Source organism: Astyanax mexicanus, chromosome 20, assembly GCF_023375975.1.
Source record: "Astyanax mexicanus isolate ESR-SI-001 chromosome 20, AstMex3_surface, whole genome shotgun sequence".
In the NCBI taxonomy this organism is placed as follows: domain Eukaryota; kingdom Metazoa; phylum Chordata; class Actinopteri; order Characiformes; family Acestrorhamphidae; genus Astyanax; species Astyanax mexicanus.
Genome location: NC_064427.1, coordinates 20714133 through 20836028, shown reverse-complemented (window position 1 = coordinate 20836028; position 121896 = coordinate 20714133). Strand labels below are relative to the sequence as shown.

The following is a 121896-nucleotide window of genomic DNA, read 5'->3' as shown; positions in this document are numbered from 1 at the left end:
CTGGATCAATAGCTGGACTTGAGTCCTTAATACCTTAGTGAACGACACTCAATTTTAATGATTATGTTGTAAATACCAATGAATTGACAGATCAGTTAATAAAATTGTGATTAGTAATGTCGTCAATCGTGTTAATTAATAATTAGTCGAGACATTATGTAATAAGTACTGTTAATTTATGCACAGTTATTTTAAAGTGTAACTCTTAAATCCATCCATCCAACATTTTGAAAACACTAATAGGGACTAGATGCTGAATTCAATCAACTGTTTATATGGTGTATATTTGGTTCTGGTTTTACTGTATTCTGACATTGTGTATTAAATAACCCCTTATACAGATGGTGCAGTAGAGTTCTGCTGCCACCTAGAGGAGAAGGATGGTAGCTACATGTTTTAGGCAACAATACTGACAGTAAATATACTTATACATAGTAATAAAATATAATAATAAAGCACAAAGAAGTTGATAGTTGGAATGTAGTGATGACATTAGATTGAAAACATTATTAGAGAGAAAGAGGACATTTAAGCAGCACATTTACCCACAGATGTTGCTACAGCTGGATATGTAGATCCTGTAGCTCTATACTTGTAGGTTGAAGCTGAAGCTTCCCAGCTGCTCCAAAAAATGCATTTTATATTTTATAAATGCACTTTGAGTGTAAATAGAGAGTAAAGAGAGTGAAGAAACACAGTCATTCAGTTTGCTGTAATTTATTTAAAATTCCGTCCATAATAAATCTAGATTATTATTCTTAAATACAATAATAAAATGCATAATCATTCAGTTTACAAAAAAAAAAAAATATTCTTTGCTAGACAATTTAATATTTTAACATTTTGACATTTTTTAAACATCACACAGTGTGTTTAATACACTCCCGCGCTGTGGAAGTGGATTCAGAACTGAACTGAGCTTCATAAAAAATGCATTTATTACTATACAATAAGTTTAATTCTAAAGTCCAAAGGCCTACAGGCTGCGTTTTGGATTTTTCAGCATATTTTAAGTCTGCAACGGTTCCTTTTTCTCAGTCTCTGAGGCTTCAAAGCTGATTGTGCACAAAATGAACATAATTAATATAAATATTTCTTTTATTAACACAACATATTGGATTAAACACAGCATTCTGAGCTTTGAGTCTCGGACAATATCGCTCAGATGATGAGAAATCCACTTTGTTTGAAGTCTAGGATTCAAATAACACTGCTGTTTACAATTCATCTCAAATTAATTTCATGATATTCATATTTAAACACTGCGGCTGTCTGACAGGACACTTGGACTGTGATGGATTTCCATTAGTCAGAAAATAAATTTTACAAGGCTCTGCCAGTTATTGGACAAGATAGAATACCATCACATAACATATTTATAGGGCTCTATCTTAAACCCTGTGCCAGGTGCGTTGTGATGATCATTGCTATCTTACACCTCACCAACAGTCTATTTTTTTTTACTAAATAAAAAAATAAAATAGAATTGCTGTTCACGTAAATGAGCTGCTGGAGCTCCTTCACAGCGTGAACGATTAGGTCAGTTTCCTCTGCTGAGAAGCGTTGAACACACCATTAGGTAGCTACACCATTAAAATATCAATCCGCCAAAGTCAGAGCTCACCTGGCTCTTAAAGGGAATGATAAGCAAGTGATACACTGACTGGTTTATTTCAGGTTAATTAAGAGTACATGCCTTTTACATTGTGTTTCAAGCTGTGCAAGATGTACTTTTCCCATCATTACGATAGCAAAGACACTGAAAAAGGAACACTGCATCGATTTTAGCCTAATTTCTATCTGCCGTATCTATCTGCAACATATATATATATATTTTTTTAGTAAATTATTTGAAATGATTGTCTGCATGGATGCTTAACCATTTTCTCAGCTCCGATGATTATATAGTCCTCACAGGATAGAAAAACACCACAGAGCAGATATTGGTATGTGGTATGTGTTCGTAAATGATCTCAAGGTAACTGGGAGCAAAAACACTTCATACACCTCATACACCACCACCATGCTGATCAGTACTAATCACTGCAGTGCTGAGAATAACCACCCACCACCCAAATAATAATAATAATAATAGCTGCTCTGTGGTGGTTTTCTCTTCTGTGGGTCCTGAGTATTGAAGAACAGGGTGAAATACAGGAAAACAGGTGGTCATAATGCTATGCTTGATCAGCTATCATCTCTGGTCAACCATTTTATTAACCAGAAAAACATAATAAAGGAAATAAAATAAGCATACAATTGTAGTTCTTTGAACCACTCGTCATTTAAACTGCTACTGCAGTCATCTTTTAGATGAAGCATCTTCATCGGGACTAGATTATTGTTTCACGTGTTCCATATAAAACACCTATAAACAATTCAGGCATCAACTCCACAATATTTATGAAAGTCTCCAGCTGAATCCGGCACCAAGATCTCAGCAGCAGGTACTTTTACTGTACATGAATGCTGGAATTCTGTAAATTAAATAAGTACTGAATACTTATCTCATTGCTATTCGGTACTGGATGGTTTAGCCAGGCCGTTCTCAGTTATAGTTTCTTTTCATTAAAAAAGTCCATCCATCTGTTTTCTGTGAATCAGCTAAAAGAGTTTGCTTTCAGGAAAACGACCCTGGCCCCACCCCTCAACCATCAACCCCCACCAGAGCCCCACCCACTAGGTCACTTGAAGAAACATTTAAATGTTGATCTGCTGGTTATGAACCTCAGACAGTACACAGCAGGATTAGCCAGCAGACTTCTTCCGAGGGAGGGATGTGTACCTACTGTCTGTGGCAAGAGTTTTGTGTTTCTGTCGCGGTTAAGCATGAACTAGCTTGTTTGTGTTTTGCCATTTAGCATAAGCTAACACTAACCTGTGGTAAACACTCAGTGTAAACATGGGGTGTGGTCAGCAACAGCTTATTTGCATAAAAGCAAAATGGACTGGTACTGGTAAGAACAGAGCTGGTGTGATGTGAGAGTAATTTTGTGCAAAGGACTTCGCTGTATTCTATATCGTTTAACACAGGAAAGCTTATACTCAATAAATTATTAAAAATACTGCATTTAAAACTTTCAAATAATTCTCGGAAATGAAGGAAAACAAAATAAAAAAAACAAAATATATATTTTTTTGTTTGCTAAGTATTTGTAAACTGTGACCTTCATAGATTTCAGATGCTTGAAAGAAGAACACAGTGTTTCATATTTAAACATTGATCAAATGTTTTCAATGTTTCTTGATTGCTGCATTTCTACAGAAGGCCACACGGGGGCGGGTGCATTAACACTCAACACTTTCTCCAGTCAATCAGTCCCATTCTCCTCCCACTATAAACAGCCATGCATGTTTCCATTCATTCAATGAAAAGAGGTTACACTAGCTGTTACATTTAAATAAAGGAGGTAGAATTACAGTATATTGGGAAAAAAATGTGATTGAAAGTTGTCTGTTCTGTCATTGAAACCTATGGGGATGGGTGGGGTTACACAGCTTTCTGCAGCCGAACAGCAGGGGGGCGCCCGACCTGTGGTGACTTTACTTTTGAGAGACGATGCTCTGTCCAGCTCTACACAGTCTATGTTCCAAATATTCGTCTGTTTAAAGCGACAGTTTGGCTCAAAATGTCATTGACTGACCACAGAAGCGATGGAAGCAAACACCTCAACAGTTAGCATGATGCTAACACCATGTCCAACTCATCACACAGACACAATAAGCCTCCGATAAAGGCTGTAATCAGTGTGATTGAGGCGTGTGATTGAGGGCGAGGCATGTGGTATCTCAGGCCTTCTTGGAGGCGCCACGCTGTTTCTGTTTCCGCAGATGGGCCTCGATCTCGTGTCGGAACAGCAGCATTCCCAGCTGGCCGTGCGACGCCTCGTTCATGGCCTTGGACTGCATGCACATTTTGTACTGGTCGGGCGGGAGCTCGTCGGCGCAGTGCTTCTCGTGCCACAGGTGAAAGAGTCCGCGTGACGGCGCCCGGATCACCAGCAGGTTACTGTGCAGGTATTTACGGTACAGGTGAACGTCCTCGCCGCCCCAGCCTTTAATATCCACGTCAAAACCACCTAACAGAACAAAAACAGAGACCACGGATTACAATTAGATTACAGATTAAAATCTGATTAAACAAACTGCACCAATTAAGGAAGAAAGCAGAATAAACTCATTTTAATACATTTTTAATACATATAATTTGAGTAAAAAAAAAAAGAACAAGCATGTGCCCCTTATCTGTTCATATTGATATTGGAATTATATCGTATCGTATATCGACCAAAATAAAGAAAATAAAAATACAGCTCTGGAAAAAAAAGTGACCACTTAAAAATGATGAGTTTCTGGCATTTCAGTTAAGAAAAATGCGGGCAGATCGAACAGTTCAAAAAGTCACATGCCCATCAGCTAATAAGTTAATATCCTATCCTAGGAAAATAGCTAATGCATTTTCGGAATATTATAAACAATTATATGATTCAGTCTCTTTTCCAAACAAAACAGGAAAAATCAAGCAGTTCCTAAAAATGGTGAGTTTCTATGATTTTACCAAATAAAAAAAAACTCTGTAATATAATCAAGAGGAAGATGCTTGATCACAAGCCATCAAACCAAACTGAACTGGCATAAAGTTATCCAAAAGCAGTGTGTAAGACTGGTGATGGAGAAAATGATGCCAAGATGCATGAAAACTGTGATTATTCCACCAAATATTGATTTCAGAACTCTTAAAACTTTATGAATATGAACTTGTTTTCTTTGCATTATTTGAGGTCTGAAAGCTCTGCATCTTTTTTTTTATTTCAGTCATTTCTCATTTTCTGCTAATAAATGCTCTAAATGACAATATTTTTATTGGGAATTTGGGAGAAATGTTGTCTGTAGTTTATAGAATAAAACAACAATGTTCATTTTAATCAAACATAAACCTATAAACAGCAAAATCAGAGAAACTGATTCAGAAACTGAAGTCTGTATATAATATATTGTGATGTAGCCCATTTCATCCAGCACTTAACCCCACCTTTTTATCTTTTATTTTTATTTGATCTTTGTTGGTTTACAGTGTTTAAAAGTGTTTTCTATGCTCCGAAAGAGCTGTAAAAGCTGTGAATATGAATTCAGTCTCCTCATCACTGCAGTCGCACCGAACTCCCATCAGAAGAGAGAAAAGGTCTGGAAGAAGAGCGGAAGAGCGGCGTATTGGAAGTATTGGCGGCGTCTGATTGATGATAAGTGTGGGTGTTGTGCTGAGAGGAGCACAGACTAAACTAATCGCTCAGCACAAACTCAGGAAATCGCAGTGTTTCCTCACCAGCAGATGGGCCCCAATTGGCTAATGATGCCTTTACTGCCAGTTTTCTCCTGGCGTCAGCCTGCAGCCGCTCAGACCACGACACTAATGGCCCGGATTCATCTACATGACCTGGCGCTCTCCCATCAGCTGGAGCAGAACCCGTTACAGCCGGAGAAATCCCCGCCTTCAGTCCGTCAGAACATCCTGAAAGTGCTGCAGTGATGGACGTGAGGCTGCAGATGGCATACGGCACAACTGGGACTGAAAGCCAATCGGATGCAGATGGTCTAAACGTGCGTGTAATACCTGAGGGGCTGTTTATGAGGCTCATTCAAGCAGTATCTGCACTGACTGGCCATTTTATCAGAAACACACAAACTACACTACAGGCCCTATCAAGGCATATCAGGATGCTTATTGCTATCTTACACCCTGTCAACAGTCTATTTTTACAGCTTCTACCTGCATTGTTCAAATAGCGACATTGTTTCTGAATATGTCTACACTGATGGGCGTGGTGATCATGAAATTAGGTGCACCACTGACCGAGTACAACCAAGACAGATGCCAACAGTCAGGCGTTCATTGCTATCTTGGCAAAACAGGAGCACTGTGTGCTCACCCCTGTAAAACCCAACTTTTAAAATCAAAAACAAACAGAATACTAAATTTGTTCTACGAGTATACCAATTATCACAGTTCTAGCTAAAAAAACTCAACTGTTAAGGCATTTCATTTTTTTTTTTTAAGTTTCCAGACACTTTTGAATGGTTTCCAATGGGGAAATGTCCAAGCCAAAATTATGTATTATGTATGATACGTATGATGTATTAATCTGATTGTCCAACATCCTGCAAAATTCCATGTTTCTATATCAAAAACTGTGGTAGGAGTAGCAATTTATAAAAAAGGATGTGAGAATAATAATAAGAAGAAGATGAAGAAGCCAACTGGTCAGTTTCCTCTGCTGAGAAGTGTTGGACACGTCCAGGTAGCTGCGCCACTAAAATAGCAATTTGCCAAAGTCAGAGCACACCTGTCTCTTAAAGGGACTGATGAGCAAGTGACACACTGATTGGATTATTTCACGTTACGCCCGAAACAAACACACCCATAATTAAATAAAAGAATTAGTAGATGCCTTTTGAAAGTCACACAAGGTTTACTTTTCCCGTTGTTACAATAGCAAAGATATACCAACAGGTACTAAACTGTCAGCTCATCTAAAGATTGCTAAAATAGGGCACTAAAATTTGTGTCCAAATGTTTTTTTTTTTGCTGACACAGACGTGCAAATGCACAGATACACACAGCATGTTTCTCTGCCCTGTAGAAGAGAACTATTGCCAATAGAATAGGACTCACTGAAGCAGATAAATAAACACTGGCACTAGGTGTTTTCCATATTGAATCATATCTTTAACATTTTTAAATATGGTGAACGATATTATATCCTAAACAATATCGTCCTAAATCTACCCCTAATTATCACATCAGGGTGCTATTTGTTTTTGCTGTTTTTATTAAAAGAAAAATTCACCCCTATTAAATATCTACTAGAGACAGATTATATCTATCTAGTATCTTTTATTTTACTTTAATCCTGGATATATGGAGATATATGGAGTGCATTATTTATATGATGACATTCTGGATCATTGACTTGATCTGATAAAATTCTTGTATTTTTAAATTGTATACTCAGATGAGGGTGTGCCATATCATATCATTTCCTATGCAATAATAAAAAAATAATTCTCATTTTGTTGCAGTAGTGTATTCTTAAAATATATTTTTTAAATTCAGTGTTTTGCCATATCGCCAAGAGTATCCTTATCACAAAAATACCATGAAATATTGTGATTTTATTTTTTTTTGGGCCAAATTGCACACCCCTTATTGGCACTATGCCTAATCCCAGGTATGGCCTATAAAGGGGTATGAATTTCCCAGTATTGAGACACTGTGGAGCAGCTCTATCCAATACATTTTTATTTGAGTTCACTAATGCTTAATCTTGTGTCTGAACACAATCAAATCCAGTATAAAGTCTTCACTGGACAGTAGAAACAGTTCCTCCAACAAAAGCAGGATTAACTCTGTTTTAAATAACCTTGATTTCAGAAGCAACAATGAACAAATACTTGTTGTTCATTAAAAAACGGATAAAAATATAGCTGTTCATCCATCACGTCTACGCTATAACCCCTCAGAGTCAGAGTCATCCAGTTAGTCTGGATATGGAAATGATTGTTTAATTGAGCAATTTGCATACATTTCACATTTCACAAGCCTGAGCGCATAATTGCGTTTCTCCGCTGACGCGCCGTATATTTACCGATGTTGATGAAATCCGATCTGTACTGACAGGTCATTCCGAAGCCGAAGTCCCGCCAGAAGCCGGTGTCCTTCTTAATGACCTGCAGAGAGAAAACCCAATTAAAGGCTTCATTTTCTGTCTCTGCTTTATTTCATCATATTTACATTAGTCTTAGAGGACAATTCCAGAATGATCTATTATTGATGAACACATATAATTATTTTTTATCATTTCTCAATAATTAGAAAAGCTCCTTTTATAAAGCATCTCAAATAGAGATGGTAACTGTTAGTTGCTAAAGCAAGAAATGATAAGTTGCAGAAGGTAGATAAAGATTAGCAGGAACAATAAATTATAATAAATTCAGACTGATATGGGTAAAATTTATTGAGCTACACATACAGAATTAGTGTGTAATGCATGTGTAACGAATGTGTAACACAACAGACGTCTCAGCCTGTAGAGAATTATAGAGGTTCCTAATGGTTTTCCTGTAGTAATCCATCAGGTCCATGCAGCTCCAATATTCTCAAACAGTTCCTGCAGATTGTGCGGTAGCAGTGTTGATAGAGCGTCCAATAGAATAGCATCCCACACATTTTATTTTTTTTATTACACATTTATTTGTAGTTTCCATCCATTTTTCTCCCAATTTAGCTACTCAGCTGTATATCCATTACTGGTGATGCCACAACACAATACATACATGTGAAGTCAGACTCTGCCTCTTTTTTTGAACTGCTGCTGATGATGCAGCATTGCCGAGAGCAAGACCAATTGTGCACTCTCGGGGCTCTGACAGCTAATGACAAGCTGCATGACCAGGATTCGAACCAGCAATCTCCTGATCATAGTGGAAGCATTTTAGACCGCTGGACCACCCAGAGCCCATCCCACACATTTTGTATAATCTATAGTTATATTATAAAAAACATATGCGTTTCTATTGGATCTGATTGATTATCACAGGGGGAACATTAAGAACCTCTACAACTCTCTTTTACATGCTGAGACGTCTGGTATGTTTATAATCATGTATATTTTTTCTTCTGAACAGCACTGCTGTCACACACACTTCCTTCTGAGTGCAGATTCACTACTTTTTATCTGATGAGTGTAACTCATGAGTCAAACTGCAGCCCATTGACCTCTACTGTCATTTTTGTAAGTCAGTGGGTTTTTTGTTCTTTTCTGGGCTTAAATTAAAGTGTCAGAAACATTGTGTGTGTGGAAATCGACCTCAGAATACTGATAGTATGTTGTAAAACTCTTTAATCCCTCAGTTTGCCTCACTTTTACCTTTTTCTCTGCACTCTTCCAGAATGTAAACGCAGCATTTTTGTAATTGCAAGATGTATTTAATCACATCCCTGCCTGTAATCAATCACATGTGACATGACAGAGCATTCCAGCATGTTGATAAGAGGAAAGCTGAATTACCAGCTGTTGCTCGATGGGCGGGACGTGCTCTCTGCTGCCGTAAATCACCGCTGGGTTGTATTGACTGAACAGAACGGGGTAGAACACTTTCTTTCCTGAAACAAAGACAAAGACAAGAATTGCATGCAGATTGAAAATGCTAGTTCAGAAAATAATGCAATGGAATAAAACCTTATATGCAAGCGATTAGTTTATATAATAGTGAAAAGTAATGTACAACTATACTGCAGGCCAAGCAAGTGTTGCAAATATTACAATCTGATTAGAGACATTCCTAGAACATTCTCTGATAGACAGTATAGATGGAGGGAAATTAAAAGACTCTTAAAAGTCTGTCAACTGCCAACTGCCTGTTCGAATCCTGTTCATGCAGCTTGCCATCAGCTACCGGAGCCCCGAGAGAGCACAATTGGCCTTGGTCTCTCTGGATGGGTACAATGGATGGTGCTCTTTCCCCTCATCACTCCTAGGGTGATATTGATCAGCACAAGGCTGCGTCTGTGAGCTGATGTATCAGAACCGAGTCGCTGCATTTTCCTCCGAGCATTAGCGCTGTGATGCTACTCGGTAATGCTGCATCAGTCATGTAAATTGGGAATAAACTGTTGGGCAACATTTCGTGTTTGTGTGCATAGTAAAGGCATATCTAGAAGTCTACAATCTCTCACCAGGAGGTTCACTACACAAATGTTGCCTTTGAAATCCTTTCTCTTTCTCTCTCTGTCTCTCTCTCCTCTCTCTCTCTCTCTCTCTCTCTTGTTCTCTCTCTTACCTGGCTGTGTGTTCAGTCTACAGGTGTTGAGAAAGTCGGAGGTGAAGATGATGTCGACGTCGCAGAAGAAGAGCAGAACATTTCCACCTTTCCACGCCCGAGCACCCACGTCCAAACCACGCCCACGCGAAAACTCCTCATTCAGCTGGATCAGGGTAAAGTTCCGGAAATTCAGCTCCCTGAGGAAAGAACAGCCAGAGGTAAGCCACAGTGCACTGGCCACTTTATTAGAAACACCTATGCATTACCTTGTTCTACCACTCATTGACCGGCTGCTTTATTAGAAACACCCATATAAATTGATCCTCCACCCACTGACTGGCCACTTTATAGGAAACACTTATTTACTGCCTTGTGCTTCCACTTAATGACTGGTACCTTTATTGGAAACACTTGGCCACTACCTTTTTCTTCCACTCACTGACTGGCCAATTTATTGAAAACACTAGGCCACTATCTTTTTTCCACTCACTGACTTGCCACTTTATTGGAAACACTTGGCTGCTACCTTTTATTTCCACCCACTGACTGGCCACTTTATTGGAAACACCTACTCACTACCAACTTGTGCTTCCACTTACTGACTGGCCACTTTATTGGAAACACCTACTCACTACCAACTTGTGCTTCCATTTACTGACTGGCCACTTTATTGGAAACACCTACTCACTACCAACTTGTGCTTCCACTTACTGACTGGCCACTTTTTCTAAAACACCTACTTACTACCTTGTGCTTCTAGTCACTGACTGGCCAATTTATTGGAAACACTTGTCCTGTACCTTTTTCTTCCACTTACTGACTGGCCACATTATTGGAAACACCTACTTACTACCTTGTGCTTCCACTGACTGGCCAATTTATTAGTAACACCTACTTCCTTAATTTGTGCTTCCACTGATTGGCCACTTTATTAGAAACACCTACTTTTTGCTTTTACTCACTGGCCAATTTATTGGAAACACTTGGTCTACCTTTTTCATGGTCCTGAGGCTGGCAGCGGGATGCTTAATTAAGAGCTCTTCCATAAAGGAGATCCATCTCCATCCCATAATTCCCAGCAGAGGAGCTTCACAGCTGGAGCTCAGGAGGAGCGTTCATCATCCCTACAGCCACACATCTATCTATCTATGTATATTTTAACACAATTTAATCATTGTTTCTACTGAAATCAAGAGGATTAAAAAGAGTTTATTCTGCTTTTGTTGGAGTAACTCTCTCTACTGTCTAGAGAAGAACTGCAAAGAGATAACCCCAATAGTGGGAACAGTTTCCTGTTTCCTACCCTGTACCCTTGTACAAAACCCTCCAGAGGAAACAGAGGTGAGCAGTAATAACAGTTTCCTATTTTAGAACCCTATATGAGGAACAGAACACTACATGGAACATTATATAAGGGCCAGAAATGTCCCTTGATCACAATGTCCTACTGTAAAACTATATAGCGCCCTATATAGTGAATAGAAATACTCCTTTAAAAATGATTTGACTTGGAACCCAATATAAACCATTATACTGTATATGGAAATTAAATGCCCACTCATCATGATTTTATACTTTGGATGCCTATATAAAACACTAGGGAATGCTTATGCTCCCCAATTAATATTTCATATTTTTGATCACCTTATGTAGAACTTTATACAGGGAACAGAAATGCTCCATAATCAGGCTTCCCATTTTGGACCACTATACAACCTCTGCAATATAATCAAGAGGAAGATGGATGATCACAAGCCATCAAACCAAATTGAACTGCTTGAATCTTTGCACCAGGATTGGCATAAAGTGATCCAAAAGCAGTGTGTAAGACTGGTGGAGGAGAACATGCCAAGATGCTGTGAAAACTGTGATTAAAAAACAGGGATATTCCACCAAATATTTATTTCTGAACTCTTAAAACTTTACGAATATTAACTTGTTTTTGTCTTTGCATTATATGAGGTCTGAAAGCTCTGCATCTTTTTTTGTTATTTCAGCCATTTCTCATTTTCTGCAAATAAATACTCTAAATCACAATATTTTTAAGTGGAATTTGGGAGAAATGTTGTCTGTAGTTTATAAAATAAAACAACAATGTTTATTTATTCAAACATATATCTATACATAGCAAAATCAGAGAAACTGATTTAGAAACTGAAGTGCTCTCTTATTTTTTCCAGAGCTGTATATAGGGAACAGAATTGCCCCTAGTAAACAGGAAAGCACCCTTACTTTGGAGTCCTATGTAAAATTTTTATTTTTATATAGAACAGTTAAATTTCTCTATATAGGGAACATGAATGCCTCCTAATCACAGGTCCCTGTTCCAGTTGTATCGGTACTGAACTGAATGTGTTGAGTACGGGAAAGGGTTCCTCTGACTACGGTTCTTCACAGTTCACTGCAGTGTGAATAAGATTGGACAGTTCTCTGAGCATCAGTATTCTGGATGAAGATGATGGGTGTGTGTTTGTGAGAGTGTGTGTGTGTGTGTGTGTGCGCACTCGTTTCTCCCCTTTCCTCTCAAATGAACACAAATTATTCATGGTTATTGATTCACCTTGGCCGGGCGGATGTGTGTTCAGGCCTCTTTAAAGCGGATCAGTGCCGCCGGAGCGTTCCGCCGCAGCCGGACTGAAGATAACTCTGTTAGCACATCACACAGACTGGGATATCAGCGCTGAGCCGAGCGGGGGGCGGAGTTAATAGAGCGTGTGCTCATAAATGAATCATGGGGGCAGTGTGTTGGGTGGAGAGCCTGAGGCGCTCTGACCACTCTGAAGCGTGGCAGATGATGTGCCGGGTCACTTATACAGAAACACTACCAGTCAAAAGTTTTAAAACACAGTTTTGTCCATTGGCAGTGCTGCTCAGCCCAGGCAAGCCTGTGTTTCTTATTTTACCATTTTAGCTATATATGAAATCTTATTTATAGAGTTATATATATAGAAATATATATATATATATATATATATATATATATATATATATATATATATATATATATATATGGGTTCCAATGTATTGAAAGGCAATAATGTGGCATTTCTGTTCCCTATACAAGGATATATATAGGTGTATATAGGTGTTCCGATATATAAAAAGTTCTATATTGAGGTTTCAATGTACTGAAAGGCAACAATGGGACATTTGTGTTCCCTATATAGAATTCTATATAGGGGTTCAATGTGTACCACATCCTATACAGAGACTCCAATGTATTGAAAGACAATAATGGAGCTTTTTCTGTTCCCTATAGAAATGTCTATAAAGGGGTTTTCCAATGTATAGAGTTATATATAGGTTCCAATGTAGTGAAAAACAATAATTAGGCTTTTTTTTGTTCCCTATATAGAGTTATATAATGGGGTGCCAATATATAGAGTAATATATAGGGGTTCCAATGTATAGATTTCTATATAAGGCATACAATGAATTGTTCCCTATATAGGGTTTCATATAGGATCACAAAGTACTACACTATGACAGGAGGGGTTTTACTGTTCCCTATATAGGGTTCTATATAAGACACAAAAGTAGGAGATTGTGATTTGATGAGCACTTCTGTTCACTATATAGGGTACATGTTTCCTGCAGATTCCTGCAGTGAGAGGTTTGACTCTGATCCTCAGTGTGTGAATATTTCAGTGTGCATGTGTGTGTGTGTGTGTTGGGGCTGCTGTTAGGTGTGTAAATGAAAGGACATTATTCATGCGCTGAACGTCAGAGCAGATCACACAGCCCTGCGTTCACCACGACAGGGGGCTGCCGGTCATGTGACCCCCGACCATGACTTATAGATGAGCAAGAGAACATGTGTTTAACACACTGCAGTTCCAGCGTAGTGAATAGTGATTAGAGGGCCATTTCTGTTCCCTATATAGGGCTCCTCTATAGGTTATAGTGATTAGAGTCCATTTCCGTTTATTATATAGGATCCCAGTGTATAAGGGGTAGTGATTATGGGTTCAATTATGTTCCTTCTGTAAGGTTCCAATATAGGGAATGAGATTAGGGTGTACTGCACTTTATTTAGGGTCCTAGTGTAGGGAGTAATGGTTAGGGAGGCATTTATATTCCCTATACAGAGAAGCACTTCTGTTCCCTATACAGGGCTCCAATGTAGTAAATACTGATAAGGGTCCATTTATGTTCCCTATATAGGGATCTAATGTAGGGAGTAGTGGTTAGGGTTCATTTGTGTTCCCTATAAAAGTTTCCAATTAAAAGAGTAGTGAACAGGGTCCATGTGTTCTCTGTATAGGGTTTCGATATAGGGACTTGTGAGCACTAGTACTCTAATGTAGAATAATGGAAATAGTGATAAGGGTCAAAATATATTCCAAATATAGGGTTCTAATGTAGGGAATAGTGATTAGTTCTACTGTAGGGAATAGTTATTAGGGTCCACATATGTTCCATATATAGGGTTTTAATGTAGGGAATAGTGATTACAGTCCACATATGGTCCATATATAAAGTTCTAATGTAGGGAATAGTAATTACAGTCCACTTATGTTCCCTATATAGGGTTTTAATGTAGGCAATAGTGATTAGTTCTACTGTAGGGAATAGTTATTAGGGTCCACATATGTTCCCTATATAAAGTTCTAATGTAGGGAATAGTGATTACAGTCCACATATGGTCCATATATAGGGTTTTAATGTGGGGAATAGTGATTAGTTCTACTGTAGGGAATAGTGATTAGTTCTACTGTAGGGAATAGTGATTAGTTCTACTGTAGGGAATAGTGATTAGTTCTACTGTAGGGAATAGTGATTAGTTCTACTGTAGGGAATAGTTATTAGGGTCCACAATCGTTCCCAAGAAAGGGTTCTACTGTAGGGAAAAGTGATTGTTGTCCATTTATGTTCTCTATATAGAGTTGAGATGTAGGGAATAGGTATTAGGGTCCACATATGTTCCCTATACAGGATTCTAATGTAGGGAATAGTGATTAGGGTCCATAAATTTTTCGTATATAAGGTTCCAGTGAAGGTCACATGCCAGTACCTTGAGGTGTTCTCCAGCATTCCTTTGATGTCGTTCATCTGGTCTCGGCCGAAGTAGACGACGGTAAGGTGCACTCGCCTGTCCTGCTTTATACACACCTCTCTGAGAATACACACACACACACACACACACAAAGATCAGGTTACTGTTGCTGAAAAATACATGCTGTCTATGTTAAACGAAGAGACACACAGACAAACAGCACAAGCTCATGATCTACAGAACCTCTGGAACGGCGTTCCATCACCACAATGAGGAGAGTATATATATATATATCGAAATACAGGGGTTGGACAAAGAAACTGAAACACCTGTCATTTTAGTGTGGGAGGTTTCAGCCTGATAGACAATTTTCATTAATTGCACATTGCACCAGTAAGAGCAGAGTGTGAAGGTTCAACTAGCAGGCTAAGAGCACAGTTTCACTCATAAAATTGCAATGCACACAACATTATGTGTGACATACCAGAGTTCAAAAGAGGACAAACTGTTGGTGCACGTCTTGCTGGTGCATCTGTGACCAAGACAGCAAGTCTTTGTGATGTATCAAGAGCCACGATATCTAGGGTAATGTCAGCATACCACCAAGAAGGACGAACCACATCCAACAGGATTAACTGTGGACGCAAGAGGAAGCTGCCTGAAATGGATGTTCGGGTGCTAAACCGGATTGTATCCAAAAATATATAAAACCACGGCTGCTCAAATCACGGCAGAATTCAATGTGCACCTCAACTCTCCTGTTTCCACCAGAACTGTCTGTCACCACAATAAATTATTGTGGTCTAAAACCAGGTGTTTCAGTTTTATTGTCCGACCCCTGTATATTGACAGATTTCTGTATGGGACGACTATTTGCGTAAGGGCATCTAAGAGAACAGATTGATATATAGATATACGGATATGACATCACAACAACATAACCTTCCAATTGGACAATGTAGGTCACTCAGACTCCATATGAAGCTCTGTGGAACCGGATCAGAACCTTAGAGAGAGCTGAACCGCATACAAAGGAGACGCTCCAAACAGAACTCAAACACACACACACAGCAGTCTGGCGTGTGAAATTCCTGCACTTTCAGACACATTCTGATAGACAGGCGCCAAATGCTTCGGGTTAACGCTGACTCTGCATTTTCCTTTTATCTCCATACACCAACCGAGCGGCACCGAGACAACCGGGCACTGCCGGGCCCACCCGGACCTCCTCTCAGGGTTCTTCAGGGACACGGGGAACGTCCTCTGAAACTGCATCTCATGTGCAGTGTGTGTGTGTGTGTGTGTGTGGGATCTTTTTCAGGTGCACTTGGTTGTCGAGGTGCCAGATACACTGAAAACATTTCAGAGCGCAGATATAAACAAACAGACAGACTGAGAGAACCGTGCAAGAACTTTCAAATACTGCCACACAGACACACACACACACACACACACACGCACACACACACTCCTTCTGCCCTTTAGCTACTTCAAAAAATATAACATCAAATAACTGAGGCTGACTCACAGGATTTGCATACCAAACATATTCTGTAGTTCTAGAGTGCAGAACTTTTTATTAAAGCGATTTTATTTATATTCTGTTTACCAGTGTGTGTGTAAATATGCGTATCTATAGAATACTGTGTATATGTAATATTAATACTGGGTTGTATCACTGGGTAAGTAAAGGATTTAGAATTTATTGGGTAAAATAAAACTGTTTAACACAAAAGAAATGATGCTTTAGCTGCACTGTTAAAATAGCAATCCGCCAAAGTCAGAGCGCACCTGGCTCTTAAAGGGAATGATGAGCCAGTGACACACTGATTGATTGATTTCACATTACACCCACAAAAAAAAACACACCCATGATTAATTAAGAGAATTAGTTCATGCCTTTTGCACCATGTAGCTTGATTTAGAGCATGTGAGTGTGTCTTTGCTATTGTAACAACGGGAAAAGTACACCTTGCATGTCTCGAAATGCAACGCAAAAGGCATGTACTAATTCTTTTAATTAATTAGGGGTGTGGTTAATTTTGGGCGTAACGTGAAATAAACCAATCAGCGTGTCACTTGCTCACCATTCACTTTAAGAGCTAGGTGAGCTCTGACTTTGGTGGATTGCTATTTTAACAGTGCAGCTACCAGGGCGTGTCCAACGCTTCTCAGCAGAGGAAACTGAGCTGCTTGTTCACGCTGTGGAAAAGCTCCAGCAGCTCATTTACAGGAACCTCAATGTTATTTTATTTTTTTATTTAGTATTCTGTTTATTGTTGATGTAAAAGTTGGGTTTTACAGGGGCCAAGATAGCAATAAACGTCTGACTATTGATGTTTGTCTAGGTTGTATTTAGTCAGTGGAGCACCTGTGTTTTCTGTTGCCAAGATAGCAATACACTAAAAATGACCTAAACACCTAAGTTTCAGACCAACACGCCCATCAGTGTAGATATATATTTAGAAGCACTGTTGCTATTTAAATGATGCAGGTGGATATTGTGTAAATAGATGGTGGATGGCGTGTAGACTGTTGTTGGAGTGTAAGATAGCAATGAGCATGATGATGCACCTGTATGTGTATATATGGCATTATTAAGACATATAGATATTTAAAAGGGTATGCAAACCAAATTTATTTACATTTCTCATTATTTTCTTTGTTCTTGTTTAAATCTCCATGATTTTCAGCCCCCACATCCCCTCTCCTCCAGTTGTATCTCTCCGACTCTCCGACTCTCCTCTCCTCTTTTCTCCAGCCTCTAAATTATGCATGAGGCAGAAGTGTGTTTTCAGCTCAGTGAGAACTCCTCAGTGTTCGGGAGGATTCCAGAGTAGAATCCAGAATTTTTAATGAAGGCAGAAAAAAAAACACACAGTCTGCAGCAAAACTGATTCCAGGACACCTTATTTACCGCATCTCTCTTTTCCACTCTACTCCAGGAGTGAAGTACTGATTTTTGTTCAGTAGTTTAGTATAATGTGTTGGAGCTAAAGTGTTACTTCACATCAAAAAAAGTCTCAGAATGTTTTCACACCTTCATTGTTTGGTACAAAGCAAAGAATCATGTTCTGGTTAATTAAACAAGAGAAGAAGAAAAAGAAGAGGTGTTGCGCTGAAATCAGTCTCCCCATGGTTGTCAGGCACATCATGAATACAGTGCTGGTGATTCTGTATCTACTGTAACTATAGATTAATTACAGAGCAGTATGGGTACAACAGATTACAGTGCTGGTGATTCTGTATCTACTGTAACTGTAGATTAATTACAGAGCAGTATGGGTACAACAGATTACAGTGCTGGTGATTCTGTATCTACTGTAACTGTAGATTAATTACAGAGCAGTATGGGTACAACAGATTACAGTGCTGGTGATTCTGTATCTACTGTAACTGTAGATTAATTACAGAGCAGTATGGGTACAACAGATTACAGTGCTGGTGATTCTGTATCTACTGTAACTGTAGATTAATTACAGAGCAGTACGGGTACAACAGATTACAGTGCTGGTGATTCTGTATCTACTGTAACTGTAGATTAATTACAGAGCAGTATGGGTACAACAGATTACAGTGCTGGTGATTCTGTATCTACTGTAACTGTAGATTAATTACAGAGCAGTGTGGGTACAACAGATTACAGTGCTGGTGATTCTGTATCTCCTGTAACTGTAGATTAATTTCAGAGCAGTATGGGTACAACAGATTACAGTGCTGGTGATTCTGTATCTACTGTATCTGTAGATTAATTACAGAGCAGTATGGGTACAACAGATTATAGTGCTGGTGATTCTGTATCTACTGTAACTGTAGATTAATTACAGAGCAGTATGGGTACAACAGATTACAGTGCTGGTGATTCTGTATCTACTGTAACTGTAGATTAATCTTTATTTATTAACACTAATAAAAATAATTCGAGGGGAATCTGTTACATCACATTAAGACGGTGAGAGAAGAGAGATGGAGTTTGGTACCTGAAGTTGTGCATGAAGTGTCGGAACTTGTCGGCGCGGTGTGAGAGTGGGAGGATGATGTTGATGATAGTGTTCTGGGTCTGCACTCGCTCATCCGACACCTTCATCAGCGGCCCGAACGGCCTGAACAGAACCAGCCGGCGGAACTGCTGCGGCTGCTCCCCGCGGAACGACAGGTCATACAGCGTCCCCTTATCCTTCTCCGTACGCGCTATACCTGCAGGGGGCGACACAGGAGATTATTCATTACAAAGAGCTGGAGGGGGAGGAGCAGATGGACAGCAGCCGGTCAGCTGATTTTATTACACAGTTAAATCCATTAACATCAGTATCATTTTCTCACACTGACTGAACCAAACTCTTTTATTAATTTCACTAGTCCATAGAGCAGAGGTCGGCAATTACATTTGGCTGCGGGCTACAGACTAGTAGCACTCCAGCCCAGAGGGTTGTTGAACCCAGTTGCAGAACAGTTGATCTCAAAGCAGGTAAACCCAAGAAGAAAAAAAAAAAAAAAAAAAAAAACACAACGCTCCTCACACGGGATCAAAGCCATGTCGGCGGGGTCACGGTCCAATACACTACTGCTGCCTCAGCTAGTGAATTGGGACATGGCTGGGGAAAAAAACGCCCTTATAAAGAGATAGAGAGCCCAAGAATGGGCAGAAAAACGAGAACAGGTGGTTGGTGTTAGCTTGTGCTAAACTGCAAAAACATAAAAACTAGTTAATGCTTAACTACAATTGAACCACAAAACATAAGGTGCAGATCCCTCCCTCAGACAAAGTCTACTGGCTAATCCTGCTGTGTACTGTCTGTGATTCTCAACCAGCAGAAATTACCCAAATGTTTCTGCATTTCTTCAGCTGATCTAGTGGGTGGGGCTCTGATGGGGGTTGATGGGTGAGGGGTGGAGCCATGCTGGTTCTATGCAAGTTTCATTAGTGTGACATCACAATAAGGGAGGGACCATCCAAATGGCTCATAGAAACAAGTGATGAGCTTGGAGTGTTTATAGGGGGAGAGACACCCAAGTGGACAAAATAAAACATGCAAAAAATAAGTTTTGCATAAAATGTGTCATCTTTAAATCTGTAGACATATTGATTACCTTAATTTCTAGTGTTTAGGGGTGTATTTATAATGTTTTATATTGTGTTTGTGTTGAGTCTGGGGATGTTATTATTAGTTTTAATATGTAATCTTGATGAAAATTGGCAAAATATGAGTAGTCTATAATGTATGCAACAGTATAAATCTTTATCCAAGGTGCCTGAAAGAGTAAAAACCACACAAATGAAAGAAATAGAAGCTCAAAGGAACTTGGCCTTGGTCAAACCAAAGAGAAATCTCAACCAACCACAGAAACCGTAAACCATGATTTCATTTTTTCTCTCATGAATGGTAAAATGAATAGGAGATGCTGGGAAATCTGGGAAATATCTCCCTCTTTCTCCACTGCTGCTGGTTGTAATCTTCTTCTTTCTCAGACTCTATCAGCACCATCATCTTGTTCTGTTTCACATACGCAGATCATTCACTGCAGACTATATCAGGGCTGCTATAGAGGCTATTTGAGTCAATGCAGGCCTCTAATGACTGAAACATCAAAGCTTAGCCTCCAGGCTTCAACCAGCAGCCCAGTCAAAGATCACATTTACACCAATTACATCACACAGAACTCATCAACCAGGACGTGTTCCGTTTCTAAAGTTATAAGGGAAACATATTATGCTAAACTTACTTTTTGTGTGTTTTTGTATTTCCATTTGTGTCTCTCTGTCCCTATAAACACTCTAAACACTCCAATCACCAAAAAATTCATCTACCCATTTTCTGTAAATCAGCTGAAAGAGTTTGGTGTCAGGAATCATTTGCTTCAATAATTCGTTTAGATGCTCTTACCTTTATTGTGATGTCACAATAAACCAGGAAACCTGCATAGCACCAGCCTGGCTCCACCCCCCACCCATGAACCTTACCAAGAACCCCACCCAATAGATCACTAGTTAAAGATCTGCCATGTCATTTTTGGAACCAGGTTGAGAACGTCGGACAACATGCAACAGGTTAAGCCAGCAGACTTCGTCTGAGGGAGGAATCTGTAGCTACTGTCTGTGTTAAGTCAGCATATTTATATCTTCATTTTGATTAATACAGTATTATTCCAATATCGATATTAACAGTATAAAAGCAACCGCTTGTGATGGCTATATGTAATCATGCACTGACAGAGCTTGGCAAAATGAAAAAAAAAAAAATATATATATATATATATATATATATATCACATAATCTGAAAAAAAGACAATTTATTAAAATATATTGACATGCAGACAAAAAGCACCAGAAGTGTCAGATTCTTAAAAAATAATAATATTCTTTCATGTATAGTACAGAATAGTGCTTTTACTACATATTTAAAAAACATTGTTCAATTTAACAGGATTTTTATACCCTCTGTAATGAAATGTGGAATAATCTTTAAGCACTGATAATATTCTTGATATGCTAACTAAACTATATTGTTGATACAATAAGAATATTTATCCCAATATGATAAAATAAAAAAAATAAAAAACTAAAATAAAAAAAGCACTTAAAACTGATTAGATTTTACAAAATTGAAAACCTCTGGAATATAATCAAGAGGAAGATGTATAATCACAAGCCAACAAACCAAACTGAACTGCTTAGATTTTTGCACCAGGAGTAAAGACATAAAGTTATCTAAAAGCAGTGTGTAAGACTGGTGGAGGAGAACATGATGCCAAGATGCATGAAAACTGTGATTAAAAAACAGGGTTATTCCACCAAATATTGATTTCTGAACTTTTAAACTTTATGAATATGAACTTGTTTTCTTTGCATTATTTGAGGTCTGAAAGCTCTGCATCTTTTCTGTTAGTTAAGCTGTTTCTCAAATGTTCTGCAATTAAATGCTCTAAATGACAATATTTTTATTTGGAATTTGGGAGAAATGTTGTCTGTAGTTTATAGAATAAAACAACAATGTTCATTTTACTCAAACATAAACCTATAAATAGCAAAATCAGAGAACCGGATTCAGTAACTGATCTCATATTTTTTTCCAGAGCTGTATTTGCCCAGCTCTATCCCAACAAGGTTAGGTAAGGTTGGATTCACATTATAAGCCTCATTAATCAAATCAGATTTGGCAGATTTAGCAGATGTGATAATTCACAATAGCTATATCTGTCTGTATTGTGAGAAAATCTGTTTTACCTTTACTTTTTTACATTCTAAATTTGTGTTAGTAGGATTAAACTGTGAGTTTGATACAGTACGGTCAGCCTCAGCCCACAGCATCAATAACCAGCACAGGAAAAACAGACAGGAACAAACAGCCAATGCCTGCAGTGTGATAGCATCCTGCTCAACTTCCTCTTAGTGCAGCCTGTGTGTACTGGACAGATGACCCACAGATATTTCACTCTGAAATCGAACAACATAGCTGTTTAAAAGGGTTTAAAGCAGCAGTAATTTATTCTACATTTACAGTGCAATATTTTACACCCTGCACAAAGTGCATTGTGAGGTTCATTGCTACCTTACACCTCACCAACAGTCTATTTTTACAACTTCTGCCTGCCTTGTTTAAATAGCAACAGGGCTTCTGAATATATCTACACTGATGTGTGTGGTGGTCTGGAAATGAGGTGCGCTCAGGTAAATTTCTGGTGTATTGCTATCTTGGCAGTAAAAAACACAGTCAGTTCTTCACTGACTTCTTCACTTCACTGACTGAATACAACCACAGTCAGACATTCATTGCTATCTTCACAACACACAGCAGCACAAACCCATCATTTACATTAACAATAAACAGAATGTTAAATAAAATAACTTTGCTTTTACTAAAAATGAGCTGCTGTAGCAGCGTGAACAAGCAGCTTAGTTTCCTTTGCTGAGAAGCATTGGACAGGTCCAGGTAGCTGCATTGTTAAAATAGCAATCTGCCAAAGTCAGAGCTCACTTGGCTCTTAAAGGGAATGATGAGCAAGTGACACACTGATTGGTTTATTTCATGTTACGCCCAAAATTTACCACACCCATGATTAATTAAGAGAATTAGTACATGCCTTTTGCGTTGCGTTTTGAGTCGCTCAAGGTGTACTTTTCCCGTCATTACGATAGCAAAGACACACTGATACGCCCTAAATCAAGCTGCATGTCTATAGATCACTAAAACAAGGCCCAAAGAGGCATACAGTGTCAGTATTCACATCAGTTTAGGGTCATCCAGCAATACGTAAGTTGTTTTTTTTTTGTTTTTCTAGTTTCATTCCGTTTCAGGGAGACAGCTGGATAAATTGAGGTTGGCTGTGGGCTGAACTGTGAACAGTGTACGGATTCAGAGACCGAACGCTGTGGCTGAGGAATGAACTCAGATCTCTACAGACGCTGCTTTGTTGAGCTGCCTGAGAACTGTACTCCAGTCATCAGATAATCAAATAAAGAGCTGAGGAGTGGTTAGAGTAAATTGTAGAGGAGTGGTTCTACATTTAACTGAATACGTACATTACAGTACACTTCAGTCAGCATGTTAAACCATAACGATACATGGGCTTAATCTCATAGATTATGGTGTGGGCGTGTCTTAAATGGGCAATCAATGGGAAATCAATGATTTTCATGTTCTCTTTAGTGTTTAAAAGGAATCCATTCTGTATATGATGCTCATATGTGTGTGAGGTACCAACGTAAGCCTCTCTGATTGGCCGGATGCAGCATGTAGCATCTCTCTCCATTGAAATTAATAGGTTGTGTTGAGGTTAAAGCTATAGTTCACACATACCATTAATGGTAGAGATGTAATTGTGCAAGAAAAATCACAATATAGGTTTGGTTAGTAGTACCTCACAGTTTTGTTCCATGTGCTTTTTGATATATATATATGTATAAAGGGGTTGGACAATTATGGGTGACATAAGAGGACAAAAGAGGACAAATTGTTGGTACATGTCTTGCTGGAGCATCTGTGACCAAGACAGCAAGTCTTTGTGATGTATCAAGAGCCACGGTATCCAGGGTAATGTCAGCATACCACCAAGAAGGACCAATCACATCCAATAGGATTAACTGTGGACGCTGTAAGAGGAAGCTGTCTGAAAGGGATGTTCGTGTGCTAATCGGATTGAATCCAAAAAACATTAAAACACGGCTGATCAAATCACGACAGAATTCAATGTGCACCTCAACTCTCCTGTTTCCACCAGAACTGTCTGTTACCACAATAAATTACTGTGGTCTAAAACCTGGTGTTTCAGTTTCATTGTCCAACCCCTGTATGTAAGTCTTTGCAGATGTAGGCTAAGGGAGAACAGTGTTATACAGACAGAAGAGCTGTTTCAGTTCAGACTACGACTCTGACGTGGGTGTGTGAAGTTTCCAAAGGCTGACAACAAGGATGAATCAGTTATTTCCTGAGTGAGTGTGTAAGAATGTGTGTGTGTGTGTGTTTGACCTTGGTGTGGCACCCTTGCCCTGCTGTGTTTGTGTATATGTGATGTGTGTGTGTTTAAGACAAGGAGGGGGGGGGGGTGGACATACTTCAGCTGTGTGTTTGTGTGTGTGTGTGTGTGTGTGTGTGTGTGTGTGTGTGTGTAAAGCAGCTGTGCTCTGTCGGCGTTCGTACACATGCAGGTCTGCATCACAGGATTTCCTGCCTGCAGCGCCTCGACCTGCTTGTCTCTGAACTGTCTGTTTCAACTTAGACATGGACAAAAGTGTTGGGACACCTAGGCCCTTTCCTATTTCTGCTTTGTACCCCCCCACCCTTTGTTTTAACATAGTTAAAAGAGAAAGAGTTGTAATCCCGCTCCTAAGAATTGGTAAAATACCTTTTTTTGGTAGAACCCGATACAGATATATGTAGCTATAGCAATAGAGCACTAAAGTTCAGCAACCTAACTGCTGCTGCTGATTAACTATAGTTAACTTTTTATTTAAGGGGTTTATCACATGTCTTCAGAAAGTGGTCAGGCGGTGCATCAATTACTTATTATTGTCCATTCCTTAATTCCTCTGTGATTGGAAGCTGAAATTAACTTTTATTAGATTTTATTTTATTTTTCTATTCCACCTTAAATGCTGCAGTCTCTGCTGTCTGTTGCATTATTTAACCCCTTCAGACCCTGCATCCATTACAATGGACATCATGTATTTTCTTTCATTTTAAATGTTTTAGAGCTGTTGTACATCAGAATAGAGCCAATAAACAAGTTTATAAACCAATAAAACAGCAGCTGAAAACACTGGAAAAACTAATATTTAATAAATCAATTTTTACTAATTTAGAACACTTCTTAACCATGTGTACCGATAGTTAAAAGAAATAAAAATTAAAAAAGGTCAATATGAAATATAAAATATTAGCCAGACTTCCAATGCAATGGAAATGAAAAAAAAAATCTAATTAGATTTATTTGCTATGTGCTTTAGGCAGAAAAACAGCTTTTTTTACTTTTTTTTTCAATCACTGGAGATTAAAAAGAGTCTTTTATTGGAGTAACTGTTTCTACTGCCCAGAGAAGACTAGTTTTCTACTGAATTTTGAAGCACTCAATATTTGGGGCTTTATACCAGTCTATATTATGGAAATTATTTAGTGCCAAATTGCAAAGCAAACACAACTGTGCAAAAGTGCAAATGCAATCCTAAAGATGCATTGCTTTTCCTCACTAACATGCAGAATACGTGCAGAATACAAAATTAAAAGCAAAAGCACTATTTCAGTAGTGGGGCATTTTGAGGAGGTTCATTTGCAATTGTGACACAAATTTAGCATTTGGCTTTGAAAATGTAAATTCTTGTGTATTGTTTTTCGAAAATGTGCCAAAGAGAGCGGCGAGAGTGTACAGTTAAAATCTTAGTTTCCACAACACTGTCAAAGATAGATAAAGATAGTAACTCTAGTAAAATGGTGTGTAAAATGATAGTAATCAAGAAAATGTATTATTATATGTGGTATATTTTATTATTTGTTTTATTACAGAGTCTGTGGCCCGTGACTGCACATATATTTCTCCTTCTGGCCCCCAACAAAAAAAAAGTTTCACTGTCTGTAATCCAAGGAATGAAAACAGGATGTTCCCATTTTTAATTAATAGGATGTTATAATTGAGGAATTTACAAATACCTTACTTTATACTTACAAATATTTACTGTATTATTAACAGTTTACTCTCGGATCAACAAATTACTTTTATTTTGTTCTGTATTATGAAGTGTTTTCCTGTTTAAACTCTGTCTATGTAAGAGCTGGTTGCTTCTCCTGATAGTCACGGTGACGTTTCTCATTATTGAGGTATTTTTACTGAAATATTTACTGCAGTCATGTTTTCCACTTCACCCAGTTTTGACTCTGAGCCACTCTGGAAACATGCCTCTGACAATCACTGGGAAAAGAGTGAGCGAGAGAGACTAAGAGAGAGAGAGAGAGAGAGAGAGAGAGAGAGAGAGAGGGAGAGAGGGAGAGAAAGCGAGAGAGGCTTAAAGCATCAGCAGGAGAACTACAGCTTCACAACTTATTCATGGGGAGCTTTTATTTCCTTTTTCTGGCCCAGAATATCTGGCAACAGTATCTAAAACACCAGCCGTAGAGATTTTTGTCTCTGAGGTGCAAAAACAGACCTGAATGATGGTGACCGACAGCATCTGGTTAGAACTGTCAAAACAGTGCAAACAGAGAAGAAACATTGGCAGGACCCAATCACATTCACATTCAGTGCTGATGCCTGCAAGTTAAAAAGTTTGCCACTATTTTACCTATGGACACACATAATATTTGGCAACCAAAAACAATTAGATGAATATTTCCGTAAGAACAAATGAAAAGACTTAACATCATATACCAAACTACGGCAAATTTATCTTGTCATATTGCAGTCTTTCCTCTAATGTTAGTGTTTTTTTTTTTTTATTCCTCGCTTCTTTCCCGCCACCGGCTGCTGGGAAACGGCAGGTTTAAGTTCATTTTTATGCTTCGCTTATTTAACGTTTATTTAACGTATCAGTTAACTGAACTGAGCAGAAGACTCCACACACATAACCCAAAACTCAGTGCACTACTCTTTAGCTTCTATAAAACGAGACAAAAAATATATATATATATAAAAATAAAACAAAAGTCCAAAAAATCCCTATTAAAGTCAATTTTGAGTTGAACTGACCCTCTATGAAGTCGGCAGTACTGTAGACCTTGCTGGCGACCCGGTCCCGGCTCAGGTTGGGCGTGTTGAGGGTCTGCAGGGCGCTCTCCAGGACCTCACTGATCTCGTCCCGCCGGTCCTTCCTCACCGGTTTCTCCTCCGGGTGGCGGGTCAGTCCCATCTCAAGCTGGTACACCCGCTGCAGCGTGAAGCTCTCAAACGGCACCACCGAATACTCGCTCGGCAAACGCACGCCCGAGTGCACCTCCGCCCGAGACAGCTGACTGCGCAGGAAGTCCTAAAGTTAGGATAAGTGGTTGAAAGGTATGGAAAAATATTCACTTAATAATTAATCACATTTTAAAACACATACAAAACAACAAATAACATGACAGACACTGTTTCAGTGTTATCAGTACAAGTAGGTGTGTGCCAGATCATATTATACGCAATAATCACAATATCACCAACATTTTTGAATATCATGAACGATATTATACCCTGAAATAACATGTCTTATCACCCACTCCTAATTATCACATCAGGGTTCTACTTTTTTTTACAGTTTTTAGTAAAAGAAAAATCAACACTGTTCTCATTTCCCATTATTTATCTACTAGAGACAGATTATATCCAGTCCAGTATCATTTATTTTATTTTATTTATATATATTTGGAGTGCATTATTAATATCATGGCTTTCTGGATCATTGTCATTGACAAATTTGATAAGTAATAATTAATTACTATATCAATTAGGGATGTGCCATATCATATCCTATTAAATAATAAAATGTTATTTTTATTTTGTTGCAGTAGTGTATTCTTAAAATATTTTTTTTTAATTTAACTGTTTTGTCATATCACCAAGAGTATCGTTATTGCAACCATGAAATATTGTGATATTATTTAAGGGCCATATTGCCCACCCCTATGTTCTAGGATTTTAATACAACAGCATGCAGGCTACTGTATTATTCATTATGTGTTGTTCTCAGATTTGACACTATTTTACCTTTGATACACCAAATGTTTGGATGAAAATATAAGAAAAGCACTTTTGCTGTTTGTACAAATAAGTGAAAAGACTTAATGTATACCAAACTCCTGAGAAACTGCAGATTTAAGTTATTGTTTACGCTCTACTTGTTTCATGCTCAGTATCAGTTTATTTAGTTAACTCAGTAATCTCTTCAGAAACTGGAAGATTTTTAGCTGAAAGATACGAGCTGTACAGGACTATGATAGTTAAGCAATTAGGAGAATTAATTAAATAGGAGTTTTTACAACTAACCTAATTTAGTTAAGCGTTTCCTAAAACAAATGCTCTGTTATTAGATACTGCATTATTATAAGTTGTCCTAACTTTATATGTGTTAAAGTGTAGTAAATAAAATGGTTATATTTGTGTTGTGGTGATTGTTCGCAATTGTAGACCCTCCAAATTAAGTGCTTATTTTAATTATCTATACATACAGTACAGGCCAAAAGTTTGGACACACCTTCTCTTTTTCAATGCGTTTTCTTTATTTCCATGACTCTTTACATTGTAGATTCTCACTGAAGGCATCAAAACTATGAATGGTTAAGTTTTGTACTTAACAAAAAATGAGCTGACCTCCACAGTCACCGGACCTGAACCCAATCCAGATGGTTTGGGGTGAGCTGGACCGCAGAGTGAAGGAGGCAAAGAGCCCAACAAGTGCTAATAAACACCTCTGGGAACTCCTTTCCTGTTGGAAAACCATTTCAGGTGATCACCTTTTGAAGCTCATTGAGAGAATGATGCCAAGAGTGTGCAAAGCAGTAATCAGAGCAAAGGGTGGCTATTTTGAAGAAACTAGAATATAATTTTATTTTCTAGTTATTTCACCTTTTTTTGTTAAGTACATAAAACGTCACATGTGTTCATTCATAGTTTTGATGCCTTCAGTGAGAATCTACAATGTAAAGAGTCATGAAAATAAAGAAAACGCATTAAAAAAGAGGAGGTGTGTCCCAACTTTTGGCTTGTACTGTATAATAAGGTCCCGTTGTCGAGCCCACCTGGAGGTCAGTGTGGCTCCTCTCCTCGATGGTCCCGGTGCCCACTCCTCGGTCCCCCGCTTTCTCCGGCGACCCCTTCACCCGTTCCCCGCGCTCCTGCAGCGCCTCCTTCAACTGGGCGATCTGCTTCTTCAGGCTGGAGATGTGCTGCCGGTGCTGCTCCTCGCGCTCCTGCAGGAGGGCCTGGTAGCTACCCTGTCCGCCTGGTGGGCCGAGGGGGGCGCCGCTGAGCGGCCCGTGACCCACGGGGGACCCCAGGGGCCCCGGCCTGGGCAGCAGAGGGCCGGACAGGGGGTCATCGGTGTGAGGACTGCAGGTGATGACGTACAGTAGAGAGAGAGAGCAGCACACAAGCACCAGAGCCACGCCCACTCGAGAGAGACATGACAACAACCCCCGGCGCAACATCGCTAACAATGTTCATACGATCCACACACTCATTCTGTGACAAACTGTAATAGAATCATATAATGCTCTATAATGTTCTACAATGTTTATATGAGCCATAGGCTTATTGTGACAAACTGTAATACGCTACAGGAGGTGAAGGGGGCGCTCTATAATGCCTATATAATACACACACTCATTCTGACAAACTGCAATAGAAGCATAGGGGCCGCTCTATAATGCTCTATAATGTTCTACAATGTTTATATGAGCCATAGAGTCATTTTGACACACTGTAATACACTACAGGAAGTGTAGGGGGTGCTCTATTATGCTCTATAAGGTCCATATAATACACACGCTCACTCTGACAGACTGTAATACACCACAGGAAGAATAGGGGGTGCTCTATAATGCTCTACAATGCTCTATAGTGTTGTATAATGTTCATATAATGCACACACTCATTCTGGCAGATGGTAATACTCAACAAGGAGTGTAGGGGGAGCTATATAATGCTTCAAAATGTAAAAAAGGAAGCACTATTATCCCCTATAATGCTCATATAATCCACATGCTCATTTTTACAAAGTGTAAAACACTAAAGAAACCATAGGGGGCGTTCTATGGTGTTCTATAATATCTATATAATACACACACTCATTCTGAATGATGGTAATAAACTACAAGAAGGTTAGGGGGCTAAATAATGCTTTTAAATGTACTAATATCCTCTAAAATGTTTATATAATCCACACACTACAGAAAGCATAGGGGATGCTCGATAATGTTCATATGAGCCATAAGCTCATTGTGCCAAACTATAATACACCACAGGGGCGCTATGTAATGGTCTATATTGTGTATATAATACACAAACTCATTCAGACAAACTGTAATACACCACAGAAAGCATAGAGGCGCTCTATAATGCTCTATAGTGTTTATATGATCCACACACTCATTCTGACAGACTATAATACAGTACAGGAAGCGTAGGGGCCGCTCTATAATGCTCTATAAAGTTCATATGACGATTAAAAATGTAGAGGATTGTTTAAGTGCACATTAAAGAATCCCCAGAATCAGAATGTCGAAAGTTTTGGTTTGATTTGAGTTTTTCACCCACAAAAATAAAAACAAGTGGCAAAAACACAGATAAGCTAATCAATCAGTTTTGCTATGTCTCCGCTAACTGTACTTAGCGTTGATATGATACAGTACGGGTGTGTGTTTTGTCTGGGTGAGTTAGACGATCACATTCCCCTTTTCTGAAGGACACAATGGAACATTTGTTCAAAACAAGTCTGTCTGTCCTCGCTTCACCCCCTTTTCACATGCTTATAACACTTTTAAGAGTTAGCTTAGAGCAGTTAGCGGAGCAGTTAGCAGCTACTCAGGCCAGGACCTGTGGGATATTAACCCTTTACATTGTAGACCTGTTGATTAGCTTCTCATTATAAGACTTAAGATTAAGAATTTCTCAGTTTCTTAACTCCTTTCTCTCTTTCTTTTTATTTTCACTTTACTTTTAGCATGTCTCTCGTCCACATCTACAGCCTCCTGTCAAAAATCCCATGCTAATACTATTCCCGCTCTCTCTCTCTCTCTCTCTCTGTTTCTTCAGCAGTGATTCATTCATGACTGAATAAAGTGACTGAACGTCTTGAGTACTCTCTTCCACTGAGCTACAGTCTCCCGGGAGTGTGAGTATTCTCTGGTCGGAGAGTTTGATGATGACACATTTCATCCAGAAAAGAAAAACATGTGAATAATCCACGCTTTAGGGTCCGAGCGCTGATCCTCAGAGGTTAAATCAGATTTCAGGACCATCCAGATGCATTACACATCTGTAAAAGCTCTCGGTTTATGTCCCGATGCCATCAGACAGAACATTGCATCATTTTAACCCTCAGTGTCCAGTTCTTATTTTTGTGCAAATTCTGGCGTCGTCTCCAAATAGCTTAGATACTTCATCTCCACTGGGTGAGTTATGGGTTACCTACAGATGTTCACCTGCAGAGAGAAGAAACAAACAGTGTTTTAGAAACAAACAAAAAAACACCTACTGTAGCAATTCCTTATTAATTCTATATAAAAAACACCTGGGATACCATAGTAACCACCTAGAAATTACATAACAATATCATAAGAGTTACCTGGGTTAATATACAGTAGCAATCACTTAGCAACTTCATAACAGTGAGCTGGGATATTGATATACTCATCTTGCAACACCATAGCAACCACATGAGACACCACAAAAACCCCAAAGCAATGACTTAGCAATGCCGTAGCAGACAGTTGGGATATCGTAATATTCATCTTGCAACACCAAAGCAGATAGCTGGCATACTGTAATATTCACAAAGCAAAACCACATCAACCACCTGGGATTCCACAGCAACCACCTAGCAATGACTTAGCAATACCATAGCAGGGAGCAGTTATATGGTAATATTGACCTGGAATTTGCAACACCATAGCAGACACCTAGGATGCCATAAAATTCATCTTGCAACACCCTAGCAACCATCTAGCAACCACCTGGGATACCACAGTAACCACCTAGCCATGACTTAGCAATACCATAGTAAACAGCTGGCATATCATAATATTCACCTTGCAACACTATAGCAGACAGCTGGGATACCTTAATATTTACATTACAACAGCATAATAATAACCACCTGGGATACCACAGCAACCACCTAACTGCCCAATGAATTAGTAATACCATAGGAGCAACCAGTGTTATTATACAGTAGCAATCATTTAGCAACACCATAACATACAGTTAAGACGCATAATTCACCTTTTAACACCATAGCAACCACATGGGATACCACACTAACCACCTAGTAATACCATAGCAGACAGATGGAATACTGTAAAATGTAACTTGCAACACCATAGCAGACAGCTAGAATGTTGTAAATTTCAACTTGCAACACCATATCAACCACCTAGCAGCCACCTGGGATACCACAGTAACCATCTAGAAATGATTTAGCAATACCATAAAAGCCATCAATGTTATTATACAGTAGCAATCACTTGGCAAACAGCAGACAGCTGGGATACTGGAAAACCACCTACCAACCACACAACAACAAATTTGTGGAATATAGTAACCCCCTAGCAACACCATATCCACCATACAACAACATATTTGTGCAACATCATGAAACCACCTTGGAAAACATAGCAACAACTTAACAGCAGCTGGAACACTTCAGCAACCACTTAGCAACACCATGTCAACCATCTGTGATACAATACCAACCACTCAGCAACACTACAGGATAACCACCTTGAATAAGCTAGTAACCACTGACCTGGGAGGGCAAAGAAACCCTGTATAAACACCATATCAACCACCGAGCTTAACCACACAGTAAAAGCGTTGTGCAACAGCTTTCTCTGTGCAATCGTTCAGCACTTTTCATCAGGAATCACCCTTATACGCATAATTTTGTGATTTAGTCTAAAACTGGACTTTAACCAGTCCCAGAAAAGCAGCCGGTAAGGTCAAGCTGCCCACACGTCATTTAAACGGGTCCAAAAAGGTTTTAGAAAAGGTCACGAAAGGTCATCCTAATGCCAATCAATAACGTTACGCTGCTGCTGCTGCTGCAAACATACTCCACAAAGGTCAGGCTGACATTATCAACCTGCGTTACCTAAACCCATATTTAATAAAAAACAAACCTCTAATCTATTTAAAGCAGCAAAGGGCATGCGGTTCGTGCGTGTATAAGTGTGTGTGTGAGAGAGTGTGAGAGAGAGAGTGTGTGTGTGTGTGTGTGTGAGAAAAAGAGAGTGTGTAAGAGAGTGTGTGTGTGTGTGTGTGTGTGTATGTATACCCAGACTGAAAACACACTCTCTGCTTGTTCTACACTGACCTACATGTCTGGACTGTAGTCACACTGGGCCAAGCAAAGCATTCTGTACAGCAGTGTGTGTGTGTGTGTGTGTGTGTGTGTGTGTGTGAGAAAGTAAGAGAGCAGTGTTAAAGTAGGGGGATTAGGGGAGAACGGAGAGAAGAAGTGGCACAGTGTGAGCTGACCAAACACATGAGGTATTCATACACACACACACACACACACATAAATTTGCGTACCAAAACCGCATCCATACACACCAGCGGTTCATACACATATATATACATATTATCTGCACACATACCTAAATACTAAATAATATATGCATACACATTCATAAATATACATATTATAGTTATAAAACTGCGATGATTGCGGCAAATATGTAAACGATTACTGGGTGACTTATTGGTTTACTGGGCCACATTGCTTTAAAAGTGCTGGGCCACAGCTGGGACTGTAGATCCTTCTCTACACTCATAGGTGGCTGAAGCTTTGCAACACCACAGCAACCACCTAGCAACCACTTAGCCACACCATGGCAGAAAGTCAGGAGACTGTAATATCCACTTTGATACACCACAACAACCAACTAGCTACCATACCACACAACAACACAGTTCAATGTCAAAGAAACCCCTCGGAATATCATATTAACCACCTAGCAAAAATCATTGCAGTCTATTAGCAAGGCCATATCAACCACAAAACAACATGTTTGTGCAAACACTACAGCACCACAGCAAACACCTAGCAACCACTTAGCCACACCATAGCAGAAAGTCAGGAGACTGTAATATCCACTTTGATACACCACAACAACCAACTAGCTACCATACCACACAACAACATAGTTCAACAACAAAGAAACCCCTCGGAATATCATATTAACCACCTAGCAAAAATCATTGCAGTCTATTAGCAAGACCATATCAACACAAAACAACATGTTTGTGCAAACACTACGGCAACCACCTAGCAAGCACTTAACTAGCTAAACCTTTTCCTCGCTGTACAATAGAAAATAGACTCTCAAAGGGAACATTTGGGTAGTGCACCTCCTGGTGAGAGTTCCGTGACTGCTGGACATGCCTCTACGATGCACTCAAAAACCTAAATGAGTATGGAGGCCTATAATGAACGCTGCAGTCCTGCTTTAGCTATGGAGCTACACACTGCCCCTGTGATCGGATTGTAGGAAGCACCTCATACGACAGTCGGTTACTCCTAGTAGTGAGAAGGAAAACTAACAGCTCAGTGATATGTGCAGAACATCCTGCAGATACATGTGTTGCTGCTTCTTAAAGCAGAACTTTCAACTGACAGCAGTATTTTTCAGCAGGGTAATGCTCACCCACACACAGCAAGAGTTTTCCAGGTTGCAGGAACGTCTCCACCAGATCACAGCACTTCCTTGTTCTGCTTGGTCTCCAGATTTATCACCAATCAATAAACTGCATTTAAAGAACCTACGAGTGTAGAGCTACAGGATCTACAGGCCCAGCTGTAGCAACATCTGTGGGTAAATGTGGTGCAGGATCCATACAGAACCTGGAGAACCTCCACCATACCCAACCGTCTCAATCTTAAATCATCTTATATCCAGGATAGAGGATCCAACAGGGTCTGAACTAGAGCCTCATTTCAGTTGCTTTAAACAGTTTTCCCTGTTGTTTGGGGAGTGAGAAGGAGGGAACGGGAGGAGAGAGAGAGAGGAAATGTAGCAATCGATGAGTGTGTTTAACCACTGTGTAATGAGAGTGTGTGTAATGTGTGTGTGTATGTGTGTGTGTGTGTTGACTCACCGCACAATTAGCTCTTTTATAGGCTGGAGCTGGGCTGGTGTGAATGAAAGGATTAGTTGTGTGTGTGTATATGAGTGTGTGTGTGTGTGTGTATATGAGTGTGTGTGTATGTGAGAGTGTGTGCTTGTGTGTGTGTGTGTGTGTAGCAGGAGTGTATCAGGGAGTGCTGTTCATTCTGGATGAAGGAAAACTCACACACACACACTCTCTCGCTGGGTGTGAAAGAGCCTCTATCAGCATCCTGGACACACACACACTTACAGTGTGTGGAGGATCAGTGTTCACAGTATGTGTTATATATACATTTATTATTATATATTACCTAAGAATGAATATAATAGCAAGGACACACACACACACAGACAGAGAGCTGCCTCACAGTCTCTATCTCTCCTCCCAATCCCTTTCTATTCCTCTCTTCCTTTCTTTGTTTCTCTTTTGTTTTTTCCTGTCCCTCGTTATTCTTTTTCAGCCTCTATGACTTTTTTCTTTCACACTTTATCCCTCTCTTATCCTCTTTCTCCTTTCCAGAAGTTTGAAAAGAATCTACATTCATTACTCTGTAGGTAGAAGTATAGATACTAGAGTTTAAAATACTTCTGTAGAAGTTAAAGTAGTATCAACTCAAGCTTTTTACTCTTTAAGTAAAAGTACTGATTTAATTTAACTTTAAATAAAGTTGTACACTTTATTTCTCCCTTGTTTTGCTTTCCTTTTAGCTGATTATATATTATTTTCTCTATTTTCTTCTCCTTTCTCCTTTATTTCTTTCGTTTTACCCTCCTTTCATTTTATCATTTCCTTTTTTCCTCTTTACTATCTCATATTGTTTTACTTTCACTCCTTTCTTGTCTTCCTTCTATCTTTCTCTGTCTTGTACTGTGTTCTTCTTTCACTTTCTCACAGTTTCAGTATCTCTTTCTCTCTCCTTGTACACGATGAGCTCACAGGGGGGGTGTTTGATCAATAAAATACTAAAAATATTTAAAATGAATAAAAAATAATTAATATAAAATATAAACTAATTTAAAACACAATCTATTTTCTATTAGTGCGCCGATTAATATCAGTTTCAGTAAGTTTTAGTTTCAAGTTTCACCTCAACCTATCCTTTATATTTGACAATATTTGATTAACTTTACAGGTCCTTACTCATCTTAATATATTTATTTAACATTTTGCCTGATTACTCTTGATTAAATATCAATAAATATGTGAATTTAATACCATATATTTTACTTTACTTGATAGGACCTTATTTATTAAAACTTTTTTTTTTTTATCGCAATACCGTGCGTGCGTTCCTTATGACTGATGCTAAACTGTTTGATCCAGCTGTTATATTATATTATGTTATATTAATACCATTTTAACGTTTTTCATTTCTATGTTTTGAAATTCGTTAGATTATGTTTTTGTTAACATTTTGGGTTTATTTTCGTTTGTTATTTTTCTAATAATAATAGAAATTACATAATTTATTTTCTTTTGTAAATTTTTTAAGGGGCAAGTAACAAAAGTATGTGCATGTTTCTGGAAAAACTAAAAAGTGGGCGTGGCATCGCAATGGTTAACATCCATCAAGATGTTGGATCATAAGTGACAGGCACAACCCTAATAGACAATAATAATAAAGGTCAATAATGTATACCAAACAATAAAATCTTATTTGAGAAGATAATTTTTTATTGAGAAGTAAGATACTTTATACATTTAGCCAATTTAGTCGATGCAGTGGTTAAAAATGTGGCAAAATTTTGAAAATATTCCAAAAATTGTGTTTGCGTTTTATTTAGTTTGTATTCTGGTGCATATATACCCGATATCAGGGATCGACAAATAAGTTTGGCCGTGAGCCAGATATTTTCCAAGACAAAAATTCAGTATTCAGTTTTGTAAAATGAAGTGTAGTGGGATGCAGTGCTACATACTAGTAACTCTCCAGCCCAGAGGGTTGTTGAACCCAATTGCAGAACAGTTGATCTCAAAGCAGGTAAACTAAAGTAAAAAGGGAAAAAAATAAATAAATAAACACACCACTCCTCACACGGATTCAAACCTGTGTCGTCAGGGTCGTGTTCCAATACAATACCGCTGCAACGACTAGTGAATTTGGACACGGCCGGGAAAAAACGCCCTTATATAGAAATATGAAGCCCAAGAACCAGGAGAAAAAAAACGAGAACGGGCAGAAACTAAAGTCACGCTGAGAACAACAGAGAGAGAGACAGGGGGAGGGATGTAAACAAAAGCTCACCAGAGAAGCATTTTAATATAATTTTTTTTTATTATTGTCCATTGTAGTTCAAACAACCTCACAGGCTTGATGTTTTATGCTTGCCGGCCCTATATTATTTATTATTCTACAATCTTCAACAGACAGATTGCATATACTTGTACAAAGTAGAACATGGTAAAACAAAAATCTGTATTTTTTTAATATTGCAAAATAGAAACACAAAAACAAAGTATTAAAATGTGCCTTTTTTCTAGGCTGTGTCTTTTTTAGTCAGGCTGTGTGTAGATGTCTCTGCAGCAGTGTGTGGTGGGGCTATAGCTGCTGAGTGTTCGGACCCTCTGATCATTGGAAGCATCTGCAGGGTAATATGTGCCCCGCTGGCTGTTAATTACGGTAAAAGCTGGGGGATGTTCAGGAACTGTCTAGTTAGCAGACGCAGCTTCTTTTCCTGCCAGCCGTCATCAGCACTGCGCTCGGCTCCAGATCTGACTCTGACTCTGTAGTGCAGACAGGAAACCGCGTAGGGCCTGGGCTCTGTTTGGCATCTTGTATAGCGTGTAAAAGTGTTATAGTGTGTGTGTGTGTGTTTTGAGTCTGTGATCTGGCATGATGCTGTAGTCTTCCTGTATGAATCCGCAAAAAACTGTGCAAACATCTGCAGATACACCATCTGCACCATCTGCTCTAATATAACACACACCTTTAACTACTACCCTGTATGCGTGTGTGTGTGTGTGTGTGTAAGCAATGTAAAACTCTGAGTATTAGAGCGTACCCTCCAAGTTTAAGCCACAAAAAGTAAAACACAGTCAAAAAAACGAGGAAAAAGCTATGATAAATCATGATAATGCTAAACCTTGCTCACCTTTCCATGTAATTCGAGTATTACGTAAGCTGATCAGCTGCAGGTGTGGACTCTATCTGCTCCCAGTGCTGTGTGTGCGGTTCTAGAATAAAGGAGCAATATTTAGCCTCATATTTAGCCAAGGCCAGCTGTTAGCATCATGGCTAACCCACTCCAAAACTTCACACACTAGCCGCTGTGCTGCTGTTAGCACTGAGGCTTTAACCATGCTGAGCTCGTCTATTTACATTGTGTACAGTTAGTTTTACATGATCATTTCCTCCTGCACTCAGCCACCTTTCATGTGCAGTGCAGTGTGGGCGGCCACTGCCTTGTCCAGTGGGGAGGGGCTAAGATTGCACAGGACGGGACTAACATGCATGCATGGACAGACCAGCTATATATATAAAAAATGAAAACAACACACCCACAAAGGGGGCGTGGCTTCATTATTTTCTCAGGATGTCCATACTTCACTACATAGAAATGAGCTGTTTGCTGTGATAGACTATATATTAATCTTGAACAATACATTTTGACATAATATTAATAACAACTGCCAGATTCACATTAAGGTAAAAAAAAAAAAGTAAAAAAACATCAAAACAGGAGATAAAAGTTTGTTTTGCGTGAGAGACTATTTGAACACTGTCAGTACCACTTCACCACTGGCCTTTACTACAGTTCACAAGTTCATCACTGGAAAACAGCACCATGAAACAGCTGCTGCTCCCTACCCCACCGTCCACACACACACACACACACACACACAAACAGAATGAGGAGCCTTTGAAGAAGAGACTGAAAAACAATTGACATGAGAGGATATCCGGCAGAAAGAGAGGGCGAGAGACACTGACGAGGAGAGAGAGAGAAATATATAAATATAATGTTTTTGTTCCAAATATTTGATCGAAGGCTGAAAGAAGAATGAATGAATTAAACAGCCTAAACATAATTTTAAAGCAATTACAAAACTGCAATTTTAAACATTTTTGTAACCCAGTAGACACACAAACAAAAATCACAATATATTTTTGCTGCAGCAAAATATATGCTGTTGTGCACAGCGCAGCTTGATTTAGGGGATGTCAGTGTGTCTTTGCTATCGTAACATGAATTTACCTCAGCAGTGCTATTCAAATCATAAGTTTGTTTAGAGAGAGATAGAGAAAGAGGCCCCACAGTTTTACAGCTGGAAGTAAGGGAGGATGCCAGAGAAACTATACCAGGTGTTTTACACTCACATACACACACTCACACACTTACAAACACACTTCAAGGAAGGTCAAGGAGAGAGAGGAAAAAGATACACAGAATATGAAGAGAGAGAGTGTGAAAAATTGGAGACGGAATGAGAGAGATGTGTTTGATGTTGGTATGCGTGTGTGTGTGTGTGTCTCTGTGTGTCTGTGTGTGTGTTCAGGCCTCTGGTGATTCTCTCTCTAATTAAAGCTGGATCTTCTTATTCCACCATCTGGCCTCACCTTAAACACACACACACACTCAGGCCAAACTTCCTGAACTGCAGAACAACATTATCTACTGGATCTGGATCAGTTTTAGAAGAATGACCTAAACTCATATACTAATAATACTAAACACCTATAGTACACTATAGTATGCCGCAGTACGCCACAGTACACTACAGTACACTACAGTTCAGTACAGTGCACTACAGTATGGATCAGTACACTATAGTGCACTAGAGTATGCTACAGTACACTACAGTCCACTATTGTACACTTGAGTACACAACTCTACAATACAGTCCATTACAGTACACCTATAGTACTGTACACTACAGTTCACTATTGTACACTAAAGTGCACTACTCTACACTACGGTCCACTACAGTACACCTATAGTACAGTACTGTACACTACTCTACACTACGGTCCACTACAGTACACCCATAGTACAGTACTGTACACTACACTTCACTAGAGTACACCTTTAGTATAATACTGTACACTACATTTTACTATTGTACACTTGAGTACACTACTCTACACAACAGTCCACTACAGTACACCTTTAGTACAGTACTGTACCCTACAGTGCACTATTGTATATTTGAGTACACTACTCTACACTACAGTCCATTAGACTACACCTATAGTACAGTACTGTACACTACAGTTCACTATTGTACACAAAAGTACATTACTCTACGCTACAGTACACTACAGTACACCTATAGTACACTACTGTACACTACAGTTCACTATTGTACATGAGAGTGCACTACTCTGCACTACAGTCCACTACAGACCACCTATAGTACACTACTGTACACTACAGTTTACTATTGTACACGAGAGTGCACTACTCTACGCTACAGTCCACTACAGTAAACCTATACTACTGTACACTACAGTTCACTATTGTACACGAGAGTGCACTACTCTACACTACAGTCCACTACAGCACTCCTATAGTACACTACTGTACATTACAGTACACTACAGTACTACTAGCACTTTCCACTGCTAAGAAGCATTAAATACATCCAGGTAGTTGCACTTTTAAAATAGCAATCCGCCAAAGTCAGAGCTCACCTGACTTTTTAAAGGAAGTGAGACACTGATTGGTTAATTTCCTACTACGCCCAAAATATACCCATGATTAATTAATTAAGAGAATTAGTATTAGTATGCCTTTTGCACATTTTGAGATGGACAAGATGTACTTTTCCTGTCGTTTTGATAGCAAAGACACACCAACACGCCCTAAATCAAGCTGCACAGTGCACAGTTCACAACTCACCTATAGATCACTAAAATAGAGCCCTAAATGTGTGATCTGCCTGAGAAATAAAGGTATACAGAGTTTAATATTACACCACAGGTCCCTCACAGTCTTACATAACCTGACAGTTACCAGCACCAACTGACTTCCCTTAAATACTGAAGATACTTTTTCAGCTCCACAAAGAACCTGTTTCTGCTAAACTAACACACACACACCCTCAACTCACTCACAACACACACACACACACACACACACACACACACTTTCAAACAGCCTTCATTCATCATCCGCACTGGCACGTCCCCTCAGACTCTATAATGCCTGTGTTTAATCCAGAATATAATGGGTGTATAAATAAGGCTGGTAATGAGTGTTTGTTTGATAATGGATCTTTACGAAGATTCACAACTGGATGTCACACACTCTGACACACAGTGTGTGTGTGTCTGTCACTGTAAATCAAACCAGTAATAACACCAGTAACACCAATAACACCCTTGCTATATCCCTCATATAGTCTATTGTTCCAGTAAAACCATCTTATAACTCTTTAAACCCCTTCACGATCTTCAGTTTCGAAGCTGAAACCCCTGGCCACTTTATTAGAAACACCTACTATCGTAACTTCTGTTATTAACTTGTTCTTCCACTTACTGGCCTCTTTACTGGAGGCCCTATTTCACTGATCTATAGGTGTGTCGTGAACCTAATAAAAATATTGTCATTTAGAGCATTTATTTGCAGAAAACGAGAAATGGCTCAAATAACAAAAAAGATGCTCTTTCAGACCTCAAATAATGCAAAAAAACAAGTTCATATACATAAAGTTTTAAGAGTTCAGAAATCAATATTTGGTGGAATAACCCTGGTTTTTAATCACAGTTTTCATGCATCTTGGCATCATGTTCTCCTCCACCAGTCTTACACACTGCTTTTGGATAACTTTATGCTACTCACTCCTGGTGCAAAAATTCAAGCAGTTCAGTTTGGTTTGATGGCTTGTGATCATCCATCTTCCTCTTGATTATACATACATTTTCAATTAGGTAAAATCAAAGAAACTCAGCATTTTAAGGGGTCTCTTATTTTTTCCAGAGCAGTCTGACCAAAGGATGGGTCCCCTCCTATATATTAGCCTTAATAGTATATGTGAGTCTTGATTCCTCCCAGTGTTTCTTCCTCCTCCAGCTCTGAGAAAGTTTGCTCACTGGAGGATCTGTGTTGTATGTTTGCATCAACATCAGTTGTAAAAATGCACTATATAAATAAATTCGATTTAATTAGATTTGATTGAGTATTGCTGTTTAAACTCTACTCTAAATGAAGCTGTAGAGATTCTCTGAGCTGCACCTCTCAGACTCAGACTGTGCAGAATAAATGCAGCAGTGTAACGAGGTGCTCTGCGTAACGCTTTGTGTTCTAGAGTTTCCTCCCGGCTCTCAACACAGAACCCCTTTCACCACTCAGATCACCTAACACAACCGCACTCCATCACCACAGCAACCGCACCACTGAAACGCCGGCTGAAGTGGACGGACTGAGAGGGAAACACAAACCCGATCGTCCTGAGGCAAATAATCTAAGCCAGGGGTTCTTAAATTTTATTATTCCAGAATGATTCACTATATTAAAGTCTATTCTTGTTGCTAAAACACAATTTTATAAACTAGGCTGGTGTTCAGGGCTGCAACGATTAGTCGGTATAATCAACAATGTTGATTAATTAAATTTGTTGACTACAAATTTCATTGTCGACTGATCGTTAATTTGCAACAGTACTGCATTACACAAAGTGCTGGGGACAAAAGCGCAATGGTAGATGGGTAAATGTCTCACTCACACTGTTTACACTCAACTTAGTCTGTGTCTTAAAAAGTGCTCAAACACAACAAATTACATATTTAATTTAATATTTATTACATATTTAACTTAATATTTAATATTATCAGCCATTTACACGTTTAAACAACATCTAGATGTTTACATTACTTTTAAATCTCATGTTCAGCTTTTTCTCTTGTTTTTAGAGATGGAGGACATTATATATAAATAATCGTTGACTCATCGACTAATCGAAAAATAATCATCAGATTAGTCGACTACTAAAATAATCATTAGTTGCAGCTCTACTAGTGTTGTCCAAATACTTAATATGATTCACAACACCACCCAACACGCAAATGGCAAAATATCTCATATCCTGTAAAATAAAGCACTGCCAAAACTACACACAGCATTATCAAAATCTAACGTTTACACCAAATATCTTAAAAAACTTTTTAAAACATTTTTCCAACATTCATATTACCAGACATATTTTGTCTAAATGACTACACACTGTTGTGCATAATGAAAAGCACTCTCATCTTCAGTAAGCTTAGCCATAATACTTAAACTTAAAACAAAGTTTTTGTAATTGTAATTGTAAAATTGCAGTTTTACAAATTCTTGCACAAAAATATATGCAGACACACATTTTTTGTAAAACCACAATACAATTACTGTAAAAAGGTATGGAGCCCCCTTAGGTGACATCATGTAAAAAATGTGTAGCCAAGGAACGAGATAATTAAGTCGTGGGAATGAGAACCTAATGCGAAGGAACGAGATCATTATCAGAGAATTAGTATAAGAATTAAGTGTCTTTTACTTGGAATTACACCATGTCTCACTGCAGAGTCTCCAAAATATCACCAAAGTTAATCAGAGATTAAAATAAAAATAAATCAATTCACTCTCCATTTTCTTACTAAACATTATCCTTGGATTAAGTTAAGAGTTTTAATGTAATATTCAGTCTTCTTCATTCAGATAGATTTAATTAACACGTTCCCACCCCTTAATATGTTGTGGCCACGCCTTAATGATCTCATTCCCACGCCCTTATTGTCTCGTCTTGTTATCTGATGTCACCTTGGGGGTTCCGTAAAAAGGTGCTCACCTGTGGTCTTTTTATTGTTGTGCCAAATCCTACAGACTGTTCAGGATGTTTTTATCAGATTTAATAAAAAAGAAGATAACGATTTTACATCATTGATGTAAAATATGTTGATAATACAGTAAACCTTCAGTTTAGAGTATTTCCGACTCTTCCCATTGAAACAGACAGGAAGCTGCTCAGGCATGAGGAGATATGCAGTATTTTTATATAAAAAAAAGGTGCTGTGGCATAAAATTACATTTATTATATTCCATGTAGCATGTCATGTGACCCTGCTTGATAAAGGATTCAGGTCTGGTTCTCAGATAATTAAAATCACATATCAATATATGTTTTGCAATACTGTTTCGATTTTCAAAAACACAGTAAAGGTTGTTAATAATTAGTTTAGATGTTAAGAAACTTTCCTTTTATTCAGATTTTATGAATATAAAATGATTTTTTTTAATGAGAGTTTTTCTAAAATTGTATTTAAACAATTGTAAAATATTGCCTTGCTTACAGTATTGTAATAAATTAAACTATAAGCCTTGTATTGTGATCATATATTTACTGGTATTAAGATGTAAAGTGGTGCAATGGTAACAGTGCAATAGTTTAGCGGAGTGAGGCTAACACTGCATTAGCGATGCTAATACCATAATAGCCATTCTGAGCAAGGCCAGATGATCAGTGCAGTTGCAATGCTAACATTTTTTTAATTTAAACAATTGCAATATATATCACCTTGCTTACATTACTGTATTGCAATGTATTGTGATTTATTGACTTGTAAGCCTATTCACTGTATACCTGTAACTCTACCTCTTCACTACACACACACACACTCTGCATGAACTTTTAACATGTATCTATTAACATCACACTTTAACTGAAACTGATGCTGTTTAACAACCACAGAGTTGTGAGGAACACACACACACACAAACACACAGACAATAAATACTCAGACAAAGACATATGCTTTCCTAACGTATTACTTCTGAGATATTATATCTGTCCTGCACCCATTGCTGACACAGACATGCAAATGCACAAAAAACACACAGCTTGTCTAGTCCACGTAGAAGCGAAGTATTGCCAACTGAACAGAACTCTCTAAAGCAGATACACACCAGTAAAGCTATTGGAACCATGCCTAATGCCATGCATCCATATTATTATATGTAATGAATATATACAGTACCAAAAAGTTTGCACACATTCAATTCACTGGTTTTTCATTAACCATATGCTATCATTTAATTAACAAAATGTGTAAAACAAACCAGAATATGTTTTATATTTTAGATTATCTGAAGTAGCACCTCTTGCTTAGATAGAGACATGTTTTACACATCTCTGCTGCGTTTTCTCAGTCAGCTTTATGAGGTAGAGTCACCTGGATTACAGGCTTTCAGTTTAACAGCTGTGCTGAACTCATCAAGAGTTAATTACTTGAATTCATATCTTGTCTCTTAATAAAGTGTTTGAGAGCATCAGTTGTAAAGTAGTGAAGAGGTAGAGTTACAGGTATACAGTGAATAGCTCTTTTTGAGTAACGCTATAATCCATATTATGAGAAGCAAGAACTACTCAATTAATAACAGAAAAATATATACTTAAATTAAAAAAAAATTAGGTTGGTCAATCCAGAAAAAGAAGACAAAAACATTATAATGATGGAATTGGCACTCATCAGGTCTGCCCCCGGGAAGGAAAAGAAGAGCGAGAGTTTTCTGTTGTACAGAATAAGTTCATCAGAGTTACCAGCCTCAGAAACCACAAGTTAACAAACAGCTCTTCAGATAAGAGCACCTAAATGCTTCTTTACTTTTTTTTTAGTATTTTGGTTTGTTTTACACTTTTAAGTTACTACATGATTCCTTATGTGTTCCTTCATAGTCTGAATCACTTCTCTATTCGTTTACTATGTAGGGAAAAAGTAACATAAATGAAAAGAATGAATGAGAAGGTTTGTCCAGACTTTTGACTGGTAACGTTACTGTACTTCAAAACACACGTGCACACAGAACACATAAGTTGTCCTCGTGCATTCACACAAAGAAGCGTACGTTGTGAATAAGTGTGAAAGAGAGGGAGAGTGAGGTTAGTTGGTACTCACCGCTCGCGCTCGCGCTGTCTCCGTATATGTGTGTGTGTGTGTGTGTATCAGCATGTGAAGCAGTCTAAGCGCACACTGGGCGCTGAGAAACAGAGTGGTGGGTAATAATTGCGAGGCCACGCCCCCACACATTCACACACCGACGAGGCTCCGCCCCCTGCTGCACTTCATTGGTGCTGTAATATATAGTTCATTCAGTGTTTTACTTTATTTCTTTTTTTTGCATTGTAGATTCATATCAAATACATAAAAACGATTAAGGGGCACATATGGAATTACGTAGTAAACAGCAAAAAAGTGTTAGTCCTCCACATTAATCCTCTTATCTAAACCTGATGAACTGAGATGGTGATTTGAGGTTTTAAAAAGCAGTAACTATTGTTCAGCACCTCCAGGAACTCCTTCCTTCAAGACGCTGAGAAAACTATTCCGGGTGACTCTCCTTCATAAAGAAACCCTGAGATTAAAATACCAAGAGTGTGCAGATTTGTCCTTAAAGATAAATGTGATTCTTATTTAGAAGAATCTTAAGTATAATTCTAACATATTCTGGTTTGTTTAACAGTTTTTGTTCACTAAATAACTTTACATGAGTTTCTGTTGAGCTTTTATATAGTCTTCAAAATTAAATGTACAATGTAAAAAAAATCATAAAAAGGAAAAAAAACACACTGAATGAGAAGAGGTGCATCCAAACTTTTGACTAGTACTGGACATGCACCATCAGAAATGGCCAATACATTCTTGAAACGTTAAAATAACAACAGAAATATTCATCCAAAATATGCGTGAGTGGAGACAACTGTAAAACAAAGCAAATTATGTAATAAAATTATGTAATAAAAATGTTTTTTGTCCTTTTAAAGAAAGAAACAAAAACTTACAATCTGCAGAGAACCGTTGTTACTGAATTAATTGTTTTCTTATTATGAATTTATTATAGGCGAAGTCTGATTTCACATGTGTCGGAGGAGGCATGTGCTAGTCTTCACCTTCCTGGTGTTGGGGCATCACTTATGACAGGGGGAGTCCTAAGGAGTGGGTTGGGTAATTGAAAAAAGCAGTAGCCCTACATGGGACTCCATTACTGATGTAGGCTAGACCATTGCAACAAGGCAAGCTGTAAAGGTCTGTAAAGGTCAATGCAGGAAAGTACAGGAACACTGTTATTAGAAGCCCCTCATGGAGGCCTCTCCTATTAGTTACTGACAGTAGCCAGCCAGCCAGCCAGGTTAGTCATTCCTGCAGCTGGCAAAATATGGAACTTGAAACATGAAGCCAGAAAAAAAAGCAGAGAAAGGTAGAGGAAGAAAAAAAAAAAACAAGTAATAATCTACACTGGATACCTTGATAATATGTTGGATGTTATGGGCAATGTAAACCTTACTATTTGTTTAGTATCAGCAGCTGCTTACATTTGTGGCATATACACATGTTGCATGGAGGGTAAATTTTGCCTGGGGCTCCCAAATGCCTTGAAACAGCCCTGGATGTATGTACCAGCATTAAAAATACAGCAAATACTGGTGTTTTGAGCAGAATTTTAGATCTTAAAGTAATTTACTTTCACGTTTTCATGCTCCTTTTGGGTCGATAACCCTGCAGCTCAGCGTTCGTCTCGCTAGAAGTAAAAATAACTCACGCTTCAGCAGTCGGGGCAGGGCAGGATGAATGGGCCTGACTGTTCAGTGGGCAGAATGAATGGAGTGTATAGAGCCTGCAGAGGGGCTCACACACTCCCACACCGGGACACTATCGCCCCTACACACAGCTGGAGAGAGCGAGGGAGTGCAGTGAGTGAAAGGGGGTCTCTGTGTTTGTGTGTATACTCTGGGTGAGGTGGACCTTCCTATCTCACCTACCTACAGCAATGTACCTTCATACATTTATACATTTAAATTTAGATACATTAGATGTAATGCAATGTATCTTGTACCTTGTGAAAACCACTGAAAACCAATTGAAATGAGGCTCTAGATCCCTGTTGGTTCCTTTGGTTTCTGCAGCACATTTACCCACGGATGTTGCTACAGTTGGGCCTGTAGATCCTGCTCTACACTTGTAGGTTGAAGCTAAAGCTGAGTCCCAGTTGCTCCATAAATTCTGGATTGATAGTCCTGCTGAAAAAAAAAATGCTATCAGTTGGAAGTTCTGCAAAGCTCTGCAGGATGTTCTGTACATATCACTGAGCTGTTAGTGTTCCTCGTATCACTACTAGGAGTAACCGACTGTCACTGTATGCGATGCTCCCCAGATTATTCATCATGCCAGCAGCAACTAGTTAAAATACTTCAAGCAGTTGGTTGCATTCCCTCCACTGGCTTCCTGTTGCTACCTGCATCAAATTAAAACCCTGACACTGGCCTGCAAAGCCAAAAACGGACCAGCTCCTTCCTAATTAATGGCACTGATGGTCAAAGCCAGATCTGTACCAAGAGCTCTAAGAGCTTTCCGTACAGCTCGGCTCAAACCACCATCCCTCAAAACCCATCCATCCATCGTCCACTGCTTATTCGTAGCAGTTCTAGCAAGGAGCCCCAAACTTCCCCGTCTTGAGCAAAATCTTCCAACTCTGACCGGGGGATCCCTAGGCGTATAATCTCTCCACCTGGTCCTAGGTCTTTGCCCAGCTGGACGTGTCAATAACACCTCCTTGGAGAGGTGCCCTGATGGCCTCCTCATCAGATGCCCGAACCACCTCAACTGGCTCCTTTCAATGCAAAGAAGCAGCGGTTCTACTGAGACGGTTCTACGGATGACTAAGCTTCTCACCCTATCTTTAAGGGAGATCCCAGCCACCCTTCTAAGGAAACCCATTTCGGCCGCTTGTATTCGCAGCCTCGTTATTTTGGTCATGACCCATCGCTCATGACCGTAGGTAAGAGTAGGAATGAAGATAGACCGGTAGATCGAGAGCTTTGCTTTTTCCCTCAAAACCCACAGAAAATAAACATCCCGACTCTTCTCAGTGCTAGAGGACCAAGGTGAAAATTAAAAAAATCTCCTAATGTTCTTAGCATTATCGAAGAACTGTTGTAAATTGCTCTGGTATCTGCTAAATATCTTAAATGTAAATGTAAATGTCTTAAATGATTGTGTACTGGCAAGAACTTGGCAATATGATATGTTATATCACAATACAGAGGTTTTGATTCAATATGTTTATATATATATATAAATATATATAAAATAATCTGAGTAAAAGTAAAGTTAGACTTTTTATCCAATCAGGATAGTGGGATCTATCACTGCTATGGAGTGGGCGGTGCTTAAAAACAACAGTAATCAAACACACTGGAGCAGAAGATAAGAGTCTCTGCATCTCAGCAGAGAGAATCAAGCACTGAGGACTTTTACTGGAGTTTTACTGCTGAATTAAGCCTCCCTCCTCCCTCCTCAACCTCCTGAATGCTTTTCAGCAGAGAGCAGAGGAATTCCCTTCAGTTCTGAGGTGCTGATGCTCCTAATAAGGACTGGATTGAGTGTAGTTTACTTCCAACTGGACGCTTAATGTGAATGTGACTCATTTGTGTGCAGAATTAATGAATAACATCAGCAAGTCTACTGAACAGGAACAGGGTGTAAACATGTGCAGATCATGTGACAGATAAATGCTCTTGTACGGTTTGGTCCCAAGAAATGAAAACAGTTAATCATCACAGTCACACAAAACTTTGTGTCTACAAAATGGTAAGGAAAGACCTTCTTAAAATTCAAGAAGTCAAAGTAGAGGGTTTCTTTTGAGGTAGTAGAGTGTTGATTGAGCGTCTAGTAGCGCCCTACACATGTTTATTTAGGTATAGGTCTGGATATGCAGCTGGACATAGTGTAGCATCTTCATATGTCTTCAAAATAAGAAGCTCTTAAGATTGCAGCAGCATGTGGACGAGCATTGTCCTGTTGAAATAGAGCACTGGAGTGTAGGACCACTGGAGTGTAGGACCACTGGTTGCAGGACCTCATTAACCTCAGTAACTTGGGCAGTTAAAGTTCCTGTATTGAAGAGTAAAGGGGAAGATCTGGCATCATCGTACCTAATTACACCACCCAACACCATGATACCAGACCTTCTGGACCATTGATTTTGACTGCGGTGTCTCCAAACACAGATTCGTTGGTCATCTCCACCAAGACAACAGCAGGACCCGTCACTAAAGATTTTTCAATCCATTCAAGCACACACAGAGCAGGGGACTGCTTCTTATAGGTTTTTATACGGTGGCCGAGAAAGCCCAACGCAGTGCAAATTGAAAAGCGCTGCAAAAGCACAAAACACATCCATCAAAATTACAACACAGGCGCAGCAAATAGAAAAACGCGCTGCAACTAGAAAAACGCTCTGCAAATAGAACCACAACACAACGGAATTTTCCCGGGGGACCTTAAAAGATACTGTACCAGCTAAACTGCGTCTTCAGTAACGTCTCGGACTTCACTATGTGTACAAAGGACAATAAGTGGCAAACAAGGCGTTTTGTGAAGCAGAACTTTTAATAAACATAACTTACTTTTCAGAAGCTTGTTTGCCACTTATTGTCCTTTGTATACAACTGGTACAGCATCTTTTAAGGTCCCCCGGGGAAATTCCGTTGTGTTGTGACTCACTTCCGTTGTGTTGTGGTTCTATTTGCAGCGCGTTTTTCTATTTGCTGCGCCTGTGTTGTAATTTTGATGGATGTGTTTTGTGCTTTTGCAGCGCTTTTCAATTTGCACTGCGCTGGGCTTTCTCGGCCACCGTATTTTTATCCCCAGCAGAACAACAGAAATGAATTTTAAGGCTCTCGCAAGCAGTATGTAAGAATAGAAGTTTTTGTTCCTTTCTTAGAAAAGGCAGTAAAACCATTAAAAAACAACCAATAAGAACATGCTGTATTATTTATTTTTATGTTAAATATTAAATTTAGTTTGTTTTAAGATTGTTTTTCCATCATCAGTCTTACAAAATGTAAAGCAACCAAAACATTAACATTTATTCAATGTTCTTTTCTGTCAGGGTATTTTATCGTGTATATTTTAGGGCCTTTAATCTGTTTTCTTCTCCAAAATGTGTTTTTGTAAGATAAACTTCATCTTCGATCTTCAGTCCCATTCAATTGAACGGCAAACAGCGTCCCCTAGCGGCAAACTCCAGCACACACACTTTACTTCATTAAATAAAATACCTAAAGATCTAAAGCTCTGTCTAACACACATCTCTCCTCACATATATCTCAGAAATTCTGTTTGAGATACTTTAATTTAGTTATTTATTTGTTTTGGATATAAGTTAGCACTATTATGTTAAACTTTCTTATATGAGTATTATGTGATTATTAGGATATTATATAATCTGTTTTTGTTGTTAGCATAGCTGTGGCGTTACCTGGTAACGTGACCTTTTACACGAGCACGAGCTCACTCTGCTACCCAACCCGTAACCGGGCAACCGGGGCCGAGCGCGCGTGACCGTGCTCGAGCTTTAGCGTAGTGATGTCAGACAGGCACCTCATAAACTTTTTAATTGCTCGCACAAACCACGCCCAGTGCGCTGGGATTGGCTAGGAAAGTCCGGCCTCCTGTCTGTCCTTCTCTCTCTCTCTCTCTCTGCCTGCTGTAAATCTATCTGTTTACCTGTCTGTCTGTCTTTCTATCTATTTCATGCCTACCTACGTGGCTGTCTAACTACCTGCCTGCCTTACTTACCTGTCAGTCTGTGTGTTTATCTATCTGTCTATCTGCCTACAGCTCTGGAAAACAAATGAGACCGCTTCAGTTTCTGAATCAGTTTCTCTGATTTTGCTATTTATAGGTATATGTTGGAGTTAAATGGACGTTGTTGTTTTATTCTATAAAACAGACAACATTTCTCCCAAATTACAAATAAAAATATTGTCATTTAGAGCATTTATTTGCAGAAAATGAGAAATGTCTGAAACAACAAAAAACGCAGAGCTTTCAGTACTCTAATAATGCAAATAAAACAAGTTCATATTCATAAAGTTTTAGGAGTTATAACTGTGGAATAACCCTGAATAAACCACAGTTTTCATGCATCTTGGCATGTTCTCCTCCACCAGTCTTACACACTGCTTTTGGATAACTTTATGCCACTTCTGGTGTCTGTACATTGCATTCATTGCTGACACACATGTGCAAATGCACACACAGCTTGTTTGGTCCTTGTATTAGAGGATAATAGGACTCTCTGGGGCAGATAACAAACCAACAGTAACTAACCTATTATTGGTTGAGTTGTGGAGCATTGGAACTGTGAAAGCAATCAAATCCTCACAGCAATGAGTCAACATTTGGTTAAGTCCCCTTGAGTCTTCTCTGAACAGTAAAAATACAGTTACTCTAACAAAAGCAGCAGGATACAACTCATTACTGTCATTTAATATCCTTAATTTCAGAAGAAACTATGAATAAAAAGCATATGTCCCAATACTTTGTCCCTGCATTGTATTTATGTTTCTGCGTGTGCACAGCGCCATCTGTCGGGCACTTTAAGTGTTTTATGGAAAAGCTCTAAGGCTGGTGGTGGAGGAGCAGCGGAGAGAAGAAGCTGCAGCTGGTGCTCGAGGCGGAGTTTGGGGGACAAAGTTAGGAGGAAACGGGTCTGTTTACCGGTCCAGCACCACCGAACCAGTACAGAACCGGACCGGTACACGGTAAGATCCGAACCGAACTTTCTCACTGCAGAACAGCGGGGGAAAAATGCTTCTTACGCACGAGCACACTCAAACTACCATCTCAAACAGCGTAACACACACACTCACACACAAACACACACACTGAGGATCTGCTGAGCTGGGAGGAAATCACGAGTTCAACACAAGTCAGCAGGAATACTGGGAGGATCAACACTGCTCAACACACTGTACTGATCCATAACATCATAATAGATCATACACCACCTGGATTTAACTAAGCAAATAGGTAAGAACCTCCCACTGGATAATAATAATGCATGTTTTTACTGCATATTTGATTATTATGTTACATCTGGCAACAACGTACTGTATTTAACCCCAACTGATGCAGGGAGTAGCTTCTCGTTTGTTAAACAACCATGTATAGCGACTCATCTTGTGGTCGTGGAAAAGATCCAGTTCATCTGTTTCAGAAGAGTCAAATTATTGACATTCATCAGTAATGCAGAGAAAACATAAAAAAGGGCTAAAAAACGTAATCAAAACCTATTATTATTACCTATTAACCTGTCCAACCTATTATTATAAAAAGTGAAAGAACAGATGGGAAACACCATCTTCCAGGATTCTTGAATGAACATTTGGTGAAATTGTACAAACTGTAGAAAAGCAGCACTAGAACTCAGGAAGATTATGTTTAATAGTGAAAGTAAGAGCTTTTCCAGTTGGTCAGGTCTAGGTTTAGCAACAGTATGTGCTAAAAGAATGAGGTCAGCTGACTAGCTAAATATACTGAATATAGATCAGGTTATTCCATCAATGGATTTTTTCTTTTCTAATAGCATGGGCATATTCCAAGATGACAATCCCAGGATTCACTGGGATTTGTAGGGTTCCGGGAGAACTTTTCACACATGGATTAAAATTCGACCAATGAGTCCAGACCTTAACCCCATTTATAATCTTTGGGATGTTCTGAAGAAGACTTTTCACAGTGCTCCAATCATTATATGTCCCATCATCAATACAAGATAGTGGAAATGATCGATCTACGATAATAATAGCTAAAGGCGGTGTATATTACCAAATAATACGATATTTATGAACATTTTACATGTTTGTTTGTATATAATAAACTTTTTCTTTTCTGCAGAATTTTAAACTGATTGGTAAGATATCCAGGCAACATGCCTCATCCTTATCTGAGGTTCTTCACTGCGGTGGGGGACAATCACCAGAACGCTTCCAACTGGCACAAAGAAGAACTGCATGAGACTCCAGATGAACTAGAGCAGGCCAAGCAGACCCATGTCCCCGCGGTGACCTTCAGAGACTCCATGAAGAGGCTCTTCAGCTCCGAGAGGTTTCAGGTACCAACAGTCCAGCTGGGAATAGTATCTAAAAGGGAATGTATTATGCATAACTCACTTTTTGCATGCTTTTGTATTTTCATTAGGGTCTTAACTGTGCCTAGAAACACCATGAACACTCCAAACACTAAAAAAACAAAACAATCCATTTGTTTTCTGTGAATCAACTGAAGGAGTTTAGGGGTTTTGTGTCAGGAGTCATTTGCTTCTATGAGCCGTTTGAATGTCCTTTATTGTGATGTCACAATAAGAAAACCTGCATAGAACTACTCTGGTACCACCCGATACTCATCAAACCCCACAGAGCCCCACCCACTAGATTAGTTGAAGATCCGCCATTTCGTTCTGGTTGAAAACCTCATAAAGTACACAGCAGGATTAGCCTGCAGACTTCGTCTGAGGAAGGGATCTGTACCTACTGTCTGTGGCAAGTCATGAGATGAGGGAGATGAAAGAACTTTCAAATAAAAAAGAGCTTTCTACTTCTGTCACAGTTAAGCATGAACACATAAGGGCGTGACCAGCAACAAATTATTTTGCATAAAAGTGACAGAGCCCTTAAAAGGCTAATTCTAACAGTAACTTTGTGTAAAACCCTAATGAAACTAGAACTAATTAGTGTAAAAACAGGTATAATATTTCCCCTTTACTTATTAAAAACATTTGCAGAACTAGGCTTGTCAGAAAAGAACAGTCACATTAAATCTTCTAAAGGCAGTGTGTTTTGTCAGGATGTTGCACAGGTGTAGAAACGCATTGATGCATCATGATGAAGTGAAAGTGTGTCTTGAGAAAGTTTCAGAGTTAATTTAAAATAAAAAACTGAAGTCCTTTATTCACCAGGGCATTAAAAACGTGTGTGTGTGGTAAACCACACTGTGGTGAGGTGCATCCTGTTGCCTTTAATTATCCCGGTGATATTGTGTGTAGAACTTAGTGGAGTCCACCTGTTGTGGTCTGAATTGATTGAAAGTTTGAAAAAGCAGTGCTACAATAAAATAAATAAATAAATACATTCAATAATCTACAGTGTTTGATTAGGGCAACTCTATTGACTGTCTAATAAAGTGTGCAACAGGTTTCTGAATACTTTCCCACACTACAGTAACACATGTAGAGTGATGTGGTATAAATCTGATTACTGCATGTTGTGTTGGGTTGTAGATAGCTGTCGTGTGCCTGGTGGTCCTGGATGCTCTGTTTGTTCTGTGTGAGCTGCTGATTGACCTCTCCATAATCAAAGCAGATGAACACCGGGTCGCTCCACAGGTGAGCTGCAAATATGACACTTTCTACACACCTGCCACAGGGTCACATGATTGCAGTTAACTTCTATACCCTTTAATACCCATACATACAATTATTAACCCATTCATACTCTTCTATACCATCCATACCCTTTTCACTCATCCATATTCTTCTATACCCATCCATATGCTTCTATACCCATTCATACCCTTCTATACCCATCCATACCCTTCTATAAGCATCTATATCCTTCTATGCCCATCCATACTTCTCTATACATATTCATACTTTTCCATTCCTATTCAGACTTTTCTATACTCATCCATAGCTTTCTATATCCATCCATACTCTTCTCTACTCATCCATATTCTTCTTCACCCATCCACTTTTCTATACCTACCCATACCTTTCTATACTCACTCATACCCCTCTACATTCATCCATACCTACACCTATTCATACCCTTTTATAGCCATTCACACTCTTCTATACCCATCCATACCCCTCTATACCCATTCATACTCTTCTATACATACCCATACACCTCTATACCAATCCATACCCTTATTTATTTGTCCATACAATTCAACCCATCTATACCCTTCTAGACCCATCCATACTCTTATGTACCATCCATACTCTTCTCTGTTCATCCATACTCTTCTATACCCACTCATACTCCTCTACATTCATCCATACCCTTTCATAGCCGTCCACACTCTTCTATACCCATCCTTATTCTTCAATACCCATCCATACACTTCTATACCAATCCATACCCTTATTTATTTGTCCATACTCCTCTATACCCATCTATACTTTTCTATACCCATCCATACTTTTCTATACCCCTCTACGTTCATTCATACCTACACTTATTCATACCCTTTTATAGCCATCCACACTCTTCTATACCCATCCATACTCTTATATTGCCATCCTTACCTCACTATACCCACCTGTACCCTTTTATACATATCTATAGACTTCTACTACCATCCATACTCTTATATACTCATCCATACCCTCTGTTTGCTCTGCAGGTGTTCCACTACCTCAGCCTGGCTCTTTTGACGTTCTTCATGGTGGAGCTGCTGCTGAAACTGTTTGCGTATCGGCTGGAGTTCTTTAAGCACAAGTTTGAGGTGTTTGATGGGATTGTTGTGGTGGTGTCTTTTGTCCTGGACATCGTTTACATCTCCAAAGAGGACGCCTTCGACGGGATGGGCTTCCTGATCCTGCTCAGGCTGTGGAGGGTGGCCAGGATCATTAACGGTAAGGATTATAAAAGTTGCATTATGTAGCAATTTTAGTTTTTTACATTTCTCATTCTGTCTCTCTCTTACTGTCTCTGACAGGAATTCTGGTGACGGTGGAGAATCGAGCTCACCACAAAGTGCAGAAAGTGCAAGAAAGCAACGACCGGCTCGTCCAGCAGGTGAACGAGCTCCAGGAACAGAAGGCCACAATGGTGAGTGTCTGCTAGCACAGCTGTGCTACACTATGGACAAAAGAATTGTTTTTTGATATTTGAATTTTATACAAGATATAAAAATGAAAGTGTTTGCATTTGTGGAAGTATTGCAGCAGGTCCAGGGATGTTCTGTGGTGTTTTTACCACTTCATCAGTTAATTATAAACCTTGTTGTGAGTGCTTGTTTTGAAGCAGGTAAAACATTAAACTAGATAGTTTAGCAAAACATATACCAAATATACCATGTTTAACCTTTCTCACCCCAAAAGTAGTCAGTGAGAAAAGTGCCCTGTAGTGTGTATATGGCAAAAGATGAGGAGAAACATTTTGGGTGGAACGGTGGTTAGCATATTTGGCTCCCAGTGCTGAGGTCTTGGGTTCAAGTCTTTATCTGTGTGGAGTTTTTAAGAAGATTAGGTAAATTAGATACTCTAAATTGTCCCGGTGTGTGTGTGTGTGTAAGTACGTACCGTATTTTTCACACTATAAGGCGCACCGTATTATAAGGCACGCTATTAATGCACATCTATTTTCTGGTCTATTTTCATACATAAGGGGGCACTGGATTATAAGACGCATTTTAAGAGACACTATGAGGAACTTTCAGCAGGTCTCACAGCTGGGTGGTGGTGGAGGGTAGCTAACTAAGTTATGTAACTAAGTAAACAAAACTGTCATCTAAGTAATCTAAGTAAAGTCAAATGAGCGCTGGATGTTAATCTACATAGATTTCTCTACTAAAAACTGTTTACATGGTTGAGTCGGAGGTGGAAAAAGTAATGAAAATTTGTATTTGAGCAAAAAGTACCTTTACTTTGCTAAAGTTACAGTAAAAGTACCCATCTAAAAATCTACCTGAGTAAAAGTAAAAAGTACCCAATTTAAAATGTACTTTGAGTAAAAGTTACATAGTTACTTTTTTTTGTTTTTTACTAGTTATGGTCCTATAGGTGACCTATAAACTGTATTTTTATAGTTTTACAGGTCATTATTATTTTTTAACTTGTCATTGCTATGCTTTAACTGCTATTTCCATGTTTTTTTTAACATTTAAGCAGATTGTTTAATAATAAAAGTACTTACACCACATGCTTTCTCAGGTTTGATGTGGAAGTTTTGAAAGCTGACAGCTCTGTCCGGCGGGGCACATGTTGCATTGCATGAGGATGTTATTGCCTCGTTATTCCACGCGCGAGCATCCGTGCCTTTTTTTTTTTTATTCAGACAATTCCCCCCCAGCATTTTATTTTTCTTCAGTAACGGGGAGTTTTCCAAAATAGCAAAGTAAATTACTTGTGTCAAAATGTACTTGAGTAAAAGTAAAATTACCTACTAAAAAAAAAGTAAAATTAACTACTTTAAAAATTACAAATTACTCATAAAATCTACTCAATTACAGTAACTTGAGTAAATGTAATTAATTACTTTCCACCTCTGGGTTGAGTAAAGCATTTATTTACAGAAAGCTTGGATTTCCGAATTTCTCCAGCACTACTGAAGTATAAGCATTAGCATTAGCAGCTAACCGCTCCAGCAGTGCTATCAGGGTTTAGCAGCAGGCTACAGGCCAATAATACTCATCTCTGAATGGGGAAATAACAAGTGCGGTTAGCGGGTAATGCTAATGCTACTCCAGCAGTGCTAGCCGGGGTTAGCAGCAGACTACAGGGCGATAATACTTACCTCTGAATGGGGAAATAGCAAGTGCGGTTAGCGGGTAATGCTAATGCTACTCCAGCAGTGCTAGCCGGGGTTAGCAGCAAGCTACAGGCCAATAATACTCACCTCTGAATGGGGAAATAGCAAATAGTACCGGTGCTGGAAAACTAAACTCCTAAAAACACTGCAATTTAGCAGAGTGGCTTTATTGCTCTTTAATACCTGACTGATAAAATTCATACATAAGATGAAACAGATTTAAAGGTGTGCTAACGTTCTTTGGGAAAATTTAAGGATATTAAGTGTGCTTTATAGTGCGAAAAATATGGTATATGTGTGCATGTGTTTATGACCAGATGTGCACAGATATGGATTCAAATCCTCAGTGGACTGTTGTTTCCTGTTGAGAGTATGCTGTGATTGGCTGTCGCTCCTCACCGGTGTGTTGGTGTGTGAGTGCTGAGTGTAAATGATTGTGTGTAAAACATGTAAAGCATCCTTGGGTGTCTATAAAGATGCTATATAAGTATAACGTCATTCATTAGATTAGATAATCAACTACATTCAGGGTTTGGTTGAAGCTGTCTGAGTCTGAGCATTTAAAAAAATCACTAAGTATCATCCTTATTGTGGATTGTTTTCAGGAGCATGAGATCAGCCGACTGAGGGCTCTGCTAAAGCAACACAACATCCAGAGCTGATCATCTGCTGCTGCTGCTGATGATGATTATGAAGTGTGTACAAAGGCTGAATATCACAAATATCACTTACGCTTTAATTAAAGATAAACAGATCAGAGCATCCCGACATCCTCTGCTGAGGTTCAGGTCACCACTGTTCTGTATAGTTCCAGGAGGGTCACAGTCAATTCATGAATTATTTCAGTAAATGAAGTTATGATTATGAATCAGTACAGTATTGGATAAGTTATTATAATGAAACAGTATAGTACTGAATCAGTTATTACAGCAAAGGTATAGGACTGAATCAAATTTAGCAAATCAGTATAGTACTGAATCAGTTAGTACAGCAAAAGTTCTATGGGACTGAATCTATTGTAGTGAATCTGTATAGTACTGAATCCAGTTATTCTATTGAGCCAGTATAGTTCTGAATTCTGAATCAGTTATTACTAAAAAAGATATAGGACTCATTCTAATTGAATGAATCAATATAGTACTGAATCAGTTCTGAATTCTGAATCGTTTATTACTGCAAAAAGGTATAGGACTGAATCTATTGCAGGGAATCAATATAGTACCAAATTAGTTATTATTGTGAACCAGTTTAGTACTGATTCAATTATTACAGCAAACGGTATAGGACCGTTTACATTACTGAGTCAGTTATTACTGTGAATAAGCATAGCACTGAATCTGGTATTAGTGCATCAGTGTAGCACTTAATCTTTTATTATAGTTAATCTGCAATACAATAAATCGCATATACAGAATTTCTGTGCTTGTAAACCACTAAAAAAAAAGGGATGACTCAGATGCTCTAGTGATTTAGTACAGTACTGAATCAGTATAATAAGGAAAAGATGGTATAGTAAATTAGTAATGAATTATTGTTAATGTGAAATATAACAGTAGAGCAGTGAATTGACACAGTACTGAATTTTAAAGTATTACAGTGAATCAGTAGAGTACTGAGCGAACTATAAGCTATAAATAATAAGCACAGTAAATATTAAACTGCAGTTCTGTTACCCTTTATGGCTCGAAATGAAGACCGGATGTGTGTGACCTCACTCAGAGTGCATGATGGGAATCTTTATTAAGGGAACAAGCTTGACATCTACAGGCTTATGGTAAACTTTTTTTTATTATTATTATTATTGAAAGTGTTTTGCTGGAGATTGCAGAATTGTGCACATTTTTCTAGAAATTGAAAACGTTGTAAAACTTTGTATGGATTGCTTTGAAAAAATATTTTGTATACTTTATGTAATGTTTTGTAAGAAATCATGAAATGTTTCTAAACAAAAAATAAAGAACTTACAAAACAATATGAACATGTGCAATAGAAAAGTATTTCTATTGGTCCATTCATCAAGAAATTCTGACACAGTGTAAGGGACAATTTGTCTGTCCAAATTATGTACTCATTTTAAAAATTGACAAAAATGTACATACTTGTTTTTTATTGGACAGCAAAGATATACCCATTGACATAAGTAAACAGCGAACTTCCAACATGGCATTAACTTTCAGCAGGATAATGCTCACCTTCCTTGTCCTGCTTGTTCTCCAGATTTATCACCAGTCCAGCATTTATGGAGCAGCTTCAGCTTCAACCTACGAGTGAAGAGCTACAGGATCTACAGGTCCAGCTGTAGCAACATCTGTGGGTTAATGTGCAGGATGCATACAGAACCTGTAGAACCTCCATCATACCCAACCATCTCAATCTTAAATCATCTTATATCCCGGATGGAGGAACCAACAGGGAACTAGAGCCTCCTTTCAGTTGTGGAAACTGATCGCCTAGAATGTAAATAATTTAATGGTCTTCATTAACAATTCTAAAAGGCTGATATTTCCAGTATCAGCTGTGATTCTTGTTCATACAAATGGGAAGAAGAAGTCGTAGGGTAGTTTGGCGTTGATGGTGGGAGCAGCTCTGTAACCTGGACTGGCTGAAGCTGAAACATCTATGAAGCTGACTGAGCTGCTGACAGGTATTAAGCCACCAGTGGAGGAAGAGGGCTGTGAAAATAAAATGAAAAAGAGACAAATTTAAATAAAATAGTACATTACTCAAACCCAGGCCTGTGAAATATGGAGCAAAAATAAGATCTTTATCTGTATGGGATATTTTTTAATACTTCTGAGACAAGACTACATATTTCAGATTTTATACAGTCACTTTAATTATTCATTGCCTATGTATCCTGTATATCAGAGTAGCCTAACTGAAAAGCAATTTAAATTACACTCATTTATATTTTATAAACAGATTCTTCAATTAAATGTTTTATTTCCCACTTAAGCTTAAAAACTTAAGAGACAGATAAAAATAAAGTGTGCTTTTGGGAAGGTCCAAAGTGCTGCCACTATGATCGGGAGATTGCTGATTCGAATCCCCGTTATGCTACTTGCTATCAGCTGCCGGAGCCCTGAGAGAGCACAACTGTCCTTGCTCTCTCTGGCTGGGTACAGTAGATGGCGCTCTGTGAGCTGATGTATCAGAACCTAGTCGCTGCATCATCAGCAGTTCAAAAAGAGGCGGAGTCTGATGATATGTCACATGTATCGGAGGAGGCATATGCTAGTCTTCACCCTCCCGGTGTTGGGCATCACTGGGGATGGGGGATATACAGCTGAGTAGCAGCTAAGACAATTGGGTGAGACAATTGGCCTAGCTAAATTGGAAGCAAATGATATGGGGTTGATGGTGCAGTTGGTCTGCAGGTTTAGGTTCAGCAACAGTACGTGCTGAAAGAATGAGGTCAGCTGACTACCTGAATTTACTGAATATAGACCAGGTTATTCCATCAATAGATTTTTTCTTTCCTGATGACATGATCATATTCCAAGATGACAATGTCAGGATTCATGGGGCTGGAATTGTGAAAGAGTGGACCTTAGTCCAGACCTTAACCTCATTGAGAATCTTTGTGATGTGCTGGATGGAGAAGCGCTGCTTTGTGCCGAGGTCAGACTCTACCATCATCAATGCTGCTGCAAGATCTTGGTGAAAAATTAATGCAACACTGTATTGAAATAAATCTTGTGACATTGCAGAAGCTTATCGAAACAATGCCACAGTGAATGTGTGCTGCAATCAAAGCTAAAGGCGCTCCAACTAAATATTAGTGTTTTTTTTTTTTTTGGCCAGGCAGTGTAGGTTCATGTTTATTATGTGTATCTGCTCCAGAGAGTCCTATTCTATTGGCAATACTTCTCTACAGGGGGGACTAGCTAACATTGGAGAATACATGGATTGATAGACGTCGAGTAATCTAGCTTTACTTACTAAAGTGCTGGTGTTGAACGTGATTACTTCCATCACGCTCACAATCTGGGACTGGGGGTTCACCAGGGTTCCGTACTTGGTCCATCTCACTTCTAGATGATAGGACAGAGGAATGCTGCAATCCTGCAGACTCTGGAGGACACAGAACAGAGAACTGAGAGTACAGATCATTTCTCAGTATATCGTTGGCTCTTAGTTTGCTGAGAAACTGTTGAGAAACTCGTTCTGAACACAAGCAAGAGTTTCCTCTTACATAAAAACCCACTCAGTGTTGTACAACAGTGACCACACTGCAGCACACGGCATCCTCAATGCTTTAGAGATTAAGGGCTCACACATTGATAGGAAAGTTACTGTATGTAGCAGGTTCATACACTTTTCAACAAATAAATTTCCATGATTTTTTTCATGACTTTTCCATGCCTTCATGGCAAAGTTTCATGACCATTTGATTTTTAAAACAGTTCATAGACAATAAATCAGACAGACAATAAAAAACAAAAAATCTTATAAAACTATAATTAAAATTAATTACAGTAGGCCTAAAATAAATCTGATAATGTTGATACAATTTGTTTTTATAATAAAATGTGTCATTCATTATGTAGGGCTAAATTACTGAATTAACTCTGAGCTGATATATATGTTAGCTCAAAATAGATTTTTTTTCCAATCAATAATCGGAGACACAAAGATTGTAGACCAAATGTTCATGACTTTTCCAGAACTTTCTGGGTATTTTTATTTTTCCAAAACTTATCCAGGCCTGGAAATTGCCATTTTCAAATTCCATGACTTTTCCAGGTTTTTGATGACCGTATGAACCCTGATGTAGTGATTGTGATTACAATAAAATAATAAATAATGCACTGTAAAATAAAAATAAAAAAAATGCACAGGTTAAAATTGTTAAAAATCTAATTTCCTACAGTAAAAGAGAGAACAGCAGCAGAGACATTTAAAATATTCATTATAGTCAGTATATGGGTGAGAAATCAGAGCACAAACAAGCAATAATCTATGTTTTTGCAACTGAATTTAAACATGGTGGTGAAATGCAGCGACGCTATGAAGCACATCAATCATATTTAGACCGCAGGTTTGATAAAGCAGCATTAATTGACGTTAAAAGTTTATTAAATTCATTTTGTGATATTTAGTTTTTGTACCAGACAGAAATCATTGTGATTCATTATGAAATTTATTTATATACTTTTTTCTTTTTTTTCTTGGCCTATTCAATTCCCCATCTGTCAGAGACATATTTATAACACAATGCTGCCATCACTGGGAGGGTAAAGGTTAGCACGCTCCTCATCTAGGTCTCTCAAACTGCAGCTAACACACTACACCACTGGAACTCCACACGCTTGGAGGAAAACACTAATTGCTAATTCTGTTATATTAGCTAACAGACATTTGTGCTGGCTAGCATTAGCATTGCCCAAAACTCCCCTGCTAAATGAGTTAGCACTTAGACAGCTGGGCCACCTGGGAGCACTGGTTATTTTTAATTCAAATGCTTGAGTCTAATAAAATTATGAATTATGAAGAATTAAAATCAGAAAACTTGTTACCGTTACTGTGGTTTGGTTCTCTATGGGCACCCAGTCCATGAGGTTCTGAGGCAAAGAATTCCCGAATGTCGCCACGTATTCCGGAAAACTCTGGCCCTTTAGTGTCCCTAAGATGACTTCAGAAACTAATGAACAGTTAGCTCCATCTTCCAGCCTGCATGGGATTATAACACACACACACACACACACCCTTAGATACAAGAAACAATCTCAAAAATAATTTAGTATAATATACAAATTAAATTATACTTGATTAGCATTATTAAAAAAGACCGTATATACGTAAGTATGGAGACCATGGTTTAATTTCTTTTTTTTTTTTATAGAAATTAATCCAAAAATCCTACTCATTTGGTAGACCTGCCCCGTTCCCACAGACCAAGCATCTCAAACCACCCTCATTAATATAATATATGTTATTATAAACACTAGTAAATCAATTAATCAACCTTTATTTCCACTCGGTAATACATTGAGGGTAATCCTCATTTTCAATGCAGCCAAACATTTACAAAACTAAAGGGACTGAAATACAAGTTTAAATTATAAAAACAAGCGACCAATAAAAGATTTAAGTAAAAAGAAATAAATTAATTTAGAATAAGCGGATATGCAGACAGGCTAAAATAAAAAGCAAAAAAACAAAAAGATAAATGGTAAATAATAAGATAAATAATAACAATAATAATAAAATAATAATAAAAAAGTTAAAAAAGTATAAAAAATAAAAGAATGAAATAAATGAAATAAAAAGATAAAAGGCCAAAAGTAAAACCAGTAATAAAAAAAAGGATGAAAATAATAAAATAAATAAGATAAGAGTTATAGTGTTTCCTGTAGTAAATTCCAGCTCTCTGGTTCACTGTAGCTAAAAGCAGATTTTCCCAGTTCAGTAAAACTCTAGGAACCTGACAGGTAATCCAGTCACTAGACTAAGTCACTTGCTCATCATTATTTAGAGTTGTTCATTCTCCAGAGTTTATTATTTTTATATACTGTTGTTTACAGATGCTTACCTGAAGGTGCAGCCTGACAGCGTATCTGTTCCGAACAGAACCGGGGAACGCTGTGGAACGCCGAACAGGCAGTCCTGCTCTACAGAGCTCTGCAGTACAGTGAGAGACCCCTGCGGATCAGTGCTGCGAATTATCCCTGTACAACAGCAGTTAAGAAACAAGGAACACAAATGTATGGACATACAATTATATACTATATAATTACAGAGTAGAAAAAGTGGCCCATGAGGTCATGGAAACTTATGTACACTATATTAATACATTATGGGCCATATTTTCACAATCAATAGGTGAGCTGTCAATCCTGCACTGTGCAGCTTGGTTTAGGGCATGTCAGTGTGTCTTTGCTATCGTAACGGTGGCAAAAGTACACCTTGTGTTTGTTTTGGGCATAACGTATAAATAAACCAATCAGTGTGTCACTTGCTCATCATTCTCTTTAAGAATCAGGAGCACTCTGACTGTGGCAGGTTGCTATTTTAATGCTGCACTTAATGCAGTCAATCCTCCAAGCAACATTGTGCTCTAGAATTTAGTGTATTTTTCTGGACAGTAGAGACAGTTACTCCAAGCAGCAGGATAAACTCTTTAAATGCCCTTAATTTCAGGAGAAACTATGAATAAATTAACAGATGTCCCAATATTTTTTTTGTCTATGTATTAAATAAAGTAATTTGTATGTTTGCTTGGAGCTAACATTTGTGGTCCTGTAGAAGTAGATGGCAGTACAGGACATAAATATGTAATACATAAACTAGGGCTGTCAAAATTAAAGCAATAACGCACGCAATTAATTTGTAATTAGTAACAGGTGATTATTTTCCTAACGCAGTTAATTATATCACCAAGTTTGACCACAACATCTACCATAATCTGCCCCGCCCCGCCTAACACACAGATATTTTTTTCTATTTTGATATGTTTAGGTTTATTCCTGTGTGAAACCAAACCAAACAGAGGGAGAAACGCTCCAAATAAACGAGTATAAACTATTTTCTACTAGAAATCCTGAGATGTTTACGATTAACATCCAATTTATCATGCATTCTTTATTCTAGCGCCTTATGCTGGCTTTATCTCCCCTCAAACATACAAGTATATACTAGTTTTTTTAAGTAACACCACTAATATAAATATAATTACATTTATATTACTTACATTAATTCTTTTACTTACATTCAAATATCCACTATAAAAACTTGCTTCTTAAGAAGCACAAGTGCGATTAATCACAGTTTATCACAGAATAGTATTGTGATTAATGTGATTATTCAGATAATTATTTTTAATTAACTGACACCACTAAAATAAATATGAACATTTTGTCTGTTGTAAAGGATATTCTGCAGTTCTCCATCCTGCCACCAGGGGGAGCCCCTGCACATAACCAGGATTACCACTGGAGCGAAGCACTGCATCACTTTTGGCCTCCTAAAAATAAAACAAATTATAAAAAATGATTATAAAAAGGTTATTGAGTTTAGCATGAGGAAGCATGGTGCTGGTGGTAAAGTTTGAATAGAATGCCCACCTGAACGAAGGAGATCTGGAAGTTCTGCTGTATGGGCAGCATGGAGTTACTGACTGCACCGAGCACAAACGCTGCAGATACCCTCACTATCTGACCAGCTTCACCATACCACACTGTGTATTTCACCTGAAACCCAATCACAACACTCATTACTTACTAAATAATTAATACACCGCCTGGCCACTTTATCAGAAACCCCTCTTCTGTCCTTGCAGTACTACTTTAAGACCTCCTTCTTGTTTCACAGCATACAGTGGGCAAGGTTAGTGATTAAAGGTGTTTCCAATAAAATGGCCAGTAAGCGGTAGCACAATGTAAGTGTTTCTAATAACGGCTAATGTGTGTTGTTTGGTTTTGTTTTTTTTTTAAACATTTTAAGCTGCTACATACTAGTGCATCTTAAAAAATATATATATGTATACACATATAATTGAAAAGTTACTGTATTTCAGTAATTCAGTTCAAATAAATGTGAAACTCATATATTATATATTGTATTACACACAGAGTGACCGATTTTAAGCATTTATATTTAATTTATTTTTATTGTTGATAATTATGGCTTACAACCAATGAAAAACCCCAAAAACAGTGCCTCAGAAAATTATAATATTATATATTATATTATATAAGACCAATTGGTACTTTTGGCAGTGTGAGCAGTGTGCCAAGTCCTGCTGAAAAACGAAATCAGCATCTTCAAAAAGGTTGTCAGTAGCAGAGGGAAGCATGACGTGCTGTAAGATTTTGTGGGAAAACAAAACTGCACTGACTTAAGACTTGATAATAAAACACAGTGGATCAACACCAGCAGATGACATATCTCTCTAAACCATCACTGATTGGTGGAAACTTCACACTAGACCTCAAGCAGTTTGGACTGTGTGTCTCTTCACTCTTCCTCCAGACTCTGCTCCCTTGATTTACAAATGAAATATAAAATTTACTGATGATCAGTGATGGTTTTTAGCTCACCTGTAGCACCACCTGATTGCACACTTTAGCAGACTGCAGAAACTCCGGCTCAAGCGGAACATCAGCAGCTGCTTCTACTAGCAAAGTCTGCGTACCATCAACCGCCTGCAGGGTCACAGCCTCCACCCCCACTGCCACCAGCTGTAACACACACACACACACACACACACACACACACACACACACACACACACACACACACACACACACACACACACACACACACACACACAACACACACACACACACACACACACAAACACACACACACACACACACACACTTCCTGCTTCAGTCACTGACAGTAGTGTTGACACTGGGCTAATCCTGCTGTAATCCAGGCTGATCAGATCTGATCGGGTCACGCTCAGTTCTGGTGTTAGCATGCTTGTGTGTGTTAGTGTTAGTGTGTGTGTGTGTGCGTGCGTGAGACACCTGTGGGCCCGGGCCGAGCGTGGGCTGGCCTACATGCTGTGCAGTGCTGGCACTGAGGTGAGACAGGCCGTCCAGTGAGAGAGGGATTATGGAGCTTCAGTTTCCAGAGCAGACAGGAGGAAGTGTACTTGGAGAGAGCTTTATATCTCATCTCCACACACTGAGGAAGTGTGTGTGTGTGTGTGTATATAAAGAGTGTGTGTAATAAATCTGTGGTCTTACATTAGCTTCAGTGTCCTTCCCCTGCAAAACACAAACACAAACAAGAATTATAAATCTTATAAATTTGAAATAACAGCACAAATACATTGTAACGACCCAATCCATGCACCTTAAAGCACAATATTGGTCGATATAAGGAGTGTAACAGACACAAAAGAGCCTCTCTACACTGATCTACTCTGAGAGAAACTCACTTACAGAGAAGATGCGGAAGCTGGTGTAGGTCTGAAAGCTCAGAGCTGGTAAAGTGGTGCAGTCCTGTGCCAAACTAAAACTCCTCACACATCTGCTCGTCTCATCCTTCAGAAACGCTGCAGAGAAACAGATAAAAGATAATAATTAATATATACAATACCAGTCAAAGTTTTTAAGTGGACAAACTTTAAATTTAATGTTTTTTTTTCATTATTTAAATTTTTCTGCATTGTAGATTAACAGAGGTAGAGTTGGTATTCAGTGGTATTCTATATGAGTAATGTTCTAATCCATATTATGACAAGAACTACTCAACTTAGTAAACAAAAAATACTTTATGAAGAAATGAAGATCAATCAATCCAAAAAGAAGAATTTCAAGAACTTTGTCAAGAAATTTAGAAGCATCAAAAACATTATAATGATGAAACTGGCACTCATCAGGAAAGGCCCAGGAAAGAGAGAACAAGACTTCTTCTCTTGCACAGGATAATTTCAGCCTCAGAAACCACAAGTTAACAACAGCTCCCCAGATAAAATCACCTAAATGCTTCTTTACGGAGTTATTTTGGTTTGTTTAACACTTTTAAGTTGCGACATGATTCCTTATATGTGTTCCTTCATAGTCTGGATCACTTCTCTATTCATTCGCTATTTAGAAAAAAAATAAAATGAATATTTTGTAATAGACACCAGATAATTCATAGTAAATGTTGGATAATGCATAGTGAGTTCTGCATGACTCATAGTAGGTCCTAAATAATAAGTAGTTTTACCAAGATAATATGCACTATATTCAATTAGAATTGTATAGAACTGTGCAACGTTTTGTTTGTTATAAATAAAGTTATCTATCTCTTATTTAGATCTAAAAACTAAACAAAGCTTGGTGTCTCATTGTGATTATGTACAGTTCCAGTACAATTTCTCATTCAGTGTTTTTCTTTAGTATTATTTTCTACATTGTTGATTAATATTAACGACATGAAAACAGTTAAGGGACACATGTAATTACGTAGTAAACAGTAAAAAAAGTGTTATTCCTTCACATTAATCCCCTGATCTAAACCTGATGAACTGAAATGGTGATTTGAGGTGATTTAATTGGGATGAGCTGGAGCTGGACTCTGAGAAAACTATTCCAGGTGACTCTCCCTCATGAAGCTCTGAGATTAAAATCTCACCAAGAGTGTGCAGATCTGTCCTCAAAGATAAATGTGATACTTAGAAGAAACTAAAGTATAAAACAGATTCTGACTCATTTACAGAATAATTCCACGTGTTCCTGTATAACTTTAATATAGTATTCAATACTAAATCTACAATGTAAAGAAAGAAAACACATTGAATAGGATGAAGAGGTGTGTCCAAACTTTTAAATTGTACTGTATATTCCTATTTACTGTAGATCATACTACTTTTTTTATTTATTGTAGAAGTATTTCTGAATAAGTACCAAAATAACAACATTCATTTCATAAAGAATATCAACCATAAGGAATGGTTATGAAATTTCTACCTGCTGGGTTTGAGTCCAGGCAGTTTGCTGTCCCAGCCGAAGCTGGTAACCTGAAGAAGTCTGTCTGTCCAGCCTGGTCCTCCGTCCGCATGATGTCTCCATACTGAGGACAAAGATGCGTGCGTCAGCAATTACATCATACTTATTTACTTATTTATTCATAGAACAAGCCTACAGAGTGTAATCAGTGAAATCCGATTATTCATCACGCATTAAATGTTATTAAAGTTGCCCTTCTGACGGAACATCTGATATTTCTGGAGGAAAACACAAGGTTTACTCCTAATCGAGTTCAGTCTATTTCTAAAGCGTGACTCAGGATAGTGGTGCTGCCAGAAACTACACTCTTCAACACAAACAGGACAAAGATAATGATTAGCTGAATGGGTTTTGGTTGCTATTAAGAGAGCAGCAGCAGTGTGTGTACGAGTACTGTCTTCCTGAAACAATGCACCAGTGTGTGTGCATTCAGTAAAGGTAACACCACTGGTTGTAGAATCTTGTTATAGTAACGTTGAGCTATTAGAACGCCTGTAATGAAAACCATGTGATCTGGCATTGTTCCAAATTGCAAGAAAAGTGTGTATGTGCATCTGCAGACTATGTAACCTTCTGTAATCAACTGCTGTGGTCTTCCCGGGTGTACTTGTTTGACACCTGTTACGTAGTACACCAGTTATGACTTTCAAACAGTTGTTCCGGCTTTGGACATTTGGACATACTTGTGCTCTAGTGGCTCTGATTGATTTTCCATCTTCTTTTAGCTTCACAGTTGCTTGTTTTTCATCCATAGGCTCTTACAGCTCTCTGGTTTTTATGTTGGTTACTCCTCTTTATAACTATAAATGCACAGTCTGCACAGATAAATCCCAAACCTGAAACTAAGCATTCAGACATTCAGCGCTATTAATTGTTTGAAAAATGAATGTATCATGACAATAAGCTGAAAACTGCGAAACTTTACCAAATATCCTGGAGAGTTTCCCTGTCCAGGCGTCTGCAGTGCACTGCCCTTCCCACCAGAGCCCCCGAAGAAGAATCCCACAAATTGATTAAAGAGATAATCGAAATTCTGCTCTGTGGGAGTGTTCGGAGTGACGAAGGACAGGCCCTGTTCATCTAAAACCAAAACACAATAAAAACACATTGTATAATAGAGAAATAATACACACTACATACTGTATCAGATTATAATATCTAATCTAATAAATCCAATCAGTTGTAAAGTAGTGAAGAGGTAGAGTTGGTATACAGTGAATAGCTCTATTTGCCATATTATGGCAAGAACTTCTTAACTAAGTAAAGAAAAATAAATAAATAAATAAATAATGAACGTCAGCCAATCCAAAACATTTCAGTTCGAACATTGAATAATCCTCAAGTGCAGTCACCCAAAGACCATCAAAAACGTTATAATGGTGAAACTGGCACTCATCAGGACCTCTGTTGTACAGGAAAAGTTAATCAGAGTTACCAGCTCTTTTTTTTTTTATCAGTTGCAAAATAACTTATAAAATTATTAAATTATTAATCATAATTAAAATTAATTGGCATTGTTATATTTTGTTGCTACAAGAATTAATCAAAAGCCGCTAAAGTTTTTTTTTTTTTTTGCCTTGGACTTCTATGTCTTCTACTGCTAAATGTACATCATTATTTGTAAGTCATTTCGGATGAAAGCATCCACTAAATGCAATGTAATGTAACATATTGTATAATATAGAATCATTTTTAATACGGATCTTGAATTCATATGACTTATTAGCAAATCAATCAAATAAAGATATATTTAAAACTATTAAACCAAGCAATAACTGACATGTTTTGTATATAGTACAACTATCTATTCTGTAACTGGTTATCCATACACCGTGTCTCTGGTTGGTTGAGATGTACTTACAGTTAGCGGTCTGTATACAGAAAACATCAGGGTTGATCTGGCGCTGGACGGACGTCTGCACTGCTGAAAACCCCTCTGCTGTGGTGCGGAGGGAGTACAGAGCTGCATCCTGAGTGCACAGTCTGGGGTCTCCACTGACCAAACACACATCAAAGTTCATATAAATATAATCAGTTATTCAGTACCAGTCAAAAGTGTGGACACATCTTCTCATTCTATGTTTTTATTTATATATTTATTTTTTCAAGTGATCCAGACTATGAAGGAACACATAAGGAATCATGTAGTAACTTAAAAGTGTTAAACAAACCAAAATACTCTGTGAAGAAGCATTTAGATTCTCTTATCTGGGGAGCTGTTTGTTAACTTGTGGTTTCTGAGGCTGGTAACTCTGATGAACTTATCCTGTACAACAGAGGAAACTCTTACTCTTCCTTTTCTGGGGCGGCCCTGATGAAAGTCAATTTAATCATCATAACACTTGACTGTCTTTGCAGTAACTGCCCTTGGAATACTTTTTTTCCTTAAGATCAGTTGAATGACCTTTTTCATTGGTTTCTTTACTTAGTTTAGTTCTTGCTTCTCATAGTAGGGATTAGAACATTACTCACTGTATACCTGTAACTCTACCTCTTCACAACTTTACATCTGATGCTCTCAAACACATTAAGAGGCAAGGAATTCAAGTAATTAACTCTTGACTCTTAACTCAGCACAGCTGTTAACTGAAAGCCTGAATTCTAGGTGACTCTACCTCATAAAGCTGACTGAGAAAATCCAGCAGAGATGTGCAAAATTGCCATCTAAGCAAGAGGTGCTACTTTGAAGAATGTAAAATATAAAACATATTCTGGATTGTTTAACACTTTTTGGGTTACTAAATAATTCCATTAAGTTTTACTCATAGTTTGGACAACTTAAGTATTAATCTACAAAGCAGAAAATTAACGTACGTGACTTTCTGGACGGAGCAGCGGGTGAACAGGGGCCGTTCCTGAGAGCAGTCCGGGTCACAGCAGCAGTTCACCTCACACTGATCACTCTGAACATCACACGGGCACAGATCTGATACTGCACCAAACCAACAACAGCAGATTAAGATTAAAAAGAAAAGCTTCATTGTTAAATAAACCTAAATTATATATTATACATTTCTTTCAAATCCAATTCAAGATGGGCTATTCTTCTACAACTATTTATGTACTTATCTTAAACACTGAATTGTGCGAAGAAGAAGGAAAACTGGTGGATTTTCCCTTTAAGACAGATTCTGTTTAAGTCATTATGTAGTACCCTGATTTACACCTGTTACTGTTCTTCAGTACTGTTCACCAGTTCACACATTTAGGTGATTTACAGCTCTGACACCCTCACTTTAACACTTTATCAGACCAGTTCCTTTAATGTCTGAGGTTTTCCTGCTCGAACAGGTGCTAACTGTTGTTAACACCCCAGCTCTAAACTCTTTTACACTCTTTGGGAAACACACACACGTTTGGGGATGGAGTTGTAGATCAGGGACTGAAACTTGAACAATGTCTTGATTACGGATTTGGATCCGTAAATTAGCTGCTATAATCACTTTGTTTAAAAAGAAGTCGGCTTATGTTTACAACATTAACGTTGTTTAGACGTTAGAACGGAGTTGGCTACGGCTGCGTATGTAGATCTCAAGGTTTAATACAGTTAGTTAGCTAGATAAACCAGCTGAAAATGCTGGTTAATATAACGTTTTTTGAACGTTACAGTCATATTTTAGGAATGCTATTTTTCAACGTTTCAACATTTATAAACGTTGCTAAATGTTCTAACACGTTGTGGTGCAAACCATTTACTTATTATGTTACACGTTATTAGAACGTTCCTGGAATATTACATCTGAAACGTTACAGGCTAACTTAACTTTCCTGAAACCTTTTCAAAACGTTGCTAAACTTTCTCATAACGTTCTCTGTTAGCTAAAAAGCTAGTTTTCTTCTATTTATTCCCCCATACGTGTGTACCTCGGGTAACGGGTGCGGGTAGGGATCCAGACAGCGGTAAGGGCAGGGCTGCGGTGCCGGCCCGGGCTAGGTCCGGCTCGGCTGTGGGTTCTGGAATCTCCGTTTCGGGAAAGGCGGTGCTGGGCTCGACTGGAGACGCTGCGGGCATCGATACCGGAGCTAAAGTGTAGTTTTCTTCCCCGGTCTCCTCCGTTACATTATCAGACTCATCCCAGCCGAACCTGGTCCGGTTCTGGTCTAAAACTGAGCTGTTAAATCCGCCAGATTTCGCCCAGAACCCGCAAAACAAACCGGCCAAAATTAATACCCGGAGCAGCGCAGCCATGCTTAACAACCGACACAGCGCAGCCCGTCTCCAGGAAGCTGAAATAAATGAATAATAGGACTTTTATTTTGTAATAAAGCCAATTTTTATGTTTTATTCCATATAATGGACAAAAATGAAAAACTATTTTCATTTGGCTAAATGCTACACATATTATTATTACAAAAAAATCAAACCTTAAAACCCAGGAAAAAAGGAGATCTATTACAGAAAAACGTATACATATACACTTACCTATACGTTACCTATGCGTTAACATGTAAAATCTTATTTATATATTATTAAATATAGAGTTACAATAAGAGACTTTTGTTTTGTATAAAAGTACCCCATCCCCTTTCTCAATACTCCTAAACCTGGACACAAATAATGGTTATAATTAAATAATAATTAATTTTAAAGTAATTGTAAAAGAGCACTAGATATTCACAATTTTAACATTCTGTGTATTTGCTTTTTATCAGCAAATAAAAAATCTAATAATTAATAGTAAACATCAAACATTTTTGATGGCTTACAGTTAACAGCTGTGCCTTGTAAATGTTAATTACTTGAACTTCTTGCTCTCTTAATGTGTTTAAGAGCATCAGTTGTAAAGAGGTAGAGTTGGTACACAGTGAATAGCCCTTTTTGACTATTTCTTTGCATAATATGGAGTTCGGTCAATCCGAAAAATTTCGAGAAATTCTGAAAAAGTTTTATCCTCCAGTGCAGTCGAAAATCGACCATCAAAAACGTTAGAAGGATGAAACTGGCTCTCATCAGGACGGCCCTAGGAAACAAAGAGCAAGACTCTAATACATCTGTATGACCAGTATTCATTTATAAATTAAAGTAATAAAGTAATATATTACAAACTTCAAAGAAAAATTATTTAAAATAATATTACTATTGTTTTATTGTTTCTTTGTTTTTGTTTTTTTTTATTGACACGCCCCCAAACGCTCTGATGGCCTGGAGCCACGTGACGCGAGTACCCGTATGTCCCGTGTACTTTTGCTCCTGAACGCGGCGGTGTTTTGTTTGCGCGAGAGTGCGGCGCGTGAAGATGTCGGTTGTGGGGGAGCACCGCGAGACCGGCTAGTGTTTAAAACCCAACGGAGAACCGGACAGAACCAGTACAGAAGCGGGACAGCACCGTAGAGGACGGGCGCGGGTGGACTCCACTTCTCTGAGCCGGAGTCGGTGTAACACGATACGGGGACAGACCTCCAGGCTCCCAGGCGGCTGCTGTGAGTCTCTCAGCCGGGCTGAGTGAGGGTCAGCCAGGCAGCAGACTCCTCCACAGACTGCCTCTCCACCTTGTGCTCCGGAGCTCTATGCCGGCGGCTGGCTGCCGGTGGACGCGGGCTCTCGGTTAGCGGCGCGTCGCGGAGACAGCGGGGATGTTGTCCGTGCTTTCCTACGGGAGGATCGTGGCCAGGGCCGTGCTGGGTGGACTGTCTCAGACCGACGGCCGCGACTATAGCCTGATCACGGCCAGTTGCGGCTTCGGCAAGGACTTTAGGAAGGGCATCCTGAAGAAAGGGATGTGCTACGGGGACGACGCGTGCTTCATCGCCCGCCACCGGTCCGCGGACGTGCTGGGTGGGTGGACTGCGTTCATTGCTTACTTAACTACTTAACTTGCCAGAGGTTCCTATACACCTACAGCTTTTATTAGTTTGTTACCTGTCAATCAATTAACTCACCTGTGAGCCTAATTCATTAATTAACTCAAATGTCAATCAATTAGCTACGCTGTTTATTGGCAGGTTCAGCAGTAGCTTTGTCAGGTAGTTCTCTCATCGTCTGCTGATTAGAACCATATATGTAGTCTAGCTACCTTAATTTCTTCTACTGTGTGTTAATTAGACGAGCTTAAATAAAATAAAATAAAAAATTTAATCATATTAACTAGCTTAATTGTCACGTGACATCAACAATACCCAACAATAGTATAGTATAGATGAGTGGAAACAAACCAAACAAACAAAAAATTGGGTGCGTAGTACTAGCACATATATATAAATATATATACACACAACACAAAAACATAATGAGTAAATGCACACACTGTATGTTAGAGCTTTCTAAGAGAATGTTGTTGGTTAACAGCTACACATAGTTTGTTCTGTCTAAAAACAACAGTAACTGTTTGAAGTAGGTTAGCTAACTCTGGCCTTACTTCTCTCTCATTTACTGATTAAAATGAGTCATATTTAGTTGTAAACAGCTGGTATTTAAGCTACATTAAGCATATTTGCATAGTATTATAGTGCATTCAGATACAGCCATTATAGCTAAGGTCATTCACAGAATGATGATTGACCTTCAGGGTTAAAGTGCCACCAGCATTGCATTGCACCACAAACAGACACACACACTCTAGCACACACACATACACACACAGTGTGTTTTCAGTGTGTTTGTGTATGTGCAGGAATCACCCTCACCTGAAATAACCTTACTTTTTTTTTGTTTTAACCATTTAATACACCTTTTAAGTTTATTCACAAAAGATGTAGCCAGATAACTAGGTTTCTAGTGATCTTGGTAAAACTATCCCCAAGCAGATGGCTGAGGGTGCAGGGTGCAGTGTATAGGGTGTAGTGAGCAGCCTGTGTAGGAGGTGACCTTTCACCTAGATACCTAGAGATCCAGCACGAGCCCCTGCGGCCACAATAACGTGAACACGCTTGATAATTTTAAGATTTAGGTAGTTTAATAAAGTGAAACACTCAGCTAAACAGCGTATTTATTAGTTTTAATGATCTAAGCTGCTATACCAGCATCATATCTACTCACTTCATTTGTAAACACAGCTAATAACCCGGATTGCACAGGAGTATCCACTATTAAAACCGGATTAAAAACTAAATGCATGCTCAGATATCGTTATCAATCTTCGAGTCGAACTTTGTAGAAGCGCGTGGTTGCTTTTTATCAAGAGCTTTGCAGTGTTTTGTATCGTAAAGGTCAGAATGGTTGAGCATGGAGGCAGCCATATTACAGCTCAACCACGTTGCAGGCTCGCACATGCGCACATCCACCAGCTGCTGCTCGTGAATTAAGAAATGAGCCTTTAAAAGAGCTTATTTCCATGTTCAGACCTTTTTATAAAGATTATAGACACCTTTTATCTTATTCAGACCCATCATATCCCACTTATATAGTTTAAAATTATGTATTATGGTGAATTAATACAAAACAAGGGAAAGCATAAACCATCTTTAAACATAATTATATGTACAGACGTTTTATTAAGATTGTAGACGCATTATCCATTATACAGCCATATCCTGTCCAAACTTAGATTGTTTAAAGGGATGTTTTAATGTGAATTAGTACAAAACAAAGATCAAAATTAAGCATAAATAACCCCCCTTTATTATATTAATAAACAACCACATGTTTATTAAACCAAGCACATATGCATGCATACAATTAGTGAAATAAAGGGTCGCTCAATACATTCTTTTATCGTATCAACAATATGTTTATCGAGTCATCACTGATTAAAGAGCACTGATTGTACTGTACATTTTATAAGAAAGAATGTAAAAATCTGTTTAATTGAACAAAGTGCAGCAATTGTTTTAACATAAATCATTGGATTATGCATGACAAAGTATCTGAATAGGAGTTATTCTGCCACTTCTGGTAAAAATAATGTGTATTATAGTATTATCTTTAATGTGCAAATATTTTCCATATACGTATTATTATTTTACAAGCACATATGTACAAATACTTAGCAGAATAAGAACTAAAATGGTGACTTTTATCTTGGCGCTTCTTTAAATGCAGTCAGGAACAAAAGGGGCTTTTGTGTAGCTTCCGGCTCAAGTTTCCTTTGTTATGGAGCCATGTGGGGGAACGAAAAAGCCGGCTGTTTAAGGCCCCCCACCCCCCAGTTCAGCTTCCCCAGTCTATTTTGTCTGTCTGTCTGATTATCTGATTATTAAGATACAGGTTTTGTATCAAACACATTGTACCATGACTTAAAGTAATTAAATATAATTTATTTAATTTGCCTTATGTTACAATGCTGGGGTAACAGTGAACACACTTTTTTTTAGTTCTGGGGCTAAGAATAATGCACGTTTGATTGTGCCTGGAGGATGCCAAAGGGAGCTCTGCCAACAAAGCAATTATTAAAGCTAAGGACTGAAACAGGAGCTGACTTAAAATAGCCAGTACCTAATCCATTAAAGGATGCTGGGATTTTTCTGTATCATTAAGAAATCGGACGGAACTAAGGAACATATTCTGAATATCCAGTCCAGTCTGAATATTCCAGAGATTTTTTGAGGAACCAGGAATAGTAACAGTTTTGCTCTAGCCTTTTCTTTTATAAATAAATAAATAAATATGCACTACCTGTGAAATGTTTAAGAGCACATCTATTATAAAATAGTCCAGTAGCTGCATTGCTGCATGGCCCAGACAGGCTGCTTTTTATTTTATCTTTATAATATCAATGACATTATTACTGCAGATCTTCACCTGTCACACTAACTCTAATTTTTCTCTTCTCTGCTGAAACTGAGATTTAGTTAAATCAATTTAGCTGAGCTAAAGCCTAAAGCTGTTGTTTCCATGTAGGTCAGCCAGACGTCTTCCTGTAGCAGTTTTCTCCAGTTTCAAACCAAGAGTCTTTTAAAGGTGTAGGAAACAGGACTTGCCACTCTCTGGCTTCATCTGTAATTTCTCTAAAGAAAAAACTTCTTCTTTTAATAGTTACAGAGTTCATTTCTATTTTTATTTCCATTTCTACTTACCAGCTCTAAGCTGATAACCAATAATGTGGTATCTTTAAAAGAACAACATGATATAGATTTTATACAATTGTTCACTAGACCTGAAGAGCTTAATTGGCAAAAATAGAAAATAATAGGGGTGTTCTGAAACTTTTGCCTAGTAGTGTATATAGATCATTTTTACTCCAGTCCTACATGTCCGAGTGTTGATTGGTGGTTCAGACCTTCAGGAATATTAGAATCTGCTGATTTATTAAAGTGAGTGCTGAGTGTCCACCCATTCCTGTCCAGGTTGTAAATCCTGCAGCATTAATGGCGTGTCGTCCGCTCTGACCTTTTTTATTAAAGTGTCTGATGTACTAGTAGTCCAATTACCCTGATGAGTCTGGCAGCCACCTCTAAACCTTAACGTCTGATAGACCTTAAAAGCTTTACTCTGAAGAGAAACTCCCGATCACATCCGGGATCAGCAGCGCTACAATTACAGTAATGAGCTGCTGCTTAAGACGAGGATCAGCCGCCCACAGGTTCACCTCTATATACACCTCAATTGGTGCTCTCACACGCCGTTGTCACAACATAGATCACGATGTGGGTCTGAGGTGACAGGCAGCTGAAAGTTCATCACAGGCTGTGTGTGTCTGTGTGTGAGAGCCCATTAATATGAATGAGCTAGTATGTAATTTTTGTCTATTTAAAAAGCAGCAATTTTACTTTATTGATGTTTTATTTATTAAGTTCAGAATATGTAACAGCTTTCTCAATATTTGTCTCAATATTTTAAATCAAAAAATGTACCACAAAACTAAAGCATGTTTAGTGCATGCATATAGACTGCAAACGCACAATTAAAAGTAAATACAGTGAATAGCAAAACAAATATAATCACAATCACAATATATATATAGTTTTTTGTGTCATGATACATTATATCTCACCACTAGATCTTCATCTATAAAAAAAAGTTTCTTGCTCTTTAAACGGGTATAACTGTGTTATAATGCTATTATATAGTCTTCATATCACTGGCATTATTTATTTATACATTTTTTCAAAAGCATCACTGAAGCAAGTCTGCCACTAATAGGGCTGCACAATATATGTCAGTTAAGGCAATTAAATCAAACACGTCATGTTGCGATGTTTTGATTCTTAACACAAGAAGTAGATACACAGCGCTGTCTCTGTGTCTGTGAGTGACAGGCTGCTGCAGCCTGAGAAGCTCGAGGGGCAGGCCTCCATCCACATGGTTGGGTATGTGCTTGTAAATGTGAGCACGTGTTGAAAGCTGTGCATCTCAGTCAGTTTTCAGTTGTATTATTCGCCCTTTCAGACACCATATAAATGCCTGGTTAAAGGGTCAATTATTGTTGTTTTCCTCGTGTTTTGAGTGCTCGACACTTGACCTGTAAATTTTTTCCAATATTGTGCAGCCCTATCCAGTAATGATCTCTCACCAGGTGGCACACTACCCAAATCTAGCGTTGAGGTGAGAGCCTTTTTGTAGGGCCGTGAGGGAAGCTCTTTTACATCCCCTTGTAGAAAGTCTCTAGGAAGTGTCTAATTAGACCACCTGTTATTTACATATCTGACTAAGGTATAGCACCAACATTGGTTGAACTTTTGCCCATAAGGTCTTGTTTCTAGCATGTGTGCATGTGTGGAATGAGGCCTTTGCTTTTGTGCAGGGCGTCTGGAATCCCGTCCTCAGTAGTGTTTATACTCTCTTTACTGTGGCAACCCAGCCTGTACCACCTGGTTTTGAGCTGCCCGGGTTTGTTTTAGTTGTGTGTGTGTGTGTGTGTGTGTGTGTGTGTGTGAGGAGTGTGTGAGTTGTGGAAACAGTGGATCAGTTCCTTGTATGGTCCTCCGTGTGGAATCTATCGTGTGTGTGTGGTGAAGAAATGTTTTCTAGGAAAGTTCTGATTGTGATGAGTCCGACCGCAGTCTTTACAGGAATGCGGCGTCCCGCCTTTCTCCTCTCTCCGCCTGGTCACGATGACCCAGTGTGTGTACAGCCTCGGTAGAAGATCTGATCCTGAGATTCATGTTCTTTGAAGTTAAATAACATTGTAAGATTTTTTTTTAACAATTTTGGCCCATACCAACTAGCATTTCTATCCACCCAGAAAGAAATCTGATCTTCTGTACTCTCTCTCAGACTTTGTCTGCTGATGGAGATGCAACATGACCTACTATATTCTCTCTCTGTCTCTGGCTGCTGATGGAGAAACAGCATGACCAACTGTACTCTCCCTCTGACTCTGGCTGCTAATGAAGAAGCAGCATGACCTATTGTAGTCTCTCTTAGACTCCGGCTGCTGATGGAGAAGCAGCATGACCTACTGTGCTCTCTCTCTCAGACTCTGGCTGCTGATGCAGGAGCAGCATGACCTAGTGTACGGGGTTTAAAAACTAAACTAATAATCAAAAATCTGTGCTGTGTTTTTAAAAAATTGATACAGAATTAAAAATGGGTGTCTTACTACTTAATTATATTGGTTATTTCTTATACCCCTGCTTGTTTCTATGTAGTTAATGCAGTTGCTGAAAGAGCTGTACAATATATAGGCAAATTTTAGAGTAAGAATGCATGTTCCTTAATTTCGCTAAATATATTTTTCTGTTTTAAAAGTGTCTAGTGAGCGCTCTGCCCTTTGTGCTCAGCTTGAATGTTCTGTAATCCGTGTGTAGTGAACCTCAGTCTAGAACTGATGCTGCAAATACATTTTCTAACGTGATTATATTGTAATGTTGAGTTAATTATAACTAGAGTTTCCGCGTGCATTGTATGTTATGCAACGATGCTGTGTATGGTATGCATAACTGTCCTTGTTGCATTGCTTATGTGACAGAGCTGCATAGCTTTGTTGCATCACATGTGTAACATATGAACTGTGCTGGTGACGTCTGAGCGGCTAAAACAGTTCGAGGGCCTTTTCAGATGTTGTGAGAAGAGCAGCTTTAAATAGAACCCTGAAACCTCTACTCTACTGAACCCTGAACCCATCTGCAGCCTCAACTAAAAAGTGCCATGAACCAGATATTAATGGGAGTTTAACACAGTTCTAGAGAGATGAACTGTGCAGCTCCACCAAAGATACATAGTGCAGTAGTAGCCTTCTGACACATTTTTTTTTTGTTTTCCTTTATTATGGACACAGGTATTTTTAACTTCCCAGCAGACATGATAAAGCACAAATTGACTTAAATTAAGCTAGTTATCTTTCAGTATACGGGGTGTGCCATATCTTATAGTTTGCAATAATATCGCCAAATGTTTTGACACAATAAAAATCCTCCATATTGTGTTATCGCGATATTCTTGAAGCCAGTCTGTTCTGTATTTGTGTTGCTGTTAGCTTTATTTACTCTTATTTATTTTTATTTTTATTTGCAGTTTATATGCATGCACTTAGTTTTGTAATTTTTATACAATATCAAAGTCTTGAAAAGTAACTGTTTAGCAAATAGACATGTTTGTAGATTTTTTTGGTTATTGTTTACTAAATGTAGGTATTGTTGGAGTAGTATATGAATGAAAAACCTATATCTTTTTAAAAATATTTTTTAGAGCCAATATTTTTTGACAAATAATGATAATTTTGATTCCTAAATAAACAAACTTTTAGGCTAATGTATAAGATTGAGCTGAGTTCTGATTGGCTGTCCTGTGTTTTTCTTCATGCACAAATGAATCCACTTCGTCCTGAGTGGGTGAAGTTAAACTGCTGTGATTTTTATTTGGACATTCGTTGGAGTTTTATCGCTTATTATTAAATTCGTATTATTTAGACGGTACCTCCTGTGGGGAATGGGTCCTGTGTGGGATTTGAGTGTGTTGTGTGTCCGTCCTCAGGTCTCTGGGGGTCTGTGGGGATCTTCCAGGGTCTGTACTGTTCCTGCTCTGGTACACTTTATTAAATGTAATGAAGAACTGATTGTTGAGTTCTGCAGGGTTGTTATTGAAAAGGTTATTATCTTCAGTCTGATCGTACTGTCTGTTGCTCCTCTCCTGACCTCAGCTCTGTTCTTCAGCAGCCGCAGTGACGACAGATTACACAAGCAATTCTGAACCTTATAAACCTCAACCAGTCTGCTGACGTTTGTTTATTCTACAGAACAGAAACGACCGAAGTATTCTGTACATCGTTTTTCTTCCTTTCTTTCTTCCTTTATCCTCTTCTTTCTTGCTGTTGTCTGATCTAGTTTTTACTCTCTGTCTCTGCTCTTTTCTTCCTCTCTTCCTCTTAACTCTGAAATTTAGAGGATGCAGTAGAAGCTGCTCTGTAGGTGCTTTTGAGTCGTCAGTAATAAGGAGTCCCAGCATTTTCCTCTATTTCAGCATTTCACTCTCTCAAACACTTATTCTCTTTCTAGTTTTCTCCTTTCTCTTTCTCTCTTTCTTTGTTTTTTTTCCCTGTGTTCTTTCTATTTCTGTTTTTCTCTCTCACTTTGTGCGCACTCACCTCTCTCTCTCTCTCTCTCTCTCTCTCTCTCTCTCTCTCTCTCTCTCTCTCTCTCTCTCTCTCTCTCTCTCTCTCTCTCTCTCTACTTCTGCCTTTCTCTCTGTTTTTCTCCCGTTCAATCAAATTCTTTGTTTCTCCTTTTTTTTTTTTTTTTTTTTTTTACTTTACATTTTCTCTTTCTCTGTTTTTCTCCAGGTCTCTTTCTTTATCTCTCTCTCTCTCTCTCTCTCTCTCTCTCTCTCTCTCTGTGTGAGGGATTGCCGGACACTGAAGTGTTGATTAATCATGCTGAGATTCCCGCTGTAGCAGAACTGACTCAGAGGGTCATTTATTCACAGCTCAGCCTTGAGCTGCAGGATAGAAGGAGCAGATAATTTGTGTTCTTTAACAACATCCACTAAAAAAAGCCCAGAAAACACTAAAATGCTGAAATGTGATTTTATCACCGTAACGTTAAAGAAAGTAATTAGTAATAAAGGAATGGTTTGTAGATGTGTAGCAGTTGTGGATAGTCTGTACTTGCTTGTAAGTGTGACCTTGTTAGTGATTGGCTGAAGTGAGAGAACTGGTTTTGGTTCACAGTGAAACATCTGCTTTATTGATGCATTGTCTCCATACACACAATACACATCTGGCCTGATTACCATCACAATGCTGGGTCATATGCAGGATGTGTAAGTGTGTGTGAGGTATTTTTTATTACGTAGGAACAGCTTCTGTCTCTAAACCCCTTTAGACTGTTATGCTTTAAGTATTATATCTTTAATCTAATCAATGCTGAGTCAAGGCCTAATTATACTTCTGCGTCAAACCTACTCCATAGCCTACCCTACGGTGTAGCTCGACGTGTATCTCTCTAAAAAATGTAAGTATGTGTTGCAGACTGACGCAGCTGTGATTGGTCCACTGGGCCTTGTGTTTCCCCCCACACAGTCCCGCCTTTCATGATTTTAACTGCAAAGAGACGCAGAGCCACTGATCTACACCCGCAGAAGTATAAACATGCTTCACTGCGTGGATACAAGTAGGCTACGACGTTGGTTGGACGCAGAAGTATAAATTGGGCTTCAATCTCACAATTACTTTTAGGTGTTCTTAATTATTATTTTTTTAAACAGTTCCTTTCTATTTGTTTGGGCTGGGAAAGCATTCTATTTACGTTAATGGCATCTAGCTGACACTCTTATTCAAAGCGACTTTTAAAGTTATTCCTAGAGGTGGGTCAATGTTGTGTTGGGGGTCTTTTCCAGGGACGCTGCAAACCAACGTTTTGAGACCGACTAAGTATTGATCCTTTGGTCTGGAAGATTTGTTTTCTACAACTATAGAAAATGTTTAGCTGAGTGAACTACTGTAGCCTTTTTGTCAGCTCCAACCAGCCTGACCACTTATTCCTTAACAAACAGGTCAACAATGGGTGCAACTTTAAAATATATCATAGCTGAATGCTGCACTACTTTACTTTAAAAGGGTGTCCACAAACATTTGGACGTTGTATTGCGTAATAAAATTGTTTATTTTTCTTTCTCTGTTTTGCAGGTGTGGCGGACGGCGTGGGTGGATGGAGGGATTACGGTGTGGATCCGTCTCAGTTCTCTGCTACGCTGATGAGGACGTGTGAACGCCTGGTGAAGGAGGGTCGCTTCACCCCCACTAGCCCAGTGGCGATCCTCACTTCAGCCTACTACGAACTTCTACAGAACAAATTGCCCCTGCTGGGTAAGAACACACACACACACACACACTTTCTTATTCGCTAATAAGAAGCAGCATATGGTGACTCACTTGTGGCTTAGTTTAATAAATAAAGAACATGTCTGCAGGATGAGTCAGTGTGTGTGAACACTGTGATGCTGGACATTCCTTCTCATCCATCTAAAACAAACCCTCAAACCTGTTTCTGTTCCATGAAGGAATTAGTGGATGATTCACTGTGTTCGGTTGCTTTGGTCCTTAGAAATGTCCAAGACTGCATATTAGAAACTGATCAAAGACCTTCCCTCAGCTCGGTCACCCAGATGCCATATATTAAGCTTATAAATATGAAATGTACTTTTGCTTTTTGGAATCAACCACATTTAAAACACTGAAGTTTCAAACACCAGCTGAAACTTATTTCCAATGGTGAGGTGCAGTTTGTAACTGTTGCTTGTTCCGTCACTGTGTTGCAAACAGAGTTAAGAAATTTCTCAACTTTATGCAAATAAATTATGACTAAGTGAAGCGGCATGCTACACTGATTGGCTGAACAATTTAGTTTCTATCGTGGTTCATTTATATCCCATACAGTGTGGGCTTTCAACATGATTAAGAGGATTATACAGTAACTGCAGTTTATTATTTATCGCCTTTTCTGTTTTTCATGTATTATGTCACAAATACAAGGAAATTTGGACAAAATTAAGCGTGGAAGAAACTAATGGATAGCTCGGTAGATAACTTACACTCACGGAACTCACGCACAACTGCATGAACACGAGACAAACATACAGCATCACAAGGGACTTGTTGCCTGCCAGAGCGCTTCCTATATGAAACCATTGAAGATCATCACCACTAGGGCTGGGAGAAATGGCAAAAATATTGTCACTATATTATTGTGATTATTTTAAGAAATTATCACGATACACAATATTTACACAGACAGATTAAATCCATTAGTATTGGCAGGTTCTTAAAAACTGCAAAGTAAATATAGTGATTTTTTTTTTTTTAACTTAAAATATGCTGCACTGATTATTATACTAATATTATACTTTCTATAGTGAAATGTGAAGTTGTTCAGTGTGTATTCTAAGCACCTATTAAATCCACAATAAACTCATATAAGATGTGTACCGTTTACCACAATAACAAATCTATATCACATTATTATAAAATATTGATCTTTTCAATAAACATTTTTGGCTGGCCACATATTTGCGCTGAATCTCATCTTTACCACACTTCACTCAAACCCTCTACTAGTTAAATTTAGGTAATCAAAAGTCCTGTTTGGTGTGTAAAATTTAGCATCTTTACACTGGAGCACCAAGGCTAATGCAGTTAGCTAAGAAATAACAGTATCTGGTATCCCAGCAGTTAGCATGATGATTAGCGACTTTAGGCCTGCAGTTAGCACCATGCTACCAAACACATCTTCCCTGATTTACTGCAGTTGGGTTAAAGGGGATGAATTGCGTAAATGTGATTGTGTGCCAGACTATTCCTTTAATATTTTATAGTGCCATCCTGACCAACTTGAGCCGGACAGAATGTACCTCAGCGGTGAATGCAGCAGTGCTCGCTTTGTCATAAAAACGAATAGCCGGAGTGACTGAAACTCTAGCGTAGCGGCAGGACGGTATTTCTGGCGGGTCAGTCTGTACACAGTTTGTTTTATGGGAGATACCTGACCCACATGCAGCATCACATCGCTCAGCAACCCAGCTATTTACTCTTCCACATACAAAATAATGCAATAATGCAGTGATACTGATGCTAACATTGGTTCTAAACAGCCTCTAGTCCCTAAATAAGAACAATAGCCAGGTTTCTGGCTCCTAATCGTGTTATAACTGGGTTCTGGTGCCAATAAGAGAGATTATACTGTTGAATTTCCGGTTACCATTAGAATAGATGCAGATATACATAAATTCAGTAAACAAAAAACTGTCTCATTCTGTAGATAGTAGTTGAGATCTTGAAGCTAATCTGAAGAATAAAGCATTAAAAAAAGTGTTAAACCAAAACAGGTGCTCTTATCTGAAAGTCTCGCTCTTTCTTTTCCTGGGGCAGTACTAATGAGTGCCAGTTTCATCATTACAATGTTTTTGTTGGTCTTTGCTGTGACTGCACTTGAGGATACTTTTAAAGTTCTTGAAATTCTTCTTTCTGAATTGACTAACCTTTATTTTTTTCTTTTTAAATGCATTTGTTTCTTTACTTATTTGAGTAGTTCTCATAATCTGGATTAGAACATTAATCAAATAGAGCTATTCACTGTATAGCAACTCTACCTCTTCACAACTTTACAACTAATGCTCTCAAACACATTATTAAGTGGCAAACTATATAAGTAATTAACTCTTGACGAGTTCAGCACAGCTGTTAACTGAAAGCCTGAATTTCAGGTGACTCTACCTCATAAAGCTGACTGAGAAAATCCAGCCAAGATGTATAAAACTCTCTCTATCTAAGCAAGAGGTGCTACTTTAAACAATTTAAAATATAAAACAGATTCTGGTTTATCACTTTAATACTTTTTAGTATTAATCTGTATATATTTAAGCACTGCCGCTGCCAGTTCTGGTTGCAGGGTTGTTTCTGTTCCTGCTGAAATGGACCTTGCATGTTTTTGGCGAGTTTGACATTTCAGACTCATCGGTCACTTTTCAGAAGCAGCCTGACATCAAGGCTTTCTAGGGTGAGGCGGGCATGTTGTTGTGCCATGCTTTAAGTGTCAGTGTTATTTTGGGAATGCATGCCTGATGCCCGAAAGGTCGGTAGGTGACCGTTCTCACGCAGGTTCACTCGGTCACGGCCGCTGTACTGTCAGATACTCATGCAGTGTGCAGGCGTGATTGATCATGTTCAGAGATATCAAGTTACTGAGTACAAATACTTGGATCTCTTACTTTCAGTAGAAATGTTGGTTATCGTTACTTTACTGGAGTAATTATTTTTACATTTTCACACAATTATCTGAACTTTCTACTCTTTGCATTTTAAAAATAGGCTTTTGTTCCTAATGGCATCCCCCCCCCCTTACATTACTTTTACTTTTATACTTTTACTTAAAGAGTAAAAAGCTTGAGTTAAGAATTCTTTAACTTCTACAGAAGTATTTTAAACTCTAGTATTTATACTTTGACCTACAGAGTAATGAATAGAGAAGTGTAGATGTCCCAAAGCAATTGTTCATATAATCTAACCTTCAGAAATGTTTTATCCTAAGGGACTTTAGACATGCCCAGTGTCTATTCTGTCTAAGTTGTTCACAGTGTTGGGCATGTTACTTTGAAAAAGTTATTAGTTATAGTTACTAGGTACTTCTCCAAAAAAGTAACTGAGTTACTCCACTATAATAGTAACTAGCTGCTAACTATTACGTTACTTTTCGTGTTACTCGCCCCCGTTACCCCCGGGGTTAATAATTGGTTAATAATAGTAAATAAGGTTGTATGATATTGTGTTTGGTATTGTGTGATGAGATGTGCTGGTGGCGTGTAACCGTGTCCTTTCAGAGCTGTGTGTCATAGATGACTGCAGATACACTTGGAGGACAATTAGCAGTGGAACATTTGGCTCTTTGATCTTCAGAAAGAAGATATCCATGACCTTTTCTTCTCTATTTCTTTCTCTCCATCTCACTCCCACACTTTAATAACACTCTGTACTTTTTATACCGTCCAAATCAAATTAAATCCAGGGTTGTAACTTGGGTTGGCATAGGCATAAACGGTACAGCTAGCAGTGGGAATGTCTGGTCAGTATAGAAGAACAAGATAAAAATATAATATTCAAATATTCAAATTAAAAGTATTCAAATTATCCATATTTACAGGAGAGAGAAATTAAACATTTTAATATTTTTTTTTTATATATAAAATATAAAATGCTTAAAACATTGAATATTTGAAAATCACTCCCTTAATATTGTGTTGGTCCCCCTTTTAATTTGCTTAAACACCTCTGTTCTATTAAGTCCTATTGACTCTAAAAGACCTTCTCCACGGTCACTGAGCATCAGAAACTGGGGGACACACCCAGTATGCAAATATATTGTACCAGAAGCCAATAGAAAAGGAGCCACTGGAAGCAGATCATCAGTGTAACTAATTAAGTTATCTCTTCTCTCTGCAGGAAGCAGCACGGCGTGTATCGTGGTGTTGGACCGGCGGAGTCATCGGATACACACGTGTAACCTCGGGGACTCCGGCTTCCTGGTGGTCCGGGGTGGGGAGGTGGTCCACCGGTCAGACGAGCAGCAGCACTACTTTAACACACCTTTCCAGCTTTCCATCGCCCCGCCCGGCGCTGAGGGAGTGGTGCTGAGTGACAGGTGGGTGTGGTTTGAATTAGGTTTCTACCAGAATTAAGTATTCCCCAAAAAATCCCCAATTTGTAAGCTAAAATAAAATGTATAGACAAGTCTTCTTAAATAGTACAAATGTAAGCAATAATAGTTTTAATGAAAGAAGTACTGAAAATGTCTAAAAATAATGTAAGTTGTACATGAGAGAGAATTTTTTTGGTAATTGTTCAACAACTTACTATAGTAAATTAAAGGAACAGTCAGTAGTAAATCTGAGAGGGTGAGTTTGTGAAATGCCTACAGAAGTCGCATTTTCAAACACTGAATACACTGAGTTTTCTACCCCTGATGTGAAGCTCACTCAGGTTGCCAGCTTGACTTTTGTGTTTAGTAAGTGAATATGAGCATTTTGGACATTGAAATGTACATCTCTATTACACTTGTGGTAGTGGGCTTAAAAATGACCCAGCTATAGTTAGCAACCTTACTGAAGCTCAGTGATTACCTGTTCTGCAAAAAAATAGCCAGCTCACCCATATCAACGGCTGCAGCAAGCTGTTGTGTTCTATACCTGACGAACCTGAATGTGGAAATGGCACTTGGTTGTAGTTGGATGAATGGTGGTGGGCGGCAAATTTTAAGGCCGCAACCCACACAGAGTACCATGACTTGCCATACATCTCAAATGCGAACATGCTGAAGCTCTTCTGACAAGAGATTCCAGAGCTTAAAATTAGCATGTTTTCTTAATATCTGATGATGCATTCTAAATATTTTATGAGTTACATATCTAATCTGGTCACACAAAGGATGCATTTTATTAATAAATGTAAACAGAATCTGGTCAAAGTAGATCTAGATATCATTCACAAAAGAAATGCATGTTTAATGTCAGCTATGAACAGGCCCAGTGACTGTGGGGACATTAGTCTAAAAGAATAACAATACAAGGTTTTAATTTCTCCTCTAAATGTAATAATGTTCTGTGTAGTAATGAACTCAATCAATTACAATCAATCCTGACCTTTTCAGAGTCAGTTACGATTGAATCGTGATGCTCTAATCCGTATTAAACCCCTTTAATACTCTGCACTGTATCATCACTCTTACCTCACCGCTGTAACCAGCACCAGCGGTGGGTGGAGGTGCAGGAGGTGGAGGAGGTGGGGGGGTTAGTGCTGGCAGTAACACAGGCTCATGTGTACAGCGAAAGGAAACGCCCATCTGGGTGTGTTCCATCTGATCTAGCTCTGGACCCGCCGTCCAAATACTTCCCGGGAACACAGGAGAACACCTCGAGGACATGCTCTTCCCTTTAAACTGTAAATAAGGGGGTAATACTTAATAAACGGATTAAGCACTCAGGCGGAATCAGGTCTCTGCAGCTCGTCTTTTTAACACTATTGAGGATCTCTCTTTATCACTTCACCTGAGGTTTGGCTTCTGTAGATTAGCACTGTGGAGCTGCTAGGATGTTTACATACATTGTATGTGGTGTACAAAAATATTGGTACACTTGCATGTACATTGCTTCTGAAATCAAAGGTGTTAAAATTTATTTTGCTTTTATATCCATGGAAAAATGCTGCAAGAGCGCTGAAAAACCTTTTGAGGAGCTTAAACTAATTTATATCTATATAACTCAAGAATTATCATGCATGTTGATTATCTCCAATTATTCTGCTCCAGTGAGTCCTATTCTATTGGCAGTATTTATCTTTTTTTTTTTTTTACAGCGACTAGACAAATTGTGTATGCGCAATTTGATTAATTAAATTATTGTTGAAAAGTGTTTTTTAAATAGCATACTAGAGAATGGACGTCCTTTCACACATAAAAGCTACAGAGAGTATCTCAGTAGATATATTAGATTTGCTTCTATCAGAAGCCTGCAAAGAACTTTTTATAAAACAGTGATTTTAAATATTTTACACTTTTCCTCCTGTAACTGAAATACAAGGAGGGTTATTAATATACATGAAGGATCTGTCCTCCACCCTTTGCTTACGCCCACTGGTTCTCCAGCCTAACCTAGCGGGATTCAAACAATGCAACTGCACATCATTTCATAAACTAAGCAACACCAGCAGATGACATGTCTCTCCAAACCATCACTGATTGGTGGAAACTTCACACTAGATCTCAAGCAGTTTGGACTGTGTGTCTCTCCACTCTTCCTCCAGACTCTGCTCCCTTGATTTACAAATGAAATGTAAAATTTACTGATGATCAGTGATGGTTTGGAGAGTCATGTGATCTGCTGGTGTTGATCCACTGTATTTTATTATCAAGTCTAAAGTCAGTGCAGTTTTGTTTTCCCGCAAAATCATACAGCACTTCATGCTTCCCTCTGCTTACGACTTTTATGGAGATGCAGATTTCATTTTTCAGGAGGATTTGCCACACTGCCCACACAGCCAAAAGTACCAATTGGTCTTATATATAATATATAATATTAAAATTATTTAATCACTGATTTGCACTTTTCAAAGATATTGTAATTTTTTGAGATGCACTAGTGTGTGTGTGTGTATATAGTACTTGGCTGTTGTAGCCTCCGTAACCCCTCTGTTAGAAGAGCTCATGCAGGTCATCAGTAGCTGCTCTGCTGATTATTAAAGTGCAATCAGGCCAGTTATTGTGAAATTTGGCCTGGCAGCAGTGGTCCAGCCGCTGGACGTCCTTGTACAGAGGTGACGGACGGAGAAACGGAGAGAGTGAGTGGGCTATTCCTGGAGGTTCCTGGGTTGAGCGGCTCCTCTGATTGGTGCAGATGGTCAGCTGGGTCTGATTGACCACTCTGCTGAGAGTTGGCTCACCGGTCTAATCAGTGCAGTGCGTGCCAGTGTTTTCATTTTCTCCGAAAGGCCAAGCGAGAGCCATGTGACTCCATCCCCTCACTGCTGCTGACCTGCCAGAGGCTCCCTGCCAAAACCCAACCATCCAGTCAGAACACTATGGTCACAGGAGTTGTTCAGCCCAGCCAATCACGGCTCTGTGTATGGAATATTTCCTTTATCCCGTCTCCCGGCCGGAGGGGTGTCTCTCGCGCTCCTCGTGAGCTGCTAAAATTAAGCAGGACCTTTTTAATGTTTAATGTTGTGGAGACATTCTCCCACAGTGTCAGCCGAGACCAGACTTCAAACTTCAAACATCTCACTGTTACACACCTCCTGACTTCTGTCAGCTGACTTCTTAGTTTCCATAAAGCAGAACATGTCAAAGAGAGAGAGGGGAAGAAGAAGAAGCACCTTTTTATTTTCAGCACTGTCTCCATACAGTCAGAGTGGAGTAGAGAAGCAGTTTGAATATATATATATATATATATATATATATATATATATATATATATATATATATATATATATATATACACTGCTCAAAAAAATAAAGGGAACACTCAAATAACACAATATAACTCCAAGTAAATCAAACTTCTGTGAAATTAAACTGTCCACTTAGGAAGCAACACTGATTGACAATCAATTTCACCTGCTGTTGTGCAAATGGAATAGACAACAGGTGGAAATTATTGGCAATTAGCAAGACACACTCAATAAAGGAGTGGTTCTGCAGGTGGGGACCACAGACCACTTCTCAGAACCTATGCTGTCTGGCTGATGTTTTGGTCAGTTTTGAATGTTGGTGGTGCTTTCACACTCGTGGTAGCATGAGACGGACTCTACAACCCACACAAGTGGCTCAGGTAGTGCAGCTCATCCAGGATGGCACATCAATGCGAGCTGTGGCAAGAAGGTTTGCTGTGTCTGTCAGCGTAGTGTCCAGAGGCTGGAAGCGCTACCAGGGGACAGGCCAGTACACCAGGAGACGTGGAGGAGGCCGTAGGAGGGCAACAACCCAGCAGCAGGACCGCTACCTCCGCCTTTGTGCAAGAAGGAACAGGAGGAGCACTGCCAGAGCCCTGCAAAATGACCTCCAGCAGGCCACAAATGTGCATGTGTCTGCACAAACGGTTAGAAACCGACTCCATGAGGATGGTATGAGGGCCCGACGTCCACAGATGGGGGTTGTGCTCACAGCCCAACACCGTGCAATACGCTTGGCATTTGCCAGAGAACACCAGGATTGGCAAATTCGCCACTGGCGCCTTGTGCTCTTCACAGATGAAAGCAGGTTCACACTGAGCACATGACAGACGTGACAGAGTCTGGAGACGCCGTGGAGAGCGGTCTGCTGCCTGCAACATCCTTCAGCATGACCGGTTTGGCAGTGGGTCAGTAATGGTGTGGGGTGGCATTTCTTTGGAGGGCCGCACAGCCCTCCATGTGCTCACCAGAGGTAGCCTGACTGCCATTAGGTACCGAGATGAGATCCTCAGACCCCTTGTGAGACCATATGCTGGTGCGGTTGGCCCTGGGTTCCTCCTAATGCAGGACAATGCTAGACCTCATGTGGCTGGAGTGTGTCAGCAGTTCCTGCAAGATGAAGGCATTGAAGCTATGGACTGGCCCGCCCGTTCCCCAGACCTGAATCCGATTGAGCACATCTGGGACATCATGTCTCGCTCCATCCACCAACGTCACGTTGCACCACAGACTGTCCAGGAGTTGGCGGATGCTTTAGTCCAGGTCTGGGAGGAGATCCCTCAGGAGACCATCCGCCACCTCATCAGGAGCATGCCCAGGCGTTGTAGGGAGGTCATACAGGCACGTGGAGGCCACACACAATACTGAGCCTCATTTTGACTTGTTTTAAGGACATTACATTAAAGTTGGATCAGCCTGTAGTGTGTTTTTTCACTTTAATTTTGTGTGTGGCTCCAAATCCAGGCCTCCATTGGTTAATAAATTTCATTTCCATTGATGATTTTTGTGTGATTTTGTTGTCAGCACATTCAACTTTGTACAGAACAAAGTATTCAATGAGAATATTTCATTCATTCAGATCTAGGATGTGTTATTTGAGTGTTCCCTTTATTTTTTTGAGCAGTGTATATATATATATATATATATAATGTGTATGTGTGTGTATATATATATATATATATATATATATATATATATATATATATATATATATATATATATATATATATATATATATATATATATAAATAAAATATATTCACAACTGTCAATTGACTGTACATTTGAAGTTTTCTAGGCATTGTAGAGGCTACTGAAGGCTGATTTGACTCAAACGTTCCATTTTCCCTCAAAATGTCCTTGTAAATGAGTGTGTTCAACAATCCCTGACAGAGTTCTGGCCATATATCTTAGCATTCCTGTACCTGTGAGATCAAGGTGTTGGGGCCACACAGTCATTATTTTTTGTATAATTATTTACCTTTAGTGTTTTAAGATTGCATCAAGCCCAAATTTGACTAGATTAGCTGAAATTCCTAGGACTAGTTTGAAAAGTGGACAATTTTTTATATATACTGTTTACTGCGCAATTTCAATGTCAAACAGTGTCCCTTAATAGTTTTCATGACTGTAATATAATCTATGATGTAGAAAATAAGTTAAATAAAGAAAAAAGGTGTTTTTAAACTTTTGACCTGTACTTTTGTGTGGTTTGGAACACCTTGTGTATAACAGCGGACAATTTCCCAGCATTTATCTTTTTTGTTTTGTTTTAGTAATTAACGAAAGACAGTAAAGACTCTTACATGTATAATATATTTGGGCTTTTTTTTCCTTTTTTATAAATTTTATAATGTTGCTGCTTTTGTTTGGGTTTAGTTTTAGTTAATTTTGGTTAATTTACTACAGTAATGACTAAATTATTATAGGGCACTATAATTGTTATGTCTAATATATTGTGACTCATGGTCAGTCTTTTACTTGTATAATTATAATTCTTTAAGCATTACATAACATTACGTGAAGTGTATGTGTCAGAGTAATACTTAAAGAGATTCAGTCAGAGTGCCATTACCGTGCAATACTGGCACTCTTCTAAAAACACCTCTCAGCCAATCACAATGCAGGGTCAGAACTAACAGTGGTAACTTTGGTATAATAGAAAACCCAGAGCAGCTGGACACTGTGAAGAGAACATCCTTCAGCCTTATTTTATTGATTATAAAATTCATTACAATAAAATGAAACCTCTTCAACGTCTTCATATTGCCTACAGTATATATTGCTCAATGTGCTGCACATGTTCTTGGTGACCCCAGATCGTCCAGCACTTCTGAAATCATCCCTCCTGATCTCTTCTCCGTTCCTCCTTCACCTCGTAAAGCACCCACTACACCCCCCCACCTCCTCCAGGAGCATGTGGAGGTCTTTAGGTCTCTGAGCTCCTGCTGGCCGGCGCCCACAGCTCTGGATCAGACGGAAACTCTGCATTAGGGCCCGGTTCCAGGAAACCCAACCAACACCACAGACTCGGGCCAGAGATCGTAACGGGTCTGGACGACATGTCTCTCACCCAGGGTGTCCAGTTACTATCCCCAATCTACACACACACACACACATTCGTCCTCTCACTGTGCCGTGGTGAACTCCTGCCCTGCTGCCCTGCTCACACACGCCAGCTGGAATTTCAGGCCAGATTAAGTAGTGCTACTTACAGAGGATTAGCTCATTGCTTTTCCTCTGAAATGCAGGTTTATTCTTTGTACAGATAACTAGGCCACATGTTCGTATAAGATGGTCCATTTTATTACAGAAACATACAATTATTTTACTGAATATTTAGAATTATTCACCATAATGAAATATAAATTTTTTATTGTTTAGAAATATTGTCAGGAATATAAATAGAGATGTCCCAGTCTGATCTTTTGAATGGAATCAGGATCAGAGCTGATCCAAGCCTGTTTAAATGGATCAGGAAATGCCTGGTTTTAAGCTCGATTCTTTGTTTTTACAGCAGTGCTGCTGCCGTATTAAAGCATTTATTAAAGCATAAATAAATGAATGGAATATATATATAATATGTAATTTCTTTTTACAAATTGCACAGCAGTTTAGTATCTGCAGTGTTGCTTTATTTAAAAGGTGTAGCATTAAAGTTGTATTAAAAACCAAGTTTATACAAAACACATCTCTTTAGGAAAGTTTATACCTGCTGATCTACTTTTACTTGGATTCTTTATTTGATTGGATGTTACTCATTATGTTCTTTTTCCTTATTCTTTTTACATATATTTAAAATGTCTTAAAAAAAATTTTAGCCCCCTATTATTCCTAGTCATTTTTAGGAGCTGTTTTTACCTGCATTTTTCTTGCTTTTATGCATGCTTGTTTATGCTTGTGTTGCACTTTGAGTTTTTAGAAAAGATGCTATATAAATAAATTATAATGATGATTAATATAATAAATAATTAATAATAGTAATAGCTCCATTCTAAAATGTTTGTTCATTTGTTTTTAACACCATTGTTTCAACAATATACATTTTATAGTTTTATTGATTAAATTTGACTGACTTTTCTCTGTGTTTCTCTCAGTCCCGAGGTGGCAGACAGATCCTCATTCGATGTCCAGCTTGGCGACATCATCCTCACGGCGACCGACGGCCTCTTCGACAACATGCCGGACTACATGATCCTGCAGGAGCTCAAGAAGCTCAAGGCAAGTTGAGATATTAGTTATTTTCTCAAGAAATAAAACACCCAGGTCATTTCTACAACCCAGTAATTAATTTTTTTAATTTGTGGTTTCTTTCTCACAGAACACCAACTACGATAGTATCCAGCAGACGGCGCGCAGTATTGCAGAGCAGGCACACGAGCTGGCCTACGACCCAAACTACATGTCCCCCTTTGCCCAGTTCGCCTGTGATAACGGCCTGAATGTTAGAGGTAAGTGTAAAAGGAATTTCTGCAAGCATTTAGGATGTATAGTGTAGTGTAGTGCTGGTTCTCAGTTTCAGAAATAGAAATCAGTTAAGACACAGTGCTTCTAAAACTTAAACACTTTAACACTTTCTGTTTACAGAATAATTCTGCATGTGTTCCTGTATGGCTTTAATATAGTCTTCAATATTAAATTTTTAATTAAATTAAATTTACAATGTGAAAAATCAAAAAGAAAGAAAACACATTAAATGAGAAGAAGAAGTGGGTCCAAACTTTTGAATGGTTCTGTTGTTGGGAAGTTGGTTTTGTTTGGGTTTGGAGGTGAGGGCAGGTGCGTAAATTGAGAAGATACTCCCATTTCTTCCATTTCAATTAGTAATGCTCAGGATTTAAAAAAACATCCTAAAATAATACTGTATTTAAAACGATACGATAATGTATTTCCCAGAATACTGAGCACCTCTTTTAGCTGGCCACTGATTTATTGAGTTTTAATCTGATTATTTTTTTATTGATTTGCAGGAGGAAAGCCTGATGACATCACGGTGCTGCTGTCCATAGTGGCAGAATATACGGACTGAGCATGCTCACTGGAGCTGGTTGTTTCTGGTCCTTGTGTCTTCCGCCTTGGCCTCCCTCCACCCCTCTACTGTCGTTCTGTCCTCTCCTGTCGCTCTGCCTCCTGTCGCTCGTGTGGACCCGTCTCTCCTTCCCCCATTCCTCTGCATCATTTCATCGCTTTGTGACTCTGAGAATCTCTCCAGCCAATCAGTGGAGGAGGAGGAAGTGGACGGCATGGACCGGTCGGCGTGGGCGGATGGGATGGAGCGTTCTATAGGAGGCTATTTATGTTGAATTCATGACCTCCTCTTTGCCCAGGAGGATTATGGGAGCATGAGTCACCGGCTGGTCTGCGTCTGTGTTGTATGTGATTAAGTTGTAGGCTTGGGAGATCTGCTGCTGCTGCTGCTTCTGCTGCTGCTGTCGGGTTCCGAGCAGCGAGAGGGCCATGCTTTATCTAAAGGTGCTTCTACATGAGGTTGCTATTTTTATGGGAAATTGGGGATGGTGGTGTATGTTTTTATCATTATTTTCCTCCTTTTTTTTTTTCTTTCTAGATGAAAGAAGTGAATGTGAGGTGTGTTAAAGCTGTGTGTGTATGAGTGTGTGTAGAAAAGTGTCTCCAGATTTTGCCCTTGTATTGTAGAGCTGCACAATATATATATGAGAGAGAGAGATAGAGAGATACTGTGATTTGTACGGTTTTCCAATTATAGATTCGATCGATTGTGATTGAGTCTTTGAGTTCCTTGTGGAGGCATGTCTATTAATCAGATCTCTCACCAGGAGGTGCACTACCCAATAGTAGCCTATGAGAGCCTTTTTACAGTGGCAAGACCCAGCGTCCAATCAGAGCACACCTGTAATCATTTACATATTTATATAAGACCTGATTATATGCCTATATGAGTTTATTGATTAGTGATGCGCTAGATACGGATGTCCTGATCTGCTAATCATTTAGAGTTATTTTTAAATATTTTTAATAGATTGTTTTAATTTGTACCAGCTGTTTAAAGTTCAGTTTAATTAGAGCATTTGCTTTTAACCACAGTGTTCAGAGCGCCAACTATACTGAATTGTAGCTCAGTTGATAGCACAGAGGAGAGGAGAGTTCTCAAAGTAAATAAAGAAGTTTATTTCGAGTTTGCAGCGCGGAACTATTTTAAAATGCAGCCCAAAAAACACCCATAATATATATATATATATATATATATATATATATATATATATATATATATATATATATATATATATATATATATATATATATATATATATATATATATATATATATAGTGCATATTGCCTGTATTGTGCAGCTCTACACTTTTACACGTTATTTTTTTGTTTGTTTTTTTAATCTGGTATCAAGCCTTTAGTATCAACTCTGTGGTGGGGTTCTTCATGCATCGCTTCATTTGGAACAAAGACCTTTTAAATATACCCTTATTTTTTATATACCTAGCACAGAAAGTAAGAATATGTGTGTGTTTGGTAGATTTGGTTATTATTTACAACTTTGTTGTAACTTGTTGATATTGATGCAGGTTTTGAGCTTCTGGTGCTCCACCTGGTAGGTGTCAAGAATGGGTATCATGCCACTAGGGCTGCTTCGATTAGTTGATATTATCGGTAATGGGAATTTGTCGACTAACCGTTCATTTGTAACAATACCGCATTACACAAAGTGCTGGGGACTCCAGTGTTATTTGCAGCCCTACATGCCACTTTTGACTTTTCTATATTATTATTTCAGAGAATTTCAAGGACCCAGGAAGATCCCCAAACACAGTCAACGGCAGAATAAACCCACGTACTTACACATACGCCCTCCAACAGTATCAGATTTATTACCAAGAAACATTGTAATTTCTGTGCTATGTTTATAGCACAGTTTATAGTACGGTTAACAGTACTGTTCAGTACGAAAGTGTATGTGTGTATGTAGGGGTTTGGATGTGTGTGTATGTAGGGGTTTGGATGTGTGCGTGTGTATCTGTAGCAGTGCAGCATTCTTCCAGCTTAGCGCTGGTTTAGCCTGTAAGCCAGTGGCAGGTTAATGTGTGGAGGGCTGTGTTGGGTTGTTTTCAGTGTCGCTGGGTTTGTGGAGGCGGCTGAGACTTTTTGACCTACTGACTCTTGACACTGACTCAAGCTTTAGAAGCTTCAGTCGTAGTTAAGACTATAATTAAGGTTAGGGTTGCATAATATTGGAAAAAATTTACATTGTTTTCCCGAGGAAAACAGCAAAACAACAGTAATCGACCCTTGAATCGGGCATTTAAATGGCTTTTTAAAGGGAAAATAAGAGCTTTTTTTCTGGGATTAAAAGCATGAATTCACATGTGCATTTATGTTTAAAAACACGTGCCCAACTATGTGGATGGAGGTCATGCGGTTACCTCGTGTTTATTTCTTCCCCTCCCCCTCGCTCTTCTTGAGCAGGCAGCAGCAGCCTGTCACTCACACAGACACAGAGACAGCGCTGTGTATCTACTTCTTGTGTCAATCAAAACATCGCAACATGATGTGCTTGATTTAATTGCCTTAAGTGACCTCATGCACTCATCGAAATGACGATGCTTAAACAATATATCATGCAGCCCTAATTAAGGTTGTAATTAAGGTTTAATTGGATAATAGGAACACCTGGGGAAAAATATGACCTAGAAAAATAGTTTTATAAGTGCAGGATCTGAAAGGTCTAAAAGTGAGAGAGAAGTGATCAGCGTCCCCAACACTTACAAGGACTTAGTGAAAGCAGTGTAGCTTAGAAGGGCAGGGTAAGGTGAAAAACTTGTTTTGGTCATCTGAGATGTGTGTGTGTTTAAAGTGTGTGTGAGAGGGAGAAAGAAATGGGCTGTAAGCTGACACCGCGCTGACTTCACAGCAGGCAAATTGGCCTTTTGTGGGAAGCTTGAGAAGCTGAGTATTTGGGTTTAGGCATCAGAGTAAAGTGAAATGCACTCACTGACAACAAAAATAAATGAGAAAGTAAATAAACAGGGTTTCCTGCAGCGCTTTTTAGCTGAGGTGGATGCCTTGACCACAAAATACCTCCTGTCTGAACAACATAACCCCTGATGCTTCACTTGCATGGTGCAATTTGTCAGAACAACCGTCCAATTGGTGAACTCCCTCTCAAAGTCTTTGTGTGCATCATAGGCTATGTTCGTTACCAGGCTGAAGTGACTCAATGTGGCCCAGATCTGATTTTATTTCATGGCTGTGTGAACAAGCCAAATCTGATTTTTTTTTTTTTTTTTTTTTTTCTCAAATCAGATTTGAGTCAGTTTTTATATGTGATCTTAAATCAGATATGTTTTAGATCCATGGGCATGCGGCATGAATGTAAACAGTCAAAGCAAATCAGAATGATTTGCAAAAGCAAACCGCCTGGCCTTTTTTCACCTCCTTGACCTGAGCATGAACTTCATACCAGCTGTTTACTCTCCACTCCAGCCAAAGATGCTCCACATATGAGCTGCTAACAAATGCATCTATTTCCCTACAAGTCTCTCTTCTCTCAAATATGAAGATTTTTTTGTTGTTGTTGGTGAAGGAGACGTTTATACACATATAAATGTGCAGCATGTGAGACGATTCAGGGACAGATTCGTTCACATTATACACAAGATTCACATCACTTACATTTGTGAATGTGAACAGTCAAGATGGACAAATCTGATCTGAGCAAAAAGTCAGATTTGAGCAATGTGGCTTGTAATGTGAACGTTGCCATACAGGCGTGTCTAGCAGTCAGCTAGATGTCTGAGCGATGTCTCATCAGGAGGTGCACTACCCAAATATAGCCTATGAGAGCTAGTAGAGCTAGACCCTTCAATTATTTACGCATCTGCTTGAGACATAACTATACTTCAAATGTTGTTTAATATTTCTTTGTCAGTTGAGTGTATACCATCAAACTTATCTACATGGTTCCATCAAATGAAGCGTGTATGAAGATCTCCACCACATACTCGATACATGCCAGAATTTGACTCCTCCTCCTCTTATAGCTGTCTGAATGTTAAGTGTAGGTCTGTAGATCTTCTTCTGCTGCCCACCGATTTGAGCCAGGACGTAGGCTGTATGCGCACAAATCCACCCGGAGAAGCTCTTAACCACGTCGCTAGGTCAGGTATATAAAGAAATTCTAAAGAGGTTTTATTTTTATAAACTCCTAGTTTTTAGCTCGAGACTCGAGATGATGCTGAGAGTAGTGGTTCAGTGTGTTAGTGTGATATTTCTTTTGTGCAAAGTGTGTCTAACCCTTCTCTCCTTTCTTTTCTCTCTTCTCTTTTTTTAGTTTTTTCTTTTTCTTTAATTCTGTACATTATTCTTTTCTCTTAGTTTAGTTTTAGTTAGTTGTAGAATGAGAGCGTTCTCACATGCTGTTTGTATTATTTTGTACAAAATGATGGTGTGTGTGCGCATGTGAGTGCATCTATTTATACAAATGTTCTTTGTCTGTATAAAACGAGAAGTTTTGGGGTGTAAATGTTGTTGAGATGTTGAGATTTTGAAACGTCCGAAAGCTGAAGGAGGAAAACGACATTGAACCAAAGACGTGAGCCCCTGATTATAGATTATATTTGTGTGTAATAGTGTATAGTACTATGTAAATACACAGCATACAGTATCTATACTCTATATAATTATTATTTATATATAGAGAAAAAAGTCAGGTGGGCTTGTGTTTTTTTTTTTTGTTTTTTGTTTTTTTTTTTGGTTCTGGTTGAGGAAAAAGTTGAAGCAATATTCACTCAGTCTTTTTTTCTTTTTGTATTTTACACTGTATAGCAGATTTCTGAATGTGAACGTATGTTACGGTTGATATATGATAGATGGGAGGGGTATATATATGTATATGTATGTATGTATGCTGTAAAGTGGTCGTATTTAAATAAATCTGTTGCTGCTGGTAGAGGTGGGCGATTTAAACAGTTTCACGACAGATTGCACTAGTACGGTATTGCCACAGTTAGTTAGTTAGTTAGTTAATTAATTAATTAATTAATTAATAATATTGTCAATTCACTATTACAATATATAGTGATAAAAATGCTTAAATAAAGATATGTTTTTTCCAATATTTCAGCATCCATCAATGACCACTGACTGATGAGCATTACTAAAGCATTACATAAAATGGAAAATACATTTTTAAAAAGTTTCTATATTTTTCTATATTTATTTCTGATTGACTGTAGTTAAAAATATCAATTAACCTTTATTTTTAAAATCTTTGTTATAAATAAGGGTTGCCCTAATTAAAAATATGCAATAGCAAATGCATATATTTATTGCGAAGGTAAAAAAAATGCATTTGACTGATTATAAAATAAGAAGATATAAAATAAATATAAAGAAAATAGTTAACTGCAAATGTAGGAATCTGCTGTAAACAAGTAATCAAAGTAGTAAAAATTATCCAATCAAACAGCACTAGAAACTGTGTTTTTAAAACTTAGGACACAAATATATATGTAAGCAATAACTTAAAAACAAATAAAATAAAAATAGCAAGAATCAAAGAACAGTTAAGCAAAGTTAAAAAACAAAAAAATATATAAAACATATATATTTATATGTATCTGCATGAATTTGACTGACTGAATTTTTTACATAAATTTGACCTGGAATATCTAAATTAATTTAACAAAATCAGTATACTGATGAAGCAGCATTGTGGGATTATCAGTGTTTATGTTGCTTTTTTTTAAATTTCAGAATGAAATAAAAGAGAAGCAACTGTAGTAAATCATAAGTTATAAAAATGAACAGCAACAACAGATATGTAATAAAACAGTGTTACAGAAAAAGTAAAAAATATTGTGTAATCAATAACTCAAAACTATTGAAGAAAATTAATTTGACTATTTTCTGCATACACTTAAAATTAAAAACTTAAAATTAAATTATACTGATTATTATTTTTTCCAATATCTAATATTTTCAAAAAAACACAGAACATACACAGTTTCAGTACCTTTTTATTGTATCGCCCACCTTCACATGTAGCTTTTAAACACCTGGGATATTCAAAATACTGTAAAATACTCTAATACTCAGTATACTGATGAAGCAGCATTGTGGGATTATTAGTGTTAATGTTGCTTTATCTCAAATTTCAGAATGAAATGAAGCTCCGGCTAAAGAATCAGACGCTCACCTGAATAAAGAGCCATTGTTTTTAAACAATACAGTAAATGCTTTGTTACTTTAGTGCGAGAGTTTATTGTGAGAGAGCGTCTGAGCGTAACGATCTGAACGTTAAACTGGTTTTAATGCAGGTCTGAAGATGATCTGCTGGTTTTAAAGTGGAGGTGTTTTGAAGATCCCAGAGTGTGGTGCTGAATTTGAAAGCTCTGTGCTGGATAAACAGAACCACTGGTTTGGTTTGAGTGGGAGGTTTAAGGTTTTGTTGGGGAAGTTGTGGTTCTCCAGTCGTGATTCTGCTGACTACAGACTGGAACCTCTGAACATGAACCTCCAGCAGCTCTAGACTCGGTTAAACAGATGGTTTAAAGCCCAGAGTGAGGCCTGTCTGATAGGACGAGACGTGGTTCACTGCTGGGTTTACTGATCTGGATTTGAGTGGGAAATTTAAGGCACTTTTTCACTGAATCGTATAAAGATCTACTACATCTATAGTCTACTAGCTTGTGGTAGTTGTTAATGGGCATATTTCCATCTACTGCAGCTCAGGTAGAGTCTGATAAAAACTCTGGAGTCGTCCTTTAAGTTGTTTATTTATAAGATCTTTTACAGCTGTAGTCTCTAGGCCTGTCACAATAGTGATCAGTAGTGTTATTTTAATTCTAAGACCATTTAAATACAGTGTATAATGATAAACAATGAAAATTATGCAGTTACTTCCTTTTAAACTGTCAAAATTTTAATTAATAATAGTGTAGGAGGGTACTTTTGTTTTTGTTTCTTTTTGTCTATTGTTAATAGCAGCATATTTTTTGTCTATAAAGTAAGTTATGTTATCTGTATGTTATATTTAGTGACAATAATTGCCAACTTTTGGGGATTTTATTTTGTACACATTATTCGTCAACTCCTGGTCCAGCAAGTCTGTTATGTGCTGCACCTATTAGTGTTTCCCTGCTTTAAAACACTAAATAGCTTAAATAGCTAATTAACCAATAAATAGGCTGGTTAACCAATTTTTTTATTTAATTAGCTGACTAACTAATTAAATGCTGATTAACCAGTTTATTAGCTGTTTAGCCAATTAGGTAGTTAAAGCAATTAAGTAGCTAATTTACCAATGAATTGGCTGTTTAACCAACCAATTAGCTGATTATCCAATGAGTGTACTGATTAACCAAGTAGCTCACTGTTGAATAAATTAATAAGCTAATTGGCCAATTAATTTGCTGTTAAATCAATTAATTGGCTGATTGGCCAATTAAGTGGCTAGTTTACCAATTGGTTTGCCTTATTGGCCAACTAAGTAACTGATTGACACATTAAGTAGCTTATTTACCAAGTAATTGGCTGTTTAAGCAAATAATTAGCTGATTAACCAATTCATTTCCTGGTTAACCAATGACTTAGCTTATTAACAGTGAGTTATTCATTTATAGTGGATATGCTAAAGCAGGAAAAGCAATAAAATTGGTTCAAAAAGATGCATCTTTAAGAACAGGGTGGAGAAATGCTTCAGTGCTCGTTTGAATATGATGCTAATGTCAGTTTTATTTCCACTTCTTTGCTTGTCTCGGTGACGATATTTTGGCTAAAATATTGGGAATTTAATTAATAAAATATTATATAATAATATTGAGCGAATATTTGTGTATCGTACGATAAATCAATAACTAACGTGACTATTGTGACAGGCCTAATTATCTCATCCTCGTATCTGTTCGTTCCATCGCTTTGTTGTTCTGTACAGTCTGAGGTTTTCCCGCTCTCTTCTGCTCGTGCACTTCCTCCAAGCCATAGAGCGAAACCTCGTATCAGCTTCGGACGGTGAAGGAAAAACTACTAGAACCAAAGTAGAAAAGCCATATTTACCAGCACAGCTATACGGTATGCGTCAGTCCATTCTTTCTGTTTCTCTTCTGTTGGTCCTCCTTATTTCTCTCTTCTCGTCTCTGTTATGAGTCTCTGACTGAATCAGTGTGTGTGTGTGTGTCTTGTGTATGTGAGTTTGTTTTTATTACTTATACTGCATATGGGTGCAAAATCAATCAGTAATGTTCTGTAGTTATGAAACAACAAGTTATGTGTGTACAAAAGAGTAAAATCCTTGTGGGCGGGGCCTAAATGCAAAGACTTCTATGTAGCTGCTGCTTTTGATCAGTGTGTCGAGTGTCGCTGCATGATACGTGAGTGTGTAGATATGTGGGTGTGTGTGTTAGTCTTGAGATTTGCTGTTCGGAACCTCACACACACACATTCACTCTGCTTTATACAGCTCTGAATTTTATCTCGTCTATTCCGTCTGTTTTATTAAAAACTCTGATCAGTATGTTCAGGCATTCTCAGGGCTGCACATTACTCACGTTGCTGCACACGTTTTAGTATATATATATGGTCATATCAGAACATTTTGACCACTCACAGTCCATCATCTTTAATTTTTTCTGTTTTTTGGTCACTTTTTGATTTATTTGGCTGCATTTACTTTTCACTTGTTCGTTTTTGCTTGTGAGGGCTGGGTGGAGGATCTGCCCTCTCTCCGCGGCCCACCAGCATCATTGCCTGGAAAGCTAAACCCCCCTATCCCCCACATTAAGGGTAAAAAAGTGATTGGCTTCAGTCAAACATGACTGGCATACCCTGCGCCTTTTGCTTACGCCCACTGGCTCTCAAGCAGGCACTAGTGGGATTGTGACCTCTGGTGTTTAAACAATGTAAGTGCATAACATTTCCCTGGCTGTTTTGTAAGGTTTGGATAAGTGACCACCTACAGTGGTCAAAGTCTGAGCCGTGATTGGCTAAAAGGTCATTGTCCATACTGAGGCCTTCTGTTCTGTACACAGCTGTAAAGATTGAGATCCTGATTTCAGCTAAAACAATGTACTGTGCAGCCCTAATGCTTCAGCCTCTACTGTGTGTGTGTGCGTGTGTGTGCGCAGTGGCAGGACCCAAAACACACCGAATCCGCCTTAAAAAGCGAGCAAGTTTGTCCTGCCAGTGTGAGTGTATGTCTCTCTCTCTCTCTCTCTCTGTCTCTCTGATTGATTGATTGATTGATTGATTGATTGTTAGTAATGATGATTTAATGGATGAGTCTCATAAGTAGACACTGTTTGAATGGGAACAGTACTTTTCTTGTGTGTGTGTATGTACAGTGTAACAATGCAAATCTAGTTTCTGTAAATATGGTTTTCAAGTTGTAAAATATTTAAATAAAAATAATCTAGTATTTATACTTAATCGCTGTGTTGTATTTCTTTTTCACTATGAACAATATCCACCACCTACCAGTGCTCGGATCTCAGGTTCAAGTCCCTATCTGGGTGGAGACTCTATGTTCTCCTCTTGTCTGTGTTGGTTTCCTCCCACAGTCCAAAAACATAAAGATCAAGTAAATTGGATACTCTAAATTGTCCTGGTGTGTGTGTGTGTGTGTGTGAGAGACTGTGACTGTATGCCGAGATATGGATTGGCACTCTGTGCTGAGTCAACTCCTAAGTGCTGGATGCAGTCCTCCAGGTGGACTGTGGTTTCAGGTTAAGAGTATGCTGTGTATGATTGGCTGCCGCTTCACACTGGTATGTGTGGATATGAGTGCTGTGTATAAATTTGTGTGTAAAACGTGGGTTTCTAAAAAGGCACTATATAAGCTACATAATAAACTTAATTCTCTCATTCATTCATAACATTGAATTTTCATCTAAAAACAAGGTTATTAAAAATAGTTTATCTTGCTTTTATTGTAACTCTTTCTACAGTTAGTAAAGACTTTCTACTTGTTACATATGCTTCCTCACGCTGTACACTTAAAAATGTCACTTATTAATGATAATTCTCCACTGGAATAAAATAAATACCTACTAAAATCCAACTCATATAATACACATTATGTAGAATAATGCAGAGATTAATCCACTCTTTTTCATTATTTATATAATTGTTATATCATTAATCTTTCTACTGTAATAAAAGTCTGTAGGTTATTACAGTTAACTTTTCCATCTGCAAATCAACTGTAGGTACTCAGCGCCCTCGTGTGGACACTTACCGTAATTGTGTTACATTATTTAAACAAACCCTTGATTTATAAAGAATTAGGTAGATGACTTAAAACTTTTGAACATACAGTAAACAATAAAAGGGTTAGTGCAAAAGCTTCTGATTATTTGGGATTAAATTCAAAAACAGAAAATTGGGTGTAAAAATTGTTTTTCTTCACGCAATAATATTTTATTTATTTTCTTGTGACAAAAGTAATTGTGATTATACAGTCATATGTATGACAATATGCAAAAACGAAAGAGAACATCCATTATCCATGCAAAAATTTTGCAAAAAGCTTTTCTTTACTATTTTAAAAGAGAGAAAATCAGTTTTACACCCAATTTTCTATTTGTGAATTTAGCCTCAAATGGTCAGAAAAAAATAATTGATACACGATACACTGACCTTAAACGCAATATATAATTAATTTGTTTATTGAGTAGCTTATGTCTATCAGAACTTATGTATTATGTAGTATGTATTTATGTATTTAGTATGTATGTATTTAGTATGTATGTATTTAGCATGTATTTCTTCTTCTTCTTCTTATTATTATTATTATTACTATTATTATTATTATTATTATTATTATTATTATTATTATTATTATTGTTGTTGTTGTGCAGGAACAGCACTTTTACTGTAGTGGGCTGGGTTTATTGTTATGTATGTATTTAGTATGTATGTTTTTAGAATGTATTTCTTCTTCTTCTTCTTCTTCTTCTTCTTCTTCTTCTTATTATTATTATTATTATTATTATTATTATTATTATTATTATTGTGCAGGAACAGCACTTTTACTGTAGTGGGCTGGGTTTATTGTTATGTAATCATTGTTATGATACCGCCTGTGATAATGATCAGCAGCAGCAGGTGGAGTGCAGGTCTGCGTAAAAACAGCGCAGCCTCTTTAAAGGGACCGACGCGTTGCTATGATAGTTAGCGTTAGCTAGCTGGTTAGCATTGAGCTAACGGGCGTATTTGTTGGGAGAGCTTGGAAATTAGAATATTAATGGATTAAGCGAGCTTATAGAAAACATGTAAAGGGTTTTGATACACTATTTGTTTAGTAAGCGTTACGTATTAAGTTAGTTTACAGCTGCGAAGTAGTTAGTTAGCTAGCGTTAGCTAACGTTAGCTAGGTTAGCTAACTAGCCAAGCCAGAGCTATAGGTTCATTGACTGGTAGCTCGTTTAGATGGGTTAGCTTGTTTAGCTAAGCTAGTTACCTAGCTACTGAAAATTGGGATTTTTAAACGTTATTTAATTAACTTTTTATTTTTTTGAAGCTGGAAATAAACAGATATCTGTCTTAACCTTGGTTAGGTTTAACGTAACAAAACTAACAGGACGCAAACGGACTCTTAACTAATAGCTAAGCTAGTTTAGTTTTGTGTTTTGTGTTCATTTAGTTGTTAGTACATTAGTATTATTAAGCTAACAAAGGAATTATTCTCTCAACCAGCATTAATCTAAGCATATCCAGATCAGTTCACATGCTGACAATGAGTAAATTAAAGTGTATAAGCTGTAAAATCCACTGTAAAATCTCTGTTCTAGCAGTTTGACAGCTGCTGAGATGGTGATAATAACAGAACAGTCTGTCATAAGGAAGAAGCTGTAGTAGTGGTGGTGGGAGGCTGTGTTGGTGAAGGAGGGCAGCGGGAGAACCTGGATTTTGGACCGGATAAAAATGGCTAAAACCCAGACCCAAGGCAATGGAGTCCGGCCTGAGGACGGGCAGAGTTTGCGGGACCGGACTGGACTTTTAACCGAGCCAGAGAGCCTTTCTCCTGGATCCCAGAGTGAAAGCAATGGCTCTGCCAACTCAGAGAAAGCCACGGATAAATATGGGTTTATTGGAGGAGCTCAGCAGTACACTGGAGACTCGTAAGTATGATTTATTAAATTAATAAACTAAAGTAGCTTATAAACTAATAAAAACTCCAATTAAATTACAAGATTCTTTGATCATCTGCAGATCATCACACTTACACACACTGTCCAGACACATCAGTATCTAGAGTATACAGCTCTGGGGAAAAAAAAAAGAGACTACTTAAAATTGCTGAACTGCTTGAATTTGTGCACCAGTATTGGCTTAAAGTTATCCAAAAGCAGTATGTTAGACTGGTGGAGGAGAACATGCCAAGGTGCATGAAAACTGCGCTTAAAAAACAGGATTATTCCACCAAATATTGATTTCTGAACTCCTAAAACTTTATGAATATGAACTTGTACGCCTCATTCTCTTGGACGTATAGCTTATTATTATTTACTGCTATTTATTGATAATGTTTATTTAACAGTGTTTTAAGATGGAGCCACACGCAATACTATTGTCCACATTTTTTTTATATTGTTATCGCAAAAATACCCTGAAATATGGTAAGATTATTTTAGGGCCATAAGGACATCAGGGTACAACTTCAAAAAATTCACAGATTTAGGGTTTTTGCCATGTATTTAGCTAATTCAGCATCAACAGTCTTTTATTTCTAATCTTTCTCAATTTAATAACGATTTCTCGCTCATTTCCTGCACTCAAACTGAACACTAAATGACTAAAAGTTCTGTGAGTTTCTCTAATGGAGTCAGACAACAGAGCCTTGTGTTCACTGGCATTTTGACCAGACCTTCAAGCAAGCATGTGAGGGTAAAATTAATCTAATTTTTGGGGCTAAATAATGTCCAGAAGGCAAGTTCTTTCATTTGTGTTGACAATGAATTCTCTCTTCTTTTTAAGTTTGGTGAGTTTTTTTTAGAATTTTGAAAAATCTTACTCTTGTCAGGAATCTTAAGGCTGGCTGATTTAAATGCTTATCGTTAATAACAAACTAAAAGACAGTGTGCTGCTGACTTTAGTATGAACTCGAGATATTTAATAAAATTTGAATTGTGTATGCTAAGCTTTTTAGTGTTAGTGTAAATACACATGTTCTGTGAAGGCCTCAGTGGTTTGTTAAAGAACACAAAGGAACTCAGGACCAAGGAACTCACCAGACAGGTCAGCGATAAAGTTGTAAAGAAGTTTAAAGCAGTGTTTATTATTTTTTATGATTATAAAAACATACACCAAGCTTTAAGCATCCCAAGGAGCACTGTTCCACAATCCATGATTCAAAAATAGAAAAAGTATTCTACATCTACAAATCTACCAAGACATGGCCATGATCCCATGGTCACTTTGGAGGAGCCGAAGAAATCCTCAGCTCAGGTGGAGTAGAAGAACCTGTCCACAGGACAAATATAAGTCACACCCTCCTCGAATCTGGCCTTTACAGACGAGTGGCAAAAAGAAAACCATTGTTAAAAGAAATACATAAGAAGTGATGTTTGCAGTTTGACACAAGTCATGTTGGAACACAGCAAACATGTGGAAGAAGTTTCTGTGGTCAGAGGGGGCCAGAGTTGAACTTTCTGGCCTAAATGCAAAGTGCTATTTGTTGTGGGAATGCTTTTCTTTAGCAGGGTAAGGGAACCTTGTCAGAATTGATGAAAAGATGGATGGAGCTAAATACAGGGCAATCCTGGAAGATAACGATAGTATGGAAGTTTGGAATTGTGTTCGCTTGTGTTGTGCTTTTTAGGAGCCCGTTTCACAATATTTGTGTCCACTCTGAGGTGTAAATAACTGAGCTTAAATTGTTTATGAAATGATATGAAAGTATATGGTGGAAATGTAAGGTAAAGATGATATACTGTGTAAGCAGTTTCTGAATGTGTAAGAAATAAAAAAATAAAATGAACAGTCCATAAGCAGACTGGATGGGATACTTAACTCCTTTTCTATCCTGTACATACAGTACATACCTGTGTTATGCAACACACTGTCTGCTGGTCCACCTGTCCAAATCCCAGTTACTGTTGCAGAAGCTGTGATGCTAATCTGTTTAGGCTTATTATCTGCGTTGGGTTTATCTCTCCACCCTACTGTGAAACTCAGCTCAGTGACAGATACTGAAACCAGACAAGGTTTACTGTATGGATTTTTTACTATGTTGTAAATGAATAGTCAAGCGATCCAGACTATGAAGGAACTGATAAGGAATCACGTAGTAAATTAAAAGTGTTAAACAAACCAAAATACTCTGTGAAGCATTTAGGTGCTCTTTTTCACTGTGCCACCCCTTTTTTAGGGTTCAGAATATTCCACCACCCAGTACAGTAAAACATAATTAGCTTGTATTTAATGAGAGTTCAGTCGAATCAGTGTATGAGTGTTCCTCAGTCAGCTTGAGTGTGTAGAGTTTAAGGAAGGAGGAAAGAGAATGAGGGGAAACTCTCCACTACACCAGTTCCTGTTTTCCCTGTATCTGCAGATACCCTACTTTCTCCCTGTGTTTTCTGTTGTCCCTCAGCCACTCTGTATTGTTTATTGCTGTAACTTTCTTAAATGAGAAAATGATCATAAAATATGGTTTAATATGGCAAAAAAAACATGATATTTTTTTGTAAACAGGCTAAAATAAACTAAATAAATGTTAGTTGTAACATTAGCTGTTGATAAACAGGGGCATTGGTGGGCATTAATAAGGGATAATGGATATAAGCAGTGATGGGTATACTGTAGATCGGTAGGGCTGGCTAAGGATACTTGAGTAGAGATGGGCATGAATATATATATATATATATATATATATATATATATATATATATATATATATATATATATATATATATATATAAATACCAGTATAGCTGGTTAAGGATAGCTATGTATTGGTAAATGTGGGTATAGATTTGTGCAGATATACAGTATAACCATACATTTTATTATTTAAATATTAAAATAATCAGCTAAATCAGGCAAAATTTAATTTTATTTATAGTAGAGAATGCCTGGGAGACTTCAGCACAGCAATGGTGTGTCGAAAGTTTGAAGGAAAATGAAGTGTGGACCTTAGAGACATGTTTACCTCGCTGTGTGCACTCTCCGTGTTTGCCATGTTTATGTGCAATTTTGATGCGAAGTATGAGAGTACCGAGACAGTTTGGTACCTTCTTGGTATCGAATTTCAATACCCAGCCCTAGTAAAAATAAATCAAAAAAGTAAATGAAGTTTAGTGTGTAGATAGAGCTGGGCGATATGGGAAAAAATCTTATCACGATATAGTTTTCCATATCAGTCGATATCGATATGTATCACGATATAAATCAAATCACTTTGTGTCACACTTAAAGGTTTGTTTTTATTAGTGAGAGAATAAGGGAGTGATGGAAGTTTTATCACAATATTTTTTTCTGTATCTCCATAATTATTAGGGCTGGCCCGAATAGCATTTTTTGAGCTCAGGATATTTGGCAGTAATTGGTAGCGAATATTCCAATATTAGTTTTTAAAAAAAACAAATTAATCATGAACGCGAGCCAGAACCCGAGCTTGAACGTCAGCCTGACTCAGGCGCTGCATGAACTCGGGCTTTTTTCCAATTTTTTCCAATTTTCCATGACTGAAAAAAAAACTTGGGCTATAAGCTCAATATTAAATATTTCGTTTGTTTAGAAATTATTTTATATTCTTAAACCATGTTAAATTATATTAGATTAGTAGGGCTGGCCCGAATAGCGTTTTTTGAGCTCAGAATATTGGGCACTGATTGGCAGCCAATATTGGAATATTTGTTTTTAAAAAGACGGATTAAAAACTGATTAAAGTAAAACAAAAATTGCAACTCGGCCCCTTTAATTCACCACAAAGTTTTCCAAGACCCAGCCGGAAAAAAAAAAGATTTCCCACCTTTTCCTCAGCTGGGTCGGGCTCAAAAAATGATTTGTGATAGGCTGTTTTTTGGTTTGTTTGTTTAAGCACTTAGGCTTTTGTACTGCTGCAGTGCAATATTTAGATTTTATATTCTGAAATTCGTTAGGTTTTATTTCTTTTAGCATTTTGAACTTTTTTTCCAATTTCAAATTTATTTTTTTCTGTTCTATGTTCTATCGGTCCTTGCGTTTTTTGTAGTTGAAGTTGAATTTAATATTGAAGTTCAATATTTCTAATTTATATTTTGAAATTCGTTAGATTATATTTATTATTGTATTTTGAGCTCACTTTAGTTGGTTATTTTCCAAATTCATATCTATTTTTCTGTTATTATTAAATGTTATTAGCTTATTAGCTTAGCTTGTCATTTAGCATACAGAACTTCTCACGGATTTTTAATGAATGTTGATTTATTAATTTAAAAGCTGTACCTTATTAAAAGTATTTTAAGCCAGACAGACACTGTGTGATTTTTTAATGAGTTTATCTGCACTTTTAAATGGTTTGTCCTGTAGGAAACGCACACGATTTGTATGCTGACACTGTTGTCTGACTGAGGAGCTGCTTTCCGTCAAATGCAGCCTGTAGGCAGGAAAAAATCCAGCCAGAACCGACCATATCATGAGCCAGTTTTAAAGCCAGTAATTTAGTAGAGCATTAAACTACAAATCTGAGATGTACCTGCTGTACTTCTTAATCTCTGCCCCCAAAACGGTCCATTAACTTGCTTGACAGACGCGTCAAATCCCCCGCGAGCACGCGCGGCGCACAGCGCACCGATTAATTCATGCGTTGAGCTTTAAACGCGCAGCTGAGCTGTAATTGGGGAAATATCACAAAAATCACAGTGTGATTTGTTACATTAAAAAAAAGACCATTTTCTTCCGCCTAATCTGAGAGGAAAGCGGTGTTCTCGACCGGCCCGAGTTCATGCAGCGCCTGAGTCAGGCTGGCGTTCAAGCTCGGGTTCGGGCTCGCGTTCAGGCAGATAATCTAAATGATAAATGATTTTGTGTTTTTGCACTTGGGCCATAAGCTCAATATTAAAAAGTTCGTTTGTTTAGAAATTATTTTATATCCTTAAACCATGTTAAATTATATTAGATTAGAGGAAAGTCATTTAGACATCATTCTTAAGGTGTTTTTGTCCTGTTACCGCTCCGCAAAAAAACCTCTTCCTTTAATCCGCGCCCCACATACACATTTTTGCAGCACCTGCCCCGAGGTCCTAATATAAATTGAATTAATTACATTTAGTGCTTAAAATTTACTTAAAATTTATTTAAAACGTGCTGAACAGTGCGGCCGTTTATTCCCAAAGTACAAACACTATGGTTGTTTGCGTGTGTCGGGCCATACTCCACTATTCTTTAGGGTTTTTTGTTGCATGCATGAGAATAACTATTACAATTTTCTTAACTATTTATTAATTTGCTCCAGCGTCTTCTGGATTGATTACACGTTGTGTTTTCGTTGTTTGCCGCGCCACTTAGACGGAAATGGAAATGAATGTTTATCGAATTCTATTGCACAGGCTTATCATCGTCATCGAGGGAAAAATTATCGCGAAACAAATCGATATCGTTATATCGCCCAGCACTATGTGTAGATGATATTGTGTATCCCAGTACTCTGCAGATCATATCCTCGGCTGTGATGAGAGTGAATCGTTACAGTAAAGGAACACTCATGTCTTTCTATCACGAACGCTGACACACTCTTCCCTCTCTCTCCCACTCAGTCCCAGTATAATTACACTCCACACTAAGGGTGTGTCTACTGACTGGCTTTAATAAAGACCGCTTTTCATTGTAAAACCTTGGGGAGCTCTTACACGCACACACACACACACACACACACACACACACACACACACACACACACACATAAACACACAAACTCACACTCACTCTCACAGAGGCTGAGAAAGCAAGTGAGACACATGAGCTGCTTCAGAGAAGAAAACTTTATTACAGGATAATTACTGAAACACATTCTTATAATCAGAGGTTCTTTAAATGGTTTGAGTCTCAAATGTTTGGTGCAGTGATTTTGGTGTGAGGACGAACTTTTGTTAAATAGCCTACCTTCATTCACCCCCTGCATTCGCTTTTAGCCGATGCTTCCAACAGGCTTACACTGCTAGCAATTGGGGCATAGCATTGAACATGCAAAAAAATGCTATTTTTAGACCAATAACAAACTTAAACCTCTCCGTGACTTGTTTTAAATGTCAGGGTCCTCAGAATTCTACCAATGAAGTGTGGAGCTACTTTTTACTTTTCTTAATGGTGTAAAAAAAACATTAGTTTGCATGGGCAACTCTATGCCCCATATTTTTGGGTATAGCAACAAAAGTGATTTCAGCATTGGTACAAGTCTGTGAACTGTATGCCCTTAAAAGATAATGGTTAAAATGTACTGTAGAACTATGACAACTTCAAAGTAAGTATGTGATGGGTTTGTGTGTGTGTGTGTGTGTGTGTGGGTGGTGAAAGTGTACGTCCTGTGTGTTTTAGATGTTAGATAAAGCGCTTGGGGAATCTTAGGCACGCTCAGAGCACATCATTTGCATCAGTGTGCATGTGTGCTTGCAAATATCTGTAGGCAATGGTTTTGGAAACATTTACTATTTCAAAATGTTTTTAATACAGATTATTTTGTGTCTGTTGTCGTGATCAGTTTTAGCACAATATACTTTTGTGAACATATCAGGAATTCTGTCTATTACACAGCCTTTCAAAAAGTCATTGGGAGCAGCAGTATGTAACACCCAGGAATGCTTTACACTCACGTGTTACACTAAGCCATTTACATTGAGCGCTCATCCAAAAACACATGAGTGAGAAGTGCCAGCCAATCACGCAGAGCATGCTCTCAACCGGGAACCAGAGTCCTGCATCCAGCACAGAGTGTCAATCCATAAAGTGTCAAATTTTTCTGGGCAGTTTAGAATATCCAGTTTACCTGATCTCCGTGTTTTAGAACATGAAAACTCCAGCCAGATACGAACTTGAACCCAAGACTGCAGCGCTGACAAGTAAACATGCCAACCACTAAGCTAACCACTGGCCAATGTGCTCTTGGCAAGGCTAGGTAAATTATGGGAATTAGAGTGAGGTCTGATACTGGAGATGCAGATGGATGGGATGTTTTATTTCTGTAGTTGTGTTTCTGGTATTTGATCTTCCTTCATCCACAGTGTCACACATCTGTACTGGGAATACACAATTGAAGACTTATATGATGATGGTCTCTGTAATTGTCCATGTAAACAGAAAGGGGCTCACATCCACATTCAATGAAGGTTTAACTTCCATGTGACCTGACAAATGTCCTGGTTCAAGTTAAAGTATGCTCACTAAATTGACAAAAGTTATTGAGCACCTTCTCCTTTAGTGTCAGGATGCTCTCTCTCTCTCTTTATTTTTCTCTTTTTCTGTCTTTTCCCCAAAAGTGGTTCAAGAGAGCCTCGTATATTATTTGTGAGCATCATGGATCATGGAGCTATTATTAATATTTAAGAATCCTGCAAGTTATTGGAGAGGTGGGATGTTTGATATCTTTCTGCATTTGGTTATTTTAAGCCTCATGAGAGCAGGAGTGATTAGTTAATGACGGGACAATTAGTTCTGCCACTTCATCTCATCCCAAAAGTATTGGATGGAGCTCCATTATTCCACTCATGCCTGGTATTGACCAGCATTACCTTACGGTGTGTTTAGTTCCTCTCTTTTCTCTCTCCTCTCTCACACAGTGCTGAAGAAATTCCTACAGATGTGCTGAGACAGAGGGAGGTGAAGTGGCTGGAGATGCTAAGCAGCTGGGACAAGTGGATGAGCAAAAAGCACAAAAAGGTCAGATTTGCACCAATATATATATATAAAAAACATATAAAACACATGAAACTAAGCCTCATTAAAAATTACCCCTTAAACAGATTTTAACATGTCTTACAGTACTTTGCCCACCATGCCTTTTCCTGTGTTTAAATACTCTGCCATTAATTACACTGAACTGATGCACTACGAAAGATGGAGGTTGAGTGCAAATCCCCCTCACTGAGAACACTGATACATTAATGCAGTTGGGATGTCTGATATCTCTCTGTATTGTCTCTGTCTGTAGGTGAAGTTACGCTGTCAGAAGGGAATCCCGCCATCGCTCAGAGGCCGAGTCTGGCTCTATCTCTGTGGAGGGAAGGTTAAAATGGAGCAGAACGCGCACCGGTTTCAGGTAAGGCCTAACACACTTCAGATGCTAGATGGATTCAGAAGCTCCGCTGCAGGTTTAGAAGTTAATCAGAACCTAAGCAGGTTGTTGAGTTTTTAATTTTTTATTTTGATGGTTTACTCTGTCAGGATTTGGACAGCCAGCCTGGAGATCCTAAATGGGTGGACGTGATTGAGAAGGACCTCCACAGGCAGTTTCCTTTCCATGAGATGTTTGTAGCTCGAGGAGGCCATGGGTGAGCTTCTCAGTTCTTCTACTTCTTTTTCTTTTTCAACTTTTATTTTCCAAGTGTAGTCAATCAGGCATGCTTGATGTGTGATGGAAAAAAGTATGAAAGTATCTCCATTCATTACTCTATAGGTAGAAGTACAGATCCTTCTATAAAATTTGAAGTATCAACTCAAGCTTTTTACTCCTTAAGTAAAAGTGTTTTAGAAAGTACTGGTTTCAAAACTACTTAAAGTATAAAAGTAAAAGTAAAAATGGGGGAAAAGAACAACAACAACAAAAAAGAATAAAGGACAAAATCTTAGGCCGAACCACAGATTTCTATAGTGCACTACCCCCCCTCCCCAAAGCATATTTTTCTAAAAGCCATGATGACTATAATGTTATATTAAAATGTTAATGTTGATACATTTAGGATTTTGCACTAGGCTCCCGAGTGTTTCAGCTGCATATATGCCCATTAAAAATGAATGCATTTTAAAACAATGCATTGTTTCTTTTGCTTGTCAATGTGCTGCTAGTTATATGTGTGTGTGTTTGTGTGTGTAGGCAGCAGGATCTGTTCCGGGTGCTAAAGGCCTATTCGCTGTACCGGCCAGAGGAGGGTTATTGTCAGGCTCAAGCTCCGATTGCTGCGGTGCTGCTGATGCACATGCCAGCTGAGGTTAGTGAAGAATAAAGAAATAAAGAAAAACATTGAATGAGAAGGTGTGTCTAAACTTTTGATGGTGTAGACAGGGCCTTAGTTCATATGTGTCATTATTCTCTCAATAAATTAAACAGTTATTTTACAGCATTTGCCATTGTAGATTCCATAAGCAATGGAGTAATATCCTGAAAATACTATAATTACAACAAAGCAGATGAACAGGAATGAAGGGGGTAACCGCATATTTTAAATTGATCTGAGGGACTGAAGGGGTTTAAAGGGAGGAAAAAAAGAAAAAAAAAGTTGGGGAGGACAAGGAAGGATGAAGGGAGATACAATACAGCCCTATTTTTGTCTGTGTATGTAAAAAATAAAAAAATTAACCCATACATATGAATGTAAAGCAGCTCTGTATGCAATGATGAGCAGTGATGAAGAGTGGTGGTTCTCAAGCAAAATATTTTCATCTATTTATTTATTTATTTGTTCATATGTTTGTTCATATGTTTGTTTGTTTGTTTCTGTTTTTTTACAGGAAGCGTTTTGGTGTTTGGTGCAGATCTGTGAGAAGTATCTGCCTGGATATTACAGTGCCGGCCTGGTGAGATTATTAACACCTCTCTCACTCATATCTCTAATATCTCTTACATCTGATATGGTACAGTCCCACACACACACACACACACACACACACTGGAAACAGGTGCAGGTGTAAAGGTGTTGAGGTGTGTGGTGGTTGTGCTGAGGTGAAGGAGTGTAGAGTATAAAGGTTGCTCTGCCGGTTCTTGTCCCATGCTGGTCAGCTGAGAAGAGTTGCTCATTAACAAACTGCAGCTCGTTACTCTGATCCTCAACACATCTGTCTTAATCAGCAAATACAACAATAAATAAACAAACCTGTAAATCCCAGGATAATATTGAATTACACACTACAGTGGGTAATATAATACAGGAAATTGACAAATCCTGCACCTAACAGCTGGGGTTATGCATAGGGCTCAACCAGGATCTACTACTCACTCAACTAACAACAATAGCAAAACCACCACAATCTGATACTGGCTCGACAAGAATCCAGAAGCACAGCCTAACACTATGTTCATGGTCCATTGCCTCAACTGCCAAGTAACAGACCTACCAAAAAATAACCTATGAACAAACAGAATCCCTCCTTAATCTAAGCTCACTTCCTTTAACTATGGCAACAACACACTTACCTAAGCACAATCACACACAATAAATCACATTATAAGTTGCGTGAGCAGAACACAGCAACCACTACCATCTGATACTGGCTCGACAAGAATCCAGAAGCATAGCGAACTATGTTCATGGTCCGTGCCTCAAGTATTTGATATGCTGCCGATTTTGCAAGTTTTCCCAACTACAAAGAATGGAGCGGTCTGTAATTTTTATCGTAGATAAACTTCAACCGTAAGAAATAAGTATTTTAAACAATAGAAAACAATAGATATTTTACTGAACAGAGCTATTTGGTAAGGAAACTTATGTCGGCTCACTCCTCCGTACAGCTCTTCGCCAGATCTTTTTTAAAGTTTCTGGTCTGTTGCTGGCCAACATTAATTTTCATCTCCCTCCAAATATTTTCTATTGTATTCAGGTCAATAGACTGGCTAGGCCGCTCCAGGACCTTGAAATGCTTCTTACTGAGCCTCTCCTGAGTTGCTCTGGCAGTTTTTTAGGTCATTGTCAGAAAAGCACCCCCAATGTATGATGCTACCACCCCTTGCTTCACGGTGGGTTTCTTATTGTATGAAAATAAAATGTTTCTAAAAAAAAATGTATTCTGTCTCACTCAGTTGAAGTTTACCTATGATAAAGATTGCAGACTTGTCCATTCTTTGTAGGTGGGAAAACCTGCAAAATTGGCAGTAATAAATACAATACATTTATTGTGTTTTAATACTTTTGTCTATATAGTGCATTTATCTTTATATCAGTACCATATAATTTATGGTATATAAATTATATATGGCCATATAAATTACTTTAACCTTTTAGTAATTTTTAATGTTAAGGCAGATTGGTATGTTTGTGTGTCCTGATATAAAAGTTTGTGTGTGTGTGTTCGTGTGTGTGTGTGTGTGTGTGCAGGAAGCCATTCAGCTGGATGGAGAGATTCTGTTTGCGTTACTGAAGCGGGTGTCCCCTGTGGCCCATCGGCACCTGAAGAAGCACAAGATCGACCCCATCCTGTACATGACTGAGTGGTTCATGTGTGTGTTCTCTCGAACGCTGCCGTGGGCGTCGGTCCTGCGGGTCTGGGATATGTTCTTCTGCGAAGGTGGGGCTCACACACACACACACACACACACACAAACTCTCTCTCAAAATAACTCACATTCATTATTTGTTGTTTTGCCCCTTTCCTCTTTAGCACATTAACCACAACTGTTGGGCTGGGTCTCACACTTCAGCTAGTGTGTGTGTTTGTGTGTGTGTGTGTGTGTGTGTGCATTTGTTTTAGGAGTGAAAATAGTCTTCAGAGTGGGGCTAGTGCTGCTGAAATGCATGCTGGGGTCTCAGGAGAAGCTAAAGGTGTGTCAGGGGCAGTATGAGACGATGGAGCTGCTTCGGGCCATTGAGCCTCGCTATATGCAGGAGGGCTTCCTCATTCGAGAGGTAACACACACACACACACACACACACACTCTCCTTACAGTACAGGATGTGAGACCCTGTTAAAAATACAGTTTGTCTCCACCTGTTGGTCATTGTTTGTTAATGCATGTTACAGACTGAGGTCTTGTGTTATAAAAATATATACTTCTTCTTAAAGGGGGCATATTATTCAAAATTACTTTTTTACATGCGCTGGTGTTTCCATATGGGTCTCTCTGCCCCTAGAAACACTATTAATGCTCCAAACACCAAAAAATTTCATCCATCTGTTTGCTGTGAATCAGCTGAAAGGGTTTGGTGTCAGGAATCATTTGCTTCTATGAGTCGTTTGAATGCTCCTCCCTTATTGTGGCATCACAATAAACCAGGAAACCTGAACAGAAGCACCCTGGCTCCACCCCTCACCCGTTAACCCCCACCAGAGCCCCTCCTATTAGATCAGATTAAGAAACATTGACCATTTGAGTCTGCTGGTTGAGAACCTCAGACAGTTCGCAGCAGGATTTGCCAGCAGACTTTTTCTGAGGGAGGAATCTGTACCTGCTGTCCGTGGCAAGTCAGCAGATAAAGGAGCT

At 38.4% G+C, this 121896-nt stretch overlaps 5 protein-coding genes across 7 annotated transcripts in view; 3 read left to right on the top strand and 2 right to left on the bottom strand.

Moving 5' to 3' along the window:
• Positions 1–701: 701 nt before the first annotated feature.
• Positions 702–46053, bottom strand: csgalnact1a (chondroitin sulfate N-acetylgalactosaminyltransferase 1a). The gene is made up of 9 exons (XM_007228828.4): positions 45973–46053; positions 29015–31417; positions 26991–27267; positions 18796–19012; positions 14834–14935; positions 9838–10016; positions 9066–9160; positions 7644–7725; positions 702–4079 (listed from the first exon to the last, which is right to left on the bottom strand). The coding sequence occupies exons 2-9, from the start codon at positions 29420–29422 to the stop codon at positions 3790–3792; spliced, it is 1650 nt and encodes a 549-aa protein (XP_007228890.3). The 5' UTR covers positions 29423–31417; positions 45973–46053; the 3' UTR covers positions 702–3789.
• A 6422-nt stretch (positions 46054–52475) lies between these two features.
• Positions 52476–60366, top strand: hvcn1 (hydrogen voltage-gated channel 1). Of its 2 annotated transcripts, none has more exons than XM_007228824.4 (6): positions 52476–52622; positions 53758–53974; positions 55139–55243; positions 56266–56497; positions 56581–56693; positions 59000–60366. In XM_007228824.4, the coding sequence occupies exons 2-6, from the start codon at positions 53792–53794 to the stop codon at positions 59054–59056; spliced, it is 690 nt and encodes a 229-aa protein (XP_007228886.2). In that variant the 5' UTR covers positions 52476–52622; positions 53758–53791; the 3' UTR covers positions 59057–60366. The 2 variants fall into 2 exon arrangements, with proteins under 2 accessions (XP_007228886.2, XP_007228887.2); XM_007228825.4 differs by having other exon boundaries at positions 52476–52890.
• Positions 60367–60484: 118 nt separating this feature from the next.
• tctn1 (tectonic family member 1) lies at positions 60485–74080 on the bottom strand. Of its 2 annotated transcripts, XM_007228827.4 has the most exons (14): positions 73709–74079; positions 72659–72776; positions 71706–71839; positions 70770–70924; positions 69806–69908; positions 68291–68403; positions 68093–68113; positions 67436–67576; positions 66461–66586; positions 66272–66360; positions 64930–65067; positions 63914–64067; positions 62337–62468; positions 60485–61066 (listed from the first exon to the last, which is right to left on the bottom strand). In XM_007228827.4, exons 1-14 carry the CDS (start codon positions 74031–74033, stop codon positions 60923–60925), a joined length of 1893 nt encoding a protein of 630 aa, XP_007228889.3. In that variant the 5' UTR covers positions 74034–74079; the 3' UTR covers positions 60485–60922. The 2 variants fall into 2 exon arrangements, with proteins under 2 accessions (XP_007228889.3, XP_049324830.1); XM_049468873.1 differs by lacking the exon at positions 67436–67576 and having other exon boundaries at positions 73709–74080.
• A 933-nt stretch (positions 74081–75013) lies between these two features.
• Positions 75014–98808, top strand: pptc7b (protein phosphatase targeting COQ7 b). Its single transcript, XM_015602893.3, has 6 exons — positions 75014–75620; positions 84784–84963; positions 89089–89287; positions 96684–96807; positions 96908–97037; positions 97557–98808. The coding sequence occupies exons 1-6, from the start codon at positions 75419–75421 to the stop codon at positions 97613–97615; spliced, it is 894 nt and encodes a 297-aa protein (XP_015458379.3). The 5' UTR covers positions 75014–75418; the 3' UTR covers positions 97616–98808.
• Positions 98809–108673: 9865 nt separating this feature from the next.
• tbc1d10ab (TBC1 domain family, member 10Ab) overlaps positions 108674–121896 on the top strand; it is a 19145-nt gene continuing 5922 nt past the window's right edge. The window contains exons 1-8 of the mRNA XM_049468650.1: positions 108674–109693; positions 117326–117425; positions 117697–117804; positions 117930–118036; positions 118579–118693; positions 119214–119279; positions 120794–120983; positions 121167–121321. Of these exons, the coding sequence (XP_049324607.1) occupies positions 109497–109693; positions 117326–117425; positions 117697–117804; positions 117930–118036; positions 118579–118693; positions 119214–119279; positions 120794–120983; positions 121167–121321 (1038 nt within the window). The 5' untranslated portion in view covers positions 108674–109496. The remainder of the gene's footprint in view (positions 109694–117325; positions 117426–117696; positions 117805–117929; positions 118037–118578; positions 118694–119213; positions 119280–120793; positions 120984–121166; positions 121322–121896) is intronic.

Excerpts from the sequence above, each read along its gene's own strand:
- hvcn1 (XM_007228824.4), top strand. The coding sequence starts at position 53,792 with ATGCCTCATCCTTATCTGAGGTTCTTCACTGCGGTGGGGGACAATCAC. Across the intron at positions 53,975-55,138 it reads TCAGCTCCGAGAGGTTTCAG|ATAGCTGTCGTGTGCCTGGT; the intron begins GTACCAACAGTC and ends GTTGGGTTGTAG. Across the intron at positions 56,498-56,580 it reads GGTGGCCAGGATCATTAACG|GAATTCTGGTGACGGTGGAG; the intron begins GTAAGGATTATA and ends TGTCTCTGACAG.
- pptc7b (XM_015602893.3), top strand. The coding sequence starts at position 75,419 with ATGTTGTCCGTGCTTTCCTACGGGAGGATCGTGGCCAGGGCCGTGCTG. Across the intron at positions 84,964-89,088 it reads GAACAAATTGCCCCTGCTGG|GAAGCAGCACGGCGTGTATC; the intron begins GTAAGAACACAC and ends TTCTCTCTGCAG. Across the intron at positions 96,808-96,907 it reads AGGAGCTCAAGAAGCTCAAG|AACACCAACTACGATAGTAT; the intron begins GCAAGTTGAGAT and ends TCTTTCTCACAG.
- csgalnact1a (XM_007228828.4), bottom strand. The coding sequence starts at position 29,422 with ATGTTGCGCCGGGGGTTGTTGTCATGTCTCTCTCGAGTGGGCGTGGCT. Across the intron at positions 19,013-26,990 it reads TACTGCCGACTTCATAGAGG|GTATAGCGCGTACGGAGAAG; the intron begins GTCAGTTCAACT and ends CGCCCCCTGCAG. Across the intron at positions 7,726-9,065 it reads CGCCCATCGAGCAACAGCTG|GTCATTAAGAAGGACACCGG; the intron begins GTAATTCAGCTT and ends TTCTCTCTGCAG.
- tctn1 (XM_007228827.4), bottom strand. The coding sequence starts at position 74,033 with ATGGCTGCGCTGCTCCGGGTATTAATTTTGGCCGGTTTGTTTTGCGGG. Across the intron at positions 72,777-73,708 it reads ACCCGCACCCGTTACCCGAG|TATCAGATCTGTGCCCGTGT; the intron begins GTACACACGTAT and ends GGTTTGGTGCAG. Across the intron at positions 71,840-72,658 it reads TGCTCCGTCCAGAAAGTCAC|TGGAGACCCCAGACTGTGCA; the intron begins GTACGTTAATTT and ends GTGTTTGGTCAG.